The 103,898-nt window shown below is 45.8% G+C and overlaps 2 protein-coding genes and 1 long non-coding RNA gene across 10 annotated transcripts; 1 reads left to right on the top strand and 2 right to left on the bottom strand.

The window, feature by feature from the left end:
- Nucleotides 1-9,714: 9,714 nt before the first annotated feature.
- Foxj1 (forkhead box J1) lies at nucleotides 9,715-14,543 on the bottom strand. Its single transcript, XM_004860741.4, has 3 exons — nucleotides 14,301-14,543; nucleotides 13,123-13,773; nucleotides 9,715-11,472 (listed from the first exon to the last, which is right to left on the bottom strand). Exons 2-3 carry the CDS (start codon nucleotides 13,618-13,620, stop codon nucleotides 10,702-10,704), a joined length of 1,269 nt encoding a protein of 422 aa, XP_004860798.1. The 5' UTR covers nucleotides 13,621-13,773; nucleotides 14,301-14,543; the 3' UTR covers nucleotides 9,715-10,701.
- A 136-nt stretch (nucleotides 14,544-14,679) lies between these two features.
- Nucleotides 14,680-27,941, top strand: LOC110345064 (uncharacterized). 3 transcript variants are annotated; one of them, XR_015450247.1, is made up of 4 exons: nucleotides 14,680-15,049; nucleotides 15,360-21,936; nucleotides 26,051-26,214; nucleotides 27,779-27,941. It is a non-coding gene; the product is annotated as an uncharacterized LOC110345064 (long non-coding RNA). The 3 variants fall into 3 exon arrangements; XR_002388108.2 differs by lacking the exon at nucleotides 27,779-27,941 and having other exon boundaries at nucleotides 15,360-19,599; nucleotides 21,751-21,936; nucleotides 26,051-26,203; XR_015450246.1 differs by lacking the exon at nucleotides 27,779-27,941 and having other exon boundaries at nucleotides 15,360-19,599; nucleotides 20,257-21,936; nucleotides 26,051-26,203.
- Nucleotides 15,596-98,956, bottom strand: Rnf157 (ring finger protein 157). Of its 6 annotated transcripts, none has more exons than XR_002388106.2 (20): nucleotides 98,649-98,956; nucleotides 72,573-72,691; nucleotides 45,134-45,222; nucleotides 37,449-37,595; nucleotides 36,940-37,057; nucleotides 36,437-36,503; nucleotides 36,110-36,153; nucleotides 35,693-35,740; nucleotides 33,940-34,011; nucleotides 33,157-33,316; nucleotides 32,857-32,969; nucleotides 30,099-30,337; nucleotides 29,315-29,426; nucleotides 27,901-28,012; nucleotides 27,443-27,615; nucleotides 27,130-27,195; nucleotides 26,025-26,152; nucleotides 24,336-24,446; nucleotides 20,232-20,272; nucleotides 15,596-18,433 (listed from the first exon to the last, which is right to left on the bottom strand). XR_002388106.2 is itself a non-coding variant. In XM_004860745.3 (20 exons), exons 1-19 carry the CDS (start codon nucleotides 98,734-98,736, stop codon nucleotides 20,232-20,234), a joined length of 1,968 nt encoding a protein of 655 aa, XP_004860802.1. In that variant the 5' UTR covers nucleotides 98,737-98,956; the 3' UTR covers nucleotides 15,596-18,433. The 6 variants fall into 6 exon arrangements, 3 of the variants coding, with proteins under 3 accessions (XP_004860802.1, XP_004860799.1, XP_021096677.1); XR_015450245.1 differs by having other exon boundaries at nucleotides 26,045-26,152; XM_004860745.3 differs by having other exon boundaries at nucleotides 26,104-26,152.
- Nucleotides 98,957-103,898: the final 4,942 nt, after the last annotated feature.

Below are 103,898 nucleotides of genomic sequence, written 5' to 3'. Positions count from 1 at the left end.
ACTCTTATTTTTATTTTTTTTCTGTGTAATGTGATCTTACCATTTGTCTGGTTTTCGACAGAACGGTTAATCTTTCGATTTTTAAGATGGGGAAGCCTTTGTTTCTGACTTGAGTAGCAAGCAGTTATTTGTCGTTTAGCTTAGCTTGAGTAAGTTTTGCTGTGTCAAATTTATCTTTTATTGCTTCTAGATTTTGTTTATTTGTTTTTGAGTTAGGGTCTCGCTATGAGTTCTGCTCCTTGAACTATGTAGCACAGGCTGCCCTTGAACTCAGAGTGATCCTCCTTGCCTCAGCCTCCTGAGTGCTGGTATTACAGGTGTTCACCACCACACCTGGGAGCTTAATCCCCACCCCCACCCCCTGAGACAGGGTCTCACTATGTGGTTCAGGCTGGTCTTGAAGATACTATGTATGTAGTCCAACCTGGCCTCAAACTTGTGGCGATCCTCCTGCCTCAGCCTCCCATGTTACGGGATTATGGGTGTGCACTATCACCAGTGCACTCTTGAGACCCAGTTGGTTTTGCTCTGTGTGTTTGTGTGTCCTCCACACCCACAGAGGGGGCCTGCTGTATGCCTGAGATTAGTTGAGTGAATGAAGCTGCAGTGAGGCCAGAGAGAGGTGTATGCAGCTCTCGGTCTGCATACCTGGCAAGACACAATACACAGCTCTTCAGTAAGGGCGTTTAGATGAGGCCAGGAGGGAGGGCTGGGCTCAGAGGGCCCGGGATCCCTGCAGGCAGGGAGCTGCATCTTCCCTGCTTCCCACTGACTGCCCAGCTACAAGCTCTGGCTTTTGGATCTTACTCTGCTAAAAAGTCACTGTGAGAAGTGTGGCATGTCCTGCCACCCCCCCTTCCATTCTGCCATGCTCTGTTGAACCCAAACAGAACCAGGCACAGCCTCTGCCCTCAAACTGCCGTCCAGCAGGGGAGGGAACAACTGCCAACGTGGTGAGTGGAAAGGAGGCAGATGTCCAGACAGGTCCCGAGCCAGCAGCACCCAGGAGAAGCCAGCCTTGTCTGTGCCTTTTTTGACCCAGTTTCCTCACCTATGGAAAAGAAACACCAGAGGCACCCAAGGCCAGTCTTGGCTGCTGTATGGCGGACAGCTCGGGCCACTCCCCCAGTGAGAGGGCAAACAGACCAGCCCGCCGGGAATCTGGCCCATGGCTTCCAGGACCACACTTGGAGTCTGGATCTGCAAGTAGCCGGGGTCTGAGGTTGTGGCCTCCTGCAGCGCTGGGCCCAGCCCATGACCTTCCCCAACACATCTGAGCTGCAGACTGGAGCAGCGGGAGCCCAAGGAGGCTGTGCTGGCACCGGGGGAAGGGCATGAGTTCCAGGCCAGGCCAGAGTCCCTGAACTTAACCTCTGACCCTAAGGCATTTGACAGCTGCTGGGAGAAGCAGGGAGAGCCGGGAACTGAGTTCTAGAAGCACCAGATGAAGGGATCTGGGGCAGGCGTGGACCTACGGAGGTGGGCTAGGGGCAGCGAGAGGCAGAATGGGCGTCTAGAGCACTGGCCCTGACTGTGGCATTGCCCGTGGTCCCTGTTGCACCGGGGCCCGATGTGACTTTCTCAAATAAAAGCAGGAAGAGCTCTGTCACCACAGGCCACGGAGTGGTCTGGTGCCTGCTGTGTGTGCCTGGTGGGACGCAGGAGAGGGGCGTCCATGTGCACTTCGATTGCCAGGTCTTCAGGGGCCCCAAGGCAGGTGGACGATGACAACACAGTGTGTGGAGGATGCCTCAGTGCAGCGGGCGAGGGCCGGGGTTGGGAACTCAGAGGGTGTGGCCCGGGAAGTAAGTCGGGAAGGAGTTCCCGGATGGGCGGGGGTCAGCGCAGAGGGAAGAGTCAGGGGCTGGAAAGCGGAATAGTGGTTCCGGGTCAGTACCTAGGCGATGGTCCTTCCGGGAAGGGTGGGTGGAAGATGAGCGGGAGCCGAGGCCAACCTGGGCCGGGAAGGCGTGGCCGTGCTCTCCCCAGAGGAGCAGGGCAGAAGTGCCCTCGATGGGCGTCACACTGGCCCTACGGGCCCCTGCACTGAGTGGCCAGCAGCCCCCAGGGCACAGCGGCCAGCTTTCTGCTTCTGTGGCCTCATCCTGGCCGGAACTGCTTTCCTCTCTGGGTTCCTGCCGGACCCCTGTGACTGTCCTTTTAAGAATCAACTTTAAGTAAAAATAATTAAAATGTTATGTCTGTGTACCTACTCCCCACCGTGAATGTATCATTATGTGCTGCAAACACATACAGTGGACCCTCAAGTTATGATTGGCCTGACAAATGAAAAACTTGGATTACGATTGGAATTTTAGTTTTAACTTATGAGCCAAGTCTCGAGTTACAACCCAGGTTTTAATTCTGAGAAGGTTGAGACCTAATGAGCCAGAAGCAGGTCCTACGCTATAGACTTTCCCAAGGAAAGAAAGGACCAGAGAGCCAGATTCCTGATGTGCTTATGGAAGGGTACTCTCCTTCCAAACAATAACTGCCTTCCACTTCATCCTCCCTTCCTGCAAGCCAAAGATGTCAGCTTGAATGGTGAGTACAGCATGAAATTGTTTCTGGTAAACTAGGCGCATTTTATAACTTTTGGTGAATACAGTAGGAAAATTATTGGTGTTTCTGGTAAATTACACACATTATATAACCCTTTTTACTTTATTTATTTTATTTTATTTTATTTTATTTTTTGGTACCGAGCATTCAACTTGGGTCCTTTTGCTTGCGCAGCAGGCGGTGAAACCACTGAGCTAAATCCCCAGTCCTATATAACCCTTTTTTATTATGAAAAGGTTAGTTAAGCTGTGCTTTGGGAGGTTTGGAATGGATTATGGGTATTTCCATTATTTCTGACAGGAAAAATAGTCTTGACTTACAACCAGCCCTCGAGAACAAATTGAGTTCGTAAGTCAGGGGTCCACTGTACTAATAAAACAATTTAAAAAAAGAAAAGAGATGGCACACGCTGGTAATCCTAGCAGTCAGGACGCTGAGACAGGAGGATCACCGTGAGTTCAAGACTAGACTGGGTTACATAATGAGTTCAAGGCCAGCTGAGACCCTGTCTTAGAAAAAAAAAAAAAAGGAAAAAAGAATCAGCTTGAGTTAGTGCACTTGAATATGGCAGATGGACCATGGATATTTATGTAGTCTCTTTCCAAACTCCACCCAAATTAAAATTGAAGGGATTTAAAAACAGGCACTATGTTGCACAAAAAGGCTTATACAGGAATGTTCATAGTAGCTTAGGCTCAATATCCCCAAACTGGAGACAATCCAGATAGCAAGAGAAGACTAGATAAACAAACAGTATAATCAGTTGATAGAATACTACTCAGCCATGAAAAGGAACAAACTACTGGTGCGTGCAACAACAGAGTTAAATTTCAAAATCCATGTGTTGATGTGTTGGTGAAAAAAGATGAATAGGAAGTATGAACAGTGATGCTATTTTTATGAAATTCTAGAATAGGCAAAATGAACTATGGTGATAGAAAGCTAATTAATGCCTGCTTGGGAATGGGGTAGCAGTGGGGATTGGCTGGAAAGGGCTGGGAGGGGGAATTTCTGTGTCTTGCTAGAAATTTGTTAAAACTGATGAACAGCAAGTACATTTAAGATCTGAGCATTTGTGGGGCACAGTGGCACCCACCTATAATCCCAGCACTTGAGGGGCTGAGGAAGGAGGATCATAGCACATTCAAGGCTAGGCTGAACTACATAGCAAGACCCTTTCTAATCAACAACAACAAACAAACAAGAAGAGACAACAGCTGATGAGAGATTTCAGCAAATCCAGGCTAAGAATAGATGAAGAAAATGAGAAACAATGTCACAGAACATAGGAAACCACTCCTGGACCCTTGCAGGAGGAGGGTATGAAAAGGTCACGTGGTTTCCTTTCCAGATCTGCAAAAGGTCAGAAGGCAGAGCTGAAGTCTGAATGCTGATCAGATCTGCAGCCCCGTGCCTATCCCACACCCCGAGCTGGAGGTTCATTCTCTGGAGCAGGTGCAGCAGTCTCTGACCAAGACCACCGGACACTTTGGGTGGGCGGAAGGGGGAGGGAGGCAAGCTGTGACCTCATCTTCTGAGGCGAAGTCAGTAGGTGACCTCCACATACACTGAAAACCCAGTGCTGGAGTGGTAATTAGAAATCTAGGGCCGGGGATTTAGCTCAGTGGTTTCACTGCCTGCTGCGCAAGCGCAAGGACCAGAGTTTGATCCCCAGTACCGAAGGAAAAAAAAAAAAAAAGAAGAAATCCATCAGGGATCATCTGAACAACTGAAAGAACTGGAAGACGTCATGGATACTTTTGGGGAGTAGGACTAAAGGGAAGGGCAAGGAACTTTTCGTCAGGGGGAGCACACTAGGTCATTTACTTTTCTTTTTCTTTGCGATACTGAGGATTGAACCCAGGGCCTTCTCACTGAGCTATATCCCTAGCCATTTAAATTTTTTATTTTTGAGACAGAGTCCTTGCTAAATTGCTCAATTTCTCAGGCTGGGCTCGAATTTCCAATCCTCCTGCCTTAGCCTCCCAGAGTGCTGGGATTACAGGTATCCCACCGTGCCTGGCTCCTTTCTTCCTGTTGGGAGCTCTGGGTCTGGGGCTTGCTGGCAGACTCTGGATCCTGCCCCCTACTCCCTGCCCCGCATTAAGGAAACTGCTCTTGGGAGGCCACAGTGACCTGCTGGGGAAATGCTGGCTTTCTGCCTGCCCCGCCCCGCCCCGTCCACCCACCCGCTGCTCAGCAGTGCTGCTGGGCCCGGGACCCACCTGCAGGGTGGTGGGTGGGGCTGCTGCGGGAACAGGTGTGCAGGGCAGGCAGCGGCTCCCACCTGCCTTCTCCCCGACTGCCTGCTTCTCCTCCTCCCTCTCTGTAACCCAGGTCCTCTGCCTCATTTCCTAAAGGTGGCTTTCCCGGAAGCCTCAGGCCTTGCTCGCTGCCTCGCTCTGATGCAACCAGTGGAGGAGACACCATCACTGGGCCTTCAGCACTGACCTCTCTTCCCGAGGTCCCTGTGACTTGCCTTAGGCCTGCATCTGCCTCTTTGCAGTTTCTGGTGTCCACATCCCGGTGGGTGACTTCTCTGAGTAACCTGGGGTGACCTCCATGGGACAGGACAAAGTCCTGTCTCATCTCCTCCCTCCCCTCATTGACTCCATTTCACTTATTCATGCATAGAGTTATTATTCACTTGTGGATTCATCAAGTATCTGCAAACGCACCTTGGTGTTTTATTTTCTTTTTCTTTTACTGACCTGCCAGTCCATCCATCCATCCATCCATTCATTCACTCACTCACTCATTCCTTCACTCCTCAACAAGTTGGCCAGTGGGTTTGACTCGTTCAGTGGAGGAGTGAGGTGGGTGTCCACAGACCTATAGGCTCGTGAGACAAATCCCTGAGGCAGGGTCTGTGTCCCACCCTGCCCAAGGCAGACACAGGTCACTCAGGGCGAACTGGAAGGGAGCCTGACGCTGCGGGGGGGACAGGGCTTGGTGCCCAGGGGGAGACAGGAGGGAGCAGGGTGGCTAGGGCAGGGGCCAGGGCCTCTGTCAGAGCCCGTGGGTGGCTGGGAAAGGAGCACAGTTGGTGACTTCCCAGCTCCGGCTTAATCCTCTGGTCAAACAGCAGCACTGAGCGGGCTGCCTGTGGCCTGGGCTTCTGACGGCCCCAGGAGTGGGTGGGATGTGGCCATGAGGTGTGCAAATGCTTCTGGGGGGCCTTCAGGGAGCTGCTTCCTTCCAGGGGGAAAGGGCCGGGGGCTCAGACCACAGGCGCCAATCCTCCCCTTCGAATGGAGGATGTGGCCTAAGGGACAGCAGGGAGCTGGAGGGGCCAGGAGGGAGGCCTTGAGCCCTGCTGTCCCCCTTGGCTACTGGATGTCCCCACCTCCCCTTGCCTAGCCAGCTCAGGCTGATTGGCTTCTTTGGGGCAGTGTCCCTCTAGCCGGTCCCTGGTCCCTGCCTCCTCCTGACGTACACGGGCAAATTCAGGCCCCAGCATGCCCGCCTGTTGCGGTGGCTCTGACCTGTCCCACCTCAGAGCAACACAGCAAGATGGACACACGTGTCCTGGGAGGAAGGCGACCCCTCCCAGCAGGTGCTCCCATGTGCCTAGTCCCTGCGCCATGGCTCACACTGGTCGGCACAGCCCTGCCCTGCCCTGGGTGGCCACACGAAGCCCCCTCCCATCCCCAACTTTCCCCTCTCTGTCACCTGTGTTTTTCTCCTTCTCACACAAGAATGTGTCAGGCGGACCTGGGCCTCTGTCCCACCCCATTGTTAAGAACACCCCACTTCCCCACCCTGGGCAGGTCCAGGCCTGCCCCATGGGGCTGGGCCACTGCCCCCTGCTGGAGTCCAAATACACCTGTTTACCTTTGGGCCTCAGCCCAGGACGCGGCACCTGATGCAGCCGCTGTCCTTGTGTGCTTACGGTGGGGGTGGGCAGCACTTCCCGCCCAGGGCTGGCTCAGCTCTGCAGGGGGCCAAGTGCAGGGCTAGGTGGCTGGGGGGGGGGGACTTCCAGACCCAAGAATAACTGCACCCCAATGTGGCTTGTCCTGTGGAGCAGGAAGTGGCCTGGGCAGAGAGGCAGAGGCCCAAAGGTCCAAGCTCCTGGCTCTCTCCTTCCCTCCTACTGTCCCATCCCTGGATGTGGGGATACGGGGAACAGGGAGCACAGGGAAGAGGCTCAGGGCTGGGGTGGCTCATTGATTTGGGAAAGGGCCTCACCCAGCACCTGAAGATGGAGTGATTCAGGAGCTGGTCACTGCAGAAGTGGAGTTTGCAGCATAGAAATGAAGGAGAGGCTGGGCATGGTGGTGCATACCTGAAATCCCAGCACTCAGGAGGCTGAGGCAGGAGGAGCACTGCAAGTTTGAGGCCAGCCTGGGCTGGAGAGGCGAAACCTGCTCAGAGAACTTGAGTTCTGTGCTGAAGCCATACAGCTCAAAAGAACCTGGCCAGCCAGGCTCAGTGACACGTACCTATGTTTCCTGCTGCTCGGGAGCCTGAGGTGGAAGGGTTGCATGTTTGAGCCCAGTCTGGGCAATTAGTGAGACCCTGTTTCCAAGTAAAAAATAAAAATATTGGGCGGGAGATGTAGCTCTGTGCAAAGGCTCTGGGTTCAATATCCAGTACTGGAAAATGCTTTCAGTCTCACTGTGTAGTTCAGGCTGGGCTTGGACTCACTGTGTAGCCCAGGCTGGCCTGGAACCCATGGCGATCCTCCTGCCTCAGCCTCCCGAATGCTGGGATTACAGGTGTGTGCCACTGCACCCAGCTCCAACTATTTTTTTTTTTTTTTGGTACCAGGGATCGAACTCAAGTCCTTGCACTTGTGAGGCAGGCAGCAGCACCACTGAGCTAAATCCCTGGGGCACCAGCATTTTTTTTTTAAAGGAGCTGGAGATGTACCTTAGTGGTAGGGTGCCTGCTTATGTACAAGGCCTGATTTTCATTCCCATACTGCCCCTCTCCCCGACAAGATATGGGCTAGGACAGTGAGGGTGTCACATGCTCGTGGATTGGAGCACTGGGCCAGAGAGCTGAGGGCCATGGGCACTGTTGGGTTGGGCTCTGTGGATCAGATGAGCTGACTGGGGCACTGACTGAAGCCCTGCACTGGGTGTGTAGATGTGTTTTTCATTGGGGAGATACGCACTTAGGTGTTTAGTGGTCATGTGTCATGTTTGCACCTTACTGTCGAAAGGCACACAGCATATTTTGGTTGGGATTGTACTCAATCTATAAATTAATAGGAAGTAAATCAACATTGTTCTTGAGAAAGACCAGGGTGCTGAGGGGCGGGGCAGGGTTGAAGAGCTACACGAGCCTCGTGCTTTCCTTGCCACATGCCGTGCTGCCTGCCTGAAAGGATGGATCATGCAAGCCCTCTCCAGTGGGGCCTCTCAATTTAGGCTGCACACTGCATATATCTAGGAACCTTTAGAAAGTACAAGGGCCGGGGATTTAGCTCAGTGGTTCCGCTGCCTGCCTTGAAAGCTCAAGGTCCCGAGTTTGATCCCCTGTACAAAACAAACAAACAAACAAGAAGTGCAGATGTCAGCCAGGTGCATGCATGAAGTCCTAGTCTGGGAGAATAAGGCAGGAGGATCACAATTTTGAGTCCAGCCCAAGCAATTTAGTGACTTAGTGAGACCCTTTGTCAAAATAAACATGTAAAGAAGGGGCTGGGGATGTAGCTCAGTGAGAAGACCCTGGTTCAATCCCCGATACGGGGGGGGGGCGTCCTGGCCCCAAGAGCTTCTGGTCTAATTGGCCCAGGGTGGAGCCTGGGCGCTGAGCATCAGGGTTTTCAAGAGGCCCTGGGTGACTGTCAATGCAGGCAGGGTACCCCTTGCCCCACTTCTTTGGCCCTGTGCTCCTCCAGGGGGTCCTTGTAGTGCCCCTGACATTGCGCTTTGTCCTCTCAGCAGGGCCCTGGGGCAGGCAGTGTCACACTCTTTTGTCAGTCAGGGTGTCCCACCTTGACTGGGGCTAGTGGAGAAGGGCTGGCGCCCCGCTGTCTCCCCAGTGCTGTGGTGGGCAGAGGGCGAAGGGGTTGGGTAATGGAGAGACGGGGAGGTGTTTCAGGGCTTCTGTGCCCAGCCAGTGGCCCTCTCTGTGGGCTGTGTGAAGGGATGGCTGGCATCTGGGCTCAGTCAGGCCCCAGCCCTGCCCGCCCTGTCCTCCTGCAGTGTGTGTGCCCTTCTGGAATATTTGGAATAATTAGCAAGTGAAAGCAGTAAATTAGCCAGGGGAATGTCAGGTTGGCCTACAGCCAAATTCAAGGACAGAGAAAGAAAGGGGGACGGGGGCAGCGGGGCTCCGGGGACTGGGCAGGATAGCGCTGGACAGTACCCATTTGTGCCCGTGTGTGTGTGTGTGTGTGTGTGTGTGTGTGTGTGCACCTGTGCGCGCTGGGAGGGTCTGCACACCAGGGAGGGTGGTATGTGGGGTCCAGAGGGGCTGGGCAGAGAGTAGATGCCAGGCAACCTAGGGTGAGGGGGTTGAGGTGCCAGCTGAGTGTCTCCCAGACACACATCCCACGTCGTGTGTCGTGTTGTGCTGCCCCACCAGTCACAATGGAGCAGAGCTGCCAGTGTGGGCTGAGAGGATGGTCTGAGCGCTCCACCCCATCCCCTGGCGGCTTCCTCCTCCCCAAGCCACGCTGGGCAGTGTCAAGTGAATTCACACCAGGGCAGGAAGGGGCCCTGGGGCTGGGGCTCTCTGACCTCACGCCTTGTCCCTTCAGGAGAGGACCAGGGGAGGGAGGTGCCAGAGACAGGCCCAGGCCAGGGCTGCGGACCTGGCGGGCGGGCGGGCGAGCCTGGGCAGGCCCTCGGGTGGGAGATGGCGTGAGTCCCAGCACACTCTGCCTTTCTGAGTCCCAGGGCCAGGGTGAACCTCCTCCTTCGTCTCCTGCTCCCCGGGGCCCTGAGCAGTTAGTTCTCCCCATTGCGCAGATGAAGGTGTGAGGCCCAGGCTGCAAGCAGCTCCCAATAGCTGCCTCTGGCCACATCCTCCGCAGTGTGGTCTGGTCGCGGGGAGTTGGGCAGGGGTTACTGCCTCCCCCCTTCCTCCTGGCCATTCCCCTCTTAGGCATTGAAGTACTGCTTCCAAAACAAAACAACAAAACGAAAACCACTGGGCCCCTTGCTTTTTCCAAAGAAAGCTAAGAGGAGGTCCATGTTCAGATTTTTAGAAATTTTATTTAAAAAAACCTTTTATTGTAAATAACTTTCAATGAAAAAGGTTAAATTGCCCTATGGAGAGGGTGAAGATGGGAGGTGGCCCTGGGGGTCAGGATGGTACAAGACCCCATCCCCCAGTACAGGCAAGGACTGGGGCTGCCCCCTCCCTGGTCCCAGTGGTTCCAGCAAGCTTGGTCCCGCACAGTTAGGCCTTACCTAGAACTACACTCACTACATTAGTCTGTCTCCCCCCCCCCCCCAGCTTCCAGCTGCTCTCAGCGTCAAATCCGGCTCCAGATTAGGGATTTACAGCCTTGACTTTCTTTCCCCTATAGATGGGGCCAGGCAGGCAAAGGCCCCAGAGGCCCTGCAGAACATCTCTGGGCCCCACCTTGCACCCCCACGTCCCTTCGGCCTCCTCCGTGCACCCCTCCCCCAGTCAGTCCTCTGCCAGCTCTGCCCCAGCCAGCGCCACCTGGCCCTTAGGGAGGCTCTGCCAGGAGAAGCCTCCAGGGGGTTAATTTACTGTCACCTAATTAGCATTTGTTGTACCTGGGAACTTTCTCTGGATAGAGACCTGGGGAAGCAGGATGGAGTGGGAGAGGGGGCAGAGCAGAGGGAGGTGCACTGGGAGGGCCTGTTCTGTTGCTCCCATCGTGGCCTGGACCCTTACAGGCCTCAGTGCTCACGGTGCAGGGCCTGTTGGCATGTCCCTGGAGTGGAGGAATGCGGATCATTGAAACACTGTGTGTGTAGGGGCTGACTGGGGGAGGCAGCAATTCTAGTCCTTGGCTCCCAGTTCTCAGCCTCCTGGGCTTGAATCTGAGGAGAACCTGGGGTGGCAGCGCTGTGGCTTTGTGGAGCCAGCCTTGGGAAACTTGGGCAAGCCCCTGCCTGGGCAGCGAGGTGTCTGTGGGCCAGTGTTGGAAGGGAGTTCTGGGCCCTGACTTGGGCACTGTCCAGAGGCAGGGCAAGGCCTGGTCTCTTACAAGAAGGCACCCAGGCTGGCCCAGTCCTGCAGGTCAGCGGCCAGGGAAGCATCCCCTGCTTCAAAGAGGGGCTCTGGGGGCAGGCAGCTACTGTCACTCTCGTCCCAGGGGTGTTGCAGGAAGGATGTGGCCAGGAAGGTCTCATCGAAGTCCAGGGTGTCAGCGGTGGCTTGCTCCACTGGAGGCCCCCAGGTAGCAGGGCAGTCGATGTGGCGGCCGTGGACAGTGAGGTCCACGTCTCCATGGGAGGCAGGGCTCAGTGGCGGGCTCAGCTCCAGGGCCTCCAGTGTGCTCAGCTCCCCGCCCAGAGTGCTGGCCTCGAAGATGCCCTCCCAGTCAAAGTTGCCTTTGAGGGGTTCCAGCTCGCCCTGCTCCTCCTGGGTCAGCAGCAGCATGCTAGAGACCCGAGGGACCTTGGCCACCTGATTTGGCAGGGACTGCTTGCGCTTGCGCCCCAGCCTGCTCTCGCCTGTGCCCCAACCTGCCTCCCCTGTGACCTCTTCAAACTCCCTCAGCAGCTGTTGGGCCTCAGTGTTCACGGCCAGGGGCCTGGCCAAGGCGGTGGCCCTGGGCTCCTGTGCAGCCTGGCGGGCAAAGGCGGGGTGGATGTGGACCTGGGGCAGTCGCCGCTTCTTGAAGGCCCCACTCAGCAACCGCTCTGCATACTGGGGGTCAATGCGCCAGAAGCCCCCCTTGCCTGGTTCATCCTTTTCCCGAGGCACTTTGATGAAGCACTTGTTCAGGGACAGGTTGTGGCGGATGGAATTCTGGGCACAGGGAGAGAGCAAGAGAGAAAGAACAGCTAGATCAGTGGGGATGGTGGGGATGGAGTGGCACCCAGTGCTCTTGCATGCTCCTCCCATCTTCCCTCTGACAGGGGAGGGGAGGGCGGACCCGCTGCTCTGACCAAGGCGGCTGCTTCACACTCTGGGACACCAGCCACAGGGCACCGGGAACCTGGAGTGCTGTCGGGGGCTTTTGTTCTCTGTTGCCAGGATATCTGCCTGCTCAGTCATCCGAGCTCTGAGCCGCAGGGTGGCTCTCAGTGCCACCCCCGTCCTCTGAACCTCCCTCCCTTACCCTGCTGTTTGCGGCCCTTGGCCAAAGCCCTCAGCTCCCCCAGGGCCTGGACCGCCATCTCCCTCTGCCTGAGCCTGGTGAGCCCTCTGTAAAGTGAATGAGTAGGTCAGTGCAGGGGGCTGGGCAACCATAGACGTGTGTGTGTGTGTGCGTGTGTGTGTGTGTGTGTGTGTGTGTGTGTGTGTGTGTAGTCATGAGGGGTGGGGAAATCTGGTGACTTTCCTTGTTTGTTGAGCCAGCTGCTGGCCCTCTCTTTCCAGCCCAGGCTCAGTTGATTATTTCCTAGTCTGGAGTATAAGACTTGTTCTTGGAGCCTGAGCCCCAAGGTCCAGGGTAGGGTGAGGGTGGGGGTTCCTGCCCCAGTGTCTGGGCCACGTAGGATGGCTTGGGACTGTGATCATGTGGCCTGTCCCCTTTGAGTTCTTCAGGGAAGAGTGAGCATCCTTAGACCTCAATCTGCAACTAGCCCTGGGTCCTGATGGTTGAAGACTCTCTGGACAACGTTTACCCATCCTCCACCCCAGCGTCTTCCTGCCTTGTCCACTTTTGGGTGCTTAGTTTTGTCCAACTCATGCTGGGGACAGGGGTCTAAGGTGGGGTGGCAGGCAGGTGGCTGGACAGTGCCCTGACAAGGCTGGACTGTTTACATGGTGGCCTGGGCCCCTTGGCTGCTCTGTGCCAGTTCCAGAGACTTGGAACACAAAGACAGTGCAGCCGGCAGAGCCCCTGTGGAAAGCACCTGGCTCAGGTAATTGTCCCCCCAGGGAAGCTGGCAGAGAAGGGGGGAATGAGGCAGGAAACTGGGGAGGCCTTGAGGTGAGGGTTGAAACAGCAGCTTTAGGAAGGTCCCAGACCCCCTCTACAGGGCAGCTGATCACACCCATTAGCGTCCTGTTGTGTCCCTCTCCCCAAACCAAGGGCAAAAAAGGCAGGATGCAGAGGCTAGCAGAGAGGGCAGCTGGTTTGTTTTAGTCTAGCCCTGACCAACTGTCCTCCAGCAGGATAGTGTCTAGGAATTCCAGGACTGGCAACAAGAATGTGCTGTCAGCTGTCTCCTCCCCAGGAGACTAGTCTGCATACAGTCCAGCCTTGGTCTTTGGCCTGGGCAGCTGAATGTGTGAATTCTTTCCCTTTAAACCTCACCATTTACACCCCTAAAGCTCTCTGCCCCTAGGACAGTGTCCCTTTTCCCTCTCTGGAAGTCAAAGGAGGGGCAGTTCCTGGAATGGGCTCCTTTGAGGACCGCCCCCTTGGCCTTGCAGATCTAGTACACGCATCCAGTGGAGTGTGGAGCGGAGGAGTGGGGAGGGCGCGGCCACCATCAGCGTCTCCCTTACCTGCCAGGTGGGATCAGCGTGGCGGAAGTAGCAGAAGTTGTCCGTGATCCACTTGTAGATGGCCGACAGGGTGATCTTGGTGGCCTTGCTGGCCTGCATGGCCATGCAGATAAGCGTGGCATACGAGTAGGGCGGCTTCACATGCGGGTTGGTGGCGTAGTCTACGTCGTCTGGGGGCGGGGCTTGCAGCCCCGGGGGCGCGCTCCGCGACGTGCAGGACGAGGTGGGCTTGCCAGGTGTGTGCGGTTGCCCCAGGCAGGCGAGGTCTGCCGCCAGGGGGGACCCAGGCGCCTCGGAACCTGGCACCTGGTGGTAGTCATGGGGGTCAGACCCCTCCGGGGGCAGGGTGGGGGCCTTGGCATTGAGAATGGAAAACTCCTGCAGCCACTCCAGGCTGGTCAGGCTGTCATCCAGGGCGTTGGACTCCTCCAGATCGCCCTCCAGCCCGGTCTCCTCTGCCGGCCCGGCTCCCGAGAGGCGCAGCCAGCTCTCAGCCATATCTGCGGGGACTCTCCGAGGGGGCGGTCAATATCCACGAGTTGGGCCGGGGTGCCCGCCGCGCTGTCGACCCGCTGCTTCAGTTACACAGCCGCGCGGATGCGCGCTTCCATCCCGCGACCCGGGGGTCGCCTCCTAATATGAACGCAGCGCCTGCAGAAACAACAGTGGGACTGAGCACTCAACCCCCACCCCTGCGTGGAGAGTGTTGTATACGGGGGGGGGGGGGGCTCTTCCAAATTCCTCCCCTCGGCCGGCCCTCCGTCGCTCCGTCTCTCTGCCTTTCCCCTTGGAGGTTTTATGGGCGACACACGAGGGAAGTGGGTAGAGAAACCAGAGGAAGAGCAAAGAAAGTAAGGTATCCCTTCCTCTTGGGGAGCAGGAAGTCAGGACCCCTCCCCGCAACACATGAAGACAGACCAGGAGCCTTGGAGGGCGGTACCACGGGCCGGGGTGGGGTAAGTCGCCGGATTTTCGGTAGGAGATACCTACTAGGTAGAATGAGGGTCATGAGAAGCGAAGAGAATTGGACAGTTACGTGGGCGGAGGGGAGTTCCCCGAAACTCCTCAGGTGTCACTCCCTGTACCCACTACTTCGGTCGTCCTCGGGGACGAAGGAGAGAGCGGCCTGGCACAGATGTCCCCCCTTCCCGCGGCCCGTAGTACTTCCTGTACCTTACCTGGTTCAGAGCGCTGCCCTGGACAGAGGAAGGTTCTGAAAGAACTTCCTCACACCACTCTATGGCTCTTTGCTCGACTCGAGGGCCGCGCCAGCGCCCTTCGACGCCCCCCACACACTCAACGCCTCTTCTCGGAGTGCGGCCGGTCGGGGGACCAGCGTTAAGTAGCCGTTCCAAAGGCTTCTCGGGCTGTCTTGGTGACGCTCCGCCCCCGTAAACAGCTTCTGCTGCTACCATTGGCTAGCACGTCTCCAAGGAGATCGCGGGGTCTCGCTCTTCTCCGAACTGCCTCTGCCTACCTCTCGCGCGCCACCCAGCCCCCCCCCCCCTTACCCGCCACTGCGTCCGGGACCCGCGCATTCCCGCCCGAGGGCCCCGCGCTGGGGTCAGAGAGGCGCGCGACTCCCACCCCTGATCCCGAAAACCGCCGTTGGTCCCCGCGCCGGAGAACTGCCACTCCCGCCCCTATCCGTGTTGGGTCTGGCAGCTCGGAGGCGTGCATGGCTCCCGGGACCGTGCCCGGGTTCGGGGGGCCAAGGCTGGGAGCAGACTCAGTCCCAGGAACCGTATCCTTGAGGTCTTCTTTCCTCTCCTCTGGGCCTTGAGTGGCACTTTCTCATGTTTCTGCGGCCTTTCCCTTGCTCGCGACCCTGTGTCCTCTATGGTTCCTGCAGGCAGGTCTGACTCTCCGATGCCACCTGCCGCTCACATCTGCAGAAACAGCCTCACCGCGAGCAGACACAAGGCAGGTAGGCTACCCCAGTCTCCCGGTAAGCAGCTCCGTTCCCTCCCATCCTCGTAGGGCTCGGGGAAGCCAACATTCCAGAGGGTTCTGTAGAGGTCCTCTCCCTTTCAGATAGCCAAGGAAGCATAGCCAGGGAGAAAAAAGGAAAAGTCGCTGACCTACCAAATCCTGCTAACGGGGTCATTTGACCTGTAAATTTCAGTACCTTTTAAGTGACAGGAACTAAGACTAAGGGACACTGGGGACCGGCTGTCCCTCCTCCCTTCCCCTAGCCTCCCTCCTGTCACCAACTTTTCTACTTTTTAATTATTGAGGAGCTGCAGTGTTGGAAGTTCTCCAGTTTAAAGGCGGCTGCAGAAGTCGGGCCTGGGCTCTGCCTAGGAGCGAAAGGCCAAGGCCTGAGGCCTTGTGCCACAGCCATGCAGAAGGCCAGGAACATGCATTTTCCTCCCCCTTGTCTCTCCTGCTCCTCCAACACCAGATTCTCTTGAGTAAAAATATTAAAGTGGTCCTGAGAAACTTGGACAGAAATTTGCACAAATCAGCCCACTTTGTGGTTAATAGTTCTCCTTCCCTTGTAAACAGTTTTATTCATTTTAAAGAATCATGCAGCAATCCATAAATATTGAATCCTTGGTGTCCTCACTGAAGTGTGCTCACAAAGTACTCCAGAGTGAGGGAGTACATGGATGGCACCAACAGTACACACACGCATGTTTGCACACACCAGGTGTGCAGGCCCTAGGTCAGAGTGAGCAACCAGCATGCCAACACTAGGTGGATGGGATCTATCTCCCCAGTGAGATGGGTTAAAGGGCTTGAGTCTGTGCCCAGAGGCCCCAGTGGTAAATAAACTCTGGTGGATGGAAATGGGTAGAAGGCCAAAAGGCTTTGTGAGGAAACCAGGATTGCAACTGCAGTCCAGGCCATGGAAGAGTGCAGACGTAGTATGGCTGAAGAGCCACAGGTACCTCCAGTCAGTTTTGTGCCCTCCAGAAGCCCCCACCCCACCCCAGGGCAAATGCTGACAGTCTGACTCCCCCAATGATGTACTGGGGCAGGAGGGTGGCAGCTGACCTGTTCCTGATCATGGTGACAGAGGCCCATCCCTTTGGATGGATTACTTCTGCCTGCCAATAGCTAAATGAGGTGTGGGGGGGTGGGGGCGGCACTGAGCAGCTCAAAGTAAAGTGCACTCCAACCCAAGTGTGTGTTGGTTAGGGACCTGAGGCCTGGCTGCAAGAGGACAGAGATCCTCTAGGAAGGGTTGCTTCCTCTGCATCTACTGGCCTTGAAGCTACTGTTTACCTACATCTCCTTCATCTCAGCTACTTCCTCCATCCTCCCCGGTTACACCACACTGTGAATACTGCCTGCCGGGAGAGGAGGAGGGTTTGTGTGCCACCACCCTAGGCTAAGGGAAGCTCCCTGTTGCTTCTGGGGTTCACACTTCAAGGAAATCAGGAAGTGGGGTTATTGCTCAACTTAGACTGGCTTAAGTCTTAAATATGAAAAGAGCTGTCAGAATGCCAAGGGAAGGAAAGGGCATTAGGTGGGGTACAGAATGGCACAGTCCACTGCAGTGTTCAGAGAGGATAAACATGGGAGCTCTAGCTTGGCCTGTTGTTTCAAGGACAGCAGGCTCTCCTCCAGCAGAACAGGACATGAGCCATAACCACTGGCCAGTGTGACTATCACTACACTCCTGGCCTCTGCAGCTTCACAAAAGGTACCAAGGACCTCTTGTACACTTTTTTTGGTGGTACTGGGGATCAAGCCCAGGAGCACTCTACCACTGAGCTACATCCCCAGACAAGGTCTAAATTGCCCAGGCTGGCCTTGAACATGCAGTCTTCCAGCCTCGGCCTCCCAAACAGCTGGGACTACAGGCATGAGCTACCATGCCTGGTACACTGAGCTCTTTTTGGGCAAGCTCTTCTGGGGTAACAACTGCAAATCCTAATATAGTGGGCACAGCCTAAGGCTCCCCCATACGTCACCCTCACAAGTAATTATTTCTAACTGCTTCCCAAATAATCTCATGTCCCACTAAACCACCTTTTCGAAAAGCCACTGGAAAAAACATCTATGCAAGAGCCACATGGATCCCACTGAGGAGAGAGGTGAGATACCCAGCAACTTCCCAGCCAGCCTTGCTGCTGTAGGCTTCATTTGTATGCAGATTGGAAGGCTCCACCTTCCTCTTCACCTCTCACTCTCAGCATATCTTGAAGGCAGGAAAGGAAAACAAAGGAAGAGTTTCTCAAGGTGCAGGTCCTGTGGCTTCTAGGCCACTACTTACAGCCCTGGGCTACTGCCTGGACTGACTGAGCTCAGGGTTCCCCACACTTCCCTCGGTGGTTCTGGGCACTGGTTTAAGAACTGCTGGTTCACACTTCTCTTAGCCTATTTCTTCAACATTTAAAGAAGGGATGGAGATGGCAGCATAGGAATCAGACTCCCCCCACAGGGCTGTAATGAAGAAGAAATATACAATAGCCCTAGCACTGTGTACATAGAGATGGCCCAGAAATGCCCTTAAAATTTTGCCTCTGGATGGAGTCCCAGGCCTTCATAAAGGTACCTGATCAGGAAAAGGACTCCAGAAGGGAGTCATCCTAACTGGGGTCTTGGATTCAGGGCTCTTTCTAAAGCAGACATAAGACAAGAGATCAGGTCTGCTCCAGAAGGCCTTTTGGTTGTCACCATCTCCCTCATCCTTGAGAGCAGAGCTCTTAACGCTTTGAGAGGGAAACTCCACACTTATCACAAGACTGTCCCGCCTTTTCACATGAGCCATCCCCTGACCACCCCAGAATGGAGGTTTCAAATTGGTTATGAGGAGCCAGAGACCAGAAATTGTCAGATGGGTGTTTGTAACAAAGCTGCCAAAACTCTTCAGTCTGCTTGGTCTGCCCCCTAAGGAGAAAAAAATGTGGAAGAAACAGCCCCTGGCCCTTAGCTCCACCTGTCCATGAGGGCAGCAGACGCAGTCCAGAGTCTCTGTGGAGGGTCTCACAAGCTGCAGTTCATGGGGTGGCATCAACCCACGAGGAAGGAGGGCTCTGGTCCCTTTTGAGGGGGAGGGATCAAGGTTACAGGAGATGAGGCTGGGAGACAGAGTGGGTTGAACTCCACATCCAACTTTCACGTGTGTATGCAAAGTCCACATGTGTCTTGCTGCGGGTGTCGGGAGGCCAGTGATCCGGTGAGGACAGATGGAATGCAAGGACAGAAGGGGCACCTGGGGAGAAGGGCAGGTGCTCTCAGACAGCCAGAGGACCCCACACACAGGACCTGTCCTCAGGGTCCTCCAGGCTGCTGGATGATAAGCGCCGGCGCTGAGTATTTAGCCGACTGACACTGTTGTCATCAGCCTGCCAGGTACCTGGAGGAGAGGAAATTAAGGTTACAGGAGCCAGACTTTGGGCCACATCCACATGGTGTATCCAGTGGGGCAGCCTGGCAGCTTGACACGAAAGCTAGCAGGATTCATGTGATCTAAGACTCCTAAGTGCAAGCCATAATCTGTGAGAAGCAGGTGCCAACATGTGTGAGGGCTGCTCCTGCCCCTGGGCTAGGTAGTCACTGCTACTGTGGTCCATGGACAGAGAAGGACAGGGCAGGGATAATTTGTGATCTTCCCCTAGGGTCCACTTTTGTATCTGAATTATTTGGTTCTGGAGTTTGTTTACATTATAGTTGACAAGGAAAAGGAAAGTGGACCTCACTGAGCTATTTCCCCCAGGGCAGGCAGAGTGAGGGAGGGGTGAGGAGCATACTGATTCTGCCCAAGCCTCCAGAGTTTGCTATGGAAGCCAAGAGGGCAGGAGGGGGCTGACCATCTAACAGGATGCCACGGACAAGAAAGCATGTGGTGGGAGGACCATGTGATGCTCTGGGTTCCCCCCCCCCCATTACTGCTTTTCTTCTCCTGGACTCAGCAGCAGGTGTTGGTGCCATCAACCCAGGAAACACTGCCCAAAGGCCTTGGGGTCCCCCAGGAGCCACCTATTCTGCTCATTCTCCTCCCTGAATCTCCCTGAATGTGTCCAGGCTGGAAACCCACTTCTGGCACCTCCCTCCATTTTGTGCTCCGCATCCAATTCACCAGCACTTCCTGTTTGCTAATTTCCTAGTTATGTCTTCACCTGCTATCACACCTACCTGGACTTCCCACCTAGTTTACGATGTACGGACTGTGTGAGCTTGGCAGGTCACTTTACTTTGATCCTGGGCTTTTTCAGCCACCCCACAGAAGGCGAGAACATCCCTCATGGGTGTGGAGAGGACCCGGGAGTCATGCGCACTGTGCTGGGCAGAGTGTACTCAGGAATTGGACCCCACAGCTTTGTCAGGGCACCCTCACGTCTCCCCTGCATTGTCCTCCAGCCAGCAGACTGTCTCCTGTTCTTTCCCTCCAGGACAGCTGGAGAGCTCCTTCTGCCAGGAAAGGCAGGGCCCCAGCCACTCCAGCCTGGGGATGAAGCCTGGCTCCCTGGGGTTGTAGAAGGCTGTGTTTGTCCTGTGGACCCTGTGGCCTCCCCTTCCAAGGTACCTTCCAGCCAGATGAGAACCTGTGTGCCCCCCAACAGCCCAAACCCCACTTCTCTCCTTGCACTATGGAAACTGTGGTCCTTTCCACTCCCCTGTCACACAGCTCCTCCTCGTTGGGGGCCTGGCACATTTACTATCACCTGTCAGGGCCCTGCAGGGCACCTTGCCCACTGGAGGGCTCCTTTGGTGGTTAAGGCTGGCTGACTCTAGAGCATTGTCCTGAGGCCACTCACAGTGACGGGGGGTCAGCCTCAAATTCAGCCAGCCCAAGACCCAAGACTCAAATCCCTTTAACGGCCCAAGCACTGAGATGGAACAGGTCCAAACAGCTCATTTTCCCATCAACACCCTGGCCTAGTAATCTGTCCTGAGGCTGAAGTAATGGTCCTGGTGTGGCAGCCCAGGGCAGGGAAGGAAGTTATCAGGCAGGTCTCAGTGTCTTTCACACAAACTGCCAGCGGCAACTCCATTCCCCGAGACACAACTCACAGGTGTTCCTTCCCCTCTGAGGGTGGCACTCCAGAGTGTGGCAGGAGGAAAATCAGGCAGTGCTCATACTGCCTGTTCAGGTAGGAACCCCAAATAAAATGAGTTGCTTGTTCATTTATATAATTTGGTAGATGTCATACCTATTCCTCAATGTTTATGGGGCAGGACTCCGGAACTGCGGCTGTTCAGTAGGAAAGACCAAAAGCAAATGGTAAACAAGAGAGAAGACACACATGCACGTACAAATAAAAACAGCAGCACCGGCATCAGCACCATCAGCGCCACCACTGCTGCACACCACGCCGAGACGCTGGGTCTGAGAGGCTGCCCGGGGGGCCATCTAGACCGACCTCACAGGAGGCCCTGACCAAGCTCTACCATTCTGAAGTTTTAGCCAGGGCTACAAATGAGCTCCCATGGAACAGAGCGACTCTGAAGGGTAGTCTCTGTACTGAGGGGAGATGGGGCAGGAGAATGAGGTCCCCTCCCCGAGGAGGAGCTGAAGGGCCCACAGCAGACCCTGCTGGTGCCCCTCTCAGCCCCTTTTGAGGGCTGCCATTGAGTTGGGCTCCTGGGCCCTCCAGCCAGAAAACAGAGCTTGGAGAGACTTGAAATCCCTCAAGGGAGATGGACAAATGTGGTTTCCATCCTATTCCATTTGAGGAATCAGAAATGGGAGAATGAAGAGCCCTCCAGAGGCAGATTCCAGGAGCACTAGGGAGATCTGGCATACCCCTTTCCTGTCTCTGTAAGCCACTAATTAAGTTTAAGTGTTATAAGAGTTCAGTTGTCTTTGTTGAGTCTCTCTCCATGGGAAAAGAAACACTTAATTTGGATTTTTTCCCTTAGTGTCCATAAAGTGCAAACTTTCCTCGTACCATCTCAGTCTTGGGTTATGAGGCCCAAAGGCACGAGTGAAGTCAGGAGGTGTCCAGAAGTATTTTTAGATTTCATTGGATATGCCCACTCCTGTACAATGCAGTCATTTAAAGATCTTTGTATTTCCACTAAATCCCCATTATCCTTGCCTCTTTCTATCACATACGCATCCCAGAGCCTCTCCCCAGAACTGTCACTTGCCCCCATCACTCAGCCATCTGTGTAACACCCCACCACATTCCCTGGAATCATATCAACTTAGCCCACAATTCCAATCTTACCACCTACATCTCTCAGCTCAGACACCCCCCCTTGAGGACCTCTCAGAAGCAATCTCAGAACATGTCACCCCCACTGTGAGGAATGTGGGGCTGCAGAAGATCTGGGCAATTTTGGGGGGAAGAGGGGCTGGAATGAGACAGGCATCCTCTAAGTCACAAGTGTGAGCTGAGTGTTGAGGATGCGTCTTGGGCAGAGTGGTTGGCGAGAACATGGTATGGTGCACAGGGCCAGTGTGGGGTGTTGCCCTGGGCTCTGCTCCCCCAGTGGCCCTCTGTGAAGGGATGGCATCTACTTTGTGAGAAACAGGCTTGAGCAGGGATTATGTGCACAAGCAGCCTTCCTGAAGGAGGAGAACACTGCCCACAGGAGCAGCAAGGAGCCAAGCCAGCCTATGGTCTGTCACGGTCAGATGGACGGGTGACCCCACAGCTGAGTGTGAAGACCCTGCTTAGTCCATGGTGCCTACCAAAGTGGACTCTCCTATCTTTGATGCAACAGATACTTCCAGAGTCTCCCAGTGCTTTGCTGACGGGGTGACACTAACAGCAGAGCTGGAGAAACATTTTCCCAAGACACCAGATGCATCCTCGCCCTCCATGAATATCCCTTGGACCTCTGCTGAGGACACAATGGACACTAAAGCATCTGTCTATGCCTGAGATCCTCTCTCAACAGCTACCACAGGTATCTGCATTCCTGTCTGGCCCACTGTGAACCCAGTTTAATCCCAAAGTCACTGGCTGTAGAAGCCACCATAGGAAGCCCAGGGCCATTTTCTTCCTTTCTGGTCTTGCTGCCCCCCCACAATCCTGTGAGTATAGTACATATGGACACGCAGGCTGAGTGGAGGGAGTTAGGAAGAAGAAAAAGAATAAACTCAGTTTGCACCAGCACTGTTGGCTTAAATAGTTCCCAGCAACTCCCTCTGCCCCAAAGCAGGGATGTGTGGGGAGCCCTTGAAGGGAGAGGCTGGCTGGCAGAGAACTGCCACAGAGACAGGCAGAGCTAGGCACAGGTACCATCTTCACCCAGCAATTGGCCAAGGATGCCAATTCAAAACAAATCCTCTCCATAATCCTCACCATGGAAGCATGCCCATTTTTGCTGAACAGAAATATATTCTCACAAGTATTTTTTCTTGGCAAATCTTAGGCAATTGAATACAGGCCCTTGCCAGTTAGGAACAGAAAGCTGTCTGCAGCCCTATGCGAGAGCCCTCAGTGTGCACACGTCAGCAAGCTCGGGGCTAGGCTGAGCAGAGCAGGGAAGACAGTGCTGGCACAGAGTGAACATGAACTTTCACACAAAGCCGGAACATAAATGAGTGGAAAAAAAAGAAACAGACAGACAGACCTACATTTGGCAAAAAGACGTGAAACATAGATGGACAGACAGAAGCAAGGTCAGGAGTGGGAGGGTAGGGGTAAGTGTGCCCTGGTACCCAGCAGCCCCGGTCCAGGCCTACTGGGCAGGAGGCAGCCACAAGGGTCAATGCCCTTCCTCCATGCTCAGGCTGGAGAGGGTCTGTCCTGGGCCTGTGCAGGAGTAGCGGGGGAACTGATACTGCCTCCTCAGGCCTGGTGGAAGATTAAGAGACCTTGGCAGTATCTTCAGGACAAACAAAATAGAGATGATCAAAGTGCCCTTTGCAAGGCTGGAAAAAGCATCTCCGGAGCCCTCTGGCTTCCCTGCCACAAGCCTGCATGGGGCCAGGGCCTGCTGGGACCGTGTCTGCACAGGCTGATGGAGAGTGGCAACCACAGCAGGTCATGTGGCTCCAATACCTCCAGCCACTTCGCCGAGCGAGTAAAGCACTGGACCCAGGAGGGCTATTCCAAAGCTGCAGCAGGTCTTCACTAAAGACTGCTGGAGAGGATTACAGCACCACAGTGGGAAGGACAACCTCTGCAGTGGAACCAGGAGGGCACGTGTGACCTGGTCCACTTGAGTGAGACCTGACTTTTTTTTTTCGGTTCTGGGGATCAAACTCGGGACCCTGCACTTTCAAGGAAGGCAGCGGCACCACTGAGCTAAATCCCCTGCCAAGACCTGACTTTTAAAGAAGTGGTTCTTGGAGCCTGTGAATGAGCATACGGGGTCAGTGCTCAAAGTGTGATTAACATGGTTGCTTGATAGGAAGTTATCCCAGGTTCAATTTAGGACAGTAAAAAGGAACAGGGGCGACTGACAACCTGGTCAAATTTACTTTATTTAGTATTATTATTATTATTTTTGGTACTGGGGATCAAACTCAGGACCTTGTGCTTTTGCAGCGCCACTGAGCTAAATCTCTGCCCCAACCTGGTCGAATTTAGAGTTAGGGGTCCAGACAGCAGGCCTCTTCTTTGGGATCTAAATCTAACAGGTACAAAAATCTAATCTAAATCTAATAGGTACAAAAACTGGGAACCTACAGCTCACTGGACTGCAAAGATGTTCATGGCCTGTAATGCTGGCTCTCAAATTCTTTTCTGATCCTAACTGGAATTCCTACCTGTCTTTGGAAGAGCTACAGTTTCACTTTTTTTTTTCTTTTGGTATTGGGGATTGAACTCAGGACCTTGTGCTTCCGAGGCAGGCACAGTGTCACTGAGCTAAATCCCTGGCCCTACAGTTTCACTTTTTTTTTGGTACTGGGGATCGAACTTGGGTCCTTGCACTTGCGCAGCAGGCGGCAAAACTACTGAGCTAAATCCCCGGCCCTATAGTTTCACTTTTAAAAGGCTCAGATTAACTTTTCAAGACCTTCATGGAGGGGTGTTTGTTTGCTCAAACTTCCTGTTGAACATAAGACGGGCTAGCTGACATGGGATGTGCAAGATCGTGATAGAGGGGCACGCTTAGGCCAAATCAGAAGAGGAATTTTCCTATTCCACTATTCTGAGAGCAGGAGTCACTCCCTGTAAAAGCTCAGGGACTCTCCTGAGCCTTCTCACTTCCTCTCCGCAGCTGTCTCTAGCACCTTCCATAGCCCTAGCCTTCTTGGCAGGCACTGGAGGGCAGGACCCAGGTGTACAGGTAAGACCAGGGTTAGAATAGAGGGACGTCTCCCACCAAGTTCATGTCAGCAGACTGCCACTCACCGGGTAAGCAGACCTCAGAGCACAGCTTATTGTCCAGTGCTTTCACGCTTGCGATGTCAAAGTCATTGTTATTGTCACACTCCATACCTAGAAATGCGCATGTCCTCTGGCCTGTAACGGAGTTAAGGCAGTTAGAGAGGGGCTGGCTGTGTTTTTCTCTGCTTTGCTGTCCTTAAAATAAAAATCTTAAGGATGGAGACAAAAAATAAAATCATATGTTAAAAAAAAGACAATAATTAAGTGGGTAAAGTGTGGACAAAAAAGGAATCAAATCATGTGGGCACACCTAGGTTCTTGTGCCATCCTGGTGTGTTTCCCTAACTGGGCCCTTTCTAGCTGTTGTTTCCTAATTCAGATCCCTGTGGAGGATTGTGGGGCTCAGGCTAGATAGAAACCACGAGAGAGGGCAGCTATCCCTGGTCCAGGCCTCGGACACCATGGCTGCAGAAGCTGGAGAAAGCTGGGTGGTGACACCCTGCTCATGCCGGCGGCTGTCTGCGGTGTGAGCAGGGTGTTTATGACCACAAGGCTCTGCAACACGGTAAACACATACAACAACAACTCAAGGCCTTTGGTTCCATAATTTTGTATATCAAATCAGATTGACCACATTCACAAAATTATGATTTATTTTCTTATGAGACCAAAGTTGTTATTTTGAGTATGTTTTCAGAGACTGCCCAGAAAGCTACAGACATGTAAGAGGGTAAAGGGAAAGTAGAAGTAATTTTTTTAGAGTTCCCCCCTTTTTTTTCCTGGTCAAAGGGAGAGAAGGAACCATTTGGGGAATCATTGCCCAGGGTGACTGGACCTGGGAAACTGAAATCATCTGCTGAGGTTGTAAAGCTTCAAGCCCTGGGCTGGTGTGCAGGAGCAGGAGGGGCCTGGCCCCAGTGGCTGTCCTCTCTCCAGGTCTTGGCTGGCGAGAGCTGTCAAGTCTGCATGCACACCCTGACACACCCAAGCAATGGCCAGCGCTGAAGCAGAAGCAACTAGGATGACCTCTGCTGGCGCAACTGTGTTCAGGCCGAGGAAGGTCTGCTCGGGAGGAGGCCCAGGGCAGAGAGGGAAGGAAGTCTGGCTCCTGGGATAGGTGGTGTGACTTCTCCTGCCTTTCCTTCTCCCTCCTTCCTTACCCTGCAGGCATTCCTTCTATTCTAGCCTCTCTGGCAACAAATTCGTCCAACAGGAGACGTAACGGATGCCTGAACTATGGCAAAGACATCACTATGGTGCTTACAAAGTTCTTGCCTAGGCTGAGCTGCTGAAGAAAGCCACATGGTCCCTTGGCCACACTCTTGGTGTGTGCTGCCTCCTGAGGTCCCCCATACAGTGATGCCAGTCATTTTTTCCACTAAAGCAAAATCAGACAAGGTGCTAAACAGTCCTGCCTCCTGCCTGGAAGACTGCTGCTGCTTTTCAGACAGCTTCCAGGGCAACTCTGTGGGCTCAGCTAGAGAGCTGCAGCAGGAGGCAGGCATAAGTGGCCAAAAGCTCGGGGTCTACTGACCTCACGGGCAGAACCAGGAGTGTCTTCTGCAGTATCCTCATCCCCACCCCGGGGCTCTGAGTCTCAGAAGGATCTGGGAAGGTCACTGAGGTGATCAACATGCTGCTTGCCTTGATATACCATCATGAACACAACTGTTCCCCCAACAGCCACTCAACTGAGCATTGCCAACAACTCACAGCAGTTCTCCTTTCTTTACCCTTAGAGAATACCCAGGAGAGACACAAATACAACGGAGCAAAGGACCAGGTCTTTTACCATCTTCTTGCATGGGAGAGCCATCTTCTTCCTCTATGATGTCATTCCCCTGGGACAGAAGGAAGGGCTTATGAGTCTAACAAAGCTTTCAGAAGAGGAGCTATCCCCAAGGTATCTAACTCCATGGGTTATGTCCATAGTGTACATTTCTCAACCACATTTGACATGCCAAGGAGGCTGGGGGAGGCTCCATCAGTCTGTGGGGACCAGGTCTGAGCCACACTGGTAGATAATTACTTAGAAGGGTCTGCCAAAATACCCTTTTGGCCAGGCATGGTGGTGCACACCTGTAATCCCACCACTCAGAGGCTGAGGCAGGTGGATTGTACTGAGTTTGAGGCCAGCCTGAGACTACAAAGTGAGACCGTCTCCAAAAACAATATTTTTTTTTAATTAAAAAAATACCGTTGCTAAGACCTTAGCTGACACTGATTCTCCAAGGTGGAAATAAAAGTTATTTGAAAAAGCAATCTGTGAGATGGTAAAACTTTCAGAAACTCCTTAGGTTCCCAAATTCCATCCCGATATCCTTTGAGAGGATGTGGCTCAAGAAAAATTAAGCCAAAGGAGGCACAGCACTGCATATACCTATGCTTAGGGGACTCCTCATGCTCAATGGTAGGTGACGCCCGCGTGCGCCTGCCTGGGGCTCCTGGATGGAGGGGTTGAGAGTGGGGCAGGCAGCCATCTCTTTCCTCAGTGGCCTGTGTGCCCCAGCACAGGGGAGCACCTACAACCCAGCATCCCTGTGTAAACACTCACCAGATGGACAAAGGACAGCACATTCCTGAGGCCCAGGGGCTGGCACGATAAAGTCCCTCTTGTACTCACTCCACACCAATCATGCTGGAATCAGTGCCCCTACTACCCAGACAGTGCCCAGGCCCAAGTGTGTGGCTGCCCTTACATCTACCCACTTCACCCGAGAAGGCTTCTTCAGTACTCCCACCCTGCTGGCATCCCCAGCCAAGGCCAGTAGTTCTTTTGGCTCTGGGAAGGGCTGCTGTTGTCTGCCAGTGAGGTTACCTCTGCATCCTGCTCTCCGGCGGGGAGGCCAGCAAAGCTGCTATCTGGAGACTCAGCTGGCATCCCCTGCAAAAGAGCAACAAAGCCCACGGGCACAGTTATTATGGGCTCTCTTATAAAGCTGGCATGACAGTAAACCCAAGACTAGGCCTTCCCCAGCACAGAACTGGTGCCAGGAAGAGTCAGATCTAAAGTACACTGTGCTCTCTGAAAGGGCCCTCCCCACACCCCTCCCTTCCCAGGCCTTGCAGCCAGCTTTGACCAACCCTTGATGAAGCAATGCTGGATACACATGCACATGGCCTTCCCTTACCTCCACTTCTTCGGAGGGGGCTCTACTTGCTGCCCGGGGGGAAGGGAGGCCTTCTCCCTCCTCTTCAGTGCCAGGGGCGATGTAGGAGCCAGACATGGAGGAGACTGTGTCGGTGCTGATCTGGGAGGATGCCATGGACATGACAGACTGGGCCAGGCTGCTGCTGGCGGGGTCTTCGAGACAGGGGTTGGAGGAAGATGGGTCAAGGGTACCGAGGAGTGGATCTCCCTCCCTGTATTCAGACCATGAGGAGTACAGTAACCTCATGTTGCTGTTCCCCCACTCCCTCTAGAGCTTTGACTTAGTTTCCCAAAACTCTGCTCTTCTATCTCACAGAGCTAAAACCTCTTGTCTCAGGCACAGTACTGGGCCTGAGAGAAGTAAGCCTCCTCCAGCTGGCCCAGGTTAGTCCCCAGCTGAGGCACTGGCACGTGCAGCTGCTCCCTGCTCCCTCATACCTTCCGGGGAGGAAATGGTGGATGACAGCGGGGTCCCTGTGCAGGAAGACTGATCAACAGCCCCCGATGAGGACAGGGTGAGATTCTCACTTTCTGGAGTTACGCCACATTCCTGGGGGTGAGGGACACAATGGGACATGGAGGAGGGTCAAATCAAGGGTCTTGGAGGAACAGGGTAAGAACAGGGGGCTGGGTGGGGACCAGGAGGAAAGGAGACACCGGAAGGGACAAGGTCCCTTATTGTGGAGGACTGGAGTGACATGAGAGCCAGTGCTGGCTTCTCTCCTGTCAACACCCCTCTTCAGTGTGGGTCTGGAGCGACTGGCTCCCAGGGGAGGTGCAAACTTCAGTCAGCACCTCCTGCCTTCGGCCCAGCATCTGCTGAAGCCATACAAAGACTGCAGCTCCAGTGACACTGGCCACCCAGCAGCTGTGACATGGGGACACCCCCGGCTTCCCCAGGATTAAGAACAGCTTTCCTCCCAAAGCAAAGGCACATAAAACCAGCAGGGGCTCACTGCCTGCAGGACATTTCTACATGGATGTCGGCTGAGTGGAATTTACCCAATCCATCTCAAAAAACACCCTGGCCCCACCCCCCACCTGCCAGTCACTCAGGCCCAGGGCCTAGCCACCCCAGGCAGAAGCGAAGTCCTCCTACCCACTCTCTACAATCCATTCCTTCTCCAGGCAGGCCTCCTTCACTTGGGGCACTGGCCGCTTCCTGGCTTCGTCTGTTCCTAACCCAGTCTGCATGTATCTGTGAGGCGGGGCTCTGTGAGGCAGAGCTCTTGCTGCAACCCTGCCTGCTCCAAGCCTCCACCTGGATGGTTTTTTTCCCTTTCCTCTCAGGTCCAGAACATCCCAAGATTCAGCTCAAACGCTTCCTCTCACATATTTTCTGATTTCCTCCACTCAACGAAATCTCGTACATCTCTATCATGACATTTTAGGGTCTCTGTTTTGGGTGCTCTTATATTCTAGAGTTAAAACTCATTCTTTCAAGAAATGGGCAATAACGATGTGCCACATATAGTTCTAGCATTTGAGCCCCTCTTCCGGCCTCCACACTCCCTTCTCCCATCTGACTCCGATCCACACTCCATGGTGCATGTACACTTTTCACTTTGTGTTTTGTGTTCATCCCCATCCCAAGTCATAAGCACAGAGGTGACCCAAGGGCAGGGGCTGCTGTGCTTTCCTTACTGCTGCCACCTCAGCATATAGGAGAGAGCCTGGGGAATAAACAGGCTCTGTGTGCTGTGAATCGAATGAGAATCTTACGAAGCCTTTTCGGCTGCTCCTTGGAAGGTGGTGAAAGGCGTCTGATGAGTGAAGTGGACCTGAGAGGCTGGGCAGGCATGAGGTCGGTGCTAGCGGCCAGCCCCCAGGGAGGGAGAAGAAAGCACACTACCTCTCCGGGATGCTGAGCAGCAGCCGGTCTCTGAGAGAGCTGGGTCTCTGACTCACTGCAGGAGCGTTCTTCTTCCTCTTCATGCAGCACGGAAGAATTCTGTGAAATGGATCTGTAAAAGTCCAGAGGGAAGAGCAGCTGTACCCAACATCCACTTAGAGCCCAGAGCTGGCCTGACTCTTCTTACCCAGGAAGAGGAGGAGGAGGTCACCAGGGGAGTCTCAGAGCTGGAAGGGAGGTGAGAGGAGCGCCAAGGAGGGATAGAGACTCTCTGCTTCTAGCACCTGCCTGGACTTGCTGCCTGAACTTGGGGAAAGCCACTGGCATTCCCAGGTCTCAAGACTTCATATGTAAAACCCCCTTCTTCACTGTGCCACAGAAACTGGGGTATAATGGTGCCCAATGGACTTAAACACTTTGGAGAGACAGTCACAAGGTTTCTTTGGTCTTCAGACGAAGCCACGCTCCCAGGGCCTGAGAGGCCTTGTCTCAGTACTCACCTCCTCTTCCCTGGATCCCATTCCCTGCCCACAAACACAGGAGAGGTCTGAGGAGAATTCCCTTAAGTCCTCCCACACATCTTATTTCCATCTCTTAGAGAGTGGTAACTGTCCCCCCAAGGCTCCCCTCAGGGCTTCTGAGAGACTGAGCAGTGGTGGACAGCGAAAGGGTCCACTTTGTGCCTTGGGCCTAGGATGTGACCAGCACAAGGAGGGAGCGGTGGCGGGAAAGCTTCTCATCAAGGACCAGGGCCACATTGCTGAGCCCCGCCTGGCCCACTCACTTGGAGAGACTCTTTTTGAGCTTGAGTCCTTGGCTGCTGCAGTCAGACAGGCGGTCGAGAGGGGAGAGTGTCCTGACGGGGGGCAGGTGGCCATCGCTGCCATAAGAAGGCAGCATTCCTGAGAGGTGGCCATCTCCAAGCACATGAAGTGGAGGGACTGCTGGTGACGAGGTAAGGGGTCCGTTGAGGGCCTCCAGAAGAGACACCACTTCGTAACCTGGTGGAATATTCTCTGAGGACTAGGGGAATCAGAGACAGGATGAAAAACTACTTAAGTACTTTTTGTTTAATGGCATCATGCTTCCTACTGGATGCTAAAAAATGTTTTCTTTCCGTTGGGTTTTGAGGGTCTGTAAGAAAAGCTTCTGTACTAGACACAGAGGGAAGATAAGATGTCAGTCACACACTCCTAGATTCTGCTCACTGGTGAACTTTTTCTTAATAATGTGTATTTTTTTCTGATGATAAAGTACATGAATAATCATTACAGGAAATTTGGAAGATACAGAAAAGTAGAAGGGAAAAACACTGCCAATAATCAATCACCCAAAGTAACTTTTGTTAAGTATTCCAATTATTGTCTTTATACTGTTTGCTTGTTTATGATCAATCTGTAAATGACAATTTTATATCCTGCTTATTTTACTCAACATAAATATTTTTTGATAGATTTGAGACTTCTTTTCATAGACAGCCCCTTTTCATAGGCATAGTCAGTTTCCTAACTACTAGTGCTAGGTATTAGGTTGTGTTCAACACATCCTACTGTAAATAAACACAATCTGATGAACATCCTTGTATATAAATCTTTTTCAGGCTCTCCTCAGTTGTAGAACACTTGCTTAACATGAATGAAACTTTTTCAGGTTATTTTCTTGGTATTACATTTTTTTTTTTTTTTTTGGTACCGGGGAATGAACTCGGGTCCTTGAGCTTTCAAGATAGGCGACATAACCACTGAGCTAAATCCCCGGCCCTTCGTGGTATTAAGAATTTTTAGGCCTTAGATTACAGTACTTGGTATAAATGTTTTGTTCTGTTTTCTTGATGACTTTTCTAGTTATACTCTCCTATAAGCACTACAGAATACCTATCTTGATTATTCCTCTGCCAGCATGGAGAATCTTTAAAAAGGACAGTTTTTAAATTTGAAAGATGAAAAATGTGTATACCACTTTAATTTGCACAATGATGATATTTAATGTGGCTAAATTTTTGTTTATTTTTGGCGGTGCTGAGGATCAAACCTAGGGCCTCACACATGGTTGGCAAGTATTCTGCCACTGAGCTAAAGCGCCAGGCCTAGTGGAACTTTTTAAAGGTGATTATTAACCATCTGTATTTCTTCTTTTGAGAATTTTGATTTGTTTTGAGATAGGGTCTTGCTATGTAGTTCAGGCTGGCCTTGAACACACTGTGTAGCTCAGGCTGGCCTTGAACTTGCAGCACTCCTCCATTCTTAGCCTCTCAAGTGCTGGGATTATAGGCATGTGCCACCAGGTCTGGCAAGAATTTATTTACATATTTTTTGCTCATTTACTGACTGTTTTATCTTTATGAGCTATGGCAAAGACACTAGTTTTTTCTCTCATACATATGTTGTAAGCAGTTTTAAAGAATTTGTTTTCTTTTTAATTTGGTCATCTTTTTTTTGAGACAGTGTCTCACTCTGTAGTCCAGGCTGGGCTGAACTCACAGCGATCCTCCTGCTTCAGCCTCCCTGGATTACGGATGTGCACCACCATGCCTGGTCTGGTCACATTTTAGAACTCTGATGTTTTAAACTTTATATGTGGCCAAATCTACAGATTTTTTATAAAAAAAAGCTTTCCATTGCTTGTGAGGTTAGGGTCCTTCTCCGTCCAAATCAATTAAATAACTGCCTATACCAGAGCTTGGGAGGGTGAGGCAAGAGGGTCACTGTGAGTCCAAGACCAGCCCGAACTGCAAATCGAGACTCTGTCTTGAAAAAAATTGCCTATAATTTATTCTAGGTTTATAATCTTTGGTTTGGTTTGCTTTTATTTTTTTTTATTTTTGGTACTGGGGATCGAACTTGGGTCCTTTGGTTTGCTTTTAACATAGTTAGCTAGTTACTCTATCTGGAATTTGTTATCTGGAACAGGTTAAAGTACTAAACTGATTTTTTCTCCCTAAATAGCTAACTATCTCACTACTCTTTACTGAATAATAAATCTTTCCCATCATGGGTTAATCTAAAGAAAGACAATGCCTGCTATTCTATAACTGCAAAGTTTCCAGGTTTTAACCTAAACTGAGCACTTACACTGAGACACAGACTGGTTGTCCTATTGACTTGGCTTCCAGTCACTGAAGCCGTGAAATGAGATAAAGAAAAGTTACCTTCTTCAAGGATTCAAATAAAGATAGTAAATTGTATTCAAATCCAAAACAATCATCCCCTTGTTCTGCTTGGGGGAGTTCCAGAGCTGGACCCTGCTGGAGTTCTCTGCAAGCAGATGGCTCTAGGAATGTAAATATTAACTGGACACCAAGTTCCCAAGGAGGGAAAGGGAGGTTTTAATGTCCAGTCGAGTATTCAACTTTCTGTTGTAATATCAGCTGTTTTAGCTGTCATGATCTTAGCCAGCCTACTAAATCCTTCAGCATGCTCAGATTGAAGTCCTTGCTGCAGTGCCATGTAGAAAGGATGAGAAGAATTTTCAAAAGGAAAAAGCCAGCGAGAACACTGGCATGCATTTGCTTCAGAGGGGGCCTGGTGCTGAGCCCAACTTACTGAATGCTCTTCTGAGTCAGATGTCTGGGACGAAATGATGGGGTTAAAGCTGGTTGGGGACAAGGGGCCCAATTTTTTCCTCATGGCGCGGATCTGAAGCAGTGCCCGGAAGGCTGGGAAGAATAAAACAGGCCGTCAGGACATCCTGCTGCAGGATTAAGGGTGAACAAGGGCCCACACCGAAACGATGATCCCTCCCACATCCATCAGTTCGCTAGTCCAGCAGCCACACGTGTCTTGATATTCCGCAAAGTCCTTCCCACACTCCCGCAGCCCCTCCTAGCCTGGCTCAGGACTTACGCAGCCGGCAGATGGGGCAGTTGTTGGCCTGGTAGCGCAGGGTGTCTGCACAAGTGTTACAGAGGCAGAGGTGGCGGCAGGGCAGGATCAAGGTGTCCCGGACATCGGAGAGACACACCACACACTCCGCACTGTTATCACTTACTTCATCCTCGGCCACCTGGCCAGGGAGATAGAAAAGCAGCCAGTGACACAAAGGCCTCCCTGACTGACAAGGCAGCTCGGCTAAGGGGTGATACCAGTAATGAGAATGGACTCCACACTGACACGGGACCTCCCCATGGCCCAGCTCTCACTGGCTGAGTCCCACTGATTCTGAAGCTGAGAGCAGGGACTAACTCCCAAGCTTATCCTCTGAGGTCCAGTGCTGGCCTTGGGACAGTCTGAGCTGAGGGGACCTAGGGCCCCCCAAAGATCAAGGTAAAGGGATAATGAAAGACTCTCCCAGGAAAGGGAGTTCGAAAGAGTTCCAGAGCAAAACAAATCCAACCCAGCTTATTTTTCTCATTTCCACACTGATAGAAGCATGGTGACCTGAAATGAGGAATAAGAAATACCCTCTAGGGCCAGGGATTTAGCTCAGTGGTTCCACTGCCTGCCTCGCAAACGCAAGGTGTTGAGTTCGATCCCCAGTACCAAAAAAAAAAAAAAGAAAGAAAGAAATACCCTCTAGGACCTGATCCCAGAGGCTGGCTCACTGAATTCCTCCATCCTGGCTTGGGCAGAGTGGTTCTTATCCTGCCTCCCAGGAAGAGAACATTCAGAACTTTGCATGAAACTTACCTTCGAATCTTGTGTGTTGTACTTGTTTTCAATTCCGTAGATCTCCTGAAGTAGGTAGCTAACCCCATCTACCTGAATAGCAAATGGAGAAGTTCAGGCTGATTCTATTGAGACACAAGAGTAGACCCCCACCCCCGGGGCATGGTTACCCAGGACTACTGATTCACAATGAAAAAACCCAAAGACCTAAACCAGTAAAGGATACTTTTATTTACTTATGTTTTCTCTTTGAGAGAGGAAAGAAAATCAAACGTTTAATTCACCCACCATTACATTCAACAGGGAACACAAAATCCCACAATGCAACAATAATACTTGTTGTGCAGCTCACTATTATGGACAGTTATGAAAAGCTTACACTAGAAAGAGGATAGAAGGGTATGTATCAAAATGAAAGCCTTAGTTCTGTAAGAAAATTTCAGCTCAGATGTTATAAAAATAAAGGAATTGAGGGAGAAACAGAGAGAGAGGGAGAGGGAGGGAGAGAGAGAGAGAAGAAACGGGCAAGGAAAAAGAAGAGAGAGAAAAATTTAGATGCAAGGGAGATGCAAGGCCTTGAAGGAGAGGCAAGTGGTACACATCCCCTCTGAAGCAACATACAGCAAAATTACCCCTCTGGGCTTACTTCTTAGAACTCACCAATGCCTGCTCCCGTGTCTACGCTGGCCCTTCCCCGGTACCCTTTGGGAGCTCACTCCTCCCTTCTGGCTCACCTCTGTCCCCAGAAATCCCCTCCTCACGGACTTAGCCTGGCTCTGATTTCATCTCCCTCTCTGCTGTGTGACAGTCTGCTGCTAGAGCAGATCCAGCAATAGGAAAAGAGAGAAAACCCTTTCATCATCTCCAGGTCTCCCCATGAGCCAACTCACCAAGGTCAGGTCTGCCTGGGTAGTGCCCTGGCCTCAGGGATCTGTGGTAGCCTCTGCCTCTCTTAAAACTTGCTCTAACCTAACAATTATACTGAAAGGACATTATTAACTAATTACATTAAGGTGTAATTGACTACTGTCGACCTTGTTGTAGGAGAGGCAAGCACTTAACCTAAAAGAATGGATAATGTAGAATTTCAGATGTCTGTCGTCCATCTGGAAGGGGGAAGGGCTTGTACCTCCATAAAGGCCAGCCATGCCTCCCACCTCCTTGCTCCCACCTTCCACGAGATGACCTCCTCTCCACCATCCTCCCTTGCCAAGGCCTTTGATACCACTCTCGCTGTCCATGACATCTCCTCCTACCTCTGCAAGAGTGGAAAGAAAAGTGCTGGCACCCTGTGGGATGAGGCTTTCTGGCAGCCATGCAGACCCTGCTGCTCAGTCTGGAAGGGCCAGGTGGCCAGCACACTGAACTTTAGAACAGAATGGTGGGAGAAATTAAGCTCTGACCCTGAATTGGACCCCAATACTTTACCCTTTCACTTGGAATGTTTCTCACCCTGACATTTTAAATAAAGGGTTCTCCCTAAACCTAATGTTGGGGGACAAACCTTGTCTTTCATTTCTCAGGTCCTTTGCTCAGATAACCACTGCCTCAAAACCAACAATTCTAGAACGATAAAGACACCAAAAATTGGATTCCTTTCAGGCCACCCAAGTAGATTCTAACACACAAAAGCACTCCCTTTTTTATTTTCTTCTTTGTTTTAAAAAGAGGGAAAGAAGAGTGCTTAGCAAAGAAGTAAAGAAAAAAGAAAAAGGGAGAAAGAGGGAGAAAGGGAGGGAGTAGTGGCCAACAGCCCCTGGGCCTTAATACTTACTACTTGTTTCTGTTTGAGGGGCTTGACACAGAAAGTCCCATCTGTGTGCTGGAATGAAAGGAAGATGGTTACGCATGACGGAGGGGAGGGCAGGAAAGCACACCACACTCTTGTTACCTCCCTGCGTTACACACGATGTCGGGCACTCACAGAGTGGAATGATGGGATCCCGATACTGCAAGGGTCTCACAATGGTCCAGCCTAACCCTTTCATTTTAGGAAGAGGAGACTGAGGCCTAAGGGGGTCAGGTAGCAAGTTGGAAGCAGAGCTATATCCTGCCTCGAGCAAGCCCCACGTGATGGTTGTTCAATGCCACCCGACCTCTCAAGCTGGACTATTCCGCTATGTTCAGGCACCTAGCAAATGAGGGTGTTCTGCAGGAAAGAAAAGGCTAAGTGTACTGTAAAGCTACTTACCTTTTCAAAAGTACCCAGCAGCACATGGCAGTGGCCAAAATATTCTGAAAGAAACAGATGCAAAAGGGTGAAGAAAGCCAGAGAACACTCTTGATGCCCGTCTCTCCCACACATCTGGCAAATCAGTCACACTGGGCTGCCACCAGCAGGGGTGCACGCATAACCCAACTCCACTTCTGCCCAAGCTGCTGGAGACCACAGGCATGAGGATGTAGACACTGCCCAAGGTCCTCAGAGCAGGCGTGCTATTCTGGTGCCATAGCTTTTGCCAGGAGTGTGCCACAAAGGGGCAGTGTACACGCAAGAGAAGACAGAAACTGCTCTTACCATCTCCTTCATCCACCACAGCGTGTACCACCAAAGGGTAAACCTCTCGGTCCAGGTCAAAGCCAAGCTGCAGAGAAGAAAGGAAGAAAAGCAAAGACTGAATACGTGGAAATGGCACAGCAGTCCATGGAAAAGGAGGCGCTGCCATGAAAGGCTGGCCTTGTTGCTGCTCCTTCCTCACCAACCTCACAATCATCTGTGTAACAGAAGGCTGCCAGTTTCTTTTTTAAAATCTCATGGAATTAAAGTCCTCTTAACTTGCAGCTTCTTTTCTTTGGCCATGGCTTTCTCAAAATATCCTAGGTTAACATGCTACTTTGGAATAGAAGAATTAATAAAAGCAGGGTATTTTGGATCTGAGTAAGCAGAACTTTTAAAGGGGTGCAGCAGCCACAAGGCTAAATGGTGAGCATAGCCTTGGAGCATCTGCTGCTGGCCTGGGTCCTCAGTAGCCCCGTGCCCTTCTGCATGTCTGTGAGGAACACTTTGCAGACACAGCTCACCTCTTCTTCAGCCCACTCCGAGGGGTCCACAGTGTGAGAGGGAAGGCAAAACTGCTGGCACACCCCTCGCTTGTAGTGCACAGTCTCCGACTGCAGACTGTCGTCTTTTGGAATATAGCTGTGGACAATGTGGGAAGCAGAGCAGAAGTTAGAATCTGTCAGTTTCTCCCATCTTGTGCCTGTTTCCATTTTCAGCTAGCTCTAGCATAAAAAAGATCTCTTTTCTAATCCATTCCTTTTGTTCTTTCCTGGTGATGTTATTAAACTTGTACGTTCAACCTACCCTAAATAGGTTCTTTAACAGCACCTTCAGGACCTGAGGGATTATGGAGCCATCTGCCACTGTACAAAGATGGCACTATTTGAAGGGACAAGATAAAATAGTGCTTTGTAAAAGAAAATCTAAATTCAGGAACCCGATCTCATTTGATTGTAAAAAAGGAATGCCTTCCTCCACAGGAGAGGGCATAAGACACGGACCCTACCTGTTTGGGAAGGGGGCAGCTCACCTGGCAATACCGTTCTGGAACTCCTCAGTGGCCTGATAATAGATGGTGATGGCTACCCGGGCATCCGTGTCAAAGGTGAACTCGATGTTGTAATGAACTTTAGCTTTGCCGGCCTCTTCTCCCGGGCTCTTCACTTCCTCAGCACATCTAGAAAAGCACAAAAGAGATAGCATATCAGGATTTTAAGACTTATCTTCTTCTTTAAAAACTTAACACTATGGGAGCCACAGTAAATCTTTCTTCCTTTTGCACAAAAAACTTAATGTGCGCTTCTCTCCATGGTCATTAACATATGTCTACATCTTCATTTTGAATGATCATGGAGTACGGTCATACCTTGATATTCAACTACTTTGATTGAATTTGGTATTTGTCTTAGTTACTGGGACCAAAACTTGACACAACTTAAAGAAGGAGAGGTATATTTTGGTTCATGGTTACAGTTCATGGTTGGCTGGCTCCTAGGCAGAAACAGCACAGCAGAGGTGCAGAGTGGAGGAATGCTACTCACATCACAGCAGGGAAGTAGCAAGAGAGAAGAGAGGAGCCAGGGAGTAGCACACACCCTTCTAGGGCCTGCCTCAGTGACTGCCTCCTCAGACCAGGTCCGTCCACCTCCTACCAGCAACCTAGCTAAGTCACCCCATGATTCAGCTTTCAAAAGCCTTGCCTATGAGCACATGGGGCCTCTGAGGGGCATTCTTGATCTAAACCATAAAAGTACTTGACATATTTTGATGGAAAAATCTTGTCCTGGTACTCGTTGTTTGTTTGGTATTCTATACACAAGCTAGATCTTGTCAGATGTCGATTGCCTCATGATTGCTAGCCCTTCTAGACAAGACAATTTGTTTGGTACGCTTTGTGCCTCCTGGAACCAATTAACAACAAGCTCTGAGGCACCATTGGATTCCATTACCATTATTGTTGAACACTAGGTTATTTTTGATATTTCACAGTGCTACAATTAATATCCTTGTGCATTTGCCAGACCTTTTGTAAAAGTTTTTATTTTAATCAAGACTATTAATCACATAGCTTAAATAGTTTCCACAAGGCTTGTAAAAACCAGCAGGCTTTACTCCTTCCCTTTCCTCCTCTTCAGAGGAAACCTCTTCTAGCTGAGCATTTTGGCATTTAACTACAATCTGAGTAACACATTCAAGTTACTACTTCCTGACTTTCAATTATAGGCATTACCTATTGATTGTCTACTATAGGATGAGGATTTGTCCCTTTCCTCTGTCCCATACAGGAGCTTCACCATCCCACAACATAGCCATATCACCATTTTATTAGCACAGTACTTTAGTATCTGTCTGCTGTGAGTATAAAAACATTACATTCAGCTTCAGCCATGGAGAAACTTATGATTTTTCTTTTCCTGCCCAATTGTTCCTTTATGTTAGTGCTGATCTTGGCTTTTTTTGTTGTTTGATTTTTATATACTCATCCTAAATTCCAACCCAAACTCTCTGCTGGCCATTTCAACCTCCAAAGTCGTTCTGATGCACCAGGTGGTCCATTCAGTTCGCCATCTTGAGGAGGTCCCTTTGGGAGCCCTCTGTCCTGCTCCTACTTGGACTAGAGGCCTCTGCACCTGGTGCACAGCCACCCACTGGGCCTCTCTCCATCCTCCTGGGGCTCCCTGTGCCTCTGTCCTGTTGAAGCTCATGTTTCCTGCCTGCATCTCCCATCCTCCTCTTTCTTGGGTTACACTTTTGTTTTACCATTTCATCTTCCCTTGCTTCATGAAAAGTGTGTGTTGGGGGCACAGATGTTTTGAGGGCTTCTGTTTCTCACTTACACTTCCCTGAAAGTTTGGCTGAGCAAATAATTCTAGGTAATAAATACTTTAAAAAGGCATCTGGAAGCCTCCCTGCTATTTCTTTTGCCTCACAGTGCCTTCTTCCTTTGAAGGCTTCCAGAACCCCCTCTTTACCATCTCTTGTGCCAGCAGCTGCTGATCCTTTCCATTTAGAAGTGTGTGCCCTCTGGTTCTGGGAAAGGCTTTTAAATTATGTATGCCATTGATGACTGCCTTCCTTCTATGTCCTCTGTTTTTTTAGAACTGTCAGTTGGATGTTAGACCTAAATTGATGCTGTTATTTGTATCTTTCCTTCTCTATTTCCATCACTGCCAATTTGTTCCACTTTCTAGCATATTTCAATTTTTCTTCCTACTATTCACCTGAAGTATTCATTTCTGTTATGGTTTCTAAGAGTCCTTTTACAATTTTCTAAGTACTTTGTGCCATTGCATCCATGGAATAAGTGGTATCTTCTCCTGTGTCTCCAAGGCTACTAATGATGGTTTCTTCTTCCTGCATAGCTTTGCTTCCAATTGACTGTTTTTCTCTTGGGGTGTTCTGCCACTGTCTTTCATATTATAGCCATTCCTGAAATCTAAGAATCATGGGTTGCCTGCTCATATTTAAGAAACTTAAAGGTGCTGATTAGAATTCTGAATGCAAAAAGGACTTGGGGATCCTGGACTTCACACTCTGAGGGCTGACCTGGGTCTGTTGAGGAACCTCCCATGCCAGTCTCAGGTTTCCCATCCATGCAGCTCCGATTCCAACATCCTGTCTCCCTAAAAGCCTTGGCTTCCAGGTTCTGAGAGCAGACTGAGGAGGCAGGATGGAGGGCTCAAAATGTGCATAATCCCTTTTTTTTTGCTGCTTCTGTATCAGGCCCTCAGCTATGCTTGGGTTCCCTAAGTCCTGAGGTCCTCTGTTGAGCTCCCCAATGAGAATCATCTTCCAGACTTTTTCCAAAATATGGAAAGAGCAGCTCTATGTTATACAAGGGAGGAGACCTGACTCTGAGGCAGACCCTCTGCCAATCTTCTTCATTCTAAGCCTCCACATTGACTTCCAGAGGCACCTGTTCCTGCCAGGTCCTGAGTCTTTTGAGACGGCATACTACAAAAGGGGCAATTCTCAGCTTTTCCTTCTGTTGGCTCAGGGTTCTGATATCCTGGGTCTGTTAAGTTATTTGACATTCACCATCTGTTTCCAGCTTCTAACATTTTGATGCTGTTATTCCTTTCCCATTCTTCTAATTCTTGTGATTCATGCCTTTCATAAACACTTTTTTTAATTCAGTGGGCTTTGGAGAAGAAGCAAATATTCAATCCTTTATCTTCACCTGGATTCTGAGAATCAGGATTTACTCTTTTCCAATGATTTCAGAAAAATCAAACAAGGGCTGGGGTGTAGTTCAGTGGTAAAGTGCTCAGCTGGCAGGCACAAGGCTCTGGGTTTGATCCTCAGAACCAAAACAATATATACGCACACAAAACACAGTAACACCTTTCACTATAACATTTATTGAATACCAGGTGTTCTCTCTTCCGTTATCTTGTTCAGTTTTGACAACCACCATGAAAGGCAAGGTTGACCGTCACTTTACAGATGGGAAACCTGAAGCTCAGAAACTCATTCCAGCAAGCACACACAGAGCTGGGAGGCAAACTGGATTTCTGCTTCCCAGGCCAGTTCTTCTAGCACACTGCAGCTGCTTCACTTTATCCTAGACCTGCAGCCTGGCTACCACCTCAAGGAGAAGCCCCTCAAAATGGCTCAGGCCCTTGAACCTGTTTCTATCAAATGTGTGATCGGCCCATATTGATTAGGGAGACCAAGTGGACAGAGTATTTGGTAGCTGACAGGCCTGAGGCCACACCAGGCTCAGGCTGGAAGCTGCTGTGCCTATGGAACTCCCTAGAAAGAGTGGGCATTTGGTAGTGAACAAGGGCCTCCTCAGCTCCCTTGTCTCCAGAGTTGACCCCAGTAGAAAAATTTGAGGACAAATAAAATACAAAACAGAGAGAGAGAGAGAGAGAGAGAAAGAGAGAGAGAGATATTAGTGAAAAGATTTGTAGTTACTCAGGGCTGGAGAAGGGTTGAGGAAGAAATGGCAGTGCCCAATAATGAGTATGGAGTTTCTTTAGGGAGCAATTAAAATGTTCTAAAATTCCTGATGATGGCTTATAACTCTGAATATACTAAAAATCACTGAAATGTACATTTTATTTTTTTTCATTGTTTATTGGTACATTTTAGGTATACAATACAGTTACATTCACCATTGGGATCTTGTACCTTTACATGATGTATCTTGGTTCTTATTTTTTCCCATTGCCCTGCCCTCCCTTCACCTCCTCCACCCTTCCCTATTTACAAAGACTTGGTTTCCATTTTTTTCCTTTTCTCGTATTTTTTCTTTTCTCTTCTTTTCTTTCCCCTAACCCTCCCACTTCCCCTACTCCTTTGGACCTTTGGACCTTTTCTTCCTATTTTACAATATCAATTATACTTTTTTTGGCAGGGAGAACTGGGGATCAAACTCGGGTCCTTGTGCTTGCGCAGCAGGCAGCAAAACCACTGAGCTAAATCCCTGGCCCACAATTATACATTTTGATTCTTTTTTTTTTTTTTTTGCTACCAGGGATCAAACTTGGGTTCTTGCGCTTGCGCAGCAGGCGTCAAAACCACTGAGCTAAATCCCCGGCTCTATACATTTTGATTCTTATTTACACTTTTAGTTTTTCACACCAGAGAAACTATTTGGTATTTACACATGTGTGTCCTATTTATTTCACTTAAGAGTATGGCCTCAATGTGCATCCATTTAGCTATAAATGTCTCTAGTTTCTCATTCTTTATGGCTGAGTAGTACTCCATTTTACAGAAAAACCACATCTTCTTTATCCAATCTCCAGTTGATGGGTATTTGGGCTATTTCCAAGGTTTAGCTATTACAAACTATGCCACTATAAACATGGGTGCACATATATCACTGTGGTATGATGCTTTTAATTTTTTTTGGAAGATACCCAGCAAGGGAATAGCTGGGTCAAATGGGACTTCCAATCCTAGTTCTTTGAGATATCTCCATACTGATTTCCACAGTGGTTGCACCAGTTTGTACTCCCACCAACAATGGAGAAGGGTTCCTTTCTCCCCACACACTCACCAGCATTTGTTATTGGTTGATTTCTTGATAACAGCCATTCTTTTTTTTTTTTTTTTTTTTTGGTACCAAGAATCAAACTCGGGACCTTGTGGTTGCGAGGCAGGCAGTGGAACCACTGAGCTAAATCCCTGGCCCAATAGCAGCCATTCTTTCTGGGGTGAGGTGAGCATTATTTTCATCTCCATCTCTCAAATGACCAGTGATGTTGAACATTTTTTCATATGTTTATTTGCTGCTTTTACTTCTTTGTCTGAGAAATGTCTGTTCACTTCAGATGCCCATTTCTGAATTGGGTCTTTATATTTGGGGGGGGGATCTAATTTTTTTTTAGTTCTTTATATATTCTAGATAGTAGACCTTTGTCTGAGGAATAGCTGGTAAAAATTTTTTCCCACATTGTAGGTTGTCTCAGCTCTGTTGATGGTTTCTCTTGCAGTGCAGAAGCTTTTTTGTTTTTTTGTTTTTGTTTTGGTACTGGGGATCAAACTCGGGTAGAAGCTTTTTAATAAGATATGATCCCAATTGTTGATTCTTTGGGCTAGTTCCTGTGCTACTGAGAATTTGTTCATAAAGTTTTTTCCTATGCCAGTGTCTTCAAGAGTTCTACCTAACTTGTCTTCCAGCAAGTTTAGTGTTTCTGTTTTAATATTTAGATCTTTAATCCACTTTGATTTTAGGTTAGTGCATGGTGAGAGATAGGGGACTAGTTTTAATCTTTGGCAAGTTGAAATCCAGTTTTTCCAACACCATTAATTAAAGAAGCTATCTTTCCTCCAGTGAGGATGGTTGGCTCCTTTGTCAAAGATGAGGTAGCTGAGTATGTCTGGAGTTGTTTCTGTATCTTCTAGTCTATTCCACTGATCCTTGGGTCTTTTTCTTTGCCAGTACCATGTTGTTTTTATCACAGTGGCCTTGCAGTATGGTATCCCCTGCCATGTCTCTGTTGCCTAGAATTACTTTTGCTATTCTAGGTCTCTTCTGGCTCCAAATGAATTTTTGGATTGTTTTCTCTACATCTGTGAAATATACTGTTGGGATTTCAATCAGGATTGCATTGAATCTGTATAGCAGCTTTGGAAGTATGGCCATTTTCACTATATTAGTTCTTCCTACCCAAGAACAAGGGATGTCTTTCCATTTTCTTATATCCTCTTTGATCTCCTTTTTCAGAGTGCTGTAGTTCTCAGTGTAGAGGTCTTTTGCTTCCTTCCTTAGATTGATTCCTAGATATTTCATTTTTTTGGATGCTATTGTGAAAGGGATTGTTTCCCTAATTTCTCTCTCAGTGAGACTGTTATTTGTATACAAGAAGGCTACTGATTTCTGAATGTTTACCTTGTATCCAGCTACTCTACTGTGTCTGTCAATTAAGTCTAGAAGTCTTTTGGCAGAGTTTTTTGGGTCTTCAATGTAGAGTACCATATCGTCAGCAAATAATGACAGTTTAACTGCTTCCTTTCCTATCTTTATTCCTTTTCTTTCTCCTCTTAATTGCTGTGGCTAATGTTTCCAAAACTATATTGAACAGTGAAATGTACACTTTAAATGACTAAATTCTATGGTATATGAATACTACCTCAACAATCTGGTGCATTGAATTATCAGCCAGGTATGGTGGTGCACACCTGTAATCCCAGCTATTTGGGAGGCTGAGGCAGGAGGACAGCCAGTTTGAGTCCAGCCTGGGCAAGACCTTGTCTCAAAACACAGAAATAAAAGGGTTAGGAATGTAGCTCATTAGTACAGCAACCCTGGATTCTATCCTCAGCACCTGCCCCCATCAGAGAGAACTTCCTAATGTTATGTTTTATTTTGTTTTTGGTACTGGGGATTGAACTCGGGTCCTTGTGCTTGCGAAGGAGGCGACGAAACCACTGAGCTAAATCCCCGGCCCCATTTCCTAATGTTAATAAGGCTGACCTCTAGTGTAAAACGGACTCTTAGGCGTTTCCCTTGTCTATTCAGCAAACTGGTTTGTTCTAAGCAAATTTGTCTCCCCAGGTTACCGGAGAGCCATAGTGGATATAATGGCGGGGGGGGGGGGGACAGAGTCAGATTAAAAGTTATAGTATCTCAGGATGGCACAAAGAAGGTGAATGTGGATGACAATACCGACAAGGAGAATCAACCAACCAACCCAGGGTACTATGGGTTCCTTAGATAAAACGCACATAAAATTAGGAATAAAAAGTAAACATAGGTCAGGTGTGGTATTGTACACCTGTAATCCCAGCACTCGGGAAGCTGGGGCAGGAGTATCACCTTGAGTTCGAGGCCAGCCTGGGCTATATAGTGAATTCAAGGCCAGCCCGAACAACACAGTGAGAACTTGACTCAAAAAAACAAAACAGAATAAAAAAAGTAAACATAAGCGATAAGAAGGATTTCATATTGCAAGTTTAAACACCTCATTATTACACTGGTGTGTTAGGCTGTCTGCAAAGTTCCCCTTTGCCTCAATAATGCTTTCTTTTTTTAATCTACAAAATAGGGATAACACTGACCAAGTGTAGGCAAATGAAAGTTCTTCCCACTGGTGCATGAAACCTGAAGAACAGGTGCAGAGAGTCCAAATCTAAGCTGGCGGAGTGCCTTGGCAGCACCTGCAGCTGACATCCTTGAGGCCTAGGCAGCAGGACTTGGGCCTGCTCCTCCAGGAGGGCATCTGGGACCTGGCTCCAGCCTCCAGCCCCCCAGGAACTTACTTGACAAGTCTCAGCGTGTCCTTGCGGATGTTGATCAGGCTTCTCAGTGTCTTCACAGGTTCTTGGGGAGGCGGGGCGGCATAAGGAAACTGCCAGAAACAAATCAGGAGAAGGTAGTGTGTTTATGAAGGCCTGCATCAGTCCCTCAAGGGAATAGGGCTTCACAGTTTACAAGGAACAGCCCTGTGAGGTGAGCAGGAAGGACCCACTCTCCTAACTCAATGAGAGACTGAGATTCTTACATATTGATCCAATTGACAAGGTTACAGCTAGTGGGAGAACTGGGATTCAATCTGGCATCGAAAGAGCTAGATTTATCTGCGTTTTCCATTACATTAAGCTTATCTGGGTCAGCGTTCAAAACTTGGAGAACTAATCAAAAACTCCTACTGACGTTTCAAATACCAAAGGACACACTGTGGCTGAGTTAATCACAAAAGACTTTTCCATCTGACCTTAGACGACAGGGAGCCAGACCTGCAAGCCCTTTCCTTCAGGGAAGCCATATGGTATCCTAGGAATCCTGGGATTACAAATAAAAGAGAATTCTATGATGTGTACAGGGCTAAGGCTTACAAACAGTGAAGAAACAATTTCCTCTGCAGCTGATCATATAAAGCAGAGTTCTTTCACATGTAAGCCAAGCATTATCTGGGGGTCATCAGAGGTTTGTGGTTGTCTTCATCATTTACCATATACTTCCTAACTCTTTCCCCACTTGGACTTTGGATGTAGAGTTCTGAGTTGACGACAATGAAAAGTTAAAGAAAGGGATGGAGATGCAGCTCAATGGTAGAGTATGTGCTTAATACATGCAAGGGCCTGGGTTTAGTCCCCATGAAGGGGGTAGGGTGGAGGAGTTAAAGAGAGACACTACAAAATGTCAGCCTGGCATGGTGGTGCATGCCTGTAATCCCAGAACTCTGGGAGGCTGAGGCAGGAGGATCACAAGTTTGAACCTAACTTGATCAATTCAGTGAGACTTTGTCTCAAAATAAATAAAGTAAAAATAAGTAAGAAAAAAGGTTAGGATATAGCTCAGTGCAAAGATGCTAGGTTCAATTGCTGGTATTGCTAAAAAAGAAAAAATAGTTACTAGAATTTCTTTCAGTAGATCCAGAGTGATATAAAGTTCCTGGTATTATAATGCTATTTCAGCAACACAATTTTTTACACATACTGTCAGGTATCACCTAGTGATGCAAATGTGTTCCAAAAAATTCACTGTTAGGCAATTTTGTCAGTGTGGGAACAGCACATAGTATACTTCCAGAAACTAACAAGACTAGAATGTCACTAGTGATACAGAACCACGGATGTGTATGTGGTTTGTTCTTGATTAAAATGTCACCATGCAGCACACGACTATGACTGGCCTTCATAGCTGTGCAAGCTGGGCTTTTTCTAGCTGAAGACAATTCTACCTCCATACTCTGGTATCAGAAAACAGGGCACCCATGTTGCAGTCTAATTATGACTTCATAGATGTCAACTGAGTGTGGTTATTTCACTTGGGAAACAGAATTTAAACATGGTACACCTGACTCGATGTATTCAGTGTGACTGTTGGTAATTCACATGTATGGGTGTGATTCTTGAGAAAGCACATGCAATCCAAATTATCTGCATCCAGATCGTCACTTTGTGGACATTACATAGCAAATCTCTACCTTTTCATTGACATATTAAACATATATTCTTTTAAAAATGATAGTTGCCTTTTCTAATGTCAAAGCATTACATGGTTCAAGCAAAAAACCTGAAAACACAAATTTTCACCCCTCAACAATACTAAAGTTAACCCTGCAGAACATGTTTCTCTAGAAGCATCCCCTCCGCCTTTCTCTGCATCTGCTACTGTTCCATACTGTACATTCTACTATACAATCTCTTTTCCACCTAGCAAGACAGTGTAAACATTTCTTTTTTTGGTACTGGGGATCAAACTCAGGACCTTGTGCTTTCGAGGCAGGCGATGGAACCACTGAGCTAAATCCCCAGCTGACAGTGTAAATATTTCTAAAGTCTACAACTATAATACCATGCAGAGATAACTGCCTACTTTATTTAATCAAGTCTGTATTATTCAATTTTTTTAAGGTGGTTTTACTTATTTTCCTGATAGAAATATTGTGGTGAATATCCTTGTCTCTACATACTGCATGCTTGTTTATTTCCTTGGGATAAATTTCTACAAGTGGCATTTTTGGATCAAAGAGTAAGCATATTTTCAAGACTTTAAAACATTTTGCCAAATTGTTCAACACAAAGCTGACTCCAACACAGCTCTCCCATGAGCAGTGCACAGGAGGGTTTGATACAAGAAAGGGAGATTCTGGTCCAGGCCCCATTTGTGGCCCATTTCTTTACCTCTTGCTTCCTAGCCTGACAGACTAAAGGAATTTAAAACTATTTTAAAATAAGCTTAAGCAAAAAGTAATTAGGCAGGAAAATCCAACACAAATGCTAGTCTACTCTAAAGCCAAAATAAATGACTTTGGGATTAAAATTTTTTCTGGAGTAGCAAAGTTAATCACTTCATTTGTACAGGTATTCAGGAGTTATCCATAACTCCTACCTGACTTAGGGGGGAAAATGGTTTCTTTCCCTTATTTGTAACCTTTTCTCCTCCTTTCCCCCCCAAAAAAGAAAAGCAAAAGGAAAGAAAAAACATTAGTGCTCTCCATCCTCCACTTTGAACATTCACTCACTGATAACTATGACACTAGAACACGTTATTCCAGGAAAAGACTCAATGGGGTCAAGTGTGAATAAACCTGCTCTACACGTTAGTTCCCCTAACGAAAAGGACACCACTGAACATCTCTTCAGGAGAACCTCATCTCATCTGTTCTCTTGGTGGCCTTTCATTTATGCATCAGTAACTACATACGCCACCAGGGCATGGTGTAAGGACAGAGTAAAAATGGGAATGATAAAAATCATGCTCTTGGTAGCTGCATTTAAAGGCAGATGACAAGGCTATGCGAGTAACTTCAACAACAGAGAGACAGAGAGAGACAGAGAGCACAAAAAGGGTAAAAATGAAGAAAGTGACCACTTCTAACTGAGGTTACTGAAAGGCTTCATGAAGTACGTAGTACTTGATTTGGGATCTTGAAGGAAAAGGGAATTTGTAAATTCAGAGATGAAAGAGAAGCTAGAAGAAACAGAAGGATCAGAGGGAACTGAAGAAAACATTTTTCTGCTTTTTTAGCCCACTATTACTCTTAGCTTCTTGACATCTTCCTTTAAAAAATTACCAGGGCTGTGGGTCTAGCTTGGTGGTAGAGGGTATGTCCAGCACATCCAAAGCCCCAGGTTAGATCTGTAGCACCACAAAAATAAAACAATAATAACAATTTTTTTGGTACCAAGTGCTTACTATGCATCAGACACCATGCTAAGCCTTTCACATACCTGGTCTTTGGGGAAACCCTGTGAGGTAGATATGGTTGTTCCAATTTTTGCCAGTAAGAAAACTGAAGTACAAAAGGGACTGAATAACTTCTCCAGAATCCCCAGTTTAGGGAGCAGAGCTGAGGTCTGAACACATCCTCCCTCTGTCTAGCTCCCTGAGATGCTCCTGGATGTGGCTTTTTAACCAGGAGATAAGCTGTCCATGGATGAAACCACTGATTATTAAAAGATCTGAAAACATATATTTATTTATTTTCTCACTTAAAAAAAAATCAAAACATTGTGAATCCAGGAATGGTGGCACACACCTGTATCCCCAGCACTCTGGAGGGCTGAGGCAGGAGGGTCCCAAGTTTGAGCCCAGCCTGGGCAACGTAGTGATACAGCAAGACATTGTCTCAAAATAAAACTTAAAAAAGGGATGGAGATGTAGCTCAGTATGAAGGCCCTTGGTTTAGTCTTAAGTGTTGAAAAACAAAAACAAAATACAACATCAAAAATAGTATTAAACTTTTTTGCTTGTCTATAATATCTCCTTCATACATGTACCATTACTGAGCTGTATTTAAGACAGAAATATCTTATTTCAATTTAAGATGAGAATTTTCATTCATGTACTAACAGCTAACGTGAAATGAAAGCAAACTAATGCCTCCTTGGGACCAAGAAGACAAGCTCAGGACCAATTCAGGGCCAGCTTATTCTGAAGTCATCACTGCACTGACTCCTGCACCCTGCACTAGAAATCCTTCCCTTGGTTCATATCCAGGTCTCTACTTTCTTTCTTAGGGTCTTCAAAGTGTCATTTTCTCAACTCCCAGGCCATTGAGTTGGGAAATGAATAGTGCGACAAGGAAGATCACATAGTGTTTGCTCCTTGACGCAAGTACCCTGGCACCACTGAGCCAGCGGATGGAGGAAGTGGCCTTCTGGGTCCTGCTCACACACCCTGCCCCGGGACGGAGGGGGACTCGGGCTTATGGAGCCTTCCTGTTCCTCACACATCACTGGAGCAAACTCTCAATAGCTTTATGGAAGGGTTCCTAACTGCAGCTTCTTAGGTTCTACTTCACTCTTCATAATAAAATCAGGCTTCAGATCAAGGCTAATAAGGACAAAGAATGAAATTTGGTCTGCTCAAGGATTTATGGACCAAACCTTATGGGTGAGCATCTATACAACAAAAGTAAGGCTCAAGTGCCCCCGGTCTATTCACGTAACCAGGGAATTCTGGCCAAAAAAGCCCCCTTAATGGGGTAATATTTGGGTAACTTGCATCCCCTACAAAAAAAAGAGAGAAAATATAAAAGAACATATAACCGGGGAACAGTGGTACTTCAGTTTATGAACTTAATTCTTCCTACTATTCTGGTAGCAAAAGTTGGACAAGAACTTAATCAAATTTCCCCATAAGGTCAACACTGAACCTAACCAATGAATTTGATTCAGTTCACATCCAATTCGGTTTGCAACCAGAATAATGGAAAGAATTAAGTTTATGAACCGAGGTGCCATTGTACTATATGCCATTGTGGCATGTTCCTTTTTGTTGTTTTGAGATAGGGTCTCACTATGCTGTTCATGCTAGCCTTGAACTCACTATGTAGCCCAGGCTGGCCTCAAACTTGTAGCAATTCTCCTGCTGAGGCCTCCCAAGTGCTGTAATTACAGGTGTGTAGCACCAGACCTGGCCCTCACATTCTTTACATGTATATTTTCCCTATTTTACTTTATTTTTAAAAATTATGGTAAATACCCATAACACAAAATTTACCATCTTCACAATTTTCAAGCACACAGTTCAGTGGCATTAAATACAATCACACATACATCATTGCACAACCATTACCACTATTCAACCCAAGTCAGACACACTCTTATTTCCTATTCTCAGAATGAAAAGACATGTCTCCACTTTCAAAAGACTATACTCCTGGAGGACAGAAGGACACACGGGAGGAACTCAAATAGGATGGTCGAATGAATAAATGAAGAATTGTCAGGATTAACATTTTCATTTTGCACATAAAGAAACTGAGACCCAAACGATTCCTATTATTACACAAGTCCCCGTGATGTGAATCCAGTGTGCCCCACCACAAAGCCATGCCCATGTACTGTGGCTGCCCGGGCTGCGGGCACCTGCAGGCTCTTCTGATGTAGGCGTCCCAAGAACCTGAGCATGCTGAGCAAGCTCCCCGGTTGCCTTTTATCCTGGTGTTTCTAGTTTCTTGTATCTGCACCTTGCAACAGTCAAGTGCCACCTGGTGCCCACAGATGGAACTGACAGTGAGACCCTCATGTGAAGGGAAAGGCACACATAGCGCCCATCTATTGTGAGTATATATGTGTATATACGTAAATATGTAAATATTAACCATATAATTTTTTTTGGTACCAGGGATTGAACTTGGGTCCTTGCGCTTGTGCAGCAGGCGGCGAAACCACTGAGCTAAATCCCCAGCCCTCAACCATATGTTTTGAATATTTTATCACTGTGATTTCAAATATCTTGTGTGTTTTGGGTGGGGTTTTTTTGGTACCAGGGATCGAACTCGGATCCTTGCGCTTGCGAGGCAGGCGGCAGAACCACTGGGCTAAATCTCTGGCCCTATCAAATATCTTGTTAAACTACCCTTACAGATCCATTCATATTTGTGTCAGAATATATGATCACAGTTCATGTGAGATAGGAGTACGATATTTTATTCCATTTGTGAATTATTGGCCAATTCCAAGTAGTCTATAAAAAAGACTGTAATCTACTCATAAAAATAAATTATTAACTCCTATAAAAAGTTTTTTTAAAAGTTCATAACTTTCCTGGGCACAGTGGCACATGCTTGTAATCCCAGCACTTGGGAGGCTAAGGAAGGAGGATTTCAATTTCAAGGACAGCCTGGGCAACAGAGTGAGACTGTCTCAATCAATCAATAAATGTACATAGCCAGGCATGGTGATGCTTGCCTATAATCCTATAATCGTCTAAGGTGGGAGGAACACAAGTTTGAGCTCAGCCTGGGCAATTCAACTACTTAGATAGAGGGTGTCTGAAAATAAAAAGTCAAAAAAGGACTGGGGTTGTAGCTCAGTGCAGAAGCCCTGGGTTCAATCCCCAGTACCATAAACAAACAAACATAATTTGCTATCCTTTGCTATTAGATTCAGGCCTGATCATATGCATGTAGCATGATATAACCCTGCCAATTCTCAGAAAGTGCTGACATTTCATATGCCTGCGGGTTAGTGTGTGTGTGTTTTCTTTTTCCGACTACTTCATACTAATCACAATGTTCTGGTTTTTCCCCAGTTAACAGCAGCCACTCAGATTTTGTAGTCTACCTTGGGAGATAGGGCAGCATTATTATAAATAATTAACACTTTGGGTAATTTTGGGGATAATGAAAGACCTCATGATGAGGCACTATGAATGTGTGGAAAGTTTGCATAGGGTCACATGGAGGCAGTGACAAGCCTGCAGCTGACTCTCAGTACCATCACCTGCTTAATCTCGAACCCAGTAATTCTCAAACCCAAGAGGAGCCAGCATGGGGGTGAGCACCCCAAATGGGTTGCTTCTCAGAGCTCTACTGCTAGAATTCTGATTTAGCTGCTTTGGGGCAAGGACTAGGAATCTGTATTTTTTTTTAAATTATTATTATTTTTTTTTGGTACTGGGGATCGAACTTGAGACTTTGCGCTTGTGAGGCAGGTGGCGGAACCACTGAGCTAAATCCCCGGCCCTGTATTTTAATAAATATCTCAACTGATTCTGATACAGGTGAGTTAGAGATCACACAAAACAAACAAACAAACAAACTGCTGTTATTCTGTATTTAATAAAATTTCATTATATACCAAAATAAATTTGCATAAAGTTCCTTTTTTTAGGATTAAATGTTTTCTCACCTAAAAAAATTAATGTATCCCTATTAAGAAAAAAATCTAATCATTACAGAAATAGAAAAGGTAGAAAGAAAATGTTGTTCACAACCCTGTCCTCATTTATGGCACTGCACAAGGCCTTTTAAAAAACAGATTGTAGGAGTGCTGTATTTAAATTCCACTTCATTCTTATTTAATGCCTCATTATCCTTCCATTTCCTATACTTCCCTTCTTTCAGATATTAGTGTGTGCAAAGCCTACCATGGCTATTTTTAGACTGGTGATGCTTTGGAACATTTTCTTACATCAGTGTCAGAGAAGAACAGTTTAGTCTCTGCTTGGAAGCTGTGAAGCGAATACAAATTTGCCTACTTAAAAGCCACAGCCCTGAGAAAGACTATACTGTGCCTATTGTAGATCAGAATAACATGATCTATATCAACAGCAAAGCCTTTCTCACTACCTTTCCCCTGATCCTTGTGGGCAGTCCATCACCAGTTTAGAAAGACAGGTAACCACAGAGCTGACAAGATGTGAGACATTCTTTTTACTCAAGTCAAAGATATGAAGGAGATACCAAGAGGATGCGTTAAATGACCTTGAACACAAAAATGCTTTGTGCCATGTGTGGTGGTGCACCCCTGTAATCCTAGCACTCAAGAGCCTGAGGCAGGAGGATAGTCATGAGTTTGAGGCCAGCCTGGACTACATACTGAGTTAAAGTGCACAGTGAGACCCTATCTCAAAAAAAAAAAGAGCTTTGTGTTGAGATCTGGCTACCAAAGAAATCCACTTAAGAAAGCAGTCTATCTATAGTCGTGTTAACGCCTCTGCAAAGTGTCTTGGCAGAAGGCACACTTGACCAACCATATGACATTATACCCAATGATGACCTTTTCCAAAGCATTTAATTAAGCAATTAAATTAAATAACTGCCAATTAAGCAATTCTCTGTTCATCCTAACAGGTAACAAGCAGAATAGGAACAACCTACCTCAAAACAAAACATACATCATAAAACTGCATGGATCTTGGTTCATGCCATTGCAGATCCATTTTTTCTCTTTTTAGCAGCAAGGTCTCGACTCATTGCTTTAGAACACCAAGACACTCAGCTCACTCTGACACCAAGTGCAACTACATGGCTGTGTGAACTGCTTAGACGACAAGCGAAACCTGCTTGCTCCCAAGTCTCCATAGCAGGACACCTCCCTTCGTTGCAGACTACAACACTTCCTGGTCACAAGGTGCTTCTAAAATAAACATTACTCTCCTGAAGATGAGCTGCTTTTAGATGTGAAGGATTCTGTCTGAGACCAGCTAATTTTAGATGCAGTTAAAAGGGGAAAGAGAAGTACTCATAGTAAAGCAGACACAGTCATCTTTTCCTTCCATCAACTGGTAAATGACTAATGGTCAGAGAACCCCTCTTTTTAGACAAGCCACTCTTTCTCCAGCTGTACTTCCTGACTTGGTCAGGAGACTCATAGCTCACTTTCAAGCAAGAGACTTGAGATGACCAGGCAGACACATAGTTGACCAGGCAGACACCACTATCGGTCAAAATAGATACTTAAAATATGTACGACCTATGTGAGATAAGAGCTCCGTGGGCTTTCTGCTCTGAAGCCCCCTACCACCTCACAGTAGCTGTCTATCCTCTTTCTTTTCTATCTTTTTTCCCCCAAATAAACCATCTTCTGTTGCACTAAAAAATGCATATTTATATATATTTTTCCCAAAGCAGCATTTGAATGTGCTAATGCTGCCAAGTGTTAGTTCTCCCGATATTTTAAATGAAAGCATTTCCTTGTGCCCAGTACTAACGAGTGTAAGAGGACCAAAATCCTTTCCACTCCCCACCTCCAACACAAAAAATAAAAACTGTACGCTAGCCTTCAAATCGAAAAACTCCAAGCTGTCCCACTGAAGTATATCAACTCTAAAACTCTGTGTAAGATCCAAGATTAATTACAAGAGTTGTCAAATCTCATTCTTAGAAGAAAATCTGCCCTGAAGTCTACAAGGCTATAAATCTCAGCTCTGACTTGAAAAAAAGAATAGTACTGTGAAATACAAAAAACATTTTAGTTTACAAGCCAATCACATACAGAATTCAGAGCTCTGCTCAAGCTGGTTTACTTTGGCTATCCTATATATTTGCAGAGATGCCCTAGGAAGAAAGCCATTACTCAATCAGTAACCTTACTAAGATTTTACTTTCTTCTGTTAATCCTAAAATATGGAAACCTGGTTTAATTAGAGCAAATACATAAAGTAAAAGCCATAGCTTATGTTAGTAGTTTTAATTTCTATGTTATTAATATAAGAACCCATGGGCACCCTCACAGAAAAATCCACTCTGCAGCTAATTTAACATGGTGGTCTTGGCTCCATTCTGCCCTGGTAAGCTTCCAAAAGTTTCTAAAGCTTTGATTAGGCTTCAGTCATCCCTCAATAGCAGTGAGTAGCCAAGGTTATATAAAGGAATGGAATTACTTTCTTTGGCTTATATAAAAGTCTAAGCTCATTTAAATACGGTATATACAAAACTTTAGTGGCTAAAATGGTAAGTTCTAGATAGTGAAGCTCAGAGATGCATACAAACATCCTCGATAGGTCATGCTCGAAATGCAAGGAAAGTAGAATGTGGCACTGGTTCCTCCTCGCTGCATCCTCATCCCCCCACGGTCTCCTTCCAGAGCCCTCTGTATCTCTCCATGCCCCTCACTCATCATTTCTCAGGCCACCTCTGTGACTCTCCACTCCCTGAGACACACCCTTCCACACCTCCAAATCTTATTCTTAGCAACCTTTTCTCTTTGGTTCTGCCTCTTTTTACTGATTTGTGCATGCCATTAAGACCTTGGGCTTTTAATCATCTTTCAGGGATTATCAGAAGGGATTTCAGTTCATCAAGAATAAACAGCCCTCTTAGTATTAACCCTCAGCCTTCTAAAAATAACCACATTCTAAAAGTAAACAAGGGGCAGAGCAAAGATGGTACAGCAGATAATAAACCTCCAAGAAGCAGTATGTGGTAGTCTCTCCTCACAATCAGCAGTCTGACTTCTAAATTTATAATTCTCAGCCTGGCCATTTGTACAAAGATTCTTTTTTTTTTTTTTTGGTACTGGGGATCGAATTCAGGACCTTGCACTTGCGAGGGAGTTGGTGGAACCACTGAGCTAAATCCTTGGCCCCACAAAGATTCTTTTATACTAAGCAAAAATCTGTAAAGAAAGCACAGCTCCATAATTAAACAGGAAGTCAAAAGTTCAACAAAAGGACGTAGTGACTGGCCGCCACCAAATAAATCATAAAAGGGAAAGAAGCTTTACAGGATAAGCCTGTACCATCTTGACCAAGCGATCAAGTTTGACACCACCAGTGATGAGTCATGTGACATTACACACCTCTGATATAAGGAGAGGTCACTGTGGTCTCCTCCCCCAAAATCTATAACCCCGACCTTGTGATGTTTTACAAGAAATATCAGACAAACTCAAATCAAGAGAGGTTCCATAAAATACCCTAATTGGTGTATCTCAAAATAGTCAAGTTCATGACAATCAAGGAAAAACTGAAAAACTATCACTGGTGAAATCCTAATAAAGTCTATTTGTTTGTTTCTTTTTACTAGTAATGTGTCTGTGTTATTTAGTTTGAATAAATATATCACGGTCATGTGAGATGTTAACCTCAGAGGAAGCTGGGTAAAGATATATAGGAACTCTATCTTTGAGATTCTTCTATAAGTACAACATTATTTTTTTTAAAAAAATCAAGAGAAATGATGTAAATGGAAAGACCACAAGATGTACAAATTATCTAGAAGGAGTTGAAAGCATACCACAGTGATATATGCGTACCCATGTTTATAGCAGCATAGTTTGTAATAGCTAGATCGTAGAAACTCAAATGCCCACCAACTGATGCATGGATAAAAAAGATGTGGTTTGTTTATACAATGGAATAGTACTCTGCCATGAAGAAGGATAAACTTGAGACATTTCTAGATACATGGTTGTACCTTGAGAGCATACTCTTAAGTGAAATAAATCTGACACACATGTGTGAATATTGCATTATCTCTTGTATGAGAAACTGAAAGTGTAAATAAAACCGAAATGTCTAATAGATAATGTGAAATAGGAAGAAATTGTTCAAAAGAAAAGAGGAACTAGGGAGGGGGAGGAGGAAAAGAAGGAAGGGAAAAGAAGAAAGGAGAAAAGAAGGATGAAATGGAAACAAAATTTTGTAAATAAACAGGGGGAGAGGGGTTGAAGGGAGGGGAGGGGAATGGGAAAAAAGAGGAATCAAGATGTATCACGTACAGGTACAAATTCCCTATGATGAATGTGATCATTACGTATATCTAAAATGTGGAAAAAAATGTTTTGCTTAAAAAAAAAATACCAACCTGAACTGCAAAGTTAGACCCTGTTTTAAGAAAAGTTTTAAAAATTTGTATTACTACATGTTTGCAGTACATAATGATTACATTCATGGGGGGGTACATGTATATAACACTTAACTCTTAATTTTTTTTTTTAGGTACTGGGGATCAAACTCAGGACCTTGGGCTTGTGAGGCAGGCATTGGAACCACTGAGCTAAATCCCCGGCCCGATTTTTAATTCTTTTTACTTCCCTCCCTCTCCTCGCTTTATTCTTCCCTCCATCTCTAAATTCCCATTTCCTATCTCTATCTCTCTATTTCCTATTATCTTCTATTTTTCTCTTTACTGATATCTTGGGTTTCTCTTTTTTGTTTTTTTCGGGGGGTTCTCATACAAGAGAAATCATGTGATATTTAAGCTTGTATGTCTGATTTGTTTGACTTAACATTGTGGTCTCAAAGTGCATCCATTTTCCTACAAATGACTCAAATTTATCCTTTTTTATGACACAGCAGTACTCCATTGCAATATAAATGCCACATTTACCTTATCTATTCATCTGCTGATGGACATACAGGCCACTTCCAAGAGTTAGCTATTCACACCAGTTACTTTAATAGACAGAATTTAACATAAGGAATCAGTTAAAGGATATTAGAGCATAGAAAGGAGACATCAAACTGACAGAGAAAGAGAAACTTCAGGAAGCAGCTACTACTGCTCCAGCTTAGGGAGAAAGGGGAATGGTTAGGGTTCTCAGATCCTACAAGGCAAAAGAACTGTCTTCAGCTGAGACAGACTTCTGAGGGTGGAGGAAACCATCTGGCCGGCCCTGGGGCCTGTGGGAGTGGGCATGAACACACACACTGTGGGGTGGGGACAGTGTCCTGGGTATAGACAGCCAACAAGAAGCTGAAGCCCTCCCTCCTTCAGTGCTGCTGACCTCCAGCACCCTCACTCCCCCACTGGCAGCACTCATCAGGGAGATGGGTCCGCAGGCATCGCAGAGCAGACCACGGACGGTAGTTTGGGCCTGAAAGATGACAGCATCACTGTCATGGAAGTGACATAATTTTGTAAACTGTAAATATTACCCAGTGGTATTCATTATTATACTATTAAGTGCCTAGGCTAACTACTTGCTCTATCTCTTTTAAAAATATCATACCATATGTATTAGCAGAATATATAAATTTCTGGTGATATATGCATTAACATTTTTAGAAAGAATCCCAGCTATTCCAGAGGCTGAGGCAGGAGGATCACGAGTTTGAGGCCAAGCTGGGCAATTTAGTGAGACTCTGTCTCAAAAGGAAATTTTTTTAAAAGGGTTGGGAATATAACTAAGAAGTGGTGTGCTTGCCTAGCATCCATAAGGCCCTGGGTTCAATCTCTATACTGCAAAAAGATAAAATTATAGTAGAAAATATGGCTGAAGATTACCTTCTATTCTACAATTACACCAACCTTTACCACACAGTTCCCTTATCAGTACTGCCTCCTAAGGATAAAGCAGATGTCTGATTAATTTCTGTCATAATCAGAACTACTATTTTACTTGATCAAAGACCATGCTAGAAAATGAAATAAGTGGGCCACTTAGGGATGCTATTTACATGTATTTGACTACGAAGGATTGGCTTTTACAGACTTTTATTTTACAGAAGTTTCATTAAAATTTAAGGCAACTACACATCTCTAAAAGATGAAAAAGGTTTTTTTTTGTTTTTGTTTTTGTTTTGTACCAGGGATTGAACTCAGGTCCTTGTGCTTACAGGGCGGAACCACTGAGCTAAATTCACAGCCCAAAAGATGAAAAAGTTAACCAAATTTTTCTTTGAAATGTGACACCAGCAAATACAGTTTCCCGTAAGATGGGGAGTACAATGACAACAGGAAACAGAGGTGAGAGTGTACACTGCTTTCGTTATGTTTCAAAGACATTTCGAGGAAATTCCTACGACCCAGGTGCTTTAGTTTATCTACAGGACACCACAGCAGTTCTCTGTGTACTGAACAACAACCCAAAAGTTCAAGCTAGTAGCAGCAGTTTTTAAGCCAGTGAAACTTACAAAGTTCATTTCTCCATGCTTCGTTAAGACTGTGTACACTTTCCTTTTTACTTCCCCTCTGTATCACAGCTATGTGTGTGCTGTGCTCCCTTCAGAGCACGTATAGCTATGTATGTGTCTGGTCTGCTCTATGAGAGTCTAAGTTTGAGGGCAAAACCCACAATGGAGTCATCTTTCTACCACCCGAGTGATTAGACGAGCACATGCAGAAGGCAGACACGGGTCTGGGTAGAATGGATACAGGAGGAACAGAATCTTCAGAAGAGCACAGCATGAGCCTCAAGGTGACTCGCTAGAACCTGAATGCTTGCCCCTCAGATTAAATGTCAGACTGACGCAAATGAATGCTCACAAGATCAATGAAAAACGTAGGCCACCAAGTGATTTGTAATTAAGGGTTTGTGTAAAAATATTTAGTAAGCTTAACTAGTACTTAGTATTTCTTAAACTAAGACTCTCTAGTCCTTCCACTGAGTTGTGGCAAGACAGGAGAAAGATGAACTGATTTGAAAAACAAATACAGCACCAGAAACTGGGAGATGCAGGTTCTTGCCTCTGTTCCTCCATTCACGTAGTATGTGACACTTAAGTCAAGAAATTTATGTCTGAAAAAAAAGAAAAAAAAAAAGAAATTTATGTGTCTGGACATCTGTGTCCCCGTCTGGATTTGCAGCCCCTATCTATCTTACAGGGTGACTGAGATAAAACAAAAATGTTTTGAAAATCATTCCATGTTATAAAAATGTAGGTTATCATTAGTGATAACCTTACTTTTATTAAAGGACTCTACTGTAATTTTACATGCTCAGAAAAAAAGAACATACAAATGAAATATACACAATTAAATAAGTATCTTATCTATAAATACACAATTAAATACCTATCTCTTACTTCTAAATCCCAAAGCACTTGAAATAAATGCAAGTAGGATACATCTCATTTTGTTGTGAGCCTGCAGAATGACTGCAAATCTATCCCATACTGGGGTGAAATCTCACCTTCTGGGAACTGCAAATCCCCATGAAGTCATAAATCCCTACAGTAGTGACTAGAAGACCATTTCAGGTTCTCATTTTATGATTAGAAGGGAAATGGAAGCCACTGTGTATCATAAAGGAGAGGTAAGCAGTTCTCTTCTTGTCATGACCCTAGCTGTTCACCAACCCTGACTTCTGCTGCGTGACCCAAACAATCACACGCCAACAGAGAAGACAAAGCACAGGTCTGTGACAACTTCTGAGCCAGCACCCTACAGGGAGATCCACGCTCCACTCCCCGAATTCTGACTGCAGCACTTTTGGTGAGGCTGCTGATGTGGGAGCAGGGCTGTCCTTCCCCCTTCCTTCCCAAGACACATTTTCTTTCCTTTTTCTTAAAGTTGGGTTTATTAAAATACAATTCATACACAGTAAAACTCACTCTGTAGAGCACAGTGCCATGAATCTCGACAAATGCACAACTGTGTGACCACCAACACAACCAAGATATAAAGGACATTTCCACCGTCCGCAACAGGCTTTCATGCCCCTTTGTAGCTGACCCTCCCATGTACCCCAGTCCCTGAATCATGAATCTGTTTCCTGTCCTTATAGTTCTGCTCTTTCTAAAGTGTTAAGATACACTTTGTCCAGTGGTTAAATTAAAAAGCTGAAGGCCTCGCTGCCCCATGTAGAACACCATGGGTTCAGCTGCCAGCTGTGCGAAAGGAGAGTGGTGGACCCAGGACCTGAGTGGTGGGAAGGACAGCAAACAGGGCTCACTCTGCAGGCTCTGCAAAGCATCCCGGAGAGCAGGATCCTTTCAGTGAGATATGAAGAAGCTGGTTTATGTCCAAAGACAACTCTTATTTTAAATTGTCCCTATAGAAGTGGCGGGGTGTCCATTTACATGATGGTATAATACTAAGACAATACTAGATTTCCTTCCATTTTAGGTAAAGTTGGGCATTAAAAGAAAATATCAAGCCAGGTATGGTGGTACATACACCCGTAATCCCAGCACTCTAGAAGGCTGAGGCAGGAAGATAACAAGTTTGAGTCAAGTCTGGGCAACTTAGTGACCCTTCCTCAAAATGAAAAATAAAAAAGGGCCAGGGACATAGTGAAGTGCAAAGGCCTTGGGTTCAATCCCCCATACTGCCAAAAAAAATTACTATAGCTGAAATTGAATACAGATTAATAAGAAAATTCTGTTTCACTAAAAAGCTTGAGTTTCAAGAGAACAGTCTTCCCCCTGTCAGATTTGACCTGATGGCACACAGCGTTATTTTGTGCCCAGTGAACTATTAAAGGCTTACCAAAGCCTGCAAGAATCACTCACACTTCCTACATGAAACCTGGCTGACACAAAGGAAAGCACAAAGAATGTATGAATACAAAGAAGGACAATGAAGAGAGTTGTGGAAAATCTAAAACAGGTAAATGCAAATTGCTTTCAAACATAACAGAAAATCATACTACAGCAGTATTTGAAAAATTTAAAAATACTTTAAAGGAAAATCCTTATCCTGTAATTTTAAGGCCTCAAGTATACTATTTATTCATGTGCTAATCTGTGTCATAAATGATTTATTATAGTTTATACCTTAGATGAAATATGTATGGGTCTAGTATCAAATTTTGAGATATAGTTTGAAGTGATAGAAAATGGAAAGTACAAAAGTGCTTCTCAGCTCCCATCTGCACAAATTTGAAAATCTGAGAAAACTGAATGTGAAGGCACACAACAGGCCTCCTACTTAACACACAGATTAGACAAATGTATTCACCTCTATGCCCATATTTCTATTGAAAGGACAATGAAGGGCCAGGAACTTAGCTCAGTGGTTTCGCCACCTGCCTCGCAAGCACAAGATCCCGAGTTCAATCCCTGGAAACCCCCCCCCCCAAAAGAAAGGACAATAAAGGAATTTTAAAAGGTCAAAAAGTATACACTCACAAGAACTGGGAGAATGGGAAATGACAGTCTCAGATATAGCAACTGACAATCTAAAGTCAACTATGCCAGTCAGTGAGCCTCCTTTGACAAGACTTATCTCTTGCAGGTATAGGACTAATCCTAAGAGTGGCAGACCTACAAAAAAGCCCAGGCACTTCTACCATGCAGAGGTCAGGGCCCTGATAGGAAAGAAGTGAATGCTAAGACTTGACTTGAGATGGGATATCTGTATCTGTATAGTTTTGGGTTTGTTTTTTTTGGACAAGGTTCGCTATGTAGCTGTCCTCAAACTTGCACCAATCCCCTGCCTTAGCCTCCCAAGTGTTGGGATTACAGGCCTGCACCACCACGCATGGTGGGAAGTCTGTGTACAGTTACTGAAGAATCATGAACCCTAGATTTCCTGGGCCTGCAAAATGACCTACTCCCTTTCCCTGGAGATGAAGGAAACTTTTCCCTGACATCTTATTTGAGGACCACACAGATGAGGCGGGTGCCTTTCAAGGCAATGCTTGCTCTGCAGAAGTCTCTGTCTTCCTTCTTTCCCACCCAATCATAACTGGGCTCAAATCTCAATACTGTTCAACTGAGCTCTGCTGATCCATTAAGAAAGGGAGCTTCTTGTGTCAGAGACCCTGAGGGCCATGATAACCCATGCCCTGGCAGGCTTTGGAGGACTTGTAGGAGTGTTGATCCTGCTGGGATGGACTGGAGCCTGGTGATATGGGGATACTCTCTTGTGACACAGAAAAAACACCTTGGCAAGGACCCTAGGTACAGTATGTGCTGGGGGAGAGGGGCTCTTGGGAACTTGGAAAAGTGATGGGCTACAATAAATGACCTCAGAACTGCCATGGAGGTCTTTGGAGGAAGAGTTCAAAGGCTTAGAGGAGCAGGCATGCTAGGATAGTTCTCCCTAGATGGGAAAAACCATGGGTGGCTGTGTCCTTTGGGAGGGTCTGAAAGATGCTCTCAGTGCCAAGCTGAGATCCTGTCTCTTCTATTGGTTACCAGCACAGCCTCTGCCTCATCCACACAGAGTGTGCTCTTCATTTCTACTGCAACCTGGGGTCCCATTTGACAACTGATTACACTGTTCCCATCCTCAGAGCCATCTTCATCACTATTCCCAGAGATCTTTCAAAACGTGTACTATACGGTTCTTAATTTAAAATCCATTAGTAGTTTCCCATGTCCACAGGCTAAAAGTCCAACAGTCATGGACGGCACACAAGATCCCTTGCGTGGGCCTGGCTAGAGTCCTCTGCCTCACTTGGTTGGATCCTCAGCGCCTCTGCAGGGCCCCTCCTCCAGCAAGCTCATCTTTCCTAGCTGCAGGACAGCTCCTTAGGCAGGGCCTGCATGTCATCTATTTTTGTATCTCTAATTTTTCATATTAGCCTGGAGTATCAGAAATGTTCAGAAGAATGTTAAATGAATGAGGAAATGAATGAAGGAATAAGTTTATCAGTCAAGGATTTGTGCAACAGGGAGGGAGGGAGAAAATATCAACAGTGGACACAGCCAAATGATTATTAAAGAAAACTATTAGTGAGGCATGGCAGTGCACACCTGTAATCTCAGCACTTCAGAAGCCAGGAGGATTGCAAGTTCCAGCCCAGCCTGGGCAATTTAGCAACTCAGCAAGACCCTTAAAGTAAAAACGGCTGGAGATGTAGTTCAGTGCAAAGGAACTGGTTAAATACAAAACAAAACAAAACAAAAACTAGTAAAGAAGCCAAATTAAAATAAGAACAAAAGAGGTTGGGGTGTAGCTCAGTGGTTGCATGTAAGAGGTCCTGGGTTCCATCCTCAGCACAGGAAAAAAAAAAAAAAAAAAAAAAACAGCAAATAAAACTATTTTCTCCTCCTTTTCTCTTCTTTCTCCCAGTGAGTAAATTGTTTATAATTCAAATTGGTTTTGAAATTCTAATGCATAAAAGGTAAAAACATACTTTGCTTTTTATCCCCATAAATTCAAGTTACATTGCAACCCCTCTCTATTGGTTAAATCCATAAAACTAAAACCTGAAGCCTATGTGCCAGACAGATAAAACTCTTATCACCGTCTGACATCTCAAAACCATGTAGTAGATCTAACCTGTAACATCCCACTTCACTAACCTCAGCCAACCTAGCATCTTTAGCTAAGAAAAGTGTAAATTCAGTTGATTTTTTTTGGGGGGGGAGGTGTTAAAAAAGAATCCAGGCAGCAATTTAGAAGTATCTCTCCCTTGAGATTCTTCACTAAAAAGTGAAAGATGGAAACTACTGTGGAGAAACCCATGAAGAAGCCTATCTCAATGAAGCTGTTATTCTAAAAAGTAATATGGATGTGATCAGAAAGAGCAGTAGGCTCTGTGAGCTGGAGGAAGGAGACAGCGTTAATGCTCAATGGGTACAGAGTTTCAGGGTCTTTCAAGGGGACAGAGTCTGGCCATGTAGCCTAGGCTGGCCTTGAACTTGAGGTCCTCCTGCCTCAGTCTCTCAAGGCATGTGCTGCCATGCTCAGCAGTTTCAGTTTTGCCAGATGAGAAGTTCTAGAGATGGAGCATACAACAATGTCAATGTGCTTAACACTACCTAATTACATACTTTAAAATGGCTCAGCTGGCCAATCTAATGTATTTTATCACACACAAAAATCTGAAGGTAAAAGCAAGGTTTGAGAAGACCCCTCACTGAACGGACCAGGGAGGTCACGCTGGGGAGAGCCCGGAAGGAGGGAAGTATGTTATAAAAATGCTATTTTTAAAAAGTCCTCAAGTGACATTCTCTGTGGAGCCCTAAGCCACTTAGGGAGAGTGGATTCATTCTCTAGCTCAGCTCTTCTCCAGGCTGGGTTTTCATCTACTCGCAGGTTGTTAGAAACAGACCACATTCGTATTGAATCTGGGGTTTCTGAAGGCACCTGAGGATAGAGCTGCTGATGCTGTCTTCCTCTGTCACCACCACCCAGGAGCTTCCCACACTGCACCCAACACCATCGGCGGACCCCACCCTGCCTGAAGTTCACTGGAAAAATTAAAACCATCTTTTTGTAAAATCCCTTAATTTCCCACTTCTATGTATTCTCCTAGACCTATTTTCCTTCCTCTGTTAAGAAGTATCCCCATTTCTATTTTTAAAGAGAATTACAATGCTTTTAATTTAAATAATGCTCCCTGGAGAATATCAAACATAGAAGTCTATGAGGTAAGAGGCAAATACCCCTTCCCCGAGGTGCCCCCAGCTACCACTGTAATGTTCTAAAACACACTGTTCCCTTATATATTTTTAGGTAGTTATAAATATCCATGTAAATAAATGCATACATATTCACATATTATTACTTTTATCAGAAATGAAATCAGACTATATTATATACTGCAATGGCTTTTTTGGTAAATGATGTGGTTATGAACATATTTTCTCCTGAGTGGATAGAGATCTTCCTCATTTTGATTGAATAATAGTTCATAGCACAGACGTGGTCATTTTCTAATTTTTCACTACTGTAAGTAATACTACAATATAAATAGGAACCATTTAATACTCTTTAATGTTTTTTTGTAGAAGAGATTCAGAGAAGTGAAGCAGCGGGGCCAAAGGGGATGCATAGATTAACATTTAGTAAACATTGCCAAGTTGCATGCCAAAAACAATTTAGTATAAAGAAGGAAGCCAGGCTGGGGATTTAGCTCAGTGGTTCTGCCACCTGCCTTGCAAGCGCAAGGTTCTGAGTTTGATCCCCAGTACCAAAAAAAAAAGAAGGAAGCCAAATGCAATAGCACATGCCAGTAATCCCAGCCACTTGGGAAGCTGAGGCAAGAGGATCTCAAGTTTGAGGTCAGCCTGGGAAACTTAGCAAGACTCTATTTTAAAATAAAAATTAAGGGGGGCCGAGGATTTAGCTCAGTAGTTTTGCAGCCTGCCTCGCAAGTGCAAGGTCTCGAGTTCGATTCCCAGTACCAAAAAAATAAATAAATAAATAAAAATTTAAATAAAATAAAAATTAAGGGCCGGGGATGTAGCTCAATAGTGCTACGCCTGCCTGGAAAGTGCGAGATCCTGAGTTGAATCCCTGATACTGGGAAAAAATAAAAAATAAAAATAAAAATAAAAAAGGGTGGGGGATATAGTTCAGTGGTAGAGTGCTTGCCTCATATGCACAAGGCCCTAGGTTCAATTGCCAGTACCACATAAATAAACAAACAAACAAACAAACAAATAAATAAAACAAAGGAAGAAGGAAAGAAGACAAGATGCAAAAGGCAAACAGTTCAATCCAACATCCACCCCTCCCCACACGTGCACGCAGGAAGAGGGGTCCCAGTCTCACCATGGGCTTCAGGCCTGTAGGAAAATAGGTGTCAGTGTACTTGGATGGGGAACCACTAGGACAGCAACCCCAGGTCAGGGCACAAACAAATCTTCGAACATAACATGTGCCCAGAGTCCAGCTTAGGTGGTGACCACCCACTGGGGCCATTCCTCAGTGTCCTCTGCTTAACTCTGGCCTTTCTCTCAACTCATAGTGCCCACAATTCTCAAATCTGACCATGTTTATTTTGAATGCTGTTATCCTAGTTCAGACATTTCATATCTTTTGCTTAACTAAATTTTGTCCTAATCGATCTCTTTATCCCTGTCTTTCTGATTCATTTCCTATACTGTGAGGTAATTTAGACTCAACTTTCTAAAACAGAAATAAGATCATAATAGGTATTATTTTTTGAATCCTTAAGATATTCTTGCAAGAAAGACATTTTTATAGCTGGAGAAAACTCAGGCTCAGTGACTAGCCACCACCTTAACCAACACACAGAGCTAGTCAGTGGCAAAGCTACTCTTTTTCTTGGGGGGGGGGGTGTTTGGTACCAGGGATTGAACTTGGGTCCTTGCGCTTGCGCAGCAGGTGGCGAAAATGCTGAGCTAAATCCCCAGCCCTAAGCTACTCTTGATTACGACCTTCTCTACTGCCATAGAAAACTTCACACAACACCCACGGCCCTTCAAACACGGGCCCAGTGTGTCTTTCCAGCTCATCTCTCAGCAGCGTCCCTCACAGTCCAATCCTCGTGGACTACTTGCTGTTCTGGAAGCTCATGTGCGCTTCTGTGTCTTTGTGGTTCCTCCTGTTGCTTATTAATTCCCCCTCTGATGCCTCTCCTGCTCTCCTCACCTGGGAAACCCTGCTCAGCCCTTCAGGCACAAGAAGTCGCTCTCAGAAATCCTTGCCCTAGAGAGCGGGTTCAGGGGCACACCGGTCCCCTCTCTGGTTGCACTTACACCACACATCATGCTTAGGGCCAAGGCTGCCTCCTCCATGCTGCTGCAAGCTCCTTTGGGGAAGGGGTTATGTCTTTGGACCTAGTTCCTACCATAGTATCTGATACATAAATATTTGTTGAATGAATGAATGGCATCGTGGTTGACAGAATAATGTTTTTTTGTTTGTTTTGCTTTTTTGTTTGTTTGTTTTTGCCACAAAGCTCTATGTATGTAACTTCACAATGGATATATTGTCAAGTTCCTTTAAACAACTTTCTCTATAACCAAGCATGGCTGTGCATGCCTGTAGTCCCAACTACTAGAGAGACTTCAAAGCTTGCTTGAGACCATGATTTAAAAACCAACCTAGGCAATACAGCAAGACTTCATCTAAAAAGAAAGAGAGGAAGAGAAGAACAGAGGGAGAGGGAGAGAGGAGGAGGGGAGAGGAGGAGAGGGGAGAGAGAGAGAGAGAGAGAGAGAGGAAATAAAAGAAAAACTTACTCTTGGGCCGGGATGTAGCTTGGTGGTAGAGGATTTCCCTAGCATGTACAAAGCCCTAGGTTCTATGCCCAGTACACACACACACACACACACACAGAAAGAATGAATGAAAACAATAAACAAACAAAAAACACAGTTTGCTTTCCCTGCAAACATGTGCGTAAAAGTTGTCAATTTACATAAACTTTCTGGTAGCTCTCTAGCACAGAGAGAAGAAAACCATACTGTGTGCACCTTAGCTCTTATCAGTGCCACCAGCAGCACAGCTGTGGCTCAGGGACCCAGAGCAAGAAGAAATCGAGTCAATGGGCCCAGCTACAGAATACACAAAAAGATGTGGACTACTAAGAGCAGACTAAAACTCATCAGGTACTCCTTTAAGACAAGAGGAACAGTATGAATTCCTGCCTACAAACAGTAGGTAGAATGAAGGCAGGACTTGAAACTGACAATCTACATTCATTAAGCCTTATTTATTACTTAGAGCTTTAGTAATTCATCTCAACAGAACAAGATCAAACTCAACAAGGGAGCAAAGAAGCAGTGCCAGCTCTTCCAGCATCTATGCAGAACATGGATGGTCTCTACTTAATCACTGTGATTCCCAGAGGCTGCCATTCCTCTATCACTATCTCATTCCTCTAGGTGAGCAAAGAACCTGTAGAAGCCCTGGTCACCAGGTAAATAGCACTTAGCTGGACATGGAGGCAAATGTCTATAATCCCAGCTACTTGGGAGGCTGAGGCAGGAAGATCATAAGTTTGAGGCCAGCCTGGGCAAGTTGGCAAGACCCTGTCTTAAAATGAAATTTAAGGGGCCAGGGATTTAGCTCATTGGTTCCGTTGCCTGCCTCGCAAATGCAAGGTCCCAAGTTCAATCCCTGATACCCCAAAAAATAAAAAATAAAAAATTTAAGGGGGAGGGATGCAGCTCAGTAATAAAGTATTTGCCTAGCATGTGCAAGGCCTTGGCTTGATCACCAGCACTGCAAAAAAGAAAACAACTGCTGGGTATGGTGGTACATGGCTGTAATTCCCAGCACTTGGGAGACTGAGGAAGGAGGATCGCCAGGCATTTTCAAAGCCAGCCTGGGATACACAGTGAGTTCAAGACCAGCCTTAACTACAGAGTGAGATCCTGTCTCAAAAAAAAGTATAAGCAAATAAATAATAAATAATCAAAACAAACAAACAAAAATCAGTGTACATTCCTTCCACCCACAACTATTAGCAGTTGCAGAAATAACCAACTTGAAAGGTTAGCAAGTAAAGCGAGTATAGTTATCACTGTTCCAGGCTGCTTTCATCCACCAATGCCAAGACATCTTCCACACAGTACATTCCTCTAAAGTCAGAACCATGCTCACTTCACAAGTGGGTAATTTGAGAGCCCAGGTGACAGATGTGCCACAGTTACAGAGAGTTTAATGGAAGATATAAATAAAACTTGAGATCTTGATTCCCACTCTCTTCAACTGCTTTCTGTACATACACCATTCTAGTTTCTTTAAATCTGACCTTAAGACTTGATAATAGGGGCCGGGGATTTAGCTCAGTGGTTTCGCCACCTGCTGTGCAAGCACAAGGACCTGAGTTCGATCCGCAGTACCAAAAAAAAAAAAAAAGACTTGATAATAAATTTCCTTTGATGGATTACCCTAAATGGTAGATCCATAGCACTCTAATAAAAACTATAGACCAAGTGATAGCTCAGTTGAAGACAGACTTTTTAGTCTGCTCATTCGGAAATGACAGCAACTACCACACATCTGAGGAACCAGGAGGTCTTTGGCATTTATATTTTAATATGACAGTTTATTTTAACACACGTCTCTACCCATACTCATTCTCTCTGGAAAGAGGAGCTACTCATGCCAGGTGCTGCTGGATGGCTTTAAAAGGCTGTCCTCTCTACCTCGTAACCTGACACTCATTTGCTGACACCCAGCTCTGTCACTCAAGAGCTAAAGTCAATGCTTCAGAACTCAAGCCTCATGTCAAGCCTGGGTCTCCAGGCCACCCCCTAACCAAGTGGAGCAAAACCTAGAGGTCAGCTTGGCAGATGGAATTACACACCACGTTCACACTCTCTGAGGGATGTTCCAGGAAAGCATGTCATTCCACCTGTTCTACTTTTAGATCTCTACCCAAATCTCACAAGCGGCATTTGATGATCAACATAAATGGACTCATGGACAAGATGTGGGCAGAGATCCCAAGTACACCTGACCTTACTATAAAAATGGTAAGAGCTGCTAAGGCCCTGGAGCTGAACAACTAGGTTCAAATCCTGATTCAATCCCTTACGGGCTTGGAAATTTTTATTTAACCTCTTTGTGCCTCATGTTCTTCGTTTATCAAATAAGGATATTTCTCATTAGTATATGAGGACAAAATAAGATAAGTCGTGAAATGCCCATGACAACCCGACCTGGAAAATTAGGAAGTGTTCAGTAAATGTTATTATTAATAGCATGAGGGGAAAGAAAAGAGAAGCATGTTGTTTTTATTCTGTTCTGTATACTACGTTTCTACGTAACTACTTAAGTTACTCTGATTTGATTTCCTAATATGAAATTATAGTATGACATTTTTCAAAACATTTGCTCTGTACAGCATTAAGCCTACTTCATGATTACTATATTAAAACAACAACAGGGCCGGGGATTTAGCTCAGTGGTTTTGCTGCCTTCTGTGTAAGCTCAAGGACCCAAGTTCAATCCCCGGTACCAGAAAAAAAAAAAAAAACCAACAACAAAAACACCAATATCAGTAATCCCATGGGGAAAAGCCTCAAACTTACAGTTAAGGCTGCTACCTAGCAATTCAGGAAGAGCTCCATCATTCACAGGCCTCCACAGTGGTGTAAACAAGGTGACTCAACTTTGGGGAAGTTTGCCAGCCAGCATTAACTTCAAAATGAACCTAAGAGTCATCCTTACAGAAAAGACCAACAATTTACATATATACACACACACACACACACACACACACACACACACACACACACACAGGCCCATTTTCTAAGGACAAGCAAGCCCCTGGTGAGGTAAAATTCTTACTTGGCTCTATGGGGGAGGGGGGAGCTTTTCTAACTGCTAAGGCAGCAGTAGCAAAATCAGAGTAGACATTTGATAAATATTAGTTGGCATAACTTGATTTAAAGCAGAAGGGACTCGGTATTTTGAAAAGAGTACAGCTAGACTAAATTAGAAAAGGGGTCACCCCAAGTAAAAAGGATGAAAAACAACAAAAGTGTTTTTTAAAAATTAAATCCAAGATAGACGACCATCACCAGAGCAATCCACCTAAAAACAAACACAAACAATTTCTCTAGGTCACTCACCTGCCAAAAATTAGAACATACTCCCCATAGCCTACAGGTGATAGTGAAAATGTCTCAAGGTCATGGAGCCCCCGCCTACCTTTCCATTCTTGCTCTGTCAGCAGGCCAGATGGTTTCCTTACCTGTTCCAGGGAGGAAACAACCAGGCTCACTTCAGTTGTGTCATCAGCGTCTATCACAGTACCCAGCACAAAGCAGCTGCTCAGAAAATGTTTGCTGATTCAACAGAAATGTGAATACTTTCAGGCCCTGCTCCTGAGAAGCCCCTTTCCCACTCACCTGACCAGCCTGTTAGGTGAGTGCCACTGTTGAAAGACCACTGCACTCCCTGCACTGTGCCAACCACAGCACCAGAACATCTGGTCCTGCTATTCTCATCTCTCACTCTCAGTTCTGACCGAATTCCACCACTCCAGATCTCTACCACCCAGATGTTCCCTGTTTGTATGTCTTATCTACCCTACTAACTTGACAGGGTCTTGAAGAAGGCAAAATTAATTATCTGTGGTCAGACAGACCTAGTTATACTGCTTTGAGAAAAAAGTATGTAAAATGCTTGGAACAGGGCCACAGACATAGTATGTACTTCCTTAGGCCAGTTCCACCATTGTTCACCTCTTCAGGGCTTTGGGTCTTTCACTGACAAAATGAGTGACAAGAAATCCTCTAAACTGGACACGGTGGCACATCCCTAGAACCCCATGTAATCCCACCTATTTGGGGCTAAGGTAGGAGGATAGCAAGTTCAAGGCCAGCCTGGGCAACTTCATGAGACTCTGTCTTAAAATAAAAAGTCAAAAGGGCTGGGGATGTAGCACAGTGATAGAACACCCCTAGATTCTATTTCTGCTATTGAAAAAAAAAGAAGTCCCCTGCTAGGTGGCTTTTCATGAGGAGCAGGAGCATCTGGGAAGTCTCTAGGACCTTTCTTAGCACACAGGAGTCAGTCAAGAGCTCCAGTCAAGAGTCACCTGGAAGCTATTGTCAGAGAGCCCCATGCTGGGTCTATAGAAGGTATTCAATAAAGGTCTACAGAGCTGAGCATGTAGCATGACCCTGTAGTCCAAGGTACTTCAGAGGCTGAGGCAGGATTGCTTAAAAATAAATAAAAAAATAAAACAACAGATGTAGGGAGCTCAACAAAAAATTTAGAGAAATGTATTCTAGTATCAATTCGGATGGAAACTTTTCCAGTCATCTACTCAATGAATATTTACCTGGCTTGCTGCTATGTACCAGGCTTTGCTCAAGGTCTGCATACAACAGTAAACATAGTCCTTGCCTTTAAAGGGAAGGCGGACAATCAGGGAAAGAGACAAGAGTATAGAAGCTTGGTGTTAAATGCTATGAAGAAGAAAAAGCAAGCAAATGAGGGCCAGCTAGGGGGTTGGATGAGAGCTGTGGAAGGGGAGACCTGAATACTCGGGAAGCTGTGTGATGAGACTCAGCCGCCCTTACACAAACTGTACCGTCTTTCCACTGGTCTCTAGCACCAGACACCTGGCTCCTAGGGCCCTTCTCAGCTCAGACCATGCGCGAACTCTGCTGAGCCAGCAATTGTGAGCATGTTCTTACCCGCCACTTGAGCCCCATAGGGAAGTAAAGAGATTATGGTCCTACCGCAACTGGTCTGTTCCCCAGGAAGTTCAGATCGCTGTTCTCCCCAAACAGGTAACCCTCAGGGTGTGTGGAGTCAAACTTCTCTCCTCCCATGATGAAGTGGCTGGCAAAATAACTGCCTAGACAGGGAAAAACAGAAAAAAATCAAACATGCAGAAAGCAGTCAGACTAAACCAAACAAAAATGATGATTTAAAAAAGAAACCAGGTATGGTGGCGCACGCCCGTAATCCCAATACTTGGGAAGCTGATGCAGGAGGATCACTGTGAGTTCAAGAGTAGCCCAATTTAGGCTGGGGATTTAGCTCAGTGGTTCCACTGCTTGCCTCGCAAGCACAAGGACCTGAGTTCAATCCCTGGTACCAAAAAAAAAAAAAAAAAAGAGTAGCCCAGCTTGGACTACACAGCAAGACACTGTCTCAAAAAACCTGAATGAATGAATGAATGAATGAATGAATGAAAAGCTAACCCCTCAAACAAGTAATTAGAGCAATTTCTAACCCCAGGGTTGTTTTCCTTTACTGATTTGGGACAATGGGACAAAATAAACAAAATCATAGCAGGGAGAATCCAAGATAACAAACATAAATTAGATCATTGTTTTTCTTTTAAGGTTCTTGAGTCCCTATCATGATCTGTCTAAAAATATCATCAGGGGCTGGGGATTTAACTCAGTGGTTTCGCAGCCTGCTACACAAGCGCAAGGACCTGAGTTTGATCCCCGGTGCCAAAAAATAAAAAATAAAATAAAATAAAAATAAAAATATCATCAGCCAAAAGGCCAGAAGGCCCCACTGTGCCTATTAATAAACATAGACATGCATTTTTTTCCTGACTTTTCCCTTAAAACGCAAAGTGGTTAATCCATGTATTTGGGATTTACCTACAGGTATCAGCATGTTTACACACAGATCATCTTTGCCTACATGCCAGCTTGTATCAACATACAGAAGTCTCAGTATCCACCTACTGCTACTTCTGTATCTCTAGAATCCTCTATGATGAAGGCTCTTCATGCTTTAACTTGCTGCAGAATATGACTGCTTCTTAGGAAAATAGGAATTTAAATTGCATAGCTCTGCCTGGCTTTAGTTACCAGTTACCAGACTATGGTGTTTAACAGGGGAGAGTTCAGTGCTCTGGAAGGATAGACACACTCACTCTCAGCCTCACATTCATTAACAGAGCTAAGAGCCAGAGCTGCAGGGACATCAGCTGAGGCAGGTCCTCTCTGCCCCACCTTTACCAACCAGGGGCAGCGACATTTTCCCTATAATAAAGAGGTGAAATCAGCAGCAGGGGTTAGAATTGCCCTCAGCCTCATCCAGACAGACCAAGGAACTGTCCCAGAATGTCATGCCACTGATAAGTCACCAGAGGAGGTTTAGGGACGTGGACAGTTCTACCTAGGGATACATTTTAACCTTGATGACTACACAACTATCTCTTACTCCAAATTTCTATAATCTGATTCTAAGGTAAACTGTCCAAAGGAAAGGGTTCATACCATAATAAACTTTTATCAATGCTCTCATACATCCCAACTCTCCAGCTAATACAAAGACCTTATGAAAGTACAAAAGGCTTATTTATGTGTTATATGGCTAGCATATTCTAAACTCCTTTCAACAATTTTTGTTGAAGATTTACAACAAACAGAGCAAAATGGAATTCAATACTTTCAGCCCGTGGAGAAACCAGAGGAGAGTAGATAAAGAAGACAATTCTAACAGAAAAACTGAACCAAACATTGCTTTTCTTTTTTACTTTCAAAACATGGAGGTTTCTTTTGGAAACACATATTAAAACAACGTGGATCAGATCACTCACCACACAGTGAGGCATTTCTTTTATTTTTTGGTACCGGGGATCGAACTCGGGTCCTCACGCTTGTGGAGCAGGCGGTGGAAACACTGAGCTAAATCCCCAGCCCTAGTATGGCAATTCTGGAATTAACAATCAGGAAAACATTCTTTGGAAGTGATGGCAGCCCAAATCAAAGCTACCACCGAGGAACTCTTGAAAGTTACCCATCAAAACTTAAAAGTACAAAGAGCAGCCATCTGTAGTGATACAGCAGGCAATTCATCATTTAGGAAAGCTTCAGTATCAATTATTTATGTCTTGCACTTGTTATCCCTATTTTCCAAGTGCATAATTTATAGAGAGGGGCGGTGCCTAGTTGCCTTCAGTTGTTTTTTTTTAAAGCAACCTTCTCAAACAACCTAAACCACTTACTGTTGAACCTTAGAATATATTTTCTGTGCACTAGGAAATATATATTTACGGTACATTACATAAAGTTAGAAAAGTTGAAGATTTTCCATCAATGGGTAACTTGCTTAGTGATGACTAAGGAGCAGAGGGAAGCAGGTTTGGGGTCTAGAGTTAGCAGCTTGAGTTCAGTGTTGGACTACTGAGTTTCCAGTACCTGTGGGCAATCAGGCGAGAGATCTGGGGGAAGAAGTCCACAGGCAACTGGCTTAGAGTGGCAGTGACTGAACCTAGCAAAGGAAGAGCACATGCTCAAGTCCCTTAAATGTCATATTATTTGCATATAGCCTAGGCACATCTTCCCATATACTTTATTTCTTATTTTTTGTTTCTTCTGAGGCAGGCTCTTGCTATATTGCCTTGAACTCACTATGGAACCCAGGCTGGCCTTAAACTTTTGACAATCCTCCCACCTCAGCCTCCTGAGTACTGGGATTACAGGCATGCACCACAACACCCAGCTTCCCATATACTTTATATGATCTCACAATACCTAATATAATCAAATGCTATGCAAATAGTTATATTGTTTAGGGAATAAACATAAAAAAGTTTGTACTTTTTTGTTCAGTATAGACACAATTCTTTTTCCTGAATACTCTTGATCTACAGTTAAATGAATCTGTAGATGCACAGCCCATGGATATGGAAGGCTATTTTGAGAACTGATAAGTACTGTGAGGGGAAAGTATGAAGCATTTATCTTGCTTTTCCTATATGAGCTGCACTTCTGTATGAGTGACCAATTAACAGATGAGGGGAAGTCTCTTTGCAATGTATTCCAGCTAATAAACACAGAAGGACTGACAGAGTATCAGTTATACTGCATACCCCTTAACAAATTAATGAATCATCAATCACCAATTTAACGACCAGATATGAGCTTAGTGATGGAAAATACAACAAAGTCACATTGCCAAATATGGATGCTTTTAAAGCTCTCAGAAAACAAATTTGATCAAACTGATGAATCTAACCACCAACTTACAGGAAATAAAACAGAATATGATTAGTGATAGTTCAGGGAGGCAATCAGCAAAATTTATTTCCTCAAAATTTGGGGATAACTACTAGACAAATGACCAGGTTTCCTCAATAAAAATATAAGAGGTATGATTTTTTTAAAAAATAAGGTTTGGCTAGGCATGGTGCCACATGCCTGTAACCCCAGTACTTGGGAGGCTGAGGCAGTAGGATTGCCACGAGTTCAAGGCCAGCCTAAAGTACACAGTGAGTTCAAGGCTAGTCTAAACTACATAGTGAGACCTTGTCTGAACACCTCCCCCCCAGCCAAAAGAAAAAAAAGGTAAATAGCTGGGTATTGTGGAGCATGCCTATAATCCCAGCACTCAGTTCTTAGGAGGCTGAGGCAGGAGAATTGCTGCAAGTTTGAAGCCAGCTACGTACTATGTATGTAAGCTACATAGTGAGTTCAAGGCCAGCCTGAACTCCAGTGAGAGCCTGCTCAAAACAAACAAAAAATAAGATCAATGTTTAAATACAAATAAAAATTTATTATAGTAAAATAAACATTGCCACTAATCCTCCTTAAATTGCTCCCCCTTGCTTTGAACACACTTATCCCATCATTTTTGCCACTTTCTGAAGCAGTTCTAGAAGTCCTCTTTCATGTCTTTTTGTGGCTGCCTTGATGTCCTGGATTGATTAAAAATGTTTATAGCAATTTCTGCCAAATAAAAACATTACAGTGGGTCCTCATCTACCTTATCCAACAGATCTGGCACTGTGGTACTGCTGCCTCTTCCCCAAAGTCAAGATGACCATGAAAGGGAAATGTTTTGAACCAATTCAGGACACTGAGGCAGCCACAATGGCACAATTTGCAAGGAGAGAAGCTACTACAACAGAAAACCCAAAGCACAGACTTTATTTTAATCAGTGCTTTACCTCCACATATCGTATAGTATGCAATCAGTAAAGACAAGGACCTTCCTGGTTCCAGATATTATTGTCCACGCTCCTTTGTTGGTTCTTCTAAAATAACTGTTGAAAAATAAAATACATGGAAATCGTGGACTTTAAAAGCATATAGGGCCAAGGATTTAGCTCAGTGGTTTTGCTGCCTGCTGTGCAAGCACAAGGACCAGAGTTCGATCCCCAGTACCAGGAAAAAAAAGCATATAGGTTCACAGAAGCACTATTCACAATAGTCAAAAGGTAGAAATAAGCAGGGTGTGGTGGTACATGCCTGTAATCCCAGCACTTGGGAGTCTGAGGCAGGAGGATTGCTGCAAATTCAAGACCAGCTTGGGATATACAGTGAGTTCAAGGCCAGCCTGAATTACAGAGCAAGACCTTGTCTCAAAAAAAAAAAGAGGTAGAAATAATTAGAGCCTATCAACAGATGAATGGATAAACAAATGTAAAATGTCCACACATTGGAATATTATTTATCCATAAAAAGGAATGAAGTACTTCTTTGCACTACAGTATGGAAGACTCTTGGAAACTTCAAGCTGAGTGAAAGAAGGCAGACCCAAAAGGTCAGAGTATATGATTCCAGGTACATGAAATGTCCAGATTTGGAAAATCCATAGGGACAGAAAGTAGCAGAGGCAGGGACGAATGAGAATTAACTGCTTAACAAGTACCTGATTTTATTTTGAGGTGATGAAATGTTTAGAGTAGCACTTGTGCAACACTGAGAATGTACAAATGCCACTGAATTGTTCATTTAAAAATGGTTAATTTTAGTGCTTGCTTCGGCAGCACATATACTAAAAATGGTTGATTTTAGCTGGGTACCTGTAGTCCCAACTAATGGGAGGTTAAGGTAGGAGCCCAAGTTGGAGACCAGTTTGGGCAACATAGTGAGAACTCATCTCAAATAAGTAAATAAATAAATGAATAAATAATAAATAAATAAAATGGTAAACTGTCTCTTTTTTTCCCCCGGAGACAGGGTCTCGCTATATATGGTTCAGGCTGGTCTTGAACTCATGCTGTAGCCCAGGCTGGCCCTGAACTCAGTGATCCTCCTACCTCAGCCTCCTGAGTGCTAGGATATAGGCATGTATCGCCATGCCTGGCTCATATAGCTAAATTGGGTTGCATCTCAATTAAAAAAAAAAAAAGGCTCCTATGAGGAGCAAGAAGTCAGATTAATATTGTCATTTGAATTTTAGCTTCAATTTCCAAGCATGTATTGTAAGCAATACACAGAACTTTACCAAAAGTAGTCCTCTTAAACATCATCTATGGCTGGGGATTTAGCTCAGTGATTCCGCTGTCTGCCTCCAACACACAAGGACCTGAGTTCAATCCCCAGTACCAAAAAAAAAAAAAGTCATCTATGAGATAGGTGACACAGGGCCCACTTTTCAGTTGAGGACATGGAGGGTGGAGGAACCCAGTGACAGCACCAAGCTCCACAGCTAAGACACAGCAAAAGCAGAGAGGCCAGGCTTGAAGCCGAGGCCGGGACACCTCCTCACCCCATGTCCTAACTACACACTATCTGCCTGTCTGAGAGAGGCTAAGCTGCGGGCGGGGGACGGAAACGACTCCTGTCTCTCTCTGTCTACACACACGGACATCGGACATCGCTGACTGCAAAATACATTTTAATGACACAAGACACATTGCTGATGACAACAGGGTTGCACTCAAAGCAAGGGGGAGGACTGTATTTTGAGGGAGATCAATGGCAATGCGTCCTTTATTGCAACAACTTTTTAAATTTAAATATTCATTGTATTTTTGATCATCCTGCAAGTGTGTTATTTTACACATATATGAAAGGCAAGGCAAATGTTTGGAGTCCTTTCCGACATACACATCATCTGACTTAGTTTTCCTGTGTTATAGAAAAAAGGACATCGCACTAGATGATAAAATGCTCAACCCGATAAGGTCTAGTTTTTTTTCCTTTCTGGCAAAGGCAAACAAAAATTATAAATCAGATCTCAAAAAACATTTTGTTTTGCACATCAATTTGAAATACTGTTTTTTAGTTCTGTAATGGAAGTAGCAGTAAGTAAAATATATAGCCTTTGAGTCCAGAACAAAACACGGAATTAAACACACAGATTACACCGTTCTTTGGATTTTTTGCAAAAAAAGCAAAAGATCTCTAGGCGTAGGCAAGAATTTTAGAGCATGCAATGTTTTTAACATATACATAATTACTATACAGCTTTCCAAAACACTACAGAAAGAAGTATACTAACAATATAACGTGAAACCCGACACTAACTCTGAATACCAATAAGAGGAATTACAAAGATCAATTAGGTATTTATGAAACAAATGACTTTACTTCAATCTCCAGAGTCTCCCAAAGTTTCCAGAGGTCCTGTGTCCAGACCAAGACCCAGAAGCACAGCTCAACTCTCCAAAGGATGCCCGTGGGGTTGGCCACACACAGTTGTTACGGTCTCCATCTAAAAATACTTCCTAGCCGGGGCAGTGGTGCACATCTGTAATCCCCACACTTAGCAGGCTGAGACAAGAGGATCGTGCAAGTTCAAGGCCAGCCTGGGCTACACAGTAAGTTCAAGCCCAGCCTGAACTACAAAGTGAGACCCCATCTTAAACAAAACAAAACAAAGCTAAAAAAATCATATATATGTCTATCAATAGGAAACATGGTTTTGTTTTTGGCTTGGTACTGGGGCCCTTGTACTGAGCTACAACCTCAGTGCTTTTTTATTTTTCAGTATGAAACAGAGTCTTGCTAAGTTGCTAAATTGCCCAGGCTGGGCTCAAACTCATATTTTCCTGCTGCAGCCTCCCAGAGGGCTGGGATCACAGGCACGTATCAAAGTGCCCACTTATTATTTATTTGTTTGTTTACCTATTTTTTGTGGGACTGGAGATTGAGCCCAGGGCCTTCATGCTAAGCTATATTCCCAGCCCTTTTAAATTTTTTTTTTCTAAGACAGACTCTAAGTAGCTAAACTGCCCACGGTAGACTCAAACTTTGTGATCCTCCTGTCTCAGCCTCCTAGAGTGCTAGGATTACTAGCATGCAGCACCACACCTGGCTATTATTTTTATAATAAAAAAGAAAGTTCCTTTCATTAAAGAAAAAAAAAAACCCAAAAAAATTTTTTAAAAAGCAATAAAGTATCTTAAAGATTTGGCACATTTCTTCAAAAAATTCACACCTCTCTTCAAGAAGTAATCTTTAAAAAAACCAAAATAGCTAAGCATGGTGTTGCACACCTGGAGGCTGAAGCAGGACTGCTGTGAGTTCAACCCTAGCCTAGCCTGGGGAACATAGTGAATTTAAGCCAGTCTGAACTATGTAAGTGAGACCCTGTCTCCAAAAAAAAAAAAAAATTAAGATATCAATTAAAGGCCAAGAGTATAACTCAGTAGAGCATGTATTTAGCATGCACAAGGCCCTGGGTTCAAATCGCAGCAGAGACAGAGAGAGAGAGAGAGAGAGAGAGAGAGAGACAGAGAGAGAGACAGAGTCAGAAACAGAGACAGAGACAAAGAGAAGGAGGAAGAGGAATAGGAAGGAGAGCAAAGGAAGGAGAAGAAGGGAGGGGAGTGGAAAGGAAAGAGGGAAAAGAGAAGAAAGGAAGGGAAGGGAGGAGAAATTGTCTTTAGTCTAGGGAAAAATTGCACCAACTTTTTCTAGCCAAAATGTGGAGAAAAAATTAATTATAAAATCAACTCAGTTATACCAGTAACAATTAGGAATAAAAATGTCATTTTTGCCAAGCATGGTGGTGGATGTCTGTAATCTCACTCAAGAGGCTAAGGCAGTGGGGCCGGGGATTTAGCTCAGTGGTTTCACCACCTGCTGTGCAAGCGCAAGGACCCAAGTTCGATCCCCGGTACCAAAAAAAAGAGGCTAAGGCAGGAGGATTGCTTGAACTCAGAAATTATAGACCAGTCTGGGCCACACAGCAAGACCCTACATCTTTAAAAAAAAAGAAAATTCATTTTCTAAGAACAGGTTTATAAAATGGAAATAAACTGACAGCAGCAAACATCTGGTGAAGTTAGTTTAAGGTATCCAGATCCCACTCTTGTTCACCCAAAAAATATCCATCAAGTCACCTACTGTTTTTTCTCCAAAAAATGATCACATTTGGCACTTCCATTGTCTTAAATAAGTTACAAGACAGTAACCAACTGCCTGTTGATGTCTTTATCCATAGTTCTAGGCTTCCCAATTTAGATACCTGGTTCAGTTTCAATATTTTCACTTGCATTTTTGGTGCTATGGCTTTTTTGTTTGTTTGTTTGCTTGTTTTTTATTTGGTACCAGGGATCGAACATGGGACCTTGCACTTGCAAGGCAGATGCTGGAACCACTGAGCTAAATCCTCGGTCCAGTGCTATGTTTTAAGGGCTATGGATTCCATACCAGTCACTTTTCCTCCAGATCAATGCTGTCCAGTAAAAATATCACATGTGTCACAAATGCAAACCTAGGTCCTTACAGATCCTAAGCATGTGCTCTTCCACTGTTACACCCCAAGCTCCACATATGTAATCTAAACATTTTAAATAGTCCAGCCAGGTGTGGTGGTACACACCTGTAATTCTAGCACTCTGGGAGGCTGAGGCAGGAAGATCACAAGTTAGAGCAATTTAGAGCCTAGGCAACTTAGCAACTTAATGAGACCCTGTCTCGAAATTTAAAATACAGTACAGAAAAGGGATGGACATGTAGCTTATTGTAAAAGTTCTGGGTTTAATTCCCAATACCAAAAAAATGTAATAGCCTATTTATAAAAAGTAAAGGGTCGGGAGGCTGAGGCAGGAGGATCGCCACCAGTTCAAGGTCACCCTGAACTCACATAGTGAGTTCAAGGGCAACCTGAACTGCATAGCAAGACTCTGTCTCAGAAAAAAAATAAAGGGGGCCAGGGATTTAGCTCAGTGGTTCTGCCACCTGCCTCGCAAGCGCAAGGACCCGAGTTCGATCGCCGGCACCAAAAAACCCCAAAAAAACCCAGTAACGGGTCTGAGGGCATAGTTCGATGGTAGTGTGCATGTTCAGCATGCTCAAGGCTCTGGGCTTGATCCCCAGCACCACCACCAAAAAAAAAAGAAAAAGAAAAAGAAAAAAGAAACAGGTAAAATTAATTTTAACGCATTTTTATTTATTCTAATGTATAAAAATATTATCATTTTGACATGCAATCAATATAAAAATTATTTAAAAGTTATGTATTTACTTCTACTGAGTCTTCAAGATCGGACACATATTTCCCACTCTGCATCGCTCGTTTCAGGTCAGAGCAGGCACATTAAGTTCTCTACAGCCATGTTTGCCTGTGGCTGCTGTGAGGGACAGAGTGACGCCAGACACACTACTCCTTGGCATCTGAGTTCCTCTTAGTCACTCAGCACTTCCTGGCTCTCCAGGAACACAGCACAAGTGCACAACGATCTGTACCACACTGAGGAAACCCCTCCTCCTAATGGCAACTTTGGAAGCCAGAGTTCCAAATCAATAGATTGACTTCAACCCTCCACAAAGACAAATGCAACTAGTTAACACTAATTATGTGAACAATAGGAAAAATCTCATTTAGAATTCACCATCTCAAGTTACCTAATCATTTTAAATTTAAACTTTTGGGGCATATTCCTAATACCACAGTATAATTATTGGTTAGCAGATTCCCTAAATTATGTCTGCCTCAGTGAGATACTATGGCATCTGCTACCAAACTACCATGAAATATAATATAACATCATACTGTAAACTCATTTTCCTACAACTCCATGTTTATGGGCACCCTGAATGTTAACAAACAAAAAATTCAACTTTAAAACAGCTTTTCATTCCAAATCTATGAAATCATTGAAATATACTTGACTACAGAAAACAGGCTTAGGGAAAAAAACAAATCATTTTAGACTTTTAAGTAACAGTCATTGTTTACTATCATGACACAATTCCAAACCAAAAATTTTAAACTTTTTGAAGTCATGAACACTTTATATTTTACAAGCAAATTTTGGATTTTAATCACTTTCTCATGGTAAGAGGGAGTTTTTATTCCAAGACCTGTAATCAATCTTCAACTCAGTCTGGTAATGCTACGGAACTGCTTGTGTCATTCACTCATTCATTTATTTTGGGGGTTGGGGACTGAACCCAGGGCTTCTTCCCCAGTCCTTTATTTTCTATTTTGACCCAATTTCACTAAGTTGTTAAATGACCAGGAAGGGCTTGACCTCATGATCCTTCTGCCTCAGCTGCCCAGAGTACTGGGATTATAAGTGTGTGCCACTATACCCAGCTTCATTCATATTTTTATTTTTTAAAAAGCCCTTTACAAATAATACCTAGAATTATACAATTTAAAGATAATAATCCAACCATATTCCATGACAAGGAATGGCATTGTTAACAACTGGGTGGTGGCCTTCCAGATTCTTCTCTATATATTCAAATACAATATTATAAATACAAACCACTTCCTCTTGCAAGTGGAAGGTCCTGAAGGTCCTGAGTTCAATAAGCCCCCACACCAAAACAAAACAAAACAAAACAAAAAACGTCCAGGTTTTGTTTTGCTTTATTTTGCAAAAATAAATAAATAAATAAATAAATGGGATGGTTCACATATCAATCTGCAGTTTGCTTTCCTACCTAATGTACTTGTAGGCATCTTTCCATATCTGTACTTATGGCTGGACCTCGTTGCTTTTAATGACCACATATGGTTAATAATCATATTATCAAGCCTTCTTGCTGAGGGCAAGCACAGTACTAACAAGTACCACATGGGTTGTTTCTCACAGCCCTATGGATCTGTATCTTTATTTTATAGAGGAAGAAAATAAAGCATTAAAAGTTAAGCAACTTTCCAAGGTCAGAAGAAAGAGGCAGTGTCAGGTTCCCCAACCATTCCATGCAGTCACGCTGCACTCCAGATTTAATGAACTGTTTCCCTACTGACAACAACATTCTCTAATTTTCTTTCCAGTTTATGTTGCTTCCCTTTTTTTTTTCCTTCCCTCGCTCTAGCTGAGTGTTTTTACATCAGAATTTGTGGATATGGACTGTGTGGGATAAGGATTTAATTTTTTTTCATAAATAGAAAATTTTACTAAATCTATTTAGTGAATATTCCTTTTACCCCATAATTTGAAATGTTGTTGTTATCATGCTATATATCTAGATAAGGGCTCTGTTTTATTCTGAGCCAGTACAATGTACTGTTGGCAACCGTAGCTTCACAGTATGTAAAGCCAGGCACACATCAATGGGATCCAAGCCCTTCCCACATTCTCAAGTCTCCAGCCCCAACCACTGTACCTATCTTCCTTCTACTTGATGCCACTGTCAAACCCTTCTCTATTATTATAGTTCTGATACCTTACAACTTCCCTGTATTTCTAATTATGTAGACGTTCCTCCTTCCCCATTCCAAGTCAACTTCTTCACCTAAATTCTCATTTCCAAATGCTTCTGCTCCCCGCCACCCCACCCAATCCTGGGATTAAAGTAGCGAGCACTGAGCTACTTCTCCAGCCCTTTTAAATTTTATTCATTTTTTTTCTTTTAAATTTTATTTTGAGACAGTCTTGTTAAGTTGCCTAGGCTGGCTTTGAACTTGTGACTTTCCTGCCTCAGCCTCCTGAATAGCTGGGATTACAGGCATGTGCTGCCACACCGGACTCTGCCTCTGCCCGATCTGAGACTTCACCAGTCACTATTCTTTGCTCTTTGCATTTTGCTTTTTAAAACCAGAACATGTATCGCATGACTAATCGTTGACATTCCCAAGATGAACTGAATGCTGCAACAGCTGCCCTCTCCCATCCTTCTTTCCTAATGCTTCTGTTTCTCTCCTTCCCCTGGCTTACTTACCTACTGCTACAAGCATATTCTGGTCTCCCAACTTAAAAAACAAAAACAAAAAACCTCCATCTGCCAAGGTTAGTATCTCCCACTCCCCGCCCATGCACTCCTCGTCTGTCCCTGCCCAGCACCCACGGCCCTGCAGCCCTCACAAGTGCCCGCCCCGAGGACCTCAGGAACAGCACTGCCCCCACAGCCTTCTCATCCCAGACACACTCAGCAGAGCTCCACACTCATATCTGGCGCCTCCCAAAGCTCAGGCAGTTCTGGGTCTCTACCTCTCATCTGCTCGACTCACTGCCAGCCACAGCCTTGGGCCTGCCTCACAGCTCAGTCCTGTCCTTGTTTCCTTCTCTTCCCCCTCTCTTCCTCACAGAGGAACACTTGTGACTATTTTTTTTTATTTTTTGAGACAGGTTCTCTTCACATCTTTCAGCCTGGCCTTGAACTCATTCAGGCTGACCTCCAACTTTCGGGCAATCCTCCTGCCTCAGCCTCCCGAGTGCTGGGATTACAGGTATGTGCCACCACACCTGGCTGTACCCCTCACAAATCTTTAGTAAAACCTATACTTTGAATACTTTCTGTGAATGGAATTTTTTGGAGAAACTGAAGAATGGACTGATGTCACATCTACTGTGGGGCAGAGATAGCAAACTGGAGCCCAGGAGCCCAGATGGGGGCCAACATTAGCCCCTTGGGAATTCTCACAGTTCTTGAAGAGGGCAGAAGAATGCTCCATTCTATGACTTTCCGGAGCGTAGGTAGATTTCTGTCTAATTCTTAAGGAAACCCGCAGGTAACATTTAGAACTCATTCTAAATACAGTTTCTGCTGACCATTGTGACAACAAGCCTGTAATCTCACCTCTCCAGCAGGCTGAAGCAAGAGGATCTCAGGTATGACAGTAGCCTCAGGTAATAACACAGAGAGGAGGGCCGGGGATTTAGCTCAGTGGTTCCGGTGCTTGCCTCGAAAGTGCAAGGTCACGAGTTCGATCCCCGGTACCCAAAATAATAATAATAATAATAATACAGAGAGGACTCCGTACAAAAACAAAAACCAACCAATAAACCAACAAACAAAAAGAACACACCAAGAGCAATTTCTGCTCCAGATTCTCATCTTCTGTCAATGGTGCTTCACTTCTGTGGTCATTTAGTCATCAGAGCCACAGAAAACACAGAACATTCCCAGGGTGGTCCAACTGCCTGTGACCCCAGCACTCTGGGAGGCTGAGGCAGGGTGACTGCAAGTTGAGCCTAGCCTGGGCAACTTAGCAACTTAGACCCTGTCTCAAAATAAAAATAAATATATGAATAAATAAATAAATAAAAGGGCTGGGGTTGTACCCCAGTGCAAAAGCCCTGTGTGTCCAATTCTCAGTACTAAGGAGTGGTATGGAATATTCCTTTTGTAAGGTATCCTAATCAACAAAGCCCAATCCAAGTTCAATTACAGTGGGTTGCCGGGGACTTAGCTCAGTGGTTCCACCACCTGCTTCGTAAGTGCAAGGTCCCAAGTTCGATCCCCAGTACCAAAAAAAAAATGAGTAGCTATGTGATTATATAGACATTATAATGATGTACAAATTCAATTGAGTTTAGAAACATCTCCACATTGGACTTCCAATTACAGTGGGTTATCATGGCATAAACTGGCTACCAAATCTCTGTGGTTCCAGTCTGTTCTCCCAACCACCCACACCTCTTTCTTTTTTGGTACGGGGGATCGAACTCAGAACCTTAAATTTGTGAGGCAGGTGGGAACCACAGAGCTAAATCCCTGGCGCTACCTCTTTCTTAAAGAGACTCTCTTTTTAGATTAAGAAATTTAAGCCAGGGCCGGGGGATTTAGCTCAGTGGTTCTGCTGCCTGCCCCACAAGCCAAGGACCCAAGTTCAATCCCCAGTACCAAATAAATAAATAAATAAAAGAAATTTAAGCCAGGTGTGGTGATGTACGCCTATAATCCCAGCACTCAGGAGGCTGAGGCAGGAGGATCACCAGGAGTTTGAGGTCAGCCTGGGCTACATAGTGAAATCAAGACCAGCCTGGACTACATAACAAGGCCCTGTCTCAAAAAACTAAAACTAAAGAAATAAAATTTGAAAATTAAATTTAATCCAAAATTTTAAAATAATTTAACTTAAATGGTTTTTATTATTTATTTTTGGTTTTTTGAGACAGGGCCTTGCTATGAAGTCCAGGATGGCCTTGAACTCATTATGTAGCCCAGAATGGCCTCCAACTTGCAGTGGCCCTCCTGCCTCAGCCTCCCAAGTGCTGGGATCACAGATAAGCACCACTATCCCTGGCTTTAAATGGTTTTTAAAGAGAAATTAATGCCATTACTTTCAATATTGGCTGCTTCTCACCTCCCAATTTTTATTTCTCACTGCCTTTCTAGGAGAGCTTTTTGCCAAGCAACTCATCTATTCATTATTCTCTAACTCATCAAGGCCATGTCCCCCTCTCTGTCCACCACCTCTGCTGCTCTCTCTGGGGACTGCCGGAGAGCTGTCACCGGCCTTCTCAGTGTACCCTCCAGGCTATTTGTTTCTGACAGCTCCACGTTTTTAGTGGTCAAAACACAAAAGCCAACCTGAACTATGACTTTTTAATAGCTTTACTGAGGTATAACAGACAGAGTATAAAAGTTATTGCACAGTTCAGTGATTTGGGAGACCAGCACCACAATCCAGTCTGACAAATTGCGATCCCCAAAATGTTCCATCATGCCTGATATAACTCATCCCCACTGCCACCTCACCCCCAGGCACTGTTCTGCCCTCCATCTCTCTAAATTTGCTTCTTCCAGCTATTTCATATAAACAGACTCATACAGTCTGTGGTCCTGCATCTGGCTTCTTTCACTGAGGATGTTCATGAAGTTCAATCACACTGTATGGCATGATTCACTCCTTCAGTCTGCTGAATAATGTCTCATTGTATGAATATACTACATTTTCTTTATTCACTGCCCGATGGACATTTGGGTTCTTTCCAGTTCTTTGGCTTTTATAAGCAATGTTGCTATTAACATCTTCATTATTTCTTTTGGCCCGATTTGTAGGAATAGAAACTCTGGAGGATACAGTAAATTTATGTTTAATTTTTTCTTTTCTCTTCTTTTTTTTTTTTTTTTGGTACTGGGAATTGAACTCAGGACCTTGTACTTGCAGGCAATTTATGTTTAACTTTTAAGACACTGGTAAACTCTTTCCAAAGTGGCTAGCTGGGCAAGGTAGTGTATACCTGCCTGTAATCTCACCACTCAGGAGGCTGAGGCAGGAGGCTTGCAGTGAGTTCGAGACCAGCCTGGACTACATAGCAAGACCCTGTCTCAAAAAAACAAAAATTTAAAATTTAAAAATAAATAAATAAGCCAGGGATTTAGCTCAGTGGTGCTGACGCCTGCCTCCCCTCCTAAGCACAAGGTCCTGAGTTTGATCCCTGGTACCAAAACAAATAAATAAATAAACAAACAAATAAAAACCAGTGGCTTACAATTTTACATTTCTCCTCAGCAGCTCATAAGGATTCCAATTTATCTGCATTCTCCTCAACACTTGATATTATCTGTCTTTTTCATCTTAGGTATGCTAGTGGGTGTAAAGTGGTATCTCACTGAAGTATTCCCACGACTACATTTTGAGGAATCGTTTCTACAGTTCATTAATTGTATTTTCCTAATAACTAGTCATGCTGAGATCTTTCAATGTGTTTAGCCATTCCTGTACTTTTGATGAAACAGCTAAACAATTCCCCTCCCCCTCTCCTCTCCCTCTTCCACTCCCTACCCCCCCCTTCAGTACTAGGATTAAATCCTGGCCCTTCACACTGAGCTCCATCCCCAACCCTTTTAATTTATTTTTCAAATTTTGAAACAAGGTCTTGGTAAGTTGCTAAATTGCCCAGGCTGGACTTGAACTTGCAGTCCTCAGGCCTCAGCCTCCCAGAGTGCTAGGATACAGACATGCATCACCAGTCCCAGCTATTACCCTTTTTTTTCTGGTACTGGAGATCGAACTCAGGTCCTTGTGCTTGCCAGGCAAGCGGCAGATCCACTGAGCTCAATCCCCGGCCCCTATCCATTTTTAAGTTGTGTTATTTGTCTTCTTGAATTGTAAGAGTTCTTGCTATATTCTGGATAAAAGACCTTTATTTACATGATTTGCGACTAATTTCTTTCAAAAAGTGGATTATCTTTTCTTAATGTCTTTTGAAGTACAAATGCTTTTAAAGAAATCCAAGTAGTTGGGGGTTTGGGGTTTGTGTAATTTGTGCTTTTGGTGTCACATCTTAAGAACTCTTCAGAAGCTGAGAATGGTGTGTGCCTGTAGTCCTAGTTACTAGGGATGCTGAGGCACGAAAGCTGCCTGGATCCAAGAGTCCAAAACCACCCTTGGCAATATTATGAAATTCTTACCTCAAAAAAAAAAATCTTTGGCACAGTCCAAATAAAATATCTATTTTCTCTCATGTTTTATAAGGATATAATAGTTTCGTGGGTTTTTTGGTGGTGGGGGGGATCAAACTTGGGACCTTGCACTTGCGAGGCAGGCGCCGGAACCACTGAGCTAAATCCCCAGCCCAGAATATAATAGTTTTAACTCTTGTATTTGGATACATACCTATTTTTAAAATGCTTTCTTGAGGTATAATTTATATACCATATAAGTTACCTAGTGAAAGTATATAATCCAGTGGTTTTTATATATTCACAGAGTTGTACAACCACTCACCATAAACTAATTTTAGAGCATTTTCATTACACCAAAAGAAACCCATTAGCAGTCACTCCACATCTCTCCGTCCCCCAGCCCCTGGCAGTCACTAGTCTACCTCCTGTTCCCATGGATGTGCCTCTTCGGACATTTCATATAAATGGGGTTATACAGTATATGGCCTTTTGAATCTGGCTTCTTTCACTTACTTAGCATAGTAGTTTCATGGCTCATCGGTGCTGCAGCACGTATCAATACTTCTTCTTTCCCTTTTATTGTCAGACAGTGCTCTACTGTATATATTTACTGTATTTTATTTATCAGTTGTTCCATTCATTGGTTGACAGACATTCAGGTTATTTTCATCTTTTCACAATTATGAGTAATGCTACTATGCACATTCACATACACGTTTTGTGTAAACGTATTTTTTAAAAATTTTCCTTGAGTATACACATAGCAGCGAAACTATTCAAGGAACCATAAGACTGACTTCTAACATAGTTACATGATTTTACATCCCTACCAGGAAGGTATGGGCTTTTCTGCTCTCCATGTCCTTGCCACTAGCATTATTACTCTTCTTGTTATGGCCATCCTTATGGATGTAAAGTGTTATCTAATTGGATTTTTGATTTGTATTTCTTTAATGATTAACAATACTGTGCATCTTTTCATGGGTATATTGTCCACTGTATACCTTTTTTCGGAGAAGCGTCTATTTGAATCCTTTGCTCTTTTTTTTTTTTTTTAGTACCGGGGATCAAACTCTGGTCCTTGTGCTTTCGAGGCAGGTGGTGGAACCACTGAGCTAAATCCCCGGCCCTCTTTGCTCATTTTTAATTGGGTTATCTTTTTATTATTGAGTTGTAAAGTTCTTTTTTTTTTTTTTCTCCAGTACTGGGCATTTAAGCAAGGGCCTTTTAACTGAGAGCTACATCTCCAGCCACTTTTTACTTTGGGACAGGTTCTCACTAAATTTCCCAGGCTGGACGTGAACTTGTGATCTTGCCTCAGCCTCCCAAAGTGCTGGGATTACAGGTGTGGGCCACTGTGCTTGATGAATTCTAAAGTTCTTTATGAATTCCAGGTACAAATCTTTTATTGTATGTATGATTTGCAAACATTGTCTACTGTTCTCTGGGTGTCTTTTCACTCTATGATCTATTTTAAGTTAATTTCTTGGTAATATGAGATAAGGGTCCGAAGTTGTTTATTTTTGCTTGCTAATATCAAATTGTCCCAACACCATTTATGGAAAAGACCATGCTTTCCCCACTGAACTGCCTTGGTACTTTTTTCACAGCCAACTGATAATAAATGCAAAGATTTACTTCTAGCTCACAATTCTGTTCCACTGATCTAGATGCCCTTTGTTATTGCTGATACCATACTGTCTTGGTTACTATGATTTTTAAAATATGGTAGTAAAATCTAACTTTGTTCTTTTTCAAAATTGTTTTGGATATTCTATGTGCTTTGCATATCCATGTAAATCTTAGGATGGTCAATTTCTACTAAAACGCCTGCTGGGATTTTGAAGGAAAGGCATTCAATGTATAGATCAATTTGGAGAGCATGGGCATCTTGACAATATTGTCTTCCAATCCATGAACATGAAATGTCTCCAACGATCTAGATCTTTTTTTTTTTTTTGGTACCAGGGATCGAACTTGGGACCTTGCGCTTGAGAGGCAGGTGGCGGCACCACTGAGCTACATCCCCAGCACCAATCTAGATCTTTTCAAATTTCTTTGAGGTATTAATTTCAGCGACATTTTGGAATTTTCAGTTTATCAGTCTTACATTTTCTTTGTTAAATTTATTCCTAAGAAATTTATTCTTTTTGATGTTATTAGGGATGGACTTGTTTTCTTAATTTCATTTTCAGATTGTGTATGAAACTAGAATAAGGTAATCCCAGCCCTAGGGTGGCTGAGGCAGGAGGATCACAGTGAGTTTGAGGCCAACCTGGGCTACATAGTGAGTTCAAGGCCAGTCTGCACTATGAAGTGAGACCTTGTCTCAAAAAACCAAAAAATAAATAAATAAAAATAGAATAAGGCCTGAAGATGTAACTCTGGTGGACTGCTTACCCAACATGTATAAAGAATTGGGTTTGGGCCGGGGATTTAGCTCAGTGGTTCCGCCGCCTGCCTTGCAAGCGCAAGGACCCGAGTTCAATCCCCGGTACCAAAAAAAAAAAAAGAATTGGGTTTGATCTCCAGCATAGAAAATAATTAAAAATATAATTTATTGCCAGGGATTTAGCTCAGTGGTTCTGCTTCCTGCCTCGAAAGTACAAGGTCCTGAGAGCTTGATCTCTGGTACAAAAAAACCCAAAAAACTGATTTTGTTATTGATCTTGCATTTGTAACTTTCCTAATTTAGTGTGTGTGTATGTGTGTGCATATGTATGTGTGTTTAATCCTGGATAGGACCACGTCATCTGTTAATAAAAAAACTGCATTGTTTCTTCCTTTACAAGCTAGATGCCATGTTTTGTTTTGTTTTGTTTTTTTCCGGTACCAGGGATCGAACTTGGGACTTTACGCTTGCGAGGCAGGCGGCAGAACCACTTGAGCTAAATCCCCGGCCCAAGATGCTATGTTTTAACAAAAATTTTTTTTGCCTTACTGTACTAACAAGACTCTTTAGTACAATATCGAATACCAAAAGCAGACATTCTTTTCTTGTTGCTGATATTAGCAGGGAAGCATTCAGTATTTCACCATTAAGTATGATGCTGATTTTTCAGAGATGTCCTTTATCAGGTTGAAAAAGTTCCTTTCTATTCCTGGTTTGGCACAATTTTATCACTGATGGGTGGTGGATTCTGTTAGTTTGTCTACATCTATTGAAATGGTCAAGTAATTTTTGTTTTCTGTTCTATTTTTTGTTTGTTTTTTGTTGGTACCGGGGATCAAACTCAGGACCTTGCGCTTGCAAGGCAGGTGCAGCACCACTGAGCTAAATCCCCATCCTTGTTTTTGTTTTTTTGAGACAGGGTCTCACTATGTATTTCAGGCTGGACTTGAATTCATTATGTTGCTGTGGCTGGCCTCAAACTTGCAATGATCCTCCTCCCTCAGCTTCCCAAGTGCTGGTATAGCCATGTACCACCAAACACAGCAGTTTTTTGTTCTATTAATATGGTATATTAACACTGATTAAACATCAGATAGTAAACCAATCTCTCGTGCCTAGGAAGATCCTGCATGGTTATAATATGTTCTGTATACTCATTTATCTCTGTAATGCATACATCCTACCTCTGCCACTAAATGACAAGCACTGAAATTTTGGAAGGAGTGTAATCTTTATTGGGAGCATATAGGGATTGAACCCAGGGGTCCTCTACCATTGAGCTACATCCCCAGCTGCCTTGTTTGACTGTTTTTCAAGATAGAGTCTTGCTATGTAGTCTAGGATGGCCTTGAACTCATAATCCTCCTACCTTATACCTATCATGCCCCATCCCAGACCTTTTTATTTTTATTCTGAGATAAGGTCTCATAAAGTTGACTAGGCTAGGTTCAAATTTACAAACCTCCTGTCTCAGCCTCCCAGTAGCTGAGATTACAGGCATGTATCACTGTGTGCTCAACATAAGTATAATCTTTAAATAATGATTTTTAACAACTGTGCACTTTTTGGTTTTCATGTTCAAGCACTCTTTCCACAACTATAAACTCAAGCTTACCACCTAGTTAGCAAGAATAAATAAAATAGAAAGCTATTGTAACAGTTACATTGTGGGGTTCTTTTAGGGGGGGGGTGTCAGGGATCAAACTCAGGACCTTGCGCTTGCAGTTACATTGTTGATGTCATCTTGGCCAAGCTGTGGCACCCAGCTGTCTGTCCTAAATACTAGTCTAGATGCTGGCATGAGGGATTTTATGACATGATTAATATCTCTACCAGCTGACTTTAAGTAAAGCACATTACCCTTGATAATGTAGGTGGCCTGCATTGCATCCATGACAAGACTTAAGAGCAAACCCTGAGGTTTCCCAGAGAGGAGGGAATTCTGCCTCAAGACTGTCACACAGAAATCCTTCCAGTCGGCTGGCCTGCTGTAGAAATTTCAGACTCGCCAGCCCCCACAATCATGTGTGCCAATTCCTCAAAATAAATCCTATACATATCTCCTATTGGTTCTTCTACTTTGCAGAATCTTGAGCTACAGCCACCAAATATTAACTAGTGTCATTAGCACTGCCATGGCCCACATCACAAATTACAAACTTGGTTTGGGGGCATCTATCCTGCTACCTGCCACAGGCATTAAAACCATGAACATATGGACAAGAACCAACACACTGATATGTACTCCAGGGGTTACTTCAGCCTTACCAGCATAGTGAATGGAGGCACCTGGTGTTGGCAGAGGAAACCAGTAGGGGTTGAAGAAATAGAACTGCTTCTATTGGGTTGTGTTTGCTGCCTGAGCAATGCTCTGCTCCTGTGACCCAAGGATCCAAAAATCTCTGTGCCCACTACCTGACCCAAAAGGGTTGAAGGCAGTAATGAAGGAATCCTGCTGCTTGTATGATCTTCCTGGTGACTGTCCACTGGCTTGGTCATGTATGTACTCTGGCTTCCTTCTGTCACATACAGGATTAGAATACATTTTTCAGTGATTCTTCTATGGGTACTTTCTTTATTGATCTGATTTTGCCTACTTTCCATATCTCAGGGATTCCTCATGGTCTTGATGCACTGTGAATAAATAGCCTTTGTTTGCTAGTGTTAAAAGTATATATTCTCAAATACCGAATAGTTTCTCTGGTGTGAGAAACTGAAAGTGTAAATGGGGACTGAACGTATAATAGGTAATGTGAAATGGGAAGAAAAGGGGCAAAGGGGAAGGAAGTGGGAGGGCTAGGGGAAAGGATAGAAGGGAATGGGATTAATATGAGAAAATGGAAAAATAGGAACAAAATCTTTGTAAATAGGGAGGGATGGAGGGGTTGAAGGGAGGGCTGGGCAAGGGTGAAAAATAAGAACCAAGAGAGACTATGTAAAGGTGCAAATTTCCAATGATGAATGTCATTATATTGTACACCTAAAATGTACCAATGAGTAAAATGAATAATTGATAATGCAAAATAGGAATACAAGGTGTAAAGAGGTAGGGGAAGTAGGAGGGGTAGGGGAAGGGAAAGAAGGGAAAGGAAAAATGATGAGAAATGGAAAAAATGGAAATAAAGTCTTTGTAAATAGGGAAGGGTGGAGGGCGTGAAGGGAGGGCTAGGAATGGGGAAAAAATAAGAACCAAGATGCATTATATAAAGGTACAATTCCCAATGAGAAATGTAATTGTGTTGTATACCTACAATGTACCAATAAAAGAATTTAATTTAAAAAAATAATAATAATACACAATTTTTAAAAAAGTATATATTCTCTCATTCCTAGGGATTTGGGATGGAAGAGCGAGACTGCCAATTTTACTTACTCCCTTGTCTTGAGCCTAAAGACAGAATATGTTCTCAATAAATAGTTGCTGGATGAGTGGATGGGGAAAAAAAGAACACTGGTGGGAGCACAATGAACAGTATATCGCAGATCCTCAGTGATGCATGTTAACGGTGACAAGTAAGAAAAGAGATGCCAAAAACATAAGAACACAAAGCACCATCACATAAAGAAATCAAAGCCCCTAAATCTTAAAACAACATTAAGAACTGAAACTAATCAGTCCTGACTCAGTCAAGTAAAGTACAAACAAAAAAAAAAATACTGAGTTTTTTCAAAAGGAGAATTTTACCTTTTAAGTGTTAAAAACTAATACTAATAGCCAGGCATGTGGCACACATCTGTAATTCCAGCACTCGGAAGGCTGAGGCAGGAGGACTGCTGGGAGTTCAAGGCCAGCCTGGGCTACAAAGCAAGACCCTGTCTCAGAAAAACCCAAAAAAACAAAAACAAAACCCTAATACTAAAATACTAATGAGGTGGAGGTATAGCTCAGTGGTAGAGCATGTGCTTAGCATGTGCAAGGCTCTAGAATCTATCCCTTAGCACCTAAATAAATAAATATATTGGTGCACTTGAAGACGCTTAAAAAAATATTTATAAAAATTATAGTATTTGCGACTGGGGATTTAGCTCAGTGGCACTGCACCTGCCTTGCAAGCACAATGTCCTGAGTTTGATCCCCTGTACCAAAAACAAAACAGAACAGAACAAAAAAACTGTTCTTAAAAAAAATAAATAAGATAAAAAATAAAAAACTGTTCTTGAGGGCCGGGGATTTAGCTCAGTGGTTTCGCCGCCTGCCTTGCAAGAGCAAGGGCCCAAGTTCGATCCCCAGTACCAAAAAAAAAAAACCAAAAAACTGTTCTTGGCATGGGAAGACTCATTTAACAAGCAAATGCATACTCCAATATAACAAAAATCTGGAGAATGATATATACATGTGATTAACTTCTACAATCAGATGATTTTAAGCAAAGGAAATTACTCTCAATAATAGGAGTAAAGGACCCTCATCCAATCAGTTGAAAGCTTAAAGAAAAAAAATTAAGTTTTAACCATGTTAACTGGTCAGGACTTTGATTACCACTCTGAATTTTTATATAAACTTTATCTTGTAAGACTTCACAAAATAAACTATTACATTTTACAATCTGCTCAAATCTGTGTAGAGAAATGAACTAGATTTATGAGGTACTGATTTATGTGAATTCAATTGCCTTTATAGTATGTCTACTTCTTCTGGGATACAGAATACAGATCTAATGGCTTTATCACTGTGGATATTCCTGTCACAAAATGGGCATGTATGCATAAAAACAACCATCTCAGCAAAATCACACCTTTGCCAAACAAATGAACATGGGCTTTTAAAGAAGCAAAGATTTTAGATAATGATTAAAAGCATCTTTGATATTTAATTCAAAAATTTAAAAGTTACAGGCCAGGGATTTAGCATAGTGGCACCATGCCTGCCTCAAAAGCCCAAGGTTCAGAGTTCGATCCCCAGTACCCCACCAAAAGTCACAATGAAATGTGAGTAGTTAGTATAGAACTGCTTTGTACCCTCACATTTTCTGTTACTTCAATGGTTGATCTTCATCTTTTATTAACAAAGCTAAAATTCACCTAAGAACATAAGGGAAACATTATTCATTGCTGCATGTTTGGAATTGAAAAATACTGAAAAACCCAAAAAGTTCATCAATAGGAGACTGAAAAAAAACAATGACAGGGGCCAAGGATTTAGCTCAGTGGTTTCGCCGCCTGCTGCGCAAGCACAAGGACCCAAGTTCAATCCCCAGTATCAAAAACAAAAACAAACAAACAAAAAAAAACCAATGACACATGCATTCAAGGAATATTACACAGTTGTTGAACAAAAAACTCTCAAATTAAAAAAAAAACCAAAAACAACTCTCAAATATGGAGACAATACAAAAAGATCTTTCTTAGGGCTGGGGATGTAGCTCAGTGGTACAGCACCTGCCTAGCAAGTCCGAGGCCCCGAGTTTGATTCCCAGTACCAAAAAAAAAAGAAAAAAAGTAAAGATTTCTCATAACTCTGAAAGTGAAAGAACAAGGGTAAACAGTATTAATAGTATGTTGTTTGTACAGTATTTGTATAAGAAACTCTAGACAAAGCCAGGTGTGGTGGCATATGCCTGTAATACCAGTACTTGGGAGGCTGAGGCAGGAGGATCACTGAAAGTGAAGGCCAGCCTAGGCTACATAGTGAGTTCAAGGCCAACCTGAAATACATAGGGAGACCTTGTCTCAAAAAGAAAAAAAAAATCCTGGAAGAATTCCAAATAAACCAAATGTTACAGATGATTGGGAGGTGCACAGAGAGGAAGGGGAACTGGGTAGATGGACCACAGCAGTGAGAACAAGATTTTCGCCACATGTCTTTCATCCTTTTAAACTCTAGCTGGGAGTAGGAATGCCTGTAATTCCAGTACTCTGGGAGACTGAGGCAGAAGGATCCCAATTTCAGGCCCAGCCTGTGCAATTTAGGAAGACCCTGTCTCAAAATTTTCAAAATTAGAAAAGGGCTGGGGTTGTAGCTGAGTATGAAGGCCCTAGGTTCAATCCCCAGTACCACAAAAATAAACAAATAAACAAGATGCATGTCTTCTTTAGCACTGTTTCTCCTGCAGTCATGGTTGGCCAGAGCTTTGTTAAAACACTGATATTCCACAACCCTATCTCAAATCTTTCTAAAGCAGCTCTTGCTCACACTCATCTCTGAAGGATTCATTCTCTGGCACAAAAGCAGTGTGCAACAGAGCTCTGGCAGACACTCCACAGGGAGGCAGGTTCATTGTCTGGCCCCTGCTTTCACCTGGCAGAAACCGGGCGGGCGCGCTGCTGAGAAACCAGCTCCTCTCATTAGCATGTCTTTATTCTACCAAAAGGCGAGTGGCTCCACTCCAATTCTGACACCTCAACTCACTCCGAGATCACCCAGGCCCCTATGAGGTCCCAAGCTGGAGAGGAGGTGGTAGCCATGGGTCCCCAGAAGTCTTGAAAAGAACAAGTTAAAAAATAAAGAGCACATGCTGGTCCCATGCCAGCAGTTCGGATGGGCGATCCTGGGATTCTCCACTGCTGTCCTGCCTGCACTTCCCGTGCTGATGCCACAGGCCGGCCACGGAGGCATTCACCCTTTGAACTGAAGGTGCGTCTGAAAACAAACACAGTGCTCCACACCTCATACCTATGCCAAGCCGAAAATCAACCTTGCGGCTCTTCTGGCAAAAGGACGATCTGAGTGACTCTCAGACTCGGATTCCCAAACGTTTCTGTGGAAACACTTCTGTTTTCTTCTGACAGTCCCTGGAAAACGACCAGCCTTGGAAACGCAAGTTGGGCCTCCCTCCTCCAACACGCCACGGGAGCTTTTCCACGGGAAAACTCGTTCAAACCTCCCGGGGGCCCGGAGGCTACAACCCGGGGGCAGCACCTGGCACAGGTGCGCGTCACCGGGGCAGAGGCCGCCTCCACTGGGACCGCCGTTCCCCATGCTCGGCGCCGACCGCCCCGAGCCGCGCATCCCCCGGCGCGCGTCCCTGTCGCAGGGCGGATTATCACTGAGCCACTCGCGTCCCCCAGCGGAGGGTGACCCCGGTCACCCCGCGAGCCCCTACCGCATCCCGAGCAATGCGGGGCCCTCGGCCTTCTCGACGCACCCCCCCAAGCCCGTTCCGGAGCCGCCGCCGCCACCGCCACCGTGTCGCATCCCGATGCGCGGTCCCCACCTCCCCGCGCCCCTCCTCCGGCCTCACCGGACTTGGGCGGGTAGCGGTACACGGAATTGGACGGGATGTCCACCTCCTCCACGCCCGCGTGCTGCCGGCTCGTCAGGGCCCCCATGGCCGCCGCGGGCCCCTCCGTGCCTCACCGCCGCCGCCCGCCCCGCGCCCCGTGCAGGGGTCGGCTGCCCCCCGCGGCCGGCTGGGCTGCGGCAGTGCGGCTGTGGCGGCTGGGAGCCCTCGGCGCACCACGCACCATCCTCCGCCGGTCACCGCGGCGGCGCCTCTGCAGAAGCGGCTGCGGGGCTGGGCCGGGGGGCGCCGCTGCCTCAGGCCGTGTGATGTCAGTGGCAACTCGCGCGGGGTCCGCGGCCACCTCAGCCAATGACGCGGCGGGGCGGGAGCGCCCGCGCCCATCCAGCCAATGAACGGCTAGCAGGGGCGGGGCCTGCAGCGCGTGCCTAGGGCTGAGGCTACGGCCGAACTAGCAGCGGGGACTCGGCCCCGGGTTCGGGGCCGGGGTGGGGCCGGCCGGAGCTGCGCCGAGCTGACTGAACACAGCGTCACCCCCTCCGCGACTCGGATTACCGCGAAGGGAGCCGCCTCCTCCTGCGGCCCGCGAGGCCCGGCCTGACTCGCAGGTCTTTGTCCCAGCATCCCCACTCGCATCCCCCTCCTCGCTGCTTCTCAGACCCCCAGCTGCTGTCAGCCTTCAGAAACCTGGCACAGAGGCGCGAGAGGAGGGGGCCCACGGCCTCCCTTGTTGGAGCAGATGAAGTGGGCTCCGGAGGCTTAGTCCTCCCGTACCCCTCCTCTGTGCCTGGACCAAATGCTCCCCAAAGTCCTAGTCCCAGGGAGACCAGTGAACGCTGGTGACCAGGTGGCCTTCCCTGGTCCCTTAGGTCTGTTCGTATTGCTCCGAACTCTATACGTGGTGCTTATGTCCTCATTGGTCAGCTCGGGTAGCACGGAAGTTAGGAGAGCCATCAACTCAAGATAAAATGCAGATATTCACCCTCTCCCTGGACCTTGGAAACTGAAAAGACCTGCTGTGGTCTGCGAATGAGGAGCCATCACAAGGGACCAGGTCAGGCAGGGCACACCCAGGACTCCCTTGATAAACACGTGAAACAGGGGGAAGCCTCGGCGCAGACGTCATTACAAAGCTTAATTACAGACATTTGTGTTTTCAACCTTTTATTTTATTTGTGGGTTGGGATTTCTTTTTTTTTTTTTCTGAGAAGACAGACTGATCAGCAAAAATTGCAGCTGTTAGAACATGACTTCCAACAACTTTCAACAGCATCAAGAGTTTGGGGTGCCTAATTCCCTTGATTAAGTTTGTCAAGGTATCTTACAGGATCTACCTCTTTCCTAGTTCTATTTGCATTGTCTGTCGTCCTCTTTTCAGCAATAGCCAACTGACTTGGTGCCAAAGTTACCCACAGGGTTGCCTTGGTTTTCTACGAAGTTCCCAAGGTAGCAGGAACCTATTCCTATGTGTACTTGAACCCAGGGCCTTCACATAAGCTACATACGCAGCCCTTTTTTATTTTTGGTTTTCAGTGCTAAATTGCCCAGGCTGGCCTGGAGCTCTCAGCAATCCTGCCTCAGCCTCCAGAGTGCTGGGATTACAGGCCTATGCCACCACATCCAGCCCTGTCATTTACAGTGACTGATGCAAAAGAGGGGCTGAGCTACAGGGCAGATCCCTGCCCCAGATAGCGCTTTCCCGGCCCCAGGGCTCCATGCCTGAGTCCAGTGTTCTCCCTGCAGCCCTTCCCTCTAGAAGGCTCCCAGACACACCCTTTCGGGAGGGAACCGGAGTCCCTTCTACATACTGGTTCTGCCTCATACTGTAATTGCTTGGTAAAGGTACAATAAAAGGCAAGAAGCAACCAGAGTAGAAAGTTGCCATATAATCTTGGCTCAGTTAGGGAGTCTTTGTTCTTCCTGCGCTCAGGATTGTGCAGAGGGGTCACCCCTCCCCTTTATGAGTTTACCTGTGTCTGAAAGTTTCAGGCAGGCAGCTCAGTCCTGTTGCTTACATTATCTGTTCTACTCTCACCTCAACCTGCTGGGAGCTGGGAAACAATGGGGGTTCATTCCCCTCTTCCCTCACACACCCCAAGTCTCAAAGCTGGCTCCTCCTCCCATGAAGGAGTCAGGAGTTCAGGGCTTGAAACAGTAAACAAACAGAAGGCATAGCACCATATTAGTGGACGTTTATTGAACATTCCATGTAGTAGACCCTGGGTTTTGTTTATGTTTTAGAAAGAAAGGGGGTTTATTCAATTCACAGATTTGGAGGCTGGAAGTCCCAGCAGGAGGACATAGGCTTTTGTGAGATCCCTATGACTGCCACGCGTGACAGAAGCATGTGTGTGTCTCTCTCCAGGACTGCTTCAAACACTTGGCACATATTAAAGCATCTGCTCCTCCCATGAACCCTAGAAGTGCATGCTATTAACACCCCTACTTTACAAATAAAGAAACTTGGGGCGAGGATTTGGCTCAGTGGCAACATGCCTGCCTTGCAAGCGCAAGGTCCTGAATTTGATCCCTGGCACAAAAATAAATAAATAAATTAATTAATTAAGGAAACTGAGGCATAAAAAGACATTGACTTTTGAGTTGGACAAATCGAGACCCATAAGCAACTGCGTGTAGCTTTGAACTAAACACTCAGAATCTTTGGTTCCTCATCTGAAAATAGTCCAGCCCCCAGTGGATATTGCAAAGATGTAGTAAGTGAATCCACTCCTTCTAAAAGAAGTCACAATCAGAGGCAGAAGAGAAAGGGATAGGGGGTTAGGAATTGAGAAACTTCCAAATCAAGAGCCTCTCTGTGAGCTGAGTTAGAGTCCCACAGTCTACAGTGTAATCACTCAGGGTTACAGATTTGGAAGGAGCCTCACCCAGCGCCTGGGGCAGAGGTGAGGTCAGCAGCTAACCCTCTAAGCAACCCTGTCTGGAGGGGAACAGTCCTGCTTTCCTCTCTCCAATTCTTCCTTGTCTTTGCTTGGCTTTGCTTGGCTCCTTCTCCAGAGACCTGGGCTGGGGAGAGTGCCCGAGGGAGAAGATGGCACAGAGGACAGGAAAAATCCAGAAGCGGCTGCTCTCAAGAGAGCCATAAAAAGGCTTTTAACTTGAAAAAGTGGGCTGGGGAGGTTGTGTACTGAGCTTAGGGAAATTATCTGTGAATACCACGTCATTTGTGTAACTATCCTCCCTCCTGTGGGAGCCCTTGGGAGGATCCTCGAGGAGAACCCAGCTTTCCAGGATCTCAGGGTTTCCCCTAAACATCTGCAGGAGACAGGGGTAAAGCCAAGGATTTTATTAGGTTTGAGTCCTTCCTCTCAATCTAGGGTCTAGGGAAGAAAGGAGAAGGCCGGGGGTAGTGCTGGGACAAGTGTCTTCTAGGTCAGCTTGTTCCTCGGAGCTTTTAATTTTGTTCATTTGGGCTGTCCTGGTTTCAGCCTAGATGTGCATTTTCTATGCTGGTAACACATGCACTCATTCCAACAGATTCCTCTATCAGGAAGGGCTGACGGAGCCCACAGGTGGAAGCCAGCAGACTGGTGACCTGGAGCCCAGCATTCCCCAGGTAGCAGGTAAAGGCACAGGAGGTAGGCTGACACCTGAGGTGACCTGCAGGAGCTCAGACCGACCCAGCCAAGGGACAGGAAGCTTAGATTCTTGGCCCTCCCTCAGCCCCTGGCCAGTGGATTTAAGTCAAAGCCACCAGCAGAGAATTTTGTATTCTTAGTCTATGGACTAACCTAATGCCAACAGAGGGCTCTGATCACAAATGCTTTAGGACCCTGAAAAAGTTCTTCCTATAATCCAAAGCTCTCTGCTGAGGCAAATATCCTGTCCCATAGGAAGTGAGCAATCGGGCTTCCATATTTTGCTTCTTGCTAATATGAATTCCTCATTGTTAGTTCAGCCTCCACTGCGGGCCTCTAACAAAGAACTGTTCAAGTGGCTGCAAACCTCAGTTGGATTTGTATCTTCTTAGTTTACTTCTCAAGACCAAAATGAAGCAGGATGTGGTGGCACACACCTGTAATCGCAGTTACTCTGGAGGCTGAGGCAGGAGGATCAAGAGTTTGAGCTCAGCCTAGGCAATTTAATGAGATTCTGTCTCAAAATAAAAAATAAAAAAAAGGGGTCAGCTATGGTGGTGCATGATTCAATGCCAGCACTCTCGGAAGCTGAGGCAAGAAGATCTCAAATTTGAGCCAAGCCTGGGCAATTTAGCCACTTGGCAAGACTGACTCAAAAAAAAAAAAAAAAAAAAAAAAACCACAAAGCTAGACGGGGCCAGGGAGTGAGGGTATAGCTCAGTGTTAGAGTGGTTGACCAGCATGTGCACGACCTGTGTTGAATCTCCTGTACCAGAGTGGGGAGATCAAAATGAAGGACAATGTTTATACTGTGCCAGCTAACAGGACCAGTGTGAGATGTGTGGGGTGCCCCTGGGGTGGAGCCCAAAGCAGACCCCTTACTGCCATGTGCTCCATGAAGCTTTGCCTGCCTCCTCCTGATTCCAGCCTTGCTGCCCAGGCACCCGCCATTTGGAAAAATTAGGGAACTAGGCCTTGATTGCTGCTGTTCTAGAACTAGTTTAAAGGAATTAGAAGGTCTGTTCTGGTTGCTTTATCGTAGTCACAGATATTTTGTCAAATGCCAGCACCCATAAGCTTCCTTCTGACTCTGTGGCCACCTCTGCCATCATTGACCCCATCAATGGCCCTGACCTTTTGGTGTTGAGCTCAAGCACCTGGAACTGCACATTCTGCATGGTAAAGCCAGCATGTAAAGAATGTGCCAAGGAAGAAGCTCAACCCAAATGCCCATATGTGTTCAGCTATGGTGGTAACTGAGCCAACAAGCAATGAGCTACACTCTCAGGAACGCCATCCATGAGTGCTTGGCTGGAAGAAGCCCATGGAGCTGCTATCAACTGGAGATGCCCTACGGTGTAAGCCCAACACTCTCTCTTCCTTCCTTAGAAACCAGAGCCAAGGTCAGGGATGTAGAACTTGAACCCATGTACTGGTCCACCAATCAACATCAACCGATCACTCATCCGATCCTTCCCAGGCACAGAAAGCAAAGAGCAAACCAGCAAAGGGAAGTGAGAGCAGCCACTGGGGGCAGGAGAACAGAGTCCAAGCAATGGGCATTGAGAGTCACGTCCACAACCAGTAGAGTCCCAGCTTTAATAAAGTCCACCACATGCCAGACCAGTAGTGCATTTCCAATGACACATTTATT

The sequence above is a fragment of the Heterocephalus glaber genome, unplaced genomic scaffold (assembly GCF_053883595.1).
Source record: "Heterocephalus glaber isolate CG9 unplaced genomic scaffold, H.glaber_assembly_v1.0 deba00000937, whole genome shotgun sequence".
Taxonomy (NCBI): domain Eukaryota; kingdom Metazoa; phylum Chordata; class Mammalia; order Rodentia; family Bathyergidae; genus Heterocephalus; species Heterocephalus glaber.
Note: the sequence above shows the minus strand (reverse complement) of the source record. Positions and strands in the feature narration are given on the sequence as shown.

What these genes read in the sequence shown, in the direction of transcription:
- Foxj1 (XM_004860741.4), bottom strand. Translation starts at nt 13,620, where the DNA reads ATGGCTGAGAGCTGGCTGCGCCTCTCGGGAGCCGGGCCGGCAGAGGAG. An exon ending in ACGCTGATCCCACCTGGCAG is followed by an intron (nt 11,473 to 13,122) that starts GTAAGGGAGACG and finishes CCCTGTGCCCAG; the next exon opens with AATTCCATCCGCCACAACCT.
- Rnf157 (XM_004860742.4), bottom strand. Translation starts at nt 98,736, where the DNA reads ATGGGGGCCCTGACGAGCCGGCAGCACGCGGGCGTGGAGGAGGTGGAC. An exon ending in CTCAAAAAGAGTCTCTCCAA is followed by an intron (nt 29,427 to 30,098) that starts GTGAGTGGGCCA and finishes GGACTTTTACAG; the next exon opens with ATCCATTTCACAGAATTCTT. An exon ending in CTGCTCAGCATCCCGGAGAG is followed by an intron (nt 28,013 to 29,314) that starts GTAGTGTGCTTT and finishes CCTCACCCCCAG; the next exon opens with GAATGTGGCGTAACTCCAGA.